This window comes from Onychomys torridus, chromosome 23 (genome assembly GCF_903995425.1).
Source record: "Onychomys torridus chromosome 23, mOncTor1.1, whole genome shotgun sequence".
In the NCBI taxonomy this organism is placed as follows: Eukaryota; Metazoa; Chordata; class Mammalia; order Rodentia; family Cricetidae; genus Onychomys; species Onychomys torridus.
This window is the reverse complement of record NC_050465.1, coordinates 43,181,929-43,285,697: the sequence shown is the minus strand read 5'-3', so window position 1 is coordinate 43,285,697 and position 103,769 is coordinate 43,181,929. Positions and strand designations below refer to the sequence as shown.

The following is a 103,769-nucleotide window of genomic DNA, read 5'->3' as shown; positions in this document are numbered from 1 at the left end:
GAAATTTGGGGACATATCCAACTGGATCAGTTGACAGATTAGATAAGAATGGGGTAAAAAGTAGACAAGAGGCCTCCACATAAACAACCAGGAGAGGCAGTACCGGGTGCTGGGGTGGGAAGCTGGGAGTGGGGTGAGTGGACTGCGCTGTGGTTAAGGGAAAGGGATAAAAAATTCTTTTTTGGACCTATATAGCGTAAAGTGCCTTTCTGAGTTCTGAGGGTGGATGTCAGTGGAATACAGGAATCTAGAGGACAATGAAGGTGTCGATGTAATTAATCATCAGATTATCCATTGTATTAGCACAAACTCCTTGGGGATTGGAATGCACAAAGGAAAAAACACTATTTCTATGCAGCAGGGCAAACACTGTAGATTGCTAGGCCATGTACGCTTCCCAAAACTTTCTTGCCTACCCTGTGAGGTCAGGAGAGCATGCTGCCCCTCCCACCTCCAGAGCAGGGGTTACAAAAGGCAGGCTCAGGCCAAACAAGCCTTTGCAGCCTTTGGCAGGGACACAGGACAGGATTCCCAGAGAGGGTACCTCAGACAGACGTCCTCATTACTGTTATCATCCTGAGCCTGCCAGGAATTTCTGGTCTGCTGGTTTTCTTTCCAGTTGTGTGCTACTGGGGTCCTGCACGTGGCAGAATAGGGAATAAAATGGAATGTATATACACACACACACGTGTGTGTGTGTGTGTGTGTGTGTGTGTGTGTGTGTGTGTGTGTACTTATACCTGCACGGAAACTAACCTCTGTTCAGTATTCAAGCATATACCAGGCTCTGGGGCCAGATGTCTCACTATGCTACTTCATTTAATCTTTATTAACCCTTGAAATGGGAATAGCATCCTTACTTTATAAAGAATCAGAGGCACTCAAAGAATGAGCTATATGTATTGCATGCCCATGCCTACAACCTCTGAAATTCCTTATAATTTCACACAGCCTGCTCCCTTAACTGCTCAGTGAGACAGAATGATTCTCACTTTCTTCTAAGTGCTCGGATCATCTACTCATGAGGTTTCCATGGTGCGTGAAACAGAAACTATGGAAACCTTTTAAATGTCAGGGTGAGGGTCTGAGCTTGGAGACTTCTAGTCCTTGGCTGGGTTGGCTCAGATTTGCCACCAATGGAGCACAATTCGTGTGTGTGGGGGCACATTGCATAACCCCGCTGAGATGCGTTAACAGTTTCCAAAGCCAGGCGATTTCAAAGCTTGTTTCAAGTACACAGGATGGTGGTGCTCCTCTGTTGACCAGATATACCTACGTATAGAACACTAGCTCTTCTGGAAGGCTGAACAGGACAGCACCCTTCCCGAGCCCTAGGCCTCTTTGTTCAAGCTTGTAACAACAGTGGCACCCTGCTTACTGCTAGCATGTGAAACCTACAATCACGTCTTGAACATGGAGGATTTCTTGAGCTCCTCAATTGTGGGTGGGGTTGTACCTTGTTTCTTTGTCCTGGTGGGGGTTATCCTCCCCATGCTGAGAATTTGGCAGGTGGTGTTAGGGGTGTTGCCATGAACAATGCATTCGATGTCAGTGAGCGCTCTTCAAGAGATGCCGAGATTGGGAAACATGGAGACATTACTCCGGGGTTCCAGACTATTCTCTGGGTTCCATAATCAGATTGGAATGAGCAAGAATCTGTAGGTTTATGAATCTGATCTAGGCTGGATACTTCATGGGGCTCCAGAGTGCTTGTTAGAGCGCCTACCAAGTTTTCATGAGAGGATTTCACAAGTAGTTGAGACCCTTCTCTTCTCCCCAGATCCCCGCCTTCTCTACCTGGCAGCCTTCTACAGGGCTGACATGCTTTTTGAGGGTCTGACATGACTTTGAGGATCCGTGAAAGTGTTTTCTGATCTTTTAAAGTCAACACAAAATTATGACGTAGACTTTCTTGGATAACATTTGCCTTGTTATCAGTGAAGCCACGAGACAGTATTTTTAGGGTTTTTTATTTGATGGGGGGTGGGCAGGAGAGCTAGGCACCTACAAAATCAAAAGTGTTGGGAGTCCAAGAGGGTCGCAGTACGACCCTCCATCTTCTGCCATATTGTCTGCTAAATAGGCCGAGTCCTGCTGTTTTGTCCACCGCAGAGCCATCGGTAACTGGGACAGGCTTAGTTCCGTGGTGAAATCTTGGCAGCATTGTTTATCCATAGGCTTAAGCCCAAATCCTCAGCTTTACCTGAAATAAAATTGCTACACTAATTTGTCACCTGTCCAACCCTTTTATCTCCTAATTGTCCTGGCTTCAAGGGCACCCCTCCCACCCCTGCACCTCTAATTGTTTATAGCTTCGGGAACACATCTCCAGGTTCTTGTTTCCTGAGGTTTACCCCATTTGTTCTCCCCACAAACATTCCTATGGCTGGGTGTGTGTGACTCGTGACTCCTTCTGTCCAAGTGAGATTCAAATAAGATGGATCTAAACGAATGTTCTGCTGACCTCTGGCGTGGGTGGCGTTGCACACATGCAGCATCCCGAGAATGACCCTTTCAGGACCCGATAATGCAAAGGGATCTTTGGTTTGGGTTGGGCTTGCCATGATCTTGACTGTAATGACTGGGTTGAAAGACACCTTGATGGACATCTTTATTCCTTACTTGCCCTTCACACTCAATCCCAACACAATTAGTTGCCCAAATTCCGTCTGTGATTTGCTTTGGGGGTCTGGCTTTGTCCCTGTGTAGTCTGGCTCTCCATCCTAACCATGATCCTTACACAGGCTTCTCAGGGCCGTTACCACATCTGCATCTCCTGTCAATGGACCCTGAGCACTCTGGTCCCTGACACCATCTATCATGGTTTTTTTTTTTTTTTTTTTTTTTTTTTTGGTTTTCCGAGACAGGGTTTCTCTGTGTAGCTTTTTGCGTCTTTCCTGGGACTCACTTGGTAGCCTAGGCTGGCCTCGAACACACAGAGATCCACCTGCCTCTGCCTCCCAAGTGCTGGGACTACAGGCATGCGCCACCACCACCCGGCTACGGTTCTTTATCTAGTCAGAACCTCCCCATTCTGCAGGGCATGGCATTACTCATCACCTTCTAAAAGACTTCTCTCTCTGACCTCCAGATCTGAAAGTCCCCTGCCATCCTCTTCACTGATCCCTTCCATCTTTCCTTCTTAGCAGTTGACAAAGCTTGCAGTGAAATTTGTAGGACAATTTAGGCAATGCCAATCTCTCTTTCAGATGAGAAATACTTTAGGGACGGGGTCTTCATCTATACGATTCATCTCCAGTGACCAAAACACCACCTCACTTAATGACTGTCTAAATATCCCACGTATGATTTTATAAACTGATAAGAAATGAAGGACTGAATCCATACTAAAGTGAGATATTTGTGGTAAAGATGTTAGGATGTTAGCTCTCAGTTTCTTCTTTCCTGGAGCCTCTTCTGGGTAGTCCAAGTTGACTCGAGCCTCTTCTGAGAGTACGTTTTCTTCAGGGCTCCTACTCTATTGCAGGCCTCAGCTTACATTCTCTCTGACCTAAGGGTCGTGTCACGTGAGATTCCTATCCATTGGTTGCTCCTGAAGTCTTGCTTTCTAATTTGCTTTACACATTTCTGGATGACTGCTTTACCTTAGCTGTGTGATAATTGGCTGAGTCAACACAAGCTTCCTATGTCTGTACCCTGTGCAGGTCTGTACCCTCCATGACTGCGCGAGGATACCCACAACAGCAGGAAGAGTTCGTTTTCACCATGTGCTTGTGCACCAGGCACTGTCTAGGCATTAGTTCATTTAACTCTCAAAACATTTAAGGTAGGTACTGACATTGTCTTTATCTACAGATCAGGTAAACCGAGGCATAAAGAATTGAATAGTAATTTGACTAAAGGAACACTCTGGCAATAGAGGTGTCATCAAACTTTAGCAACCTGGCTGTAGAGCCTTGGCTGGAAATCATTATGTACCAGGGTCTCCTTGGGCTTCTTGAGTACCTTAAACTTTCCAGGCAGCTTCATTTATGGACATCTCCATTGAAGGAAATATGTGACAAGTGGATCAGGCTCATCTCCTCCTACCCTTCCCTGGTCAGTGAGATACTGTAGGTAGGTGGTGGGTACACTGCTGTGGCGATACTATATTTATAAAATGTGATTTTATTTGTGTGTTAATAAAGTTGCCTTGGGGTCAGAGCAAGCCATAGCAGAAGCTGGGCGGTGGCGGTGCACACCTTTAATCCCAGCACTTGGGAGGCAGAGCTAGGCGGATCTCTGTGTGTTCAAGGATATGGCGACACATGCCTTTAATCTCAATACTAACCATAGAAGACCTGGAGGTCTGTACATACAGGCAGTGACAAGGAGGTCATGTGGCTGGGTTAACAACCAATGAGAAAGCAGAACAGAAAGTCTATAAAAAGACAAACACACAGGAAGTAGGTCTCTTATAGAGAGGAAAGACAGCAGAAGCAGTGAAGGGTAAAGTTTTCAGCTCTTGCTCTGACCTCGTGGCTTTTAACTCTGCAATTGTTCTGTGTTTCTTATTTAACAAGACGTTTACATCTACACACTGCATTTTCTCCCGGCTAGGGAACGGTTGCTACCATGGTCACTCAGTCTTTCCCAAGAGGGAACAGATGGCTGCTGCTCAGGAAGGCAGGAGCTTGCACACATGCAAAGGCTGTAATTAAGATGTCTAGAAAAGGCTGGAGAGATGGATCAGAGGTTAAGAGCACCAACTGCTCTTCCAGAGGTCCTGAGTTCAATTCCCAGCATCCACATGGTGGCTTACAACCATCTGTAATGAGATATGGCACCCTCTTCTGTATATATAATGAATAAATAAATCTTTAAAAAAAAAGATGTTTAGAAACACCTGGTGACTCTTCACCATTTTCAATGACAAAAAGGTCATCACAGGAACTCAATGTGAGTGAACTAGATTGCTCAGTTGGGGTACAATGGTGCTTTTCCTGCGTTGAAATTGGTTCCTCCAGTTTAATAGAAGATATAGAGGTAATTAAACATATGCAAGAACTGAAGAGTCAAGGAGTGGTACAGAAACAGACGAGCCGGGCTTAAGTCCAGCTCTTAAACCAGCAGAACAGACAGAATAAGGCATCTTTGTCATCACAGCCAAGGTGCAGCTGGCTCTCTAGGCTCGTGTACCTTTCTTCTGCTCTGTGCCCTCCCCTCTGGTATCTGCTTTACATCTTGTGTGGTGTCCACAAGCCTGCTGCCAGATCCACAGTCTGACATAATCCTCTGCTCCGTACAGCCACCAGGTTCCTTTGCTTCTCTTCATTCAGGTTTCGCTGTCGTTACTTGCCTTTACTCTTTCTTGTATCTTAAACTTCCGTTTCCGACCCTCACCCTGGCTTGTTTTTTACTTCATTTTTTTTTCCTTTTAAACAACTCTTTGTGAGTACAATGCAATTGCACTAGAAATTAACGTAAAACCAACAAACAAGACACACAACCGCAGATACCTTTTAGAATAAAATTTCTTTTTGGGCTCAAAGAAGGCATGAAAACAGAAAATGTTTAGATAGAAACGACAGAGTTATGCTTGGTGATTCATGCCTGTGACTCTAGCACCCAGGGAGCTAAGAAAGTAAGTTAAAAATTTTTTTTTAAAAGATTTATTTATCTATCTATCTGTTTATTTATTTATTATGTATACAGTGTTCTGTCCGCATGTGTCCCTGCAGGCCAGAAGAGGGCACCAGATCTCATTACACTTGGTTGTGAGCCACCATGTGGTTGCTCAAATTGTCTCTCTAGCCCAGGAAGAAAGATTTTAAATTCAAGGCTAGCTTGAATTAAACACACAAACAAAAGACAAGATGACAAAAATCCTGTTTCAGAAATCAGTAAGACTCAACTACTATTATATTCTGGGTGAATTAAATAGTTCTTTCAAAAGTTAGTTAACTAATTAATTTATTTTTATTTTGTGGGTATAAGTGTGTGTGTATTGTGCCCCCAGAGGCCAGAAGAGGGCATTAGAGACACTGGAACTGGAATTACAGGTGGTTGTGAACCACCATGTGGGTCCTCTGCAAGAACAGCCAGTGATCTTCACCGCTGAACCATCTCTCCAACCCCTGAAACATAGTAGGTTTAAATACTTTTATTAAGCCTAATGATTTCAAAAAGAAAACCAAATATTCACAACAAAAGGCAGAAAAATATAAAAAAAATTGAGAGAGAAATCAGGAATATATATGTTCCTGAAGACAAAAGCAAACTATTCAGAAAATAAACACGCTAAAACATTGATTAACAAGGCCAATATTTTCTTTGCACATCTGAGTATACAAATACCTAATAATTCCAATTAAGATGTGAGAAAGTTCAAATGAAAGTAGGATTAAGAGTTATGATCTCCAACTTTATCCCCAGAGAATTCTACTTAGGTATTACCAAATCAGCAATGGAAAAACACACTGTAATGGGAAGAATTGTTCAGTGCCCTGTATAGATAACACGAAAAGCAATATGGCCATTACAAATCATGAAGCCATTTGCAGAGAACCCAAGTTCTCTTCCAAGCATCTGCTTCGGAGAGCCCATATTGATTTGTAATTCTAGCTCCAGGGGGATTTGATATCTCAGGCCTCCATGGCTACCTGGCTCATGTGCATACATTCCCCAACACACACACACACACACACACACACACACACACACACACACACACACACAGTTAAAGTAAATCTTTAAAATGCAGGACTGTATGTAAGATGTGTAAATGAAGTCATGCAAATGCAAGACAGTAAGACATGTAAGTGAAGGGCTAATGTTTAGATAATGCTTGAATATTTCCTGGTGTACTCTTTTCCTGGAGTCTTAGGGTTTTATTGCTATGAAGAGACACCATGACCACAGCAGCTCTTATAAAGGAAAACATTTAACTAGGGCTGGCTTACAGCATCAGAGGTTTAGTCCATTGTCATCATGGTGGGAAGCAAGGCAGTATGCAGGCAGACATGGTGCTGGAGAAGGAGCTGAGAGTTCTATAGTCAGATCTGAAGATAGTGGGTAGAGAGAGTGGCACTGGGCCTGGCTTGAGCTTCTGAAACCTCAAAGCCCACCTTCAGTGATGCACTTCCTCCAAAAAGGCCACACCTCTTCCACAATGGCCACACTGTAGGATACAAAGGGCCAGTGAAAGAACACACTGGCCCTGAGAACAGAGCCAAGGAAACACACCCTGCCCCTAAGCAACTCAGGACTTGAAATCCAACCAATCCCTGAGCATGAAATTCAACCAATCTCTGAGCTTGTCCCAAGCTCAGGACTTGAGATCCTACCAATCTCCACCCTGGAAATCTTTACTCTGGAAAGCTTGGCCCCTAAGAAACCCTATATACCTGTTGTTTGGAGATGCCTTTTTCACCCCTGGCAGAGGCAGCCACTCTCCTGGATTCCTCCCTCTCAATAAATCCCTTGAGTGAGGTTTGTTCTAACAACTTTCTTTTCCCAGAGTGGAGTGGAGCAGAGCTGTAACAACTTTTGCCGGAAAAAAGCAGAGCTGTAACATTTTGATAAAGTGGAGCCAGCTGCTACACTTATGTTGGGAAACTTTCCCTTAGCAGAGTAGAACTGTAACACGTTGGTTGGGGAAACTTTCCTTTGCTGGAGCAGAGTTGTTACACTCAGGGGCAGCTGAGCAGAGCCGTTACATTTCACAGAGCAGGGCAGAGCAGAGCAGAGCAGAATTATAACAGCCTGGCTGGGGAAGCCTTGCCCTGCAGGAGCAGAGTTGTTACACTTGCATTAGGGAAACCTTTGCCGGAGGAAGCCCCACTGGAACAGAGCTGTAACACTTCTGTTAGGATACCTTTCCCTTAAGAGCCATAGCTATTCCTTGGCTTCTGACCACCAGGATTTCTATGAGAGCTGTAACCCATTACACACCCCTGATAGTGCCACTCCCTACGGGCCTATGGGGAGCATTTCCGATCAAACCACCACACCTGGGCTCTTCTATAAGCCCCTTCCTGGAACTCACTTTCCTACTTCTTCCTGCCCAAGAGCTCTACTGTCATCAAATGTCCATGCTTTTGTCCTGGGACCTCTTAACTTCTTGGCCATCAGCTGGATAGTATTTCCTTCTGCGAGGTTTGTCTAGCTGTGAATGCTCGTGAAATACAAGGCACAATGCCGGCCTTCAAGAAATGGACAACTGCAATTAATGGATCAATACACATTTTTATTTATTTTTATTTTTATTTATTATTATTATTATTATTGTTATTATTATTCGAGACAGGGTTTCTCTGTGTAGCTTTGCACCTTTCCTGGATCTCGCTCTGTAGACCAGGCTGGCCTCGAACTCACAGAGATCTGCCTGGCTCTGCCTCCCAAGTGCCGGGATTAAAGTCGTGCGCCGCCGCCGCCGCCGCCGCCGCCGCCGCCGCCACCACCGCCTGGCAGATCAATACAAATCACAGATCGAGATGAAGAATACTGAGGGGTGTGGTGAGACTCCAAGGGAGTGGAAGTGATGTGGTCCCGTGGCCGTGTGGCTTTTACCACTGAGTTTCTAACCACAAGTTCTGAGAGCATGTACTGTATGAACTGCCTGCCACCCTTCTGTCTGTTCACTTGGCCCTCACACATGCTGCCCGTGTGCTGGAAGTGCTGTATGTAGGAAGGAGAGGCATCCCAAAATGGAAAGCAGGAATGAGTGGGACGCGGGTAGGGCTTACTGGGTTGTCCTCAAGAGAACGCCATGTATAAAATCAGCCCATTGAAAGTCACAGCCACTAAAACTTTCGTAACAATGAAAACTGTACAAATGAAGTCTGCTGCTGTGTGTGATTCTCATGCCAGAATATTCCAGACTGGACAATTTAAAATAGGCTCTGAATATCAGAACATGAAGTGCTCACACCCTCTGAACCTAACTCAGGGACACACTGATTGCAGTTATTTGGGCCTTTCACCTCAACACAGATTTGTTTTTGGGAAGCCAGATGCCACCACTGCTCTGGCATCCCAAAGCTGCTTCCACAGTACCCTCAAATTCTCCTTCCGTGGCTCATCCTAGAGGCAACGCCACTGTACGTAGCATCTCAGGGAATCTTTGGTAACGGAGAGCCTTAGGAAAAAAAAATCAAATGACTTTCCAACAAACTTGTGCATTAAAATAAGCAAGTGAGCACTCATTTCATAGTCACCAGAGACTGTCAGATCCTAAACTCCACATTTAATCCAGATGATAAATAAGACCACATCATTCTACATACCGCATCTTAAGTCAGGAACTTCAGACACTGTAGGAAAACAGCCACAGAATCCTATTCATTTCTGTTTTTCTTCCAGGAACATATGCCTAGACTAGACATTCATTCTCTCTGTACACCCAGCATAGAAATTCTTCACACAGTGGAAAGGTGCTCTTTATTATCGAATTATATATCAAATTAAACATCGTCTCCGGCTGGAGCTCCACAACATCATTGCTTATAGTGCGTGTGAGTGATCAAAGATTACAAGGTATTTTGTAAATATGAAAATTTAAGAATTGCCCCCAATTTTCTATGTGTTTTAGACAAAGATGTTTATTCTAGTAACCTGGTGAAGCTTTAAATCCATCGGAATATCTGCTTTTGTGCTTGAACCCCAGGCATTAGGCAACTGGGATGGACCATGGCTTATAGCATTTAGAATCCACGTGTGGAACCTAAAAAGGAAAAGTTAAAAAAAAAATACAATTTAAAAACAAAAGAAAAAATCCCCACCTAAAACAATTCATGTAACTAATTGGTGGCAACATAGTTTCTTATTCAAAAAGAATAGAAGTTTCTTATTCATCACAAATTATTTGCTTAACTTGTATAAGAATATGTTTTCTCTTTCTCAACAGGAATTAAGTAATTTTGGCTTAAAAAAAACTAGTTCTTTGGCATAATAATAATAAAGCAGAGACAAAATGTACACAACACTGGCTCCACTGGAAAGAACTGATGGAGTGTTTTTTAGATACAACCGCAGACGCAGGGCATCCCCAATGGTCACAGGATGCCCTTAAGGCCCACCCACCCACCCTCCTTTCCTCTTTCCCTCTTCCCTCCCCTCTTTTCTTTTCCTCCTCCTTTGATAAGGGCTTGTCGTGTAGCCCAGGATGATCTGGACCTCATTATATGGTTTAAGTTGGCCTCTAACTCATGGCCATCCTCTTGCCTCAGTCTCCCGCGTGCAAAGGCCTCCATTCCCATCCTTGTTGTAGTAGTGACTATGGAAGTGAATGTGGGGCAGGGAAGGAAAGAACCAGGGAGAAGCCTTTCCATCCCCACTCAGCCCCGGGCACTGCTAGATTTGGGGGCTATGGGGGCGAAGGCCTCTTGGAGTCTGGGGCACCGTCATCGGGGAAGGGTTATGGTGGTGTGGTGTTTCAGGCCAGCAGTTTGCTCTGCTCATTGTTGCGGTGGGTGTGCTCCTGCCCAGTGTGCACAGGGCCTGGGGACCGCTACATCGAAGGACTGAGCCTGCCTTCTGCCGCTCCTCCCTCAGGTCTGCCTGCCCGCCTGGTGCCCCCAGGAAGCCCACCCGGTTCACTCCTTTCTCTCCTTCCCCTTCACCTCTCCTTCCCTTTTTCTTCTCTTCTCCATTTTCTTTCCCCTCTCTTTACGATTTCACCTACAGGCGAATTTTTATCTGTTTCCACGATTCTAATTGCTAGTTTGCACTAATGACTCATAAATCTGTCTGGAATTCTGCTCTCTAGTCAATCTCTAAAGGTAATCGCTTGTTGGCAAAGTCTGTTGACTAACTGATTACCCGGCTGCAAGCCTAAAAGCGAATTCGCCACTCTCCTTTGCAGGATTTCCCCAGCTGCCCATTGCTGTGAGAGGCGGTACGGCCTTCCCACTCATCCCGAGCACAACCTTGGACTCTCCTGGATTCTCAGCTGCCCCCACTCCACTGAGTGGCAGGCTTTGTGTGACCCTGCCTCGTCTTCAAATGCCATTAGCTTTACCCGGCCAAGTCTTTGTCATCTCTTGACGATCACGAGGGCTCCCAAGCGTTTGCTCTCAAGCTAATTCATGCTATAGCCTTATAACAACAGTATGTATAGCGGTATATACGTTACACCAGGTTACGTCCATGATCACATTACTTCAAAGGCCCGCCTGCCCCGGGGGGGTGGGGGGGGGAGGAAGCGAATTCACATTTATGACCTCGTGTGGGAGTTCAGGCTTGAGTGCTGGTTTACTCTGAGGATTTCCCTCAGCACATTCTCCCCTCCAGGAAACATGCTCCCTGTGTTCTAAGACACGCCTGATGCTTTTCTCCTCTGCCCTGCATCGGTTTTCCACTTTCCCCTGGACTCCTTTCCCTTTTGTGCCCGTGCCTAGCTGTCACCCGTTAGCTGATGTTCTCTGTCACCTTCCGTAGGACTGCACTGGGCCCTGTCTACTCTGGTGTTACTTTCTTTTCAGCCTTATGTCATTACATTCTAAGTCCCAGGAGGGGGAGGTTTTGTTATGATTATCTGTGCCAATGCCTGGTCACAATTTTAAAGGTATGTATAAGAATTAAATAAAATGTGTATAGGCATCTCACCGTGCCCTGATCTCTTTTTATCTTTACTCTTGGAGAGGAATGAGTCTTAATTTAAATATACATACTCACATACAGGTACCTGGACACCTACACCCACACCCACACACACCCTGTAATCCAATTGTAATTGGCTTGGTCCACTTTTAGTAGAGACTATACTAAACATCTTTTACATACATTTTAGAATCTGTTTTCATCAACTCAGGTTTGTACAAGTATGGTGGCGTAGAGAAATTTCAGCTGACACCATATTGAGATAATGGGCCAGTATTTATGTGGTGTCCCTGGCCAAACCTATGCACTTGTCGCGGCTTGCTACCGTGACTCAGTTAAAATTCTTCCTTCAATCAGTTCTCTGTTATGAAGTTGAAGTTCAGAAAATCAGAACACATAAGGCTAGAAACTAGAGCCTATTTGGGGGTATAATAAGATTGTCAGTACAATGATCCTCAAAACATTTGTTCAGTATGAGCCAGTACAGTGATAACCACTTTTAAACACAGGTTCATTTCCTACTCAGAGGGATACAAGTGTGCAGGTATTTTCTTTCTTTTAAAGATGTGGTGAGTGGCTCAGCTGGGATTTGAACCCAATCATCTGATTTCAAAGCCAGGAACCCCAACCACTTTAGTTGGCCATTTTATAAAGTTTAATGATAGAAGCAAGAGAAACAACACATGTCACCTGCCCTCAGGGAGTCTGCCATCAGGTTGGGGATAAAGGCTGGGTAAACAGCTCACAAGTAAGTCATCTCTGCTCCACCTGAGTGTGTAGTTCCCAGTGATGGAGGGTTTGTATTGTAATCCCTGTTTCTGTACCTGTCTTTTGCTAGACGTTGGATTCTTGGGGGCGTGAATGCACATTGTTTACTGTGGCTGACTCAGCCTAGCGCAATGCCTTGCTGCACGTAGTGGGTGTATTGAATGTGGCCGGCTGAGCTGAACAGGTAAACAGGTGGGGGTCCGGGAGGAAGACAGCTTGAGGGGTGTATAAGGTGTTAGGGCTCCTCTCTTCCTTTCTATTTCCCTTTCCTTCCTGAATTTTGGACCTTGGGAAAGATTTTTTTTTTTAAGCAAAAGTTTGCACCCCTTCGTTGGCTCCCTACAGCCTCCAAATCACCACACATGCCAACATCTCTCAGTCTTGACTTTTTCTCCTCAAGTCAAGATATATATGGGATTGCGCCCGGAAGCAACAACAGCCCCACAGAAAACCACGAGTGGAAGCCACCCACACGTGTGTTCTTAAAATTCCAAGTACTGGGCCCAGTGAGGTGGCGCACACCTTTAATCCCAGTACTAGGGAGGCAGAGCCAGTCAGATCTCTGAATTTGAGGCACACGTGGTCTACATAGTGAGTTCCAGTACAGCCAGGGCTATGTGGAGGGACATATACCCTGTCTTAAAAAACAAAACAAAACAAACATAACCTCTAAAGGGTAAAAAATTCTAGTACTCACATTTACCAAAGTGAAATTGGTGGCTATGGCTTTACATGTGGCTGCCAACCCCAAATTTCATGTGCTGGAAGCTTGGTCCCCAGTGTATGGGTGTGGTATTAAGCTTTTGGGAGAGGTTTGATTGGAGGACCTTAGGTCATCAGAGGATGTAAGATGAATTGCTAAATGGTCTTATTAATAAAAAACCCAGTGCCAAGTATTGGGGTGGAAACTGAAAGATCAGGGAAACAGAACAAGCCACAGGCAACCTCACCTCGCCAACTCCTCAGCGGACCCTGTTTCCATGAATCCTCAGACTGAAAGCTTCTGAGTCCTCACCCCTGAGGGTCTCAGTTGAACTGCTGCTAAAAGTTTCTAGTTCCTGGTCCTCATGCCTTATATACCTTTCTGCTTCCTGCCATCACTTCCTGGGATTAAAGGTGTGTGTCCTTCCTAAGCAAAGATATGAGATCTCAAGTGCTGGGATTAAATGTATGTGCCACCACTGTCTGGCCTCTGTCTAATCTAGTGGCTGGCTCTGTCCTCTGATCCCGAAATAAGTTTTACTTGTTAGAATACAAATAAAATATCACCACAGGAGGAGATTTACGTAAAGTTAATTTTAGTTATAGTTAACTTCAACCCAATATAACAAGATATTACCATTCTCATCATATGAATAAAAAAGTTACTTACCAAACCGTCTTTAAAATGTGGTGTGGATTCAGCACACACAGTGCACTGCAGTGTACACTAAGCTAGTGTACACTGCAGTGTACACTAAGCTAGTTTCTAGGCTCTGTGGCCACAGCCACAGCAGCGGGCAATGCCTGGCTTAAGATGTGATATTGAGTAGCCCTCTTGCTGAGTAAGTGGTTAGAGGGGTGGGTTGTGGCTGGAGATTGCTGTACTGTTGAAAGAACAATAGTCTACTGTAGTTCCTTTGGGACCCAAGTGGGAAAAATCATTTTTAACTCTTTAAAACCCACATTCCCTTCTATAAATATAAGAATCCCAGAACTTCCTACTCAAAAATTCTCAAAGCAACTTCTATTTCCCACAAGAAGACATCCTGCTTGTGGGGGCTTGAGAAAGTACTTTTGAACTGACCCATGTCCTCTGTCCCTGCACTAGGAATCATGGAATCGCAGACATTCACAGACAAGATGGACGGGGTCCCATACCAGGTCTGTAAACTGATCCTCGCAGGCCATTCGAATCAGCTCCGCTGTGGCAGGGCTGTTCATCGCCCACAGTGGGGGCAAGCCCCTCTCTTTTCGCGCTGCAGCCACAGCGTCAGCAATAGCGAAGAACACAGAGGAGCCCAGAAACAATCCAGCCTCACCGAGGCCCTGGGGAGGGGAAGACAAAATGAGAAGTCTTTTAGAAACCTGGCCTTGGGCAACCAACCCATGGGGTGGGACACACAGACATGTACATGGACGGACACACACACACACACACACACACACACACACACACACACACTCACACATGCATGCACACACACACACACACACATACACATACATACATACACACACATACACACATGCATGCACATACATACACACATACATATAAACACACACACATGCATGCACATATGCACACACACACACACACACACACACACACACACACACACACACACACACACACACACCATGGAGCTGGCCTGAATTGACTCAGTGCTTCTGAAGGGGTCACCCCCTTTTGGTCCCTATGTCCTTGTAGCAATCTTGCTGGTAGGCGGGTAGGCCCTCTGACAGAATCTGGGCTGTTTATTTAGCTGTGCCCAGTGCCTGGGTCATGCCGGGGTGTAGTTAATGCTTGCTCTACAAATCCACAAAGGACTCAGCATGTATTTTTTGGATTGCCTCTTCCAAACAATAGCCTACTTGGGGATCATTCATTTCTCAAGATGATGGCCTTTCCAACCACCCTCAGGATCCATTCCAGAACAGGCCTGAACTCTGCTACGGGGCCAGTTTCTATTTGTTTAGGAACCTTGTTGGGACTCAAAGGAGCCCCATTCTGGTGGTGATAATCCCAATCCTGGTTACACTTGCCAAATGATGATAGCCTGGCTAAGGCCTGGCATGACCATACCCAAGGGGGCCATGTGGTTGCAGATGAAGCCATCCACTGTGCTAACTGGACTTTTAAGGGATGAGGAAGGTATATGGACAGCTTGTTAGTGGCTGACACTCTTAGTGGGGCCCATGCCAAGGACTTAACTTTCTTGGTCTAAATTAAGTCAACAGTGGGGGTTCAAGCGCTTCCCCAAGGTTCAGAGACTACTATGATGAGTCAAAGCTTTTTCAAGGCACATCTGGAGACTCCAATGTATCCCATGGTAGATGGTGCCTGCCACTGAGAGTCTCTCAGTGCTGGGCAGTGGTGGCACTCTCCTTTAATCCCAGTGCTCTTAGGGCAGAGACAGGTGATCTCTGAGTTCAAGGCCAGCCTGGTCTATAGAGTGAGATCCAGGATAGGTTCCAAAGCTACACAGAGAAACCTTGTCTCAAAAAACAAAACAAAATAAATTTTTTTTTTTTAAAAAGAAAGAAATGACAAGCTTTGATAATACGTGCAAAGTCCCCTAAGAACAAAACAACTTTTCTCTAAGGAGTGATTCTGGCCCAGGGCATCAGTGCAGAAACCACACCTGACTTCCCAGCCTGCTGCCCATGCCTTACAAATTTTGAATTTGTCAGTTCTACAACCATGTTAGCCAATTCCTTAAAATAAATCTCTATGTGTGTGTGTGTACAGATATATAGACACATTTATAGATTCACATTCAAATATACATATAGACACACATGCATACATACCTAACACACATGTCTAACATACGCACATACATGTATCTCCAATACCCAGGAAGTGCCCATTGGTTCTGTTCGTCTAGAGAACTGATACAGGAAAACATTGTAAAGGTATTGGGAAGAGGGAGGAGCTGGCTCCATCCAAGAGGCTGAAAAAGCGATGCAGCTTCACCATGGAAAGGATGGTACAAGAAGCCTTGGCACCGATTGCCAGGGTGACTATGCAGGGCTCTGGAAGCCGTGTTGAGAGCTGTGACTTACTGTCAACTCAAGGGAAGCCACCAAAGGACTTTTTTTTTTTTTTTTTTTACTCTGAATCACATAATGTTCTTTCCAGCCTTGTACTCTGTGGTCAGTCTTTTGTCTTAACAGATCAAGTGGGCCTTAACTCACATAACACGCCAACAGCAGTGACTAGTGCTGAAAACTAGCTGCTGGACAGGTGGGGAGAATCCAAGGCCTTTGAGGACATTATTGTTTTACATATACTGGTCCAGTCAGCTCTTCAGGCCTGCCCTCATCAATAGACGGGTCTCCTTGGCAGTAGAAGCCATTGGGTTCTCATGATATCACCCTTGTCCTCGATGGGTCAGAGTGATGGAGACAGGCAAAAGGGATCTTGTGGCTGTGTTTCTGTATAGTCGTGACATGCCACGATGGGGATATGTTACGAGAAATCTGTCACTGAGCCATTTTGTCCTTCAACTGCACAAAGAAGGCAGTGACAAGGTCACCAAGCCACAGAGCCTGACAGGTTTGCCTTTGCTAGGTGGTCTATCATTGCATCAAATATTATCACATGGCAGATGGCAGTCCCTGTCTCCTTCATGTTCTGGCAAGTCTTCCCACATGTGTTAGACTATTTATGCCTTCCAGAAATTGGGGGAGTGAGTGCCCTGTACTCTGAGTGCTCTGCACGGGCTTAGGTGGCTATAAGTGGCAGAACTGGGGGCAGATGGAGGTTTTCAGGCTTAGACAACATGGCTTAGAGCTGGATGCTCCTGAGAAAGCCCAGTGTCTAGGTCTCAGGGACAGAGATTGACATTATAATCAATTCAGAGTCTACATACCCCCCCAATCTAAGTATACCAGGCTCTAGAATTAATTGTGCCCTAGAAAACTACTCAAACTTCCAGAGATTGGCACGTAAACTATTCCCATTTCCTTAATTTACAAGGAGAAACTAGACTATACACACATTCTGGGGTTGGCGACTTTCCACCATCAAATCCACAGGGGACGTACTTGGTGATCAAAGGCTCCTCAAGAGGCTGAAATTAGCCAGAAATACATGACTGATTGTCCATTATGGACACCAGGAAAGCCTTGATGAACAATGCCACCACCTTGACCCAAAATAGGGATTGTATCTTTCATGGTTAAGGCTAAACTGTCATATTCAGGTATTATTGAATATTCGATGAAAGACTGAACCTGGCATGGATGAGCTCTTGCTTATTAGTTAAACAATGCCACAGAATGATTGATTGCCTCATCTTTATTGTTAACCTAACTGGATTAGCATCACCTAGAAAACTGGGGAGGCACATCTTTGGATATGTTTGTGAATACTTTCCCAGACAGGATTAACTCAGGGGTGTAGAGAGCTGATCTGAACGTGGGTTGCACCATCCTGTGGGCCAGAGTCTCAGAGAAAATAAGAAGGGGACAGAGGAGAAAAGAAACCCAGAGTCAGGACCCCTGTTTCTCTGCTCCCTGGCTACTGTGAGCTGGTCTCTCTGCTATAATGTAGTGGATCTTCTGAAGCCACGATTCAAAACGAATCTTGTTTTTTTTTTTTTTTTTTTAAAGAATCTTGCTTTTGTTAAGTCCTTTCTGCCAGGTATTATTCGTCACAGCCACGCACAGGTGACTGACATACCTAAGTGACATTAACAGCTAACCTCGTCCTTAGCTGACTTTGAACAGACCACTGCCACACTTTCTGCACAGGTAGTGTTCTTAACCTTGCGGGTCTACAAAGTCCTCACGTCCATTGTCACATTTTAGATATGGAGAGCGAGACTCTGGTAACTTATAAGGAAGGAATTGGGTCACATTCCCAAGCTTTATAACATGCCCTAATGCGTCTTATATCAGTGTCTCCCACACACTGGTTGTGTCTACTGGTTACTGTTGTTGGAACATGTCTGCCCAAGGTCATGTGCTGACAACTCATTCTCTCTACATTGCAAGGTAGGACATTTAAGAGGTGGTTAGGTCATCAGGGCTCCACCTTCATGAATGAATGAATGTTATTGCAGGAGTGGATATGCTATAAAGGTGAGCTTGGCCTTTTTTTTTTTTTTCTGTCTTACCATTCTGTATCTTCTACCACGGTATAAAGCAGCAAGAAGTCACCACCAGAGGTGACTCATTAATTTTGGACTTTGCCAGCTTTGAGACTGAACTAAGTTCCTTGTAAGTTACCCAGTCTCAAGTATTCTGATACAGCAACGCAAAAGACATTAAGTCAGCAAGCTGTGACTCTTCCTGCTATGCAGGTTACGGGATGAGCTCTCCTGTCCTGCCGTTTGGTATTGAGCAATGTCACAGGTGTCCACCGGTCCTTATTATGCAGTACTCCCTCACTGCCTTAGAAGGCACCCCCTTTCTCCTGGTTGACATGAAACAACCACATGACTTAGGTGTGCACACCTGGGGTACAGTCCTACACTGATAATGATATTTTGGTCAGTGATGGACAGGACATGCAACAGTGGCCCCGCATGTTTATAAGGGAGCTCGATAATTTTATTGTTTAGTGACATCATGACCAGGTGACACCATGGCACCACATGTTGTCCAGGTGTTTGTGAGAATGCTGGTCTAGACAGGATACTGCTCGGCCAGCTGTACAAAACCTCAGCCTACAAGTACACACCGTACACAATACTCAGTAATAAACAACCGTGCTTTAGTTTCATGTTTGCCTTATTTTGTTGCTATTTTAGAATACACTTAATTCGTTTGAAAAAGCTGACTGTGAACCGGAATGCTGTGTCATATTGGCAGCAGCTTCGTGTAGCAGGATTACTGTGTTTCCCATGTACATAGAGGACTGATGCATTTAAGTTTGTGTAGTATGTGCTATGATCTCCCTATGGAATCACCGAACACAACTTTCTTGGAACATACCCTCATTGTGAAGTGATGTGCAATTGTGCTGGATTGTGGAGAAGCACCCAAGCTGAGTGCTGAGGCTCAGTCTATCCACATGTGCAGATGAAGTCATAAAAGCTACAGACTCTCAGAGGACAAATGGCCCTGAGGTCCAAACACTATGCTAAAGGACAGCTTGACAAGCCCAGCCGTTTGATGAGGTTCTTCCTACTCTTCTATGGCCCCAATGGGGACAGTGTAAGGTGGAGGGGAGGAGGGAGAAGCCAGGAGACAATGCTGGGTAGTGTTCTACGTCAAGAAGTGTCCTCTAACCTACACTCGGGTTGGTTGAAAATAAACACCTGACAGGTGGAGCATAGTGAAGGTTTTGAAATACCATGTGACCTTCTCCCCCGGCTGCACAAGGTCCCTCTGGCAAGCAGGTGGACTATTCCAGGGTTACAGACCATCATCATCCAGGAGGACAGTGTACCACCACTGACCTCCTTCTCAGGGTACGAATAGGAACATTCTCCTGGGAAGAGGCAAGTGCAAGGATCACAGGCCATGTTCATGGCCCCAAGCAGGGGCTGCAGCAGTCCAGCCTCATAAAGATGTGCACAGAGTTCCACAGGATGTTGCTTGTCTCTGGTTCCAGCCATCTAGTTCACAAGAATTGGCTTTTCCCAGAGCAGGCTATTTCAATGCTATGAAAAATGGATTCTGGCGAAATACATTGTGATCCTCTTAATTTTCCTTCAGTGAAGTCCAGTTAAAAGAGAGAGAAAAAATCTCATGTGGTGATACACACCCCTAGTTCTTGAGTAGCCTTTTATGAAGGCATTCATAATTTATGAATTATGAAACTAAAAATTGTTTAGTTTAGGCAGGTGGTGGTGATGGCACATGCCTTTAATCCTAGCACTCAGGAGGCAGAGGCAGGCAAATCTCTAGGAGTTCGAGGCCAGCCTGGTCTAGAGCAAGTTCCAAGACATCCAAGGCTACACAGAGAAATCCTGTCTTGAAAAACCAAACCAAACCAAACCAAATGAAAACAAACTGACCAACCAACCAACCAACCAACCAACCAACCAACCAACCAACCAAAAACCAGGTATTTAGTTTGAAACTTACTCTGGGATGGATTTAAGCTTGTGACATTTGTTAAGGCTAAATGAGGGGTTTACACCTCACTCTATGTTGCTTACAAGACAAATTATATCGAGAATGCTTCTGACAAGAAATAGTATATGCATAATTCAGAGCAGTGTTTCACCAAATTTCTTTTTATTATAAACCATGGTAATTGTCTCTTATTAAACTTCCTTAAATTGGTGATTGGTGATTTAGTAAGTTAATTTTATGATTCTCTCCTAGGCTGTTCACAATATTCAAGGTATTGGGTGTGTGTGTGTGTGTGTGTATGTGCTTTGTGTGGAGTGTATGTGTATGGTAGTGGTGGGGTGTGTGTGCCTGTGTGTGTGTGTGTGTGTGTGTGTGTGTGTGTGTGTGTGTATGTGCTTTGTGTGGAGTGTATGTGTATGGTAGTGGTGGGGTGTGTGTGCCTGTGTGTGTGTGTGCTTTGTGTGGAGTGTATGTGTATGGTAGTGGTGGGGTGTGTGTGCCTGTGTGTGTGTGTGTGTGTGTGTAAACACAGAAGCCAGTGGATGACATACTTTTTGGGGATAACCTTAGATGTGGTTTGGATGGAGAAAGACAAAGATCAATTCAACCCATCTAACGCATATACTATATGTTTCTCATGTTTAGCCCCTGCTTTGGGACTGTAAGATTCAAGGGGGCAATACAGCTGTTTCCCCAGTGCTCGCAGCTTGCTCCTTACTAGTGGGCAAGGTTATGCATCTATAGAAAGACATTTAAAGTTGGGCAGAGAACTAGGAATCGCCAGTAACAAAAAGCAAAGCACGGGCAGAGGCACACAGGAGAGGCAAAGGTTGTGGGCCCCCAGAGACCGAGAGGGGTCAGTAGAAGAAATCCATGAGAATTCCAGTAGGTTAAGGGCTAGAGAGGTCCTTCGTTGTACCCAGCAGCACTGAGGTCTCTGGGGACAATAGTTGAAACAGCATGGTGGGATGGAAGGCAGAATACAGAGCTGAGAAGTGAGTCGGCTATACGCTACATTAACAAGCCCAAATGTAACGCGCGATCTAGGGCGTGAAATGACTTTAGTGGAGAAGTATGGCCTTAGCCTTATTTACATTTCTCCTTTCACGCCCCCATCTTCTCAGGTTTCCACACATTACAAACAGTGACCAATTCTTCAGTTCTGCAGGTGGAAAGTGCTACCATGACTATTCAAAGGATGATTTGTTTTTGTTTTTGTTTTTCAAGACAGAGTTTCTCTGTTTATCAGTGGCTGTCCTAGATCTCTCTTTATAGACCAGGCTGGCCTCAAACTCAGAGATCCACCTGCCCCTGCCTCCCGAGTGCTGGGATTAAAGGTGTGTGCTGCTGCCGCCGCCGCCACCACCACTACCACCACCTCCTGGCTACAGAGGAGGATGTCAATCCAGCCTTTTTTGTTTTGTGATACTGGGGATAGAACAGAGGGGCTTGTGCATGCCAATCAAGTGCTCCTCCACCGAGCTACATCATCACTCCTACACTTGATCTTAGCCAAAAGGCCAAGAAGCGATTACATCATCTCCTCTGTCCACTTTCTTTGGCTACTGTTCAAAACATGTACAGATAAATGGCAAGCTGAATGAAGCCTGACCATATGTACTTACCTTAGAAGAGTAGATGGCTTTTGGATTTTGGGTTGGTGTCAGCAGGGACACATGAAATTCTTCAGGGATGTCGGTAACTGAAGGTATTTTGTACTGGCTTGGACCACGGGTGTATAGGACTCCTTCAGGGGAATATTTCAGCTCCTCTAGAGTATAAAGTCCAAGACCTTGAACAAAGGCGCCTTCAATCTGAGACACAGAAATGGATGAATATCACTTTTTAAATGATGTGCTGAGTTTCTAAGCATCAGCAAAGGATGTCATCTTTCAAAAGACCGATTCCCTTTGGAGTCTAGGTCTCCTAGCTCCACATGTTCTACCTGCAGGTGTGAACAATGGCCTCTGAAGCCCCTGGGTAGATTCCAGAAAACAGGACTTGTTGTAGAAACAATAATGGTTGGATAAGTCATTTGCACAGCAGTGATGTCTGATGACCCTGTGGGGCTTGTAACAAGTTATTTGTAGCCCAAGTCATTTGATGAATGCAAAGACAGCTCTTTTTCTAGTTGCTAGAATGCCCATTCTGAGGTCAATAGCAGGTCTTGGATCTGTTTTCTCTCAGGGAAGAGTTTCTTAGCAATACCCTTAGCAATGGGTTTGTATCAGATCACCTCTACATCCTTTGCCTCATTCCAAAGTCTAAAATTTTAACATCATCTCATCATTATTTTTTAGATTAATAGCTATTTGAGTCGAATCTAGTTCCACAAAAATGAGAGTCAACAAAAAACACAATGTTTTCCAGAGGACCTCTGTTCCATTCCCAGCACCCACATGGTAGCTCACAACTGTCTGTAATCCAGTTCCAGGGAATCCAAAGGCCTCTTCTGGCCTCTGTGGGCACCAGGCACACATGTGGTCCACAGACATGCATGTAGGCAGAACACACACACACATAAAAAATTTAAAAATGTCAATGTTAGGAACTATAAATGTCTACAAATGTTAAGTGGAGAGAGACTCTCAAACACTGTCCCTGTTCATATTGTAATGTACTGAGTATTGGGGTTACATTAAAACCATAGTGAATACACGTGTGATTCTTCCCTATGGAGTTAAAGCCCCCAAGTTCCCCATTCCTGCTCTCTCCTCTCTCTTCCTCCTCTCTCCCTCTCGTGATCCTGATGCTTATGTGGTTTCAACTACCACTGCCCCTCCAACCACTTCCAAACATCTGACTTCTGCCCAGGGCCTGAAGACCAGTGTTCTTCTTGGTGGTTTCACTGGGGTCTCTCATAAGCAACTTCAAGTCAACACACCCAAGTGGAACCCACACTCCTGTCTTGGAAGTGTGCACCCTTTTACTTACATTTCCACTCCTTGGGACACATTATTATGTGTAAAACAATGAAAACACAAAGACAGTGAAAAAAATCTTAGTGAAGAGACAAACTATTTAGTGATACCCAGAAAACAAAGAGTTGCTTCCTTCACTCTGTATCCAGAGCAGGTGAAAATGTGGTTAGTGTTTGAAGTATTTGGATAGTACCTCAGCAACAAGGTATTGCCTACCTGGCCTATGTCCACAGCAGGGTTTATACTGAAAGATCCATCCATAACAATGTCAGTTCTGATGTTCTGTGGAGAACAAAAACATGATTGCTGTATATACTCCTCTTATAAACAATAAATTTTCTTTGATTAGGGCATAGAAGGTGATTCTAAAAGGCCACGACAAAGTTCTACTAACTGTAAAGGTCATAAAAATACCATCCGTTATTAATTAAGAGGTGCTCCTTGGGATAAATACAAAGCAGGTATTGTTGAGCAAGTGATGACCATAGAGTTATTGACATGGAGTCTGCTAGAATTTTTAAAGTTCACAAGTACCAGAGATGAGTCCACCTTCCTACAAATCTGAGGTTGTGAAACTTTACCTTGCTCAATCTTAATATTATACAGCCACCTGAAATGATGGTTATGAAGTAATAATGTGTAAATAGTCATGACAGCCAATGAAATAGAAAAAAACAGGCTGTAAAATTATATTCACAGATGAGAACACTTATCAAAACATCAAGGTCCAGTAACCAAGATGTATTATTTTGACTAACCTAGTTAAAATATACAATCAGAACTCACCAACATGTCCTAGCTCATTCTAACACAGACTTTCCCTTTTCCCCTCTTAAAATTAACACTTGCATAACTGTTTGCTGCTGTTTCTGCCCAGTTCAGATTCAGGCACCTCATCTCTTTGTAATTTGTTTGTGCTTGGACCAACACCACCAACAAAAAGTAAATTATCAGAATTAAATATTCTAAAAATACACTATTTTAAAATAGTAATATTGTAGAAGAGATTTTAAAACATGTTGTTTTGTATTGAAAATTTGTGGTAGGGGGGTTGTCTTTTAGGATTAATAAGTCATCCCCTGTACTATGTTTTTGTTTTTTGAGACAGGTTCTCACTATGTAGCCCAGGCTGGGCCTGGAACTCTATGTAGTGCAGGCTGGCCTCAAACCCATATTCTTCTGGTTCTATTGGCAATGGGCTGAAAAGGATGCAGCTTTCTACATCCTTTATGGTTTATGGTCATCATCTGGTTCCTTGTTTAAATCAGGGTTTTCTTTAACCCAAGGGGACAGTGCTTCTGGCTGGTCACTTCCTGGGTTCCAGGTGGCCATTGCAGTTTTGGGAAGCCTTGGATCACCTTGGTAAGAGTGGATTTCAGCCCCTCCTCATTGCAGAGCTGATTCATGGCTGCCCTGGCTTGTTTTCCCTCTTACAGTGTGGCTGGTCTAAGGCTTTAGTCTCTAGTGTCTATGAGATCACCCTCCACAGGCCAGAGAATGAAACCTTACAGAATGTCACTATCCCAGTGTCACTAGGCTAGTGTACGATACTGCAGAACAGGCCACGTCACGCTGGATTTCATACCTTGGGACAGAGTGTCAGCTATCCTCAGTGTGGAGATGCTGCAGGGACCTGAATTCCTGCAGACACTGCTTATAAGCAGTGGTCCTTGTCTATCACCAGCTCTTTGGTGAATTGTCCTTAATGCACATTGGTATACTGTAGATGAATGGACAGTAGCTTGCTCTTTGGGGATGTTCGTTTTTAAATTTCTTTTGTGCAAAATCTGAAACTACCGTGATATGTTGAGAACAGTATTGAGCGAGAATCTCGATTGTGTTCTTGCTACACCATTTAATAATGGTCACTTGGACTTGGCCAGTTAACTCCTGGAAAGCTCCCATATTCCTATCTGTAAGTGAGAGGATCAATAATAATTTCTAGCTCATGGAGTTTTTAATGGAGCTTGATGAGGCAAGTTACTGGAAGGTTCTTCATTGATTTCAAAGGTGTGTATACAAAAGCAAATTTCTGTTCTACAGTTATTGGCAGACGACAACAGAGACCAAGAATTCATAACTGAACTTATGTGTCCTGGCTCTGGACAAGGAAAACCAAATGGGACAGAGGTCCAGTCACCTAAGTCAGGATGACCACAGCTCTCCTTTCTCACCTCTTCCCCCTCCCACCACCAAGGGCCGTTCATCTCCATCGAAAACATGCCTGCACCTGTCTCTTCCCTCTCATTCCCTAGGAACACTTGCTTGCACCAAAATTTCTGTTTACTAACTATTTGCATGTGATGCTCAAATGAAGGCAGGCCACATCACCGTCATAAACACACTGACTACGCTGGTCGCACGTGTTTGCCACTTACCTTGTGAGCGCCGGTCAGACAATCGATTTCAACCTCAGAACAGGCGGCTCCAAAAACAAAATAGGGAAAAATGTCACCTTCTCCCTTTCTCCCAGTCCATGTTGGCTTGGTAGCCCCTGAGAAGACAGACGCAGCCAGTGGTCAGGACAGGGACTTGTCAGTGAGACTGTCTCTAAGAATATGGAGAAGGCTGGGCGGTGGTGACACACGCCTATAATCCCAGCACTTGGGAGGCAGAGCCAGGCGGACCTCTGTGAGTTCGAGGCCAGCCTGGGCTACAGAGTGAGTTCCAGGACAGGCGCCAAAGCTACACAGAGAAACCCTGTCTTGAAAACAAACAAACAAACAAACAAACAAACAACAACAAAAGAATATGGAGATAAGAGAAATCCAGGTGGCTTCGGGAGTAAATTATTCACAGAATGTGGAGCCTCTGAAAATCCTGCAAAGTACACTTGGTCTGGAGGAGAAGGGACATTGCCTACCATGAGGATGGAGGGGCATGTACTTCATGTGAGGTTTCAGTAAGAGACTCCACTTTTAACTTTAAGCAAGCATAAAACCTTTAAGACCTACACTGTTTTAAAAAACAAAACAAAACAGAACAAAAACCCAACATCATTCTAAGCGATCACAACTGTGAAAAGAAAGTGCACACGGTTTTCTTTTTGAAAAACAATTCCTTGTCGGCTGGAGAGCCGTGGCATGGAGTGTGCTTTTTGTTGGAAGTGAGGCTAAAATGAATTCAATGACAGCATCTCTCAGGTCTGGAGGCAGGTGGCAATTTCTGGTTCTGAAGTTACTGCTGTGATGTTACAGGAGGCCTGATCCAAATACCTTTTTGATTTAGCATTGCTTTGCAAATTATGTTTAGTAGTCATGGGGTTAAAAGGTCCAGAATCTCATTAAGAACCGTGAAAGCTAGAAGGGGTGAACATGTCACTAAAACTGTTTTCATGTGGCCGGGGCAGCTCTCTTCAGTGAGGGACAATTACTATTGATGCTGCCTTTTATCTCACAAAGGTGGACATCTAGGTCCCATGATCAAGCCTTTCTCTCCAGCTTTGAAATATTTTCTCTGTAGCCAAGTTTTCACCTGAGACCAAAGCATTTGGACTCATTATCCTGCAGAGTCTGCTAAACATGCCAACTTACAAACACTGGCTTGAAAAAACCCCACAGATTCCTAATTCGGAGATTTATCACTTATTTGGGCATTGTGTGGGTCCATAACATCAGATAAACCCTTATAAACAAAGATAGCCACCATCCCTTCCAGAACTTTCTCTTCTTCCCAGTGACACTCTGTATCCATAAAACACTGAAACCCTGACCTCCCTCTCTCGCTAACAGCTACTACTTGGCTTCCAGCCTCAGAATTTGACTTTTCTAGGAATATCATGTAAGCGTTATCATTTGGTATTTGTTCTTCTGTGACTGCCTTAAATAAGGGGTGTGAAGGTGTGTGTGTGTGTGTGTGTGTGTGTGTGTGTGTGTGTGTGTGTGTGTGTAGGTTAGGGATTATACCCAGAGCTTTGTACATGCTAGAGAAGTACTCTACTACTGAACTATACTCCAACCCCCAATTTTTAAAGCCACTATGAATCTATATTCATTGACCATGTGCAGGTTTTGAATCTTTGTGTATTGGTTTCTATATGCACACGTGAATTCTTTCTCATCCCTCCCTCTACCCTTACTCCATGAAGAAACTTCACAATTCATTCTGGAGTCCGAAGCATCTCTTGGCAGTGTTTCGTTCCTATTTCATTGCAATTATTCTAAAATTATCTCACACTTGAATCATTGTTTTTACAGGTTAATTTGTTGGTTTTTTTTTTTTTTTTTTGAGATAGGGTCTTGCTGAGTAGTACAAGTAACCTAAAATTTGCTGCGTAGCCTAGGCTGTCTTAAAACTCTTGATCAGTCTTGGAAGTGCAAGAATTACAGATGTGCACCCCTGTGTCTGGTTCACTTAGAACAATCTGCAGACTCTGTTATTATAAACTCTTTAGGGATAAGTGCCTCCAGGTGAACGGTGCAGCAGTAGCTGATGTGTTTGTAAGGCTGCATGTCCTAGCACAGGTCATTGCTCTGAGAAGCTCTGTACCTGGCCTTGGCTCCAGCCACACATATGCAACTCACCTCTTCATATGCTGGCACTACTCATCCAAGAGCTCACAAACCATCAACCCACTATAAGGCACTTTGTCAGTGAACATGTCTATAGCCATGTCACCATGGGAAAGGGGGTGGCCAGATCTCTTTAGTGTGTTTTCATCAGTGCAGCTAAGTAATCTGGGAACTGTTGTTCCAAGCTGTTCTTTCACAGTATATTTTGGTACATCCACCAATATGAGAAAGGTGTTATTTGACACTGTCATTTGATTAGACAACACTCTCTCCTTAGTATGTTGTGGGCCATATGCTTATAATAACACATCACTAGGATTCTTGGGTTGATTCTCCACAAACTAACTCTAAAAAGTTAAAATGCGCATGTCCAACTTGGATAAATAAAACACAAGAAAATCCACAAAAGAAGGTTTTTTTCATTAGCCTTGTTCAGAACTCAGCTTCTGTTTAATTGTTGGGCAAATACATGAACAATCAAAACCAAAACCACCACCATATTCATAACCATAACCCACACCTCGCTAGCTCCTGGTGTACCACAGGATGGCTACCACCCTTCAAAACCACCACTCAGGAGTGCCCCTGTTGTCCATGGTCTTGTCTATGAGACTAAGCAAAGCTGAACACTCTCTCTGATTTCTAAAGGTGACCCTTTCCCTGAGTGACTGACACTTGAAGATTGCCTCAATATGAGCCGTGTCTCATCAGACACACCAGAGCTAGACACCAGCAGAACACACCACTATTTCCCCACAAATAATAAAAGACGTGCCCATGTGTGCTCATGGGATAAGAGCAGGCTTAGTGTTCTGTTGCCTCTGGTGAGATATCTATTGCCTATTTGGACAAGCATCCTTGTCTGAGAAACTGTTAACTTACTTTGCACAACTTCCCATCCCATTTGTCTAGAACTAACTATTTTGGGCTTTGGCTTGACTCATGGCCTCTATAAACTCCCATATGACAGGAGACAGGCTTCAGGGCAAGACTTCTGAAGATCAAGAGTACTGAGAAGCACCAAATCCTGGGTCGTATTACATATCAGGACCAAAAGCATAAGTATTAAGTTCATGTTAGACTATATAAAAACTTGCTAAAGTCGCTATGTCTTGAGCTGTCCACTCTACACACAGGAGCATTAGCAAGAAACCTTGAAATCTATAATAATATACACCTATGTTATATAATATGTGTATATAACATAATTTGTACATAGTGTGAATAAGAAATTGCATTTAGGGCCAGGTGGTGGTGGCGCACACCTTTATTCCCAGCACTCAGGAGGCAGAGGCAGGCGGATCTCTGTGAGTTTGAGGCCAGCCTGGTCTACAGAGTGAGATCTAGGACAGGCTCCAAAACTACACAGAGAAACTTTGTCTTGAAAAACTAAATAAATGTAAATAAAATAAATTGCAATTAGGAAACGGGGACTAATCTCAAAATTATGTACTTTTATAATAACATAGCACTTCTAATGAAAACCTTCCAGTGAAAATGAAGTAAGCAATAGATATCACATTAAAGATATAAATAACGGAACACACATTTCCTAAGTTCTTTTCTGTTCTAAAGAGAATAGCTTTAGGATGACACAGACCACCTCTTACCTAAAGTATCCTGTGGCAGAGAGGCTAATGCTTTGAGTAAAAGCGTCATTAACCTGCAAAAGAGGAATACTGTTGTTAAGGGACAGACACACAGCTGGGCAAAGGAGGAAAGCAAATACCCACTGGCCTTTGCGCTTTCCCTTACTCTTGGGAATATGCCTCTGCAGAATGAACATGGAGCATACTGCCAGGTGGGTGCTCACTGCTTGCTCAGGAAGTCTGACTGGCTTGTCTGACTTCCTCTGAAGAGACTAAGTTGCTGGTTTTGTGGATCCACTTATTGACTAATGGAAAAGGGATGAAAGGTAAATTTTGGTGGGAGTTTAAAGGTAGGGTCCCCAAGAAAAATCTGATGAAGGCTTTTTGCCTTCCTGTCCCACCCCGGGAGAATTGGAATTGTCTTGAGAACAGAGCAACAACTATGGTCAGAAACATAAATATGCACATGCACACGCGCGCACACACACACACACACACACACACACACACACTCAAGTTTCAAAGGAATGCAGTGAAAAATGAGGTAATATTGATAAATTACAAGTTACATGATCTTGCCACTCAACATGTTCCATGTGTCACCAACTCCCTCAGGGTGGCCCTTTGTCAATGTTGTCAATGACCCTTGGAAGGCTATGGGGTTGGTAGCTTTTTTAGCGGGGCCGTGTTCTCACATGAAATGTTTATTCTGAAAGAAGAGCCAGACTTAGCACTCAGAGAACGCCCACCCTGTGTTCTTCATGCATATTTGAAATGTGTATGTGCAAAGTAGCTGCGGTTGTCATTGTCACTGAAGGGACTTTTCAAACTGGAACCCGTACAGCAGCTTCGCCTGCAAGGACTCCTATTACACGCAAAATTTGGAAGTGGACTTCATGGAGTAGGCTCTCCCTTCCTTGGAGAATAATCATCCATATATGAAACTGCCCTTAAGAACAGCAGCTACCTGCAGGGCGGAGGAGCTTGGTCCTGCCTCAACTTGATATGCTATCCTTTGTTGACTCCCATGGGAGGCCTGTCCCTTTCTGAGGAGTGGATGGGGGTGGGGTAGAAAGGAGGTGGCAGGGGAGAGATCAGGAGGAGGAAAGGGAAACTGTGGTTGATATGTAAAATAAATTAAAAAAATAAAACAAAAAATTAAAATACATGCTTAGTGTGAGTCTGTACTGCTTAAATAAAGTCAGTTAACATAAAAAACAAAGAATAGCACCTGCCACCTCTGAGCTGCTTCTGCAAGTGAACGGAGGTGTCCATCCAGTAAGATGTCCCAAGGTGTAATTCAGATTTATATCTATCCTCTACTCTTTTGCTTAAAGCATCCTCAGCTATGGAGTCGGCAGATGTGCAGGCCCCGAGTTCCACCCAGAGCTTGCTGAACAAGAAGCTGCATGTTAACAAGCAGGCCAGGTGGTGTGTGTTCCTGGACACCTGGGGCTATTTATTCCCTGCTCCTTGCTGCCCAGGGGAGAAGGACCCTGCAGGACCCAGTGTAACACGGGACAGGTGTTTCTACCCCGTGGCCTTGAGTGGCCCTGCAGGATGCCGTCACCCTGGGGAACTCACCCACTCTTCCCAGGTGCCATTAGGGTTCTGGCTGATGATGGGTTCCAGGCGCTTCCTGAGGATCTGGCAGGCATTCTGCAGGTTGGAGAGGACAGCTGAACAACTGAGAACTAAAGGTAACGCCCTTCCGAACACGACCTCGCTCTCACCCAGCACCTGCCATGGCTCCCTTCCTCCCTCAGATGTTTCATGGGGTTTGTCTCCACATCTGGGCTAGGGTCAGGCCCTGGCTAGTCCCTGTGGAGTTTTGGGAGCCACCGCAGAAGATGAGAGGGGCCTCAGAGGGATACCAGGCAAAATGCAATCCCCTTTTTCTCAGTTTAGCCACACCAGCTAGATTTTAGTTTGTTTCTGTGTCTACATATCATTTGGGATTTGCCAAATATTCAGCAAAGCCATGAAAACCACTACCCAGGAAAATGAACACAAATGCACTTCCCAGTTCCAGTACTTCATGAGGTCACACAGAAAGGCGATGTGGTGGGCAGTAAAATGTGTCTAGGGTTTGAGTGTCTTTTACTTTCCATGGCTTAGGGACCTCATCTATGACCTGAAGATACTAGTAACGGGTGACCATATCCTTCCCTTTTCCCAGGCCAAGTCCCACATGAGCTTGCCAGCTTGTATTGCTATCATGGACTCCCTTTGACCTCCCAAGTGCCTTGGCTTGGATAATACCGGTATTCTAACCGATCCCCACCAGGGTTGCTTCATAGCTGGTATTACGGCAACCGAATGTTATCTCAGTTGCTTTAGTCCAGAAGGACCAGAACGTGGAGGCAAGCGGCTACAGAGTCACAGGTATCAAATTCCAAGGACCAAACCCGGAAAGTCTGTCTCCTTTCAGGGGTTACACTTGTCCTCTTTCAGACACCAAATAGGCTGCTCTGTCCTACCTAGAGGGAAGTCTGTGGTGGTCTTTGTTCTCCTGTGTGTGTGCGCGCGCATGCCCGTGTGTGTGTGGGGGGGGGGGGCAGTTCACTAGCACATTGGAACTTGGTTTTCCTCTGTGTGGAAGGTGAAATGAGGATGGAGGAATGGAGTCGATTTACATTTGAAGTGTTGGAGGAGTCGTCCCGCTCTGACACAGGAAACGAGACGAGACACTGCATACTCATTTGAGGTTTCTCCCTGAGCCCCTGAGGTTTCTCCCTGTGCCCTCCAGGGATGCCCTCCCACAGCAGCCTGGGAACACTGGGCCATGTTCTGTCGTGTACTCCAAACGACATGTCAGCCAAAGAGGCCTTTGTCACTTGCCTTTGTGACATTCACGTCTTAGGGTCTTCTTGAAATACATTAAGAAAATATAGAATTTGTAGTGCTAGATAATGCACTACAAAACAGGTGCCCCTGTTTCGGGTAGTACAGAAAGACACCAAGAGTTGGCACTCTGCCTCCTTCCTTCTAAAAACTTCTAGGAAAAAGCATCAGGAAACATTTTGCAAATGTTATAGTTTGAATACGAAATAACCCCTAGTGGTTCATGTTCAGGCCCCAGTTGGTGGTGTTATTGTGGGGGGTGTGGAAAAGCTTCCAGAGGTGCCCCCCTGGACATGTGATTTTGAAAGTTATAGCTGGCCTCTAGTCTTGTCACTCCTGTGAGGGGAAGAACATCCCCTATCACGAATTCTCACTACCGTGATTGTTCTGCCCACCAGTGAGGCTAAGTACTTGTGGTCCGAGTCTCCTGAAACCTTACCACAACTCCTTATGTTTACATTGGGTGGTATGGGAATGTTCTTAAGAGACTCCTGAAAAACTGGGTCCTCTGGGAAAGGGCTTGGAGACCAGGAGGCAGCTGGGAGTCAGGGAGCTCATCACCTGAACAGCTCTCCCGTTGACATCGGCTCCCGTGGAGCCTCCGGTGGCAATAGTGTTGGGGACGGTCACAGTGTTCATTTCGTCCAGGTGTATGTAAGACATCGGTATCTCCAATTCATGGCTGGCCACCTGTCCAGAGGGAGAGACAGAATGTACCAGTCCAAACTGTAACCTGGACAATGACTTGACCCTTTCAGAAAGTTTTGTGATTTTCTTAATTCTGTTTGGAAAAGTGAGAAAGATGTTTTTGAAAAGAATGCACAAATTAAAACCTGTAAAGACCTCAAAGATCTTTAAATCAGCGAGGACCTCTCTCTGCTCTAAACCTGTCCACCTCCAGGAACTGGGCTAATCTGCCAAGTGCCAGGTGGCAGACTTTGCTGGGAAGACAGGCTCCTGCAAAGACAGAATCCAGTCCTTCACCTTCCGCTGCCTCCGAGAGGTCAGGTTGGCTACTCATAGCAGGAGTCCATGGGCTAGAGGGGGGCCCCCACCCCAGCCATGGGTTCCCCTTTTACAAAATGATCACAGCAAGTAGACTTGTGTCTGAGGAAGGGGCAGGTTTTCTGGGTTCAGGGAGCCTGAACTTGGTGTGTTAAGTATGCACAGGAGTTGCCTGGGAAAGTGGGCTACCCAGAGCCCAAGCTTAGAAGCCCATGGGAACGTAAGTTGCTGCAGTCAGGGGTCTGGAGCCACTGACCCCTTTGGAAGCTGGGTTTAGTGATGTCCCTGTCACTTCAGATGGGAGGCAAAGACTCTTTCTGCGTCCTAGCTGGCTTACTTCCAGCTGATCCACAAACAACAACTAGGACACTATGGACATCTTGGCCATTGCATCACAAAGCCCAAGTATGGTCCAGTACGGCACCCAGGGATGTTTGATAAGCTCTCTCTAAGGCAATACTGAAACCACCTCTCTCACCTGTATCATTTTGGTGTTAATGCCTTGTCCCAGTTCAGCACCACCATGAGCAACCAATACAGACCCATCTGTGTAGATTTGGACCAAAGCGGCAGCCTGAAAATGAAATTGGAAATCTGTTCTCATTGTTTGTGCTGAATTCCAGTGTGGCTGGTGGAGACTCAGCTTGCTCTCACCCAATGAGGTGAGATTAATGGTGTCTTTTGAAATGTCACTTAGTGTGAATTACTGCACACATTACTGCAGACATGCTCACGCTTGAGCAGAGCATGTTGTCCCAGAAGCCAATGAGGACTTTATGTAATAACTGGATGGGGATTGTGATCTTTCACACCTGGCTTTTACAGTTTGACAGGAGCGAATCACAAAAGCATGCCCATGTTTAAAAGCAAACATTTTCTTCCCTTTTTTTTTTTTTTTGGTTTTTTGAGACAGGGTTTCTCTGTGTAGCTTTGCGCCTTTCTTGGAACTCACTCTGTAGCCCAGGCTGGCCTCAAACTCACAGAGATCCACCTGCCTCTGCCTGCCTCTGCCTCCTGAGTGCTGGGATTAAAGGCGTGCACCACCGCCGCCCGGCTAAAAGCAAACATTTTCAAAAGATGCAAGATAGAGAACACCCTCTTTCCTCTTGCTCCAGGGGGCCATTCATCAGCTCCCAGTCACAGCTTTCAGAGGGTTTAGGAATGTGTCCTCATTTTGTGGTATGGCTTTTACAAATGGCATAAGAATATAAACTGCTCTGCTTTTGATTATTTATAATCTATCTTGTGAAGGGACTCTGACCAACTCTTGAGATGGTGAGGCCTTGCCGTTCCCCATTCCTTCTGCCTTGCTAAAAACTGTTAGATTCCATCCCTAAAGCTAGCCCCCAAGGTCTATTCCTTTATGGTCACTCCCTCCTCCTGAGGCTGACCACCAAGGTCCAGCTATCAAAGTATTGAAGTCCAGCAATCAAAAGCCCCCTTTGGCTCACCTAATTAACATGCCCAATTAAAATTAAACACCTCATTCTAACATGGGGTTTCCTCTTGTACCTTTATAAACTACCATTTTCCTAAGTGCCACATCTGTCTCCTCTCTATCCAGAGACACTCCTTTGTCATCTGGGACAAATACCCCTGCCCCCTGTTCCTTGTTCTGGTCTCCTTCTCCCTCATCCTCTGTCTTTGTCTCTTATTCCCTGTTCTCTTTCCCTATGGGACAAATAAATCTCCTTTGTGCTGAGAATGTGGTCTTGGGAGTCCTGAGTCAATCCTTTTCTTTTCATCTTGGATTTCTGTTCTATGTCACATATTTAGATTCAGGTCCACTGAGCCATCTCTCCAGCTCCCATTTAGCATACTGATTATGTCCTTGTAGGACTCACCCTAACCCCAAACCCTACCCCAAACCCTACCCCACCCTCTGGCTCAGGGGCTCGGAACAATTTCCTGAAGACTATTTTGACCTGACAGTGTTTCAGGTCTGCCCCACACCTGTTGGCCTAGCCATTATTATTTGGTGGGATTTACCCAGTTTTCACGAACAGAGGAGGGTGGGTGCTGTCCCACTGATGGAGTGGATCTGTGCTATCTGTGTGTATGTGGCATGTGGCTCATCCATGGGCTTACTGCCCTTGGACAGGAAGCAGCTTTGCTCTGCCATATACTCTGCTCTAGGACTGTCAGCTGCCTCAGGACAGAAATGATCAATATTATACCACTTCCATTTCACAGATGAGGAACGATAAAGGCTGCCAAGGCCACACTGCCATTAAACATTCTAGTGCAGGCACACACCCAGACCTTCCATCAGCAAATCTCCAGGTCACAGCACTTGGCCTGGATAAAGTCATCAATCACCCAGGAGGTGCTGAAGGTGTGCTGAGCTGACCAGATTCGGAGTTTTACCTCTATCAGCTCGGAGCAGGTGACTAACAGGTGACGAAGGTGGCTTCAGAGAGGATATGGCCATTCAGGGGAGGCAGAGAAGCTTTTACTGCCAAATGCTCCCAACACCCCCACCTAGCTTAATGTTGTTAGTTTCAAGTTGATCATCACCAGGTAAGGAAGAAGGTGGAAAGTGAGAACATTCTCACTCAAAGACGTGACATCACAGCACGCTTGCATCTCTCTGTGAATGTTTCCTTATGATTGTATGTACCTGGAGGGGGACATGAAGAACTAAGTAGAAACATGTGCTCGGAACTAATAACATTGGTTATGTTGTGGCTGGAGATAAAGGGGAGATGAAGAGGAGAGAGCATCCCCACCCCCGTGAAATGGAAAGCCCTTTTCAACGGTGTTTACAATTGAGCATACCATGTGTAAAGTGATCGCTATTATATCCAATTTACATAGATATACACTGTGGTAGTCTGAATGCAATTGGCCCCATAAACTCATAGGGAGTGGCCCCGTGAGGAGGTGTGGCCTTGTTGGAGGAAACGTGTCACTGTGGGGTGGACTTTGAGGTCTCCTATGCTCAAGCTATACCCAATGTGGACAGAGACTCCTGCTGCCTACAGATCCAGAGGTAGAACTCTCAACTCCTTCTCCAGCACCATGTCTGCCTGCATGCTGCCATGTCCCACCATGATGATAATGGACTAAACCTCTGAAACTGTAAGCCACTCCAATGAAATGTTTTCCTTTATAGGAGTTGCTGTGGGGGGCTGGAGAGATGGCTCAGTGGTTAAGAGCAATGGCTGCTCTTCCAGAGGACCCAGGTTCAGTTCCCAGCACTCATATGGCAGCTCACAACTGTCTGTAACTCCAGTTCCAGAAGATCTGACACCTTCACAAAGATGCACATAAAATAAAGTTCAATAAATTAAAAAAAAAAAAAAGTTGCCGTGGTCATGGTATTTCTTCACAGCAATAGAAACCCTAACTAGAGAAGTTGGTATCGGGGACTGGGGTATTAGTGTGATAGGCCAGACCATGCTTTTGTTTGGAGGAATTTTGACTTTGGGGATCTGGATTAGGAAAGCAGTGGAATGTTTCAAGCACTGCTTAATGGGCCATACTAGTAGGAGCATGGAAGACAGTGGTGCTGAGGGTGATTTGCACTATGTGGGTCTGGCTCAGGAGGCTTTAGAAGAGAAGAATATTAATATGTGGCCTAGGGATTATTCTTGTGATATTTTGGTAAAGAATGTGGCTGTTTTTTACCTTTGTTCAAAAGAGTCTGCCTGAGGCTAAAGTGAAGAGATTTGAATTAATTCCATTGACAGAGGAAATCTCAAAACAGCCTAGTATTGACTCTGCCATGTTATTAGTGGTAACTCTAATGAAGATTTATAATAAAAAGGAGCAAGCTGAACAAAGAAAAGTGCAAAATGTGCAATTTGAGGAGACAAGGAGCAACAGGAAGTAGAATGATGCCAAGTCCTGTGTTCAAGGAGATACACAGGTAAGAAATGGAATAAAGGGAGTGGTGACCTCAGGGCAAGATCCTACCCAGCTAAGCTTCCAACCTGTGAAAGGGATCAAAGAAAGCTCAGAGTCAGGTGTGGTGGTGCACACCTTTAATTCTAGCAGAGTCAGAGGCTGGTGGATTTCTGAGTTTGAGGCCAGCCTGGTCTACAGCAAGTTCCAGGAGAGCCAAACTTAGGCAGTGAAGGAAACCATCAAAAACAGAAAGCTGGTAAAGATGTAATTGAACGAGGGGACCATGTTCCAGGCCCAGCAAGCAGCAGAGCTTGGCAGCTTTGGCCACATGGTTCTGGTTTTAGTGTCAAGATCAGAAGAAAAGAATTATGGAAACTGCCTTCCTGACTAAGGAAAGCTGTTGAGGCATGTGTCAGGGGTGTCCTTGAATGGTGGCCTAGAGAGGTCATTGTGTGAAGCTGTGAAGTTGAAGCCTGATTGTCTCAGAGATCCCAAGATGTTGGAGATGCCAGAGTCATGAGATACCTGCTGAGGAGAGCTGCTAATAGGGAGTGGAACCAGCCCAAGAGAAAGAAGTGTGTTGCAGTCAACAAAGCAGAAAGGAGTTAGAGATCTAACTGAAGGGCATTTTGACATCAGACTTGGAGAAAGAGAGTGTGGAGTTTGCCCAGCTGTTTTTCAGTTTTACTTTGGTTCAGTATTACTTCACTATGCTCCCTTCCCTACATTTTGGAACAGTAATGTATATCCTGTGCCATTATATGTTGGAAGTATGTGGTCTGTTTTTTATTTTGATTTTATAGGAGATTATAGTTAAGAGATTGCATGAATCTCAGAAATTTTGAAATTTGGATTTTGAAAAATTGTTGAGACTATGATAGACTATGGGGACTTTTGAAGTTGGACTAAATGCATTTTGCATTGTGATATTGTTACAAGCTTTTGGGGGCCAGGGAGTAGAATGTGGCAGTTTAAATGTAATAAGCTCACAAGGAATGTCACTATTAGGAGGTGTGGCTTTGTTGGAGTAGGTATAGCCTTGTTTGAGGAAGTATGTCATTGTGGGGGCAGGCTTAGAGGTCTCCTATGCTCAAACTACACCCAGTGTGAGACATAGTCTCCTTCTGTGGCCTTCAGATCAAGATGTAGAACTCTGAGCTCCTTCTCCAGTACCATGTCTGTCTGTATGTTACCATGTCCCACCATAATAATGGACTAAACCTCTGAAACTGTAAGGCACCCCAATAAAATGTTTTTCTTTATAAGAGTTGCTGTGGTCATGGTGTCTCTTCACAGCAATAGACACCCTGACTAAGTAAGACACACATAGAAGTATAGAAAAATATACTAACAAAAATTAATAGTAGTTTTCTCTATATGGTGGGCTTCCCCAAATGATTTTTTTTTCCTTTTGAAACTTTTGGTAACTTTTAAATTTGTTTATGATAGTAGTAAGCATATAATTTTTATATAGTTACAAACAGATCAATAGAAAGTTTTCATTGAGAAAAATGTCAATTATCAAAATATACTATAACTTTTTTTTTGTAAGGAGGTACACTAAGCAGCCAGTGTATATTATGGGTAAATGATACTTGAGTCCCCTTGTCCTGCGGAATGGGGTGGAACTCTCATTTGAGTTGGTAAACCAGAGAAATGTAGAGATTTAAGTACCATTCCTAGAAACCCTCATTAAAATACAGATTCTATATAGTGGGCATAATTTGTGGAGCAAAGAATATTTTGAACAAGTAGAATCCTGGTAGATAAATCTTAGTTTTGAGGAGCAGCAGCTAAAGTTACCCGGGAAACAGGGCCAATTAGAGTTGAGCAATCATAGGCACATTAACAACATGGGTAGTGTCTAGTAATACGGCTTTTGAATAGCTAACTAGTCACTGCTTTCCCTGAGGTCAATGGCTGCTCTCCATTATGAACTGGGGTGCAGGGAGACAGCTCAATGATGCTCTGTTTCAAAACACTTATTGGCAGAATGCAAAGACAGCAGAGGAGTTGCTATAAACACATGACCTAGCTGCAGGCACCACAATGCAGGGTTGCTGTCTCCCCAGGGCCACCCATGGGAAGGGAGCAAGACTCCCAGAGCCTGAGTGTATCTCAGGTCTCATCTTGTAGTCAAGGAGCCCATGAATACTGAGTACAGAAGCCTCAGCTGCTCTCCGAGTTCTTCACATGCAATCCTATAAATCTCAGTTCTCATAAAATATTGTTCTAAAATTCCACTGCCTCTGCCTTCTGGGGTCTCTGCCTTTGCTTGATGGCATTGATTTGAAAAGACTCATTATTAGCCTCTGCCTAGTTCTACACTCCCAGGGTGAAATGTATCTTTATGAAAAACCTACAGATAATGCAACAGGTTACTGATAGAAGTCTTGGGTTTTCTGTATATGATCCAGTGAGTCCTCTTTGCCTAGGTAGGGGTGACCACAAAACCCCATCTCACTTTTCTAAAACTCAGGCAACTTCAGTTTCAAGAAGATTATAAAGAAGGGTGGAATAGTCATGAAAATCCTTTCACTTTCTTCTTGATGTAACAATGTACCCACCTGTATACCGTTCATCTGCCCATGGAACAATGTATGGATGCCCAGTGCTAGGCTAGAGAAGAGGCAGATGGGACAGACAAGGGCTTAGGTCTAGCCTGGAATGAGGAACCCTCCAGGGGAGTCAGACTCCAGCATTGTTGACAGTGAGTTTAGCAAGAGTTAAACATCACTGAGGTACAGCAGGGCAGGCACTGAGGCTCCAGATGGCTTCCAGCCACAGTGCTTCGAGGTTACCTAAGAGCACCGCAGGCGTGTCATGGATTGGGTTTAAGGAAGTACTCAGAACTGCAGATCTCTTATCAGTAGTTAGTTGCTCAACCATCAGTACTGTAGCCATGAGTGCCAAAGAGACTACCTGCCAAACAAGTGCCCTAGCCTCTGGAGTTAGCTTCTAAGACAATGCTTGGCAACCTGTGGGTCGCCACCCCTGTGGAGGGGGCGCATATCTGATATTCTGCATATCAGCTATTTACATTACAATTTGTAACAGTAGCAAAATTACAGTTATGAAGTAGCAATGAAAATAGTTTTATGGTTGGGGCCACCACAACACGAGGAACCGTATTAAAGGGCCTCAGCGTTAGGAAGGTTGAGAGCCACTGTCAAGAGAGCTTTTGTTACATGCACTTGGAAAATACTTTAGTTGTAAGCATTTCTGAAAGTCACCTGATTATAAAATGTCCTTGGAAATCCAACTGAGAACTTCATGGGGATAATGGCAATTCCTCTCTTCTTCCAAAAGCTCTGCTGGTTAAATTCCTCCACAGCCCTTTTCCTGCTGTAGTAGGAAGAATTTTCCATACACGTCTCCCAGCACTTTATCAGATTCTCTGGGTCAAATTCTTGCTTGTGAATTGTCCTATCAATCGTTTTGTACATGTTTAACTCACGAATCTGGTGGATGGAAATGCCAAATTTCACAAAAAGGATCTCCAGAAAGTGAGCCCTAACAGAGATGAGCGATAGAATATTCCAGAGCTGGCAGAGCATCAAATGAAGCGATTAAGAAACATTGTGGTGCCGTGGATTGAAAATAGAGCGTTTAACTATTTACAGACTGTGAAACGACCGTCAGCCCCTCTTACCTTCTCTGGTGGCAAGTGGCATTTGGCTGCCACTGCTGACATCCAGGTTTCCGTTACAAACGCCCCCTGGGGAAAGCCGAATCCCCGGAAGGCTGTATTGGATGGCAAGTTGGTCTTGCAGACTCGGCCTCGGACCCGGAGGTTGGGGATCTTGTAAGCATTTTCCAGTTTGAGCAAAGAGTATTCTATCACCTGAAAAGAGTCCCAAGGTAAAAGTCTAAGCATGGGAGACCCCCTGTCTGGAGGATGAAGACAAGCCTTGCTGAGGTCTATTTCTTGACTCCATTCTTGTTATAGCCAGAAAGGAATTTTACCCTCATTACCTGGCCATCAACACCTATGGCCGTGTACTTCATTTTACGGTTTCATTGCTTGTTTCTAATTCTTAAGTAGTAAGAGGTTTTATTTACTTATTATTTTTCCTCTCCAAAGGAGGAGGAAGAGATGCTATCCCCAGTTTCAACACATTTCTGGGGTCCTACTTTATAAGACAGCTGGACATGTCTGCAGAATTGATGGAAAGATCTAGAAAGGGAGGAAAAGCCAATTAGGTCAGCAATGTCCTCATATCTATTGTTAAGGGATTAGATTGTGACAGGCCTGGGAACACTCATGTGAGTTTTGGATCATGAGACACTGCAGAAGCTGTTGGGTTTGGCTGGGAGCCTGGGTAGGGCCTCAGCTCTAAGCAGGAGGGAAGAGGCTGGGTGGTGTAGGGAAGTTTTCCTTGGCGTAAAGAGGAAGATTTGCCCAAGACAAACCCATACACAACCCTGTTCTCCGTGTGTTAGCACGGTCTCCCCTGACAGCCCCTCATCCCTGCCCAGAGGAGGGTACTGGAAGGAGGAGAGGACGGGGAGACTCAGTTCTCTTCTGGGCAAGTTCTGAAGATCAATTTAAGATATTCGTCAAAGGGTCACCTCCAGGCTCTAGAGCACAGTGAGTGGAAAGAGAGCCTCGGACACTCTCCTGGACAGGGTACCTCTGAGTCAGAGCATCTTACCATTCCCTGACTCCTCAGTGGGTGGTGGAGATCTGGAAGCAATCCTGAGTCATTCTTACAATTTACAGTAAGTGCCAGTAGGTGCAGGTCAGTGGGAGCAACAGACCACCTACACTAACCTTCTAAGACACCAAGCTTACACTGAATCTCTCATCACCAAGAACTGGAACCCAGGGTGTTCTTCCTACCTACCAGTTACCTACCAGTTCAGAATCATCTGGTGTACAACCTCCATTGATGTAAAACTGGACATCTGCTGCCTTGATTTTCCCATCGTTCATAAAGCCAATCTGTGAAGAGTTCAACATTTGCCCCTGTGAGCTTTGTGGTATAAACACTATTTCCTGAGCACTTGAACAGAGCAAGTAGAAGTTCTGTGACAGCTAAGAGTGTGGGCTGGGGAGTGGACCAGCCTAGGTTCAAACTCAAGCGTCTGCCATTTGCTTTGGGGTACCACAGTACCCTAAGGCATGGTAACAGGGAAGAAGCCATCACCTACTCTAAGACTTCAAGCTTGTCACCACCATCCAGAAGGCTTGAGTCCTACCTCAGAGTGTTTGACTGAGTAGGCTTGGGTCTGAGGATCTCCGTTTCTAGCTGACTCCCAGGTGCCATTGCTGCAGGCTGGTCTAGTAACCACACTCTGATCCTAGCTGACCTGACTGACCCACAGGGGGTTCACACTTGCAGTCCCAGCGTTCAAGCTTTCCAGAACTACAGAGTAAGACTGTCTCGGAGACCCAAGAGAGAGGGGGTGGGTGGGTGGGGGGACTCTGCTCCGTCTCCATCACTATCTGCCAGCATCTTCCACTAGAACACTGACTGGCTCTTCTCGCTTCTTGCTCAGTTTTTTCAGCCATCTGAGTAACGACAGCATCTTAGCTAGGCTGGATCTGGGTTAGCTAATCAGGCATTTGTGAGGCTGAAGATGGGAGGCAGTCAGGGTTCCCTGCTGGGCCCAAGGTGGTCACAGCGGCTGAGGGAGAGGGGACTTCAATGTTCATGGAGGCTGGAAGGGGCAGGGATTCTGACTGAACGGACACACTGCGATTTGCCATAGGTACCCACCCTATGCATGCAGCCCTCTCTCCTCGGGGTGCTCCCTGCTCCCTCACAACAGTCCTCCTTACATCTCAGCTCTTTTTTTCTCCAGTCCGCACATGCTGAGTTTCTGCCATTATTTTTTTTTTCCCCGACAAAGCAAGCAGCTTTTATTACAGTATTATAAGAATTCTGCCTATTTTGGCAATAGTTTACAATATACTTGGCTGGAAGGAGAAGGTTGGAAACTAAAAAGGAACATTCCAGGGGACTGAGTTATCAGTGTCCTCTCTCACCCCATTTTGGCTGGATCAACTGATTCCTCTGTAGGTCCCATGAAATGGGGGTATTTGTCTATTGAATGGATTGCTGCTCCAAGGAAAACAGGCTTATTTGTCTGACTGACCTCCAATTCCTTTACAGAGTGTTGGCTATCACACACTTCATATTTTGTTTATGTGGGTGATACTAAGAAAACAAACAGGAAAAGATAGGACCTGCCTCCTGCACAAGAAGCCAGTGGTCTGATACGGAGATAGGCTTATCACTGGCCATGTGATTCAGAATGAGATGTCCAAGGTTAGAAGTATGCACCTGGCACACAGCAAGCACTCCGTAGAAACAGTCGGGGAGAATGAACTATGGGGTCTGGGGGTTCAGCTGAAGTCTCCTAGGGAAGGTCCTCCTGAGCAAGGTTCTGTTTCTGACCCCCGGTGGCATGAGGTTTTCTGCCAGAGTTCACAAGTGTCCCATGGGCTGAAGTCTCTGAGGTCTGCAGTTGGAGGCAGGGGAGGCCAGTTTTGTTGTTTTAGTCATATCTTCTGACCAGGTTGAGGTTGTTAGAAAACTCTCTTCCAGCAAGGAGGAGGTAGTTTGAACTAGACTCAGGAATGTACAGGGTGAGTCAAATTGAGAGAAGTGTCAGATCCTGAAACACCTGTATTCCAGAGGTCCCAGGAACAGCGAGAACAGCAAAGGTCAGTTTCTGCTCACTTGTGTTCTTGCCCCCAGCCTCTCTATCTTAGCATTTCCTTTCCTTTTAGGTAGGGTCACTCAAGGGTTACACTGGCAATGCTGAGGCTTTCGTAAGATGGCCAGGGCTATTGGTGTTCTGTTTTGCTAGGGTCTGTCGAAGAAAAAGGGTCATTCCAAGATGAATTTGGGGCTTAGCAAAAGCAGCAGGGTGAGCCAGCTTCTGGTGAACTGACTGTCCATTGCTTAGCAAAGCCTTTGCATAGTTACACAACTTATACCTTGGGCAAGCAGTTTGCGCCTATCAAAACCTCTTATTTAGAGTTGCTAGCCTAAGCAATTAGCAGCCCTGAGACATCCCGCTTTGCCAGGTGATCTCCTTAGTAAGAGGCTCTGGAACCCTTCAGGAAGCACTCAGATAAGAGTCCCCCACTTTAAACAAAAGGTCCTTGGAAGCCTGGGAAGCCTCCTCGGTGCAATAGCTCTGTGGGATGTCTCACTTCACAGAGCGCTCACACTGAAGATCTGGAGCTTGCAAGCCACAAGCCTCCTAAGTGGCATGTGGACAGTGACTTTGCTACCCACTCACCTTGTACTTCCCTAGTAGCGGGTGACGTCCCCCGGTTATCAACATGTCATCCCCACGCTCTAGAATAAAACGGATTGGGCAGCCAGTCCTAGAGAGACACATTTGAGAGAAACAGTTCGAAGAGTTGGAGATTTGAGTTCAGGTTTGCAGAATGTCACCAACAACTGTGATTCCATCTACAAAAGAACAGAGTCAGGATGTAGCCACTCCCAGGAGAGAGAAGGACGCTGTGAGTTTCCTGCTGCCTCCTGATGGATGGGGCAGCTGGGAAGGTGCCTGTAGGCTATGGAAGTTCCTTTGCAGGACCTCTATTCACTGCCCAGCCTGCCTGTGGCTGCTACAGACCTGACTCTAAATTTTTAGAAAAGGTCAACAGCCATGAATTAGATTCTCCCCCTCAGAGTAATTTGGGAAGCTTGAAATTCTCTGAAGATGGAGACTTTGGTGAATCTTTTATTCCCTTTTATAGCCACACTCCACCTTATGTGAATGAGGTCACTGTCTAGTTCTGTGGCTCTCAACCTTCCCAATGATGAGACCCTTTAACACAGTTCCTTATGCTGTGATGATATACAATTATTTTCCATACCATAAAATTATTTTTGTTGCTATTTTATAACCATAATTTTGTACTGTTATGAATCATCATGTAAATATCTAATATGCAGGATATTTGATATATGACCCCTAAGAAAGAATTGTTTGATCCCCAAAAGGGTTGTGACCCACAGGTTGAGAACCTCTGGTCTAGTTACTATATAGGTCTAATTATATAATTCCTTGCATTCTTTATTCAAATACCAAATCATGTTCATTTATTTCTTCTCCTACAAAGTTTCTAGGTTCTAATTCTCCTCTTTTCATGAGTGTTCCTTTGGCTAAGCCTTAATTTTGTTATATCCAGATGATGGCAGTTGGAATTCCAGAGTCTTCTCTGGACATTTCCGACTTCAGTCCATGCCTCAGGACCCCTCCAGGAGAGCATCAGATGCCACCTTCTAAGGAGACATCATGGATGGTCTGGCAAGAGGGCTCAGTGAGAAAAGGGGCTTGCATGCAAGTTTGGCAACCTGGGTTTGATCCTTGAATCCACATAAAGACAGAAGGAAAGGACAGAGTCTGTGAAGTAGTCCTCTGAATGCTACATATGTGATGTGGTGTGCATGTCCCATATTTACCTCACGCACACATGATAAAATAGCGACAATGGGAAAACAGCATAGACATCTGGTGGCATGTCTTTTCTTCCTTCGACAGTTCACTTAAGAATACCCCAGTTCTGAAGCTCTTACCTTCATAGTCTGCTTGAGTACAGTTAGGATCACTACAGTGAGCATATGGCTCGAATTTTCGTGATCGTGTCCTTTTGTAGGACATAGTGGTGAGAAAGAGAGAATGTGTGAGTGTACATATGGGGTGTGTGTGTGTGTGTGCGTGTGCATATGTGTTGACTTGGGAACTCTGGGTACTCTCCTCCTAGATTCTAAGTTATCTGAGAGCGTATCAGGTCATCCTCAGAGATACAGGATTTGTGGTCTGGCCTTTCTGTCATTATATCAGAACTCTTCGTTAGCCATGGGCCTCAGTAGAAACTATAAGATTTATTTTTAATAGGTTATCCACGCACATATGACAGTTTAAGAAATTCAAGAGAGGGTTCAGTGAAAAGCAAGTCTCCTGCCACAGTCCCCAGCCACATAGCTCTTCCAAGAAGCACAGATGTCAGCTGGTTTTTTGTCCTTCTAAACACACTAAAATTTTAATGTGCTACCAGGTGTCTTCTCCCTTAAGGAGCAGTGAGACACCCACATGGATAACACCCGCTCCATTCTCCCTTCTCTGTCTCTGGGCTATTGCCTGTGTCTCAGTGAATACTGTAGACCAATCAAAATGCCTACTTCACTTACTCTCATTTCCCCCACACTGCTGACTCTGCCGGGAAGCCGGAAGACAGGAGAGTCAACTTGTTCCCAAGGCAGTGACCCTGTAGTGAGGCTGAATAGGCCTGCCATCCCTTGGCATGAATCGAGAGCGTCTCCAAGAAAGCTCTTGAAATTGTTGGGACCAGAGAGGTAAGCACTGGGACACGGAGGAGACACGGGGACTCACAGATCCACTCACTTGTGTGCGGCCACAGCCGCCACGGCCGCCAGGAGCCCAGGCTTGCTTGCTTTCCCTCCAAAGGCTCCACCAACCCTTTTCACATGGCAGTTGATTCTGTTCTTCGGGATGCCCAAGGTGCAAGCCACCATTTCCTGTATTTGGCCACAGGCCCCCAAGAAGGTGAAACAGAACACACGTGATTAGCAAGAAGTTCATTTACTGAAGAACTATCTTAGTATTTTCTCACTGCCTACAGTAAGACTATATCTGTTTTGAGTACCAACTGTAGAAGATGCTGTGGATGCTTGCAATGTGCCCACTGAAAGGACACATTGCTGTTGCTTTTCAAAATTAATGAACGATAGATCGCATTACAAATAGCCACCCTGGGCTCCTCATTCCCCGTTGTAAAGGGGTCTCTATAATCCTACCAAGGGTCTCTTAGGACTGAGCAGTAATACCTTCTACAAATGAACTGTCAGCAGAGACAGAAAGCCATGCACTATGCAAAAGGAAATATCACACAATTCCAAGTCAGGCCTGCAGAGCTGATCAGCGGACCATGTGACACGAAGGTAGATCTGAGCCTGCTATGACCCAGGGGATGGTTCTGGAGGGGAAGCAAATGGACCAGAGGGAAGCTGGTAACAACTCAGATGGCAGCCAGGTGAGAGTGGCCGTGGGGGGAGCATGCCACAGCATGGTGGGGGGACTTTAAAGAATGGCAACCCTACTCTTTAACTCAGACGTCAATCAGGGAATAATTGCTCCTGCCTCAATGGGTAGGAAAGCATGACCACCAGCATAGCATGCTACAAAGAGCTCACACAAGAAAGTAGGGGCGCAGCTGGAAAGGGAGGGATGTATCCTGGGTAGTGAGCGATGGGGCAGGGCTGTACAAACCTGAAGATACATAGTGTCTGTGTACTCAGGATAATCTATGTTGTTTCTGAAGGGCCTGAATCAATCTTTGGAGCTGTGCAGGTGTGAGAAAGGCTAGAGGCCCAGAAAGACAATAGAACTGGGGCAGAGAGAGCAGGTAAGGGCAGCCTTGAGCCGTGAAGGGGTCACTTGCGGAAACTTGGCTACGACTCATCAGTGTTCATCAGCGTTGAATCTTGTATAATATTAGAAGGACCAGCCTTAATAGTATACTTCCCAGGGGCTTAGGAGAGAGAATTACTAACGGCGAGGACTATTTTCAGGGAACAGAATCTCAGCACACCAAGCTCTATAGTCCACTTGCTTTTATTTCTCTGGGATAACATCCTATCTACACAGCTTCGGTTCTGTTCTCATGCCTAGCTCCTTTCTTGTCCGGTTTCTCTCTACCTTTATCTACTGCTCCCTCTAAGTTCTATCTTAATTCTCTCGTCTTAATTCTGTCTCATCTAGGTCCTTCTCATCTCATTCTTACCCAGCTAGTAGTTCCCCATCTGGCTCTTCCTCATCTTCCATCTCGTCCACACGTTCTCTCTGGTCAAAATCTTCGTTATCCCTCTCAGTTCTCCAGCCTCAAGTCCTTTCCTCCTCTCCATCTCCTCATACCTCTAAGTTCTGTCTTAATTCTCTGAAAATAAAACTGCCTTTTTTTTTTTTTTTTTGTTAAATCCCTTTGACCTTTATCTGTCCAAGCTATCTGCTGTTTTTCTGCAGGGTGGGGGAAAATGTGCTCTGTCTCTAGGCAACCTGTGTACAGGCAGATGCCTCTGGTGATAGTTAAAGGGAGATCTGGAACTAGAGGTAAGATTTGGGAAAGGAGGAAGTTAAGCTTAATTGGCACATCCACCAGGCCTTCTCAAACAGGTAGTCTGGATGCTTCAGTCTGTTCTTAGAGAGTACAGAGGTGTCTCTGATAAGGTACTTTCCTCCATCTGGGGATGGACCTGGCCGGAGGCTGCCAATGATGATAATTACAGGGAGGCCTGAACTGGGGTTCTGGCTGGGCATAGCTGATAGCACACAGGTTATCTAAATAGTCCTAGAAGTGGTTAGGTAAGGAGTTAGAAGTCTATAAAGTTAGTAAGGCTGTAAGAAAAGGAGGGTCTGAGCTCAATTGTACAAGGCTATTACTTAAGGTCCACCTGACCTAGGCAATGTCTCCTTGTGAAATTCACCTTATGTCAGGAGACTAGCATGTGGTGGTCTCAACTGTTATTTCTGCTAGTCCTTGAATGTGGCTAAGGGAGATATCTGATTGCAGTGCTGAAAGGGGAGAAATGGATGGGCCTGAGGGAAGGAAGCCTTTCCTGAGGCTGTTCTCTAAACACCTCGAACATATATGTCCAAAGAGTGATCAGTCCACACTGTTGGCAATTCTTAGGAAAAATCAATTGGGAAAACTATGAAGGCACATGTGGTTTTCATAACAGAAGACAGCTGATATATAAGAAGCCAAATAACACCAAATGCTCCTTGGAATTTGGCTTCCTCTGGAGGAATTCTTTGATCCCTCCAGGTAGTGCCTTTGCCATAACCAGCTGAGTTCTTATACTATATTCCTGTGGCCTGCAGCAGTTAAACTTCCCAAGAATGACTATGTTGTGGATATAAAAGCGAATATTGTAGGAACACATGGCTATTGTGTGTTTGCATAAACGCACATACTTAGCACATTTCATTTCCTTCTTCTATTTTACTGTGTAGACTTTTATTTTGGAAAATCATAGTCATTTAGCAGGAGGGACTTGAAGGCATAGCAAGGTGCACAGAGAATAAACAAATGGTGTGCAGGGGAAGGCAATGAGGATGCGCAGGGCAGGAGAGAAAGGCGTGGTTTAGACTTGAGGAACAGTGGCAACTGGTGGCTGTGGCAGATAGAGTGGCTTGTGGTGTAAGAGGGCGAAATCTATGTGCATGTAGCTACGAAAGCCCATATGCACATGCACACGGCGTGTGTGTGTGTGTGTGTGTGTGTGTGTGTGTAGTCCATAAAAGGCGGATCTCATGTGCCCTCCCCCGTTTTCCTGCACCAGTCTTTCAGTAGGCCTAAGCACATTCTTTCTGTCCCTCTCTTGTCCTAATAAACGCTTATAGCAGCTTTGGTTGTGCTCCGTGACTTTTCTCAGAGGGTAAATGGCGCTGCATGATAACTAACACTTTTAATTTAATTTTAAGTGTGTGTGTGTGTATGTGTGTGTGTATGTGTGTGTACGTGTGTATGTGTGTGTATGTATGTGTGTATGTGTGTGTATATGTGTGTGTATGTGTATATGTATGTGTGTATGTGTATGTGTGTGTATGTGTATGTGTGTGTATGTGTATATGTATGTGTGTATGTATGTATGTATGTGTGTATGTATGTGATGTATCGTGTATGGTGTGGTGTACGTGTGTATGTGTGGTGTTATGTATGGTGTGTATGTGTGTGTATGGTATGTGTGTATGTGTGTGTATGTGTGGTATGGTGTATATGTATGTGTGTATGTGTGTATGTATGTGTAGTGTGTATGTGCTGTGTGTATGTTGTATGTGTGTATGTGTATATGTATGTGTGTATGTGTATGTGTGTGTGTGTGTATGTGTGTGTATGTGTATATGTATGTGTGTATGTATGTATGTATGTGTGTATGTATGTGTGTATGTGTATGTGTGTGTACGTGTGTATGTGTGTGTATGTATGTGTGTATGTGTGTGTATGTATGTGTGTATGTGTGTGTATGTGTGTATGTGTATATGTATGTGTGTATGTGTGTATGTATGTGTGTGTGTATGTGTGTGTATGTGTGTATGTGTGTATGTGTATATGTATGTGTGTATGTGTGTATGTGTATGTGTGTGTATGTGTGTGTATGTGTATATGTATGTGTGTATGTGTGTATGTATGTGTGTGTGTATGTGTGTGTATGTGTGTATGTGTGTGTATGTGTGTGTATGTGTATATGTATGTGTGTATGTGTGTATGTGTATGTGTGTGTATGTGTGTGTATGTGTATATGTATGTGTGTATGTATGTATGTGTGTATGTATGTGTGTATGTGTGTATGTTTATGTGTGTATGTGTGTGTATGTGTGTGTGTGTGTATGTGTGTGTATGTGTGTGTATGTGTGTGTGTATGTGTATGTGTGTGTGTATGTGTGTGTATGTGTGTGTATGTGCGTGTGTATGTGTATGTGTGTGTGTATGTGTGTGTATGTGTGTGTATGTGTGTGTATGTGTGTGTATGTGTGTGTGTGTGTGTGTGTGTGCATGTATGTCAGTGCAAGTGCTGGAAGAGCTAAGAGGTGTGGGATCCTCTGGAGCTGGAGTTATGAGTGATTATGAGCTCCCTGGTATGTGTGCTGGGAATCGAACTTGAGTCTTAGTGAAGAGCACCATGTATTCTTAAGGCTGAGCTATCTCTTCAGCTCACTACTTTATTTTTTTGAGACAAAAATCTGAGTTTGGCCTTGAATTTAGTAGAACATAGCCCAGCCAGGAGGGTTACTTTAAAGAACGGGGCATATTTGGGCTGGGGAGATGGCGCCATGGGTAAAGCGCTTGCTGCAATGGCATTCAGACCAGATTTCAACCCCTAGAACAATGTGTAGAAAAGCTGGGTGACCTGGTGTCCAGTTACAGTCCTGGCACTGAGGAAGAAGCACCAGGTGGACCCTTGGTGCATGCTGGTCAGCTAGCCTTGAATACTTGGGAAGCTCCAGGTCAGTGAGAGACCATCTCAAAAAACAAGGTGGGTGGTAGGCACCTGAGGAACAACATCTGAGGTGGACCTCTGGCCTCCATATATACTTGTTCACATGCGTGTGTACACACACACACACACACACACACACACACACACACACACGGCAAACCTGTTTTTGTGTACTGATCTGAACAGGTGGCAGATAATTAGAAATTGACATTATAGAACACAGCAGAAGCAAATGTGGAGGTCTATGGGGCTAAAGGTGCAGATGTAAGCTTCCAGACTGGAGAGGAGAGAGGGCCCCCACCACACACTAGAGGTGGGAGGGGCTTCAGGAAGATGAAGACTAGGAGCACCCACGCCCTGTAGCCTCAGTTTATTTCCTAGTGAGACAGGAGGCAGCCGTCATTTGAGAAGTGGATAGACTTTTGTAGAGGACAGAGGGAGCTGTTAAAAATTGGGGCTCAGTTTTTCCTCTGACTTGATGTTCAACTTTGGTCTAAAAGGTATCTTCTACCTTGATTTCATAGCTAGAAGTCAGATAGATGGCACTTTAAAATGAAACGTACCTGCGCAAATGCTGCATCCTGGCTTGATACGTATATGTCCATCGCGTTATCCTCTGCCTTGGGTACCACACGTACGCTCTGGGTCTCCATGTAAAAGTGTTCCTGGCCTCCAAAGTGCACTTCCCCTTTTAGACACAGCAAACACACGTAGCTTTAGAGACACATCCTTTAGAAACATCTGAAGTGGAATATGGCATGTTTTGCTAAATGTCATGATTTTCTTTTAGGTCATGGGAATAGCATTTAGTTTCCTGTCTTGATTTAAAAAAAAAAAATCATTGCAATTTGACAGCGTTCCCATAAGCAGCTGTCATTATGCATAATTGGCTAATTATATGCAATTAAAAAATCTCCTATGCATTTGGCTCCATTTCCCTACCTACTCATGTCAGTGCGTTCTTAAGAACTAGAAATTAATTTCTGTTGGCTTGAGTAACAGCTGGGATTTCAAGTACAAGTTGGTTTACCTAAGGGTAAATTCATCTCTGCAACGAGGCTGCCCAGGATAGCTAATGATTTTACATAGCATACAGAAACTTGTGCTGGAACAGTGATAATCAGCCTGCTGTCTTTTCACTTGCTTGGTGGACGTATTAAAACCACAGACCTCACCTCAGTTACCCACTGAGCCGGAAGAGACTTTGCTAGGACCCACAGTGGTAAAGTGCTCGCCTAGCTGGCACAGTCAGATTCTCAACACTGCAAACTGCACCCCCACCCACACAACAACCCAGACAGAGTACAGACCTCAGGTACAAAGAATAAATGGTGTCTGCAATGAGGGAGAGGAGGAGGAGGGCAGGATAAATGTGTCTCTCCTCCTCCTCCTCCTCCCCCCTCCTTCTCCTCCTCTTCCCTCCTCCTCCTCCCATTTACAAATTTTGCCTAAGTAGCAAGTAAAAGTTTCAGAAACCTATGATCAATCGTAGGTATTAAAAAATAAAGTTTGAGGGTCAGTGAGATGGCCCAGTGGGTAAAGGTACTGATGCAAGGCTGAAGACTTGCACCCCACCACCACACCCCCAAATAAATGTAGAAAAGATTCTTAAGTAATAAGGCTGGCTGGGCTGTGGTGGCCAACGCCTTTAATTCTAGCACTCAACAGGCAAAGGGAAGCAGGCGGATCTCTGTGAGTTCGAGGCCAGCCTGGGCTACAAAGCAGATGTCAGGACAGGCAGGCCAGTGACACAGAGAAACCCTATCTGGAAAAACGAAGGAACAAACAAACAATAAGGCTGGTCTGCAGTCAAGAACGTGGATGTGTGTAAAGGAGTAGTTAGAAGACCGTCGAGTGTTTACGATCAATCCACAAAAACAGCTCTTAAACTGGTCTGGATTTCTAGGCTGTGTTTACTCTGTTGCCCTGATTGACTTCCAGGGCTGAGTGTCCCCGGTGAACATCCCGGAATTACCGTGTTCATCCAACTTCACTTCTCCGGGAAACAGGTTTGAAACTGTGAGTTCAGCGGACCTTCGCTGAAGACTCCGCCCCTCTCTTTCTCTGCCCCATTTGCTTCCTGCCCCCTCCTTTCGTAGGGTTTGGTGACTGTAATTTTTATTGCAGTACTGTTATGTTCGGACCCAGGATGCCTCCATACTTGCAATGACGAGTTTCAACCTAACTCATGAATGTAGGTTTTGTTTTGTTTTGTTTTTGTTTTTTAGTCTCAGCTAATCCCAGCCGCGGAGCTTCAGCCAATCAGAAACCGCCAGCCGACCGGTTTCTCCACCCACTTTTCTTCCTGGCTGCGAATCTTCCTGTCCACCCTCTTGGGAGCAGAGTGCTCTCAACTCCTCAGAGCGCCTAATCTGAGACTCATTTATCACTCAATTAAACTCTTAACTTCAATTAGTCTCAAATTTTTCTTTTCACATCATCAATTTCGACTTGAACCCCGGGGTTTGGTCTTATTACCTGGAGGTCATGCCAAATCCCTGTGGAAACAGGTTGAATATGGATTTTTAGCTTTTTTTAAAAAAAATTTTTTTTAAATTTTTTTTAGGTTTTTTCAAGACAGGGTTTCTCTGTGTAGCTTTGCACCTTTCCTGGATCTCACTCTGTAGAACAGGCTGGTCTCGAACTCACAGAGATCTGCCTACCTCTGCCTCCCAAGTGCTGAGATTAAAGGCGTGTGCCACCACCGCCGGCATCTGAATTCTTAACTGCTGTTGAATTCCATCTCATTTTTGTGGGTGGTATGGTCAATGCCTCTTGGATCCCTCATCTGTCTGTCCACAAAGATGTCTACTATGTTGCTAATAGTACCACTTTCCCCCTGGACAACACATCTTTAATTTCAGAGTCTTCTTGGGTTCCCAACTCTTCACTTCCATTCTCCTGCCTGACAGCATCAGTTATCTCTCACCTGGGACTTTGTGGTGACCTTTGACCTGGCAATGATGGACCCGTTCATCCTGTTTCAATCTGCCAGGTGCTCTCCATGGCAACTGAGACCCTGCCGCTTTCCTATTCAAAATACCAAATGTTTTCCATTGTCTGTAAAGGTAGTAGAGTTGTTTTTGTTTGTTTGTTTGTTGTTTTTTTCCCCAAGGAATCAAGCTCTTCCATATATTTCTCAGAATTTTCTCTGAGTCCGATATCTGGGTGTTCCCCCTCATAGCTCATTTCATGAGAAGAGTTAAGATTCATTAAGTTCATCTAAGCCTTGGACATGCTGGGCAAGCACTACCACTGAGCTGTGTCCCCCACCCTTAGCTTTGGGGACAGCTTTCACTATGCTCCAGCCCAAGCTGCCCACAAACTCATGTTCTTCCTGCCTCAGCATCCAGAGTGCTGGGATACACCACAGCATCACTTCAACGTTCATAGAAGCTGCAGTATCAGTATATTAAAACCTCCTGTAATTCAGCTTCAAAGGGCTGGGTATGGTAGACCACGACTTTAATCCCAGCATTCGAGAGGCAGAGGCAGGTGGATCTCCATAGTGAGTTTGAGGCCAGCCAGAGCTACAGAGTAAGACCCCGTCTCAACCACCTCCCTGAACACCCCCCCCCCCAAAAGAATTCACCTTCAAGGACTTGATCAACACATTGAAATGCTGTCTGAACATTTCCTCTTTCCAGTTTTTTTTCAGGTCCGATGAATGATTCATATTGCAGTGCATCCTGGGAAGATAACAAATAAAAGGTGTTATTCATGTGGCTCAGTCTGGCCATTTGCACATCCTGCACACTGAAACCCATGTATCACGATAAGCATTAATTTCAAAATTCCCCAGACAGCACACGACTGGCTAGTACCTCAGTGAGTCTGGGGACACTGTGGATCTTGTCTTCTGAGCTGGTACACTTTGGAGGACGTGATCACAGTGTACTCCAGCCCATTATGCAACTGCCCATCAATCTTCCCTGAATTCAGGACACGAGTGTTCCTTAATCTTCAGAAGAAACCCATTATGGAGGCTTAATGCTAGAGTAGCCTAAACCCTTACACTAGCTTTGGAATTCACTCTACCCTCCCTTCATAGCCAGATATGTTGCTGAGTATGACAAAAAGAATAGTTTCAGTAGCTGGGATCAGACACATAACTGAGAACCTTGCAAGGTTCTCTCCAAGTCTCAGCTGGCTGTTCTCTCCATTATTTTGTGAATGGTTTCCTTTTTTTTTTTTCTTCTTTTCAATGTTATATTTAAAACTTTTTTTAAATGAAAGGCTTTTTTTTTTTGTTTTTTGTTTTTTGAGACAGGGTTTCTCTGTGTAGCTTTTTGCGCCTTTCCTGGGACTCACTTGGTAGCCCAGGCTGGCCTCAAACTCAGAGATCTGCCTGGCTCTGCCAACTGAGTGCTGGGATTAAAGGCGTGTGCCACCACTGCCCCCACTTGATTTTTGTTTTTGGAGCTGAGGACCGAACCCCGGGCCTTGTGCTTGCTAGGTAAGTGCTCTAACACTGAGCTAAATCCCCAACCCTTAAAACTTTTTTTAAAAAAATTAAGCAACATATTCCAGTGTTCGCAAAGTGAGAGAGCATCTCCATAGATTGGTGAAGAGGCAGTCCTCCTGTGGGTGCACAGATGTGGGTGCACCCCCCAAAGGTGAACACTACCATTAGGTGTTTGTGTATTCTCTCAGATATATGCAAATACAAATAAATATAAGTCTATATTCTTAACCCCCTCATTATTCACTTTGGCCTTTTCATTTATCAGTATGATTTAGAGATCTTTCTGTAGCCATGGAATAGAGAATGTGCTCTTAAAAAAGTACACAACTCCACAGAATTCCTGTGTGTGTGTGTGTGTGTGTGTGTGTGTGTGTGTGTGTGTGTTTGTGTGTGTGTTGGTTCAAAAAGGTTGAACTCAGGGCCTCCTGCATGCCAGGCAAGCACTCTGGCAAGCTTCAGTTCCATTATACAGAGGAGACCTGGGCTTGTGTTCAGTGTTTACTGTTGCCAACAATGGTGCAGAGAATGATTCTGAAAACCTTCTCTTGCAGGTGGACAGTCTAAGCCTGGGGATAAGATCCTATATTGGGCTTGCTGGTAAAGGATATATTTGCTTCGACTTTTCATAGATGTTGCTAATGTCCCTTCACAGAGATTATTGTTGTGTTTCCTATTCACCTCAGGGAGATAAGACAATACCACTTCCTTTCCTACAGCTCACCTGCTCAGTGTTGTCGCTTTTTTGTTGTTGTTGTTGAAAATGAAAACTTATTATAGCTCTTAATCTTCTTCTTTTATTCGTAGCATCACACATTGGCCATTTGTAATTTCTTCTGTGGTCTGGCTGTTTGGATCTACTTGTTCAGTTTTCCTATTCTTTTGTTTCTAGGAAATACTTCTATAACTAGGGATATGCTTGTCTCCCGTGTCGTGGCTGGCGGATGTGTTTTCAGTTGCTGCCTACCTTCACGTTTCTCTTTGTGTGACGTGCACCCACTTTCCATTGCTAACTTATTAATCTCCTCTCTTATGGAAGTCAGAAGTTGAGCTGTACTCTGAAATATCGTTACAGTGTCCACCTGTACCTTCCTCCCTCGCCGCTTCCATTTTGCTTTTGACCTCTTCACCAGTACTTAACCCTCCGATCTCGGTCTATTCTGATACAGTGAGCCGGTGTGGTGAGGTTAACTCTGCTCATCTCGGATTTTTCTTAGCACTTGACTTCAAGTGTATGTGACCCCAGTGTATGGATCTGTGGACAAATCTTACTGAGTCTGTGTAGTAAAGGAGCAGAGTACACCCAGCAGGTTGTCTGGTCTGCCAAGCAATGCCGCCAGTTCCCCATCACTGACCCTCTCCTGGTGAATGGTGCTGCTTCCTTCCCTAGTGGGCCTGTCACAAAATGTGAGAAGGAGTTGCTGCAGTTGACCTTGGAATCTAGAAAAAGGTGAAGAAAAGCAAAAGGATCCTCTCCACACTCAGGGGAAGGGGCCAGTCCCATGCAGGGCAACAGAAAACTTAAAGATAACACGGAGCCAGGGCAGATGCTAAGAGAAATAAATGCCAAATTTACGGATCTTCAAATCCACCTAAGAGGCAAAGGAGTGAACTTTCTAAGATTCAAATGCCAAGCTTGGAAATTGGGAAAACCAGAAGGATTTGTTTTAGGTGTCCTCAGGGTGGGCGGTCCCAGGAGGGGTCTGTAGAGGGATTGGAAGACCCATTTTTTCTTCTTTTTAATTATTAAATATGTTTATTTATTAATTTTTTTCATTTTACATACCAACCCCAGTTCCCCCTCCCTCCTCTTCTCCCACCTCCTCACCTCCCTCCCACTCTACCCCCATCCACTCCTAAGAGTGGGTAAGGCCTCCCATGGTTGTCAACAAAGTCTGGCATACCAAGTTGAAGGAGAGCCTAGCCCCTCCCCGTTGTATCAAGGCTGAGCAAGGTATCCCACCACAGGGAATGTGTAGTGGGTAGCCATCCCAGCATTGGCCTGGAAGTTCCAACCCCCATTGAGGCTTCGGTAATGGTCACGCCCACAAGGCGGGGCTGAGGGAGGAAGCTGAAGACCCAGGATTGAGAGGAGAGCGCTCTTGGTTCTGGGACCCTGGACGCGGAGGTGAACCGAGCAGAGTTCTCCAGAGAACACCGCCCGCCGGACTGCGCCATACCTTTCCCAGACCCTGCAACCTATCCCTTCATTTGTAAGTTACCCATAAAATAAACCTCCCTTTTAACTACGTGGAGTGGCCTTAATAATTTCACCAATAGGAATGGGCTCCAAAAAGCCAGTTCATGCATCTGGGATAAGTCCTGGCCCTGCTGCCAGGGACCCCACAAACAGATCGAGTCACATAGCTGTTACCCACATTCAGCGGGCCTAGTTCAGTCCCATGCAGGTTCCCGAGCTGTCAGTCCAGAGTCAGTGAGCTCCAACTAGCACTGGTCAGCTGTTTCTGTGGGTTTCCCAATCATGTTCTTGACCCCCTCTTTTTTTTTTTTTTTTTTTAATGTTGAATGTCATTTATTGAAGGAGGGAGGAGGTCTTAAATACAGACTTACAGCACAATGGGGGGAACCCTGCAAGGCAGAAGTTCGCTTCTGATGTTTCTTGTTTTTTGTTTTTTGTTTTGAGCTGAGGATCAAACCCAAGCCTTGGCCCTCTACCTTTGAGCTAAATCCACCCCGGCTCCTGATGTTTTACAATCTTGCATCTAAGCAGTTAACGCCCAATATGCTGGATTCACAGACAAGGAACTTCCCTTAAGCATTCAGGAGGGTGGAATCTTGCAGGGAATTAGCATAGGAAGGATATCAAGGTCAAGGGCGGCAAGCAAGGCAACAGTTACCCAAAACAGGGACCAGGGACCTACAAGTCCCCCGCTTTTACTAAAAAATGAGCTTCTGACTTAGGTTGCATGGGACGTCAGCAGGTCACCTTACCCATCATGGAGACACGTGTCCAGGCCACACAGGTGTTCTGTCTTAGGTTGGTGAGTGCCCCCCCCCCCCCAGGCATTACCCGTCTTTGAATACTCATTTCATATAGGCTCAATTGTGTGAGAGCTGCAGAGTTGACTATTGCCAAAGATCTCTAAGCGGTGCTGGGCTTGCAATCTGTGTGTTTGACACAGAAAAGACCAACAGAAGTCTTAATCTACCCATAGCCGGTAGGTTAAAGGCAATTGAACCATTCCCTTCCTTAACGAGTTTTACTGAAAATTGGAGACCTTGTAAGATGGTATCCTGAGAGCAAGTGGAACTTGAGTTTGTAAATTTATAGCTTTCAAGGCCAATTGAAATGTATATAACTATTGATTTCAATTTGTCATGCCCAATAGAATGAAAGATTAATTAACTGTGGTAGCTACTTTTGCTGCCAGGGTCTCCACTGTGCTAGCTGTAGTAACTAATTATGAAATGGCAATCCCAGAAACAGTAATAGCGGTGGTCGCCACTGTTATACCAGCAACAATGGCAGCAGCGATGTCAAATTCTCTTCTGGAGCATGTGGGTATCTATTGGCATGGACGCAACTCCAGGAACACGAACTGCTAAGGCCCATTATTCTTGATCCCAGCATGACCCAAGCTGGCAGCTCTTAATATTGTGATGTTTCATTGAGGGTTGCTCAGTAATTGAGTAAAACCAGATCTTATAAGCAACAGTCATCCTAAGGTTGGAGGACCCATTTCAATCCAGAAGTATCTGATGGAAAAAGGAAGGCAAGAAACTTCCAGAATTTTTTTTTTTTTTCTGTGTGTATTATCGCCAGAGTGAGTGACAAATGCCATGGGTTAAGGAATTTCACAAGTACTGCATAGCCACCTCTAACAATACCATTTCATGCTTCCTACCAAAACTCACTGTCCCCAAGAGTGAGCAGATGCTGAAGTTACCTGAACTGTCACGATCATGGGCTCCACATCTTCATAGACAATTTTCACTTTTTTTGTGGCTTGCTTGGCATGAGCGTAAGTATCAGCAGCCACGGCACAAATGATCTGACCCACGCAAATCACCTGAGAAGCAGAGCAGAGGATACACAAGAGGATGAAAGATGGCTTCCTCTTGTCAACCAGGGAGGAAGTAGGGCTGTGCTCTGGATTGGGGCAGGGGAGGGTGACTTGTAGCACAGATCACAGGCTGGTGTTAACAGCACCTCTGCTGATGTGTCTCAGGTAAGTCACCAAAGTATCTGAGCCTCAATGTCTTCCCCTTAGAAGAAGAAGTGTTCCCACTTAGCTGGTTCTCACTGCCCCAAGTCAGTTACAGAGCAAGGCTTAGCACAGACAGGTAGTCTCAGGTCATTGGAGAAGACTATGTGGTCACGTACACAAAGCCCCCGTGCAATGATCTCTACCAGGGGAGAGCCGCTGCCAATACCTCATCCTGTGCATATAGGCTCTCTTCTTCTCTGCCGTTGTCACCAGGAACATCCTGAGCTGTTATCACATCAACCACACCAGGGCATGCCAAGGCCTCGGAGGCATCGAGGGAACTGGGGAGGAAATAAAACCATAGCGTGTGTCACCCAGTGGTGAGGACCTCATCCAAGGGAAGATGGGGATTCTGAGGAACCCCCTGGATTCACATGAGCATCACTAGGCAGGTCCACAATGTGGAGGTCTTAACACAAGGCAAACGATGTTGGAGGTAGAGGACACTCGCTCCACTGGGCGCAGACTAGCCTCACCTTCCGGGTGAGTCCACGCCTGCTTCCCTAGGCCAGTGCTCAGGGGCTGGCACTTTGATAAACAGGCTCCTCTGAAGGTAGACAGTCATAAAAGAGAGGATTGCAGCTGTGGGGGTCTCACGAGGCAGGAAAGTCATTCTTGCCTCATTAAATTCTCAGATCACAACGGCAAGTTCAGATGAAAGTTGCCTATGCAGTGGGGCTTCCTCTTCTAGGCTTCCATATCCACTGTTTCCTTTCATCTTGTGTTTTCAAGGTACATGCTCAGATTGTTTCCGGTGTGTTGAGTGGATTAATTGCTGAGAGGCAACCACATCCCTAGGTACCTGCTGGGTATTCCAAGCCTCCCAACTCCACCATGATCACTTACATGATTCTGGCATGTGGCCTGCTGCTGGTTACCACGGCCAGGAAGAGTTCTTCTGCCAGGGCAGACATATCATCACAAAATACTGCTTCCCCTGTGGCGTGTTTAATGCCAGACTGATGCATGATGGGACGCCCAACTGGGTCTTGCAGGGGCTGCTGGGGGTCTGTACCCTGTGTTGAGAACAGAGCACAGAAGGAAATAATTGAGAAAGACCAGGGTCATCAGGATCCACCAGGAAGTGGCTGTCTTGCCCATTCTCTCTCTCTCTCTCTCTCTCTCTCTCTCTCTCTCTCTCTCTCTCTCTCTCTCTCTCCAGGGTTTCTCTGTGTAGCTTTGCACCTTTCCTGGATCTCTCTCTGTAGACCAGGCTGGCCTCCAACTCACAAAGATCTACCTGCCTCTGCCTCCCAAGTGCTGGGATTAAAGACGGCCCATTCTCTTGAGGCAAGCTTTCCAAAGCAGCTCAGTTCAGCTTAACCTGGGTTTTTCTTCTTTCCCATTGCCTATCTACATGAAGGGGCACTAGCCCACTCGAGCATGTGGCTCTGGTAGGCCTTGCCCTTCTCCCCATTCCCTCTGCCTTGCTAAACACTGTTAGATTCCATTCCTGAAGCTAGTCACCAACGTCTATTTCCTTATTTGGTCACTTCCCCCTCCTGAGGCAGACCACCAAGGTCAGCAATCAAAAGCCCCCTTTGGCTCATCTAATTAACATGTCCAATTAAAATTAAATATCTCATCCCAACACGGGGTTTCCCCCTTTACCTTTATAAAGAGTTGTTTGCCCACATGCCATGTCTGTCTCCTCTCTATCCAGAGGCAGTCCTCTGTCCTCCAGGACAAATATCCTTCCCCCTTCTCCCTCCTCCCCTACCTCCTTTACCACGCACACCCTAGCCCATGCTAACCCAGACCTCCCCTTTTCTCTTCTTAAGAATGGACCTGCAAGGTCGTTTGCTGCTGTTTTTCTGCCTGAGTCAGAAGGCAGTCACTTTAACTTTCCCCCTGCCTAATGAAGGATCTCAGTGAAAACAGATGTTCTGGTGTGGTCTGTGACTGATCCGGGGTCTGGAAGGGAGCCCCCCCACTGTAAAACAGAAGGTACTCACACCTGGTAAAGAGAGACAAGCAGGGGCTCCACCTGAACAAAGGTAGATTTTGTGACAGCTAGCAGCTAGGAGACCTGTTTTCTGAGGAAACCTGTATGACTTATAAATAGACCCCAGTGAGAGGCCATTGAAGTCAGCATCATCAATTAGCGGCAGGTGCACGTGCTCTAGTGGGTGGCAATCGGAGACAGGAGTTCTAGCAAGCCTTAGGCAGAAGTTTCTAGTGTTTAAGTTCTTTGGGTTGTAGCTTCTAACCTTCAAAGGAATTAGAGCTACATTTTAAAACAACATTTTAAATTCATAAACTGAGAGAATATACATTTAAAAGGGGTGTGTGTGTGTGTGGTATATATGTGTGTGTACATATGTGTTTATCTGTGTGTGTGTGACTATGAAAGGCAGAACTTGACATCCAGTGTCTTCTACTCTCCACCTTATTTTTGAGGCAGGATATCTCTCATTGAGCCTGGAGTTTGCTGTTTAGTTAGACTGGCTGGCCAGCAAGCCTGTGGAATCCACCTATGCAATTACATGGGGACATGCAGGGTTTGCTTCATTTTCTATAATGCTGAGGGAGGGGGGGTGGAGATGCACAATTACGTGGGTACATGCAGGGTTTGTTCCATTTTCTATAATGCTAAGGGTGGGTGGAGATGCACAGTTAGGTGGGGACTTGCAGTGTTTGATTTTGTTTCCCGGAGAAAATAAAGTTATTTGTTCCCTGTAGGGAAAAATGGTCTCAAAGGTGCAGGTTTTTCTCTGTAAGATATTTTCTAGTTTTGTATCTAAATCAGCCACATTTTACCAAACTCAATCCCTTTTACTTCTATTCACTGATTTTTTAAAATTAGTTTTATCATTAATGACTAAAAAAAAATCTCTGCTAAGTCAGGCTATGAGGGTGCATGCCTTTAATCCCAGCACTGGAGAGGCAGAGGCAGGAGGATCTCTGTGAGTTTGAGGCCAGCCTGGTCTATAGAGCAAGTTCCAGGACAGCCAAGGCTATTACACAGAGAAACCCTGTCTTGAAAAAAAAAAAAAATCTCTGCTATATGCTTTAGATTTGTATGAGAATCAAAGGACACACTTTACTTCTCTGATAAGAAATAAAAAACATGTGTGTGTGTGTGTGTGTGTGTGTGTGTGTGTGTGTGTGTGTGTGTACATAACCCTAATTTCTCAGTTCACACTTTCCCCAACCCTGAAGGGTAATCAAAACTTCTAAAGGCAGCTGTGTTTTGACAGGACAGGTACCAATGGATGGGTATAAAGTTTACTCATGTTTCCTTCTGTAATTTAGGTCTGAATTATTCCCCCAAAGACCTGTGTGTTGAAGGCCTGGTGACCAGCCTGGGGTGATACTGGGAAGAGAGGTAAAACCTTCAAGAGGCAGAGCATAGCAGAAGGATGTTAGATCACTGGGTGCCATGCCCTTGAAGAAAGTATCAGGACCACAGCTCTTTCTCCTCTTCATCTCTGCTTCCTGGCTGCCATGAGGTGAGCAACTTGGTTCTACAACACATTATCCTCCATGGTGTTCTACCTCACCACTGTCTCCCTGAAACTGGAGCCAACCAGTCATAAGTGCAAATTCCTGAAACCATGAGCTGAATGAGCCTTTGCTCTTTGGAAGTTGACTTATCTCAGGTATTTTATCACAACTAGCACTAGAAAAAGTTAATCTGCATTACTAGTTAAGTACAGAGAGCTCTATCCTGGCAGTCATCTGAGCTGGGCCCGTGGTAGATTTCTTTAATGGGAGCAGAGGACAGAGGCCTGTGTAAGCAACACCTTTGTTGATGATGGAAACAGGGGTCTGAACTCTACATGAGTGACTAGAAAGGTAAGGAGGGCTGGCTCCCCTACTAGGTGGGACCTTTTGGTGACACAGTTGTTTGGGGGCTACCTATAGTCCTTTAAGTAATCCCTCACCTATGCCCTCATGAGTTAGTCCAATACATTCATGGTTTCACCAAGCTGGACTTGGATGGGCTCATTCCTTTGTCCTCTCAGTGGTACCCTACGTGGGGTGAACAGATAGTCATGTCTCCTCAGCAAAGTAGTGTGAAACCTGGCAAGGAGGCTCTCCAGGTAACATCCAGCCAGCGGCCACCTGAGCACTCACCGCCACTGAGACAGTGACAAGAACTGATAACACTCTTCCCTTTTGTTTAACTCTTGCCTCAGAAACCGCAAGAGAAAAAGCCTCTTAAAACCAGGGCGTGGAATGAACAGACACAGCAAGGAGGTCTTTGCTGCCCCCTGCTGCTGGGCTCCCAGAGAACCCCACTACCTTTACAAATAGGCTGTTCTCTTTCAACAACTTGATTCTATGAGACTGCGTTTGTAGAAAAAGGCCAGTGAGACCTAGGCATGATGGAAATTTTAAAATTATTCCAATCTGATAGACTGAAATCTCATCTCACAGTTGTCTTAAAAGGCATTTTAAAAATTTCGAGTGAGGCTCTATTTTAATATTTTAATTTTTCCCCAGTGATCTGCCAATTCTTTACATCTATGCATTTGTAAAAGCTTTTGCTGTGAATGTTATTTTTTTATCGCTCATGCATTCTTTTATGTGGCCACATCTGTCAGGCTTTTCCTGCATGGCGTCTGGATTTCAGTCCTGTTTGGAAGACCTCCTCAGAATCTGCACACATCTTAACCTAGTGATTTCATGTTGCCATTTTTAAATGTTTAAAATATTAATAAATCTGGACTTTATACTCACTGTAAGGTAGGAAATATGGCTTTGTTTCTTGTTTTGTTTTTGTTTTTGTTTTTCAAGACAGGGTTTCCCTGTGTAGCTTTGTGCCTTTTCCTGGAGCTCACTTGGTAGCCCAGGCTGGCCTCGAACTCAGAGATCCGCCTGCCTCTGCCTCCCAAGTGCTGGGATTAAAGGCGTGTACCGCCACTGCCCCACTTGTTTCTTGTTTTTAAAGTGACTCACATAGAAGTCTTTACTTAAACCCTCCATTTTACTGTTCATTTGAAATGTATTTTTGTATTCATGATGACACACTTCCTGGTCTGTTTCTGGACTCTGTGCTGCTTTATTGATCTTTTAGTCTGTTCTGGAATCCTGAAATGATTATATTATTTAATCATGCGATGCCTGTATGTAAGTTACTAGAGCTGAAGGCTCAGCCTCAGGGCTGGGTAGGGTTGAGTCCACTCCTTGTTACTGGCTTGTATAAATGCCTGCTTCCATATTCCTAGATAAACCTTAAAATCAAAATTTCCAAAACTCTTGTCAGCATTATTGATTGGAAATATATTTAATATCTACATTACTTATGAGAAACTTGTTATCTTTATATACTATGCTTTCCTAGCTATAAACTGTTTCTTTTTGTTTGTTTGTTTTTGTTTTTCGAGACAGGGTTTCTCTGTGTAGCTTTGCGCCTTTTCCTGGAACTCACTTGGTAGCCCAGGCTGGCCTCGAACTCACAGAGATCCGCCTGCCTCTGCCTCCCAAGTGCTGGGATTAAAGGGTGAACTGTTTCTTTTTATTCAAGTGTAATTTCTTTGAAAACAAAATATCAGCAGTTTAAAAGTTTGTTTTACACAAGCACTGCATATTTTTTTTCCTGATTTTATTTCTAGAGATTTAGTTTTGGTTGGCTGTCGTCAATAGGATCTGCCATTCTGCTCCATTTTCTGACTATTGTGTATTGAATATAATTCCATAGCTGAACCTTTCTCAAAATACCACAGTAGCAACTTGAAATTCAAAGTAAAACCAGGTTAAAAGACAGCTGCGTCCCCATTTGACTGTTCTGTTTTTTTTTTTTCTCTCTCTTTCAGGGGGATCCACCACCCAGCTCCCAAATAAATCTCACACGGAGAGACTTATTATTACTTATAAATAACCCGGCCTTAGCTTAGCTTGGCTTAGTTTCTAGCCAGCTTTAACTTAGCCCATCTACCTTTTCCCTCTGGGCTTTTCCCATATTACTGCAAACCTTTCTTTGAGGCTTGCTGGATGGCTGGAGATGTCTCCTTCTCTGGTTCTAGAGCTTTCTTCCCAGTTTTCTCCTTCTATATATTCTCTCTGCCTGCCAGCCCCGCCTATCCTTTCTCCTGCCTCACTATTGGCCATTCACCTCTTTATTAGACCATCAGGTGTTTCACACAGGCACAGTAACACAGCTTCACAGAGTTAAACAAATGCAACATAAACAAAAGTAACACACCTTCAAATAATGTTCTACCACATTCTGTTCACTGAGAAAAATGTACTGACCTTAAATGACTGCGTCCCCTGTGGCATGGTCAAAGGAAAGTCTTCCAGAACATGTAAGAGTTTCTTGGAGATGTCAGGGTATCCATGGGGATTCTGGAACACAGATGTATAGTTTATTTAATGGAAAGTACTTCTGGTGGAGATTTAGTTGAGATACAGGATTTTAAATGTTTGTCACTGCACTGTCTTCTGACTTTTGTTTTTATTGCTCTGGGGAAGTTTGAGTGAACTTAAGGAGAACTTTGGGTTTCATTCAGCATGGTCCTCAGAAATGTAGCTCACAAATAGAACTACAGTAAGGTCAGCACATGGTGTTCACTTAAGCTTCCCAGAGGCTGGAGAAGCATCTAGAACAAACTCTCTTCCCCAGGGCATCCTAAGGACAACCACAACTTTACCCTCGTCTTTAACTGCTTCAACACTTCTAAGTAAAATTTGAAGAGGAAGCTGATGGCCAGAGTCCGTCGGTATTCTACCATTCCTCCGGGGGCTGATGCTGGCAGGGAGACTTCTTCCAGAACCAACCTGCAAGCTTCATCCAACATCCCTTCATCCCAACACCTGGGCACATGGAAAGGATGTAACCAGTTCAGTATGGGCAGCGCCAAGCAAGTATTTAATACTTAACTATTGTGGAATATTGTTTTAACTACAGAAAGATGTGTTACATTTGTTTATGCGGTGGAATATTACTTTAACTGTGTAAATGTGTTTTACTTTTGTTTATACTGCATTTGTTTAATGCTGTAAGGATGTGTGCTTAATTATGTAAAGATACGCTGCATCTGTTTCACCTTGCCTGCCTAAGGCAACTGATTGGTCTAATAAAGAGCTGAATGGCCAATAGCTGGGCAGAGAAAGGATAGGTGGGGCTAGCAAGTAGAGAGAATAAATAGGAGGAGACATCTAGGCTCATGAGAAAGAAGGAATGAGAGAAGAAGAGAGGAGAAAATGAGGGAGACACCCGGGGCCGGAATCCAGGCAGCTGCTGGCCGGCAGCCCCAAGGAGCAGTGAAAGATACACAGAAGTAAGGAAGGTGAAAAGCTCCGAGGCAAAAGCTAGATAACAATGAACAGGTTCATGTAAGTTAAAAGAGCTAGCCAGAAGTGTGCCTAAGCTAGGCTGAGCATTCAAAACTAAGAATAGGTCTCTGCGTCACGATTTGGGAACTGGTTGGTGGTCCCCCAAAAAAAGCCTGGTCACTCACCAAAGGAAACCTAAAATACACACAAAGGTTGCTCAAATTTACTTTCTCACCCAGGAATACCATAACACACACCAACGTCGTCTTCGTGTGTGCTGTTTTCTTGTGCTTACTCCAAAGTGCTTTAGGCTATAGACGGTAGGCACAGTCCCTTCCCTTTGACAGTCATGATGGTTGCTGCTATTCAAAGGACTTATCTGGTAAGAGCAAATGTCTGTAAGTCACCTTCCGATCAGCTGCCGGCAGGATTTATTTGCGCTGACTGTGGTCGCACCAACGCCTCCATATAAGATGCTGAAGTCCGCAATGGTGCCTGTGTCTTCTTTGAAAACAACTCTCATTCCGGCGTTCACTGTCGCAAGGGCGTTTTGCTGACGCGGCGCCTGTCGGAAAGCTGATACAAACTCCCACTGGAAAACGAGAAGAATGGCTGTTTATTTTGAAATGTTTCAAATCTATAGCAGTCTTACAGCAGAACTGTAAGTAAATATATATATATATATATCTCCTTCACTTAGATTCAGGGATCCACCAGTGACTAATCACATATGCCTACCCTCAAGCTTAAGACACACACACACACACACACACACACACACACACACACATACTCAACCTTTGTTGAAATGAATCATTGACACCAGGATGATTCCTCACTAAATATGTCTATATGTGACTCCTAAAATGTAAGGGCTTTCTCCTCTATAGCTCCATGTCAATGGCATTATTAACACCAAGCCTTATTAGCAAGTAATGATATGATGCTATTATCTGACATACTGTTCACATTCACATTTCTACATGCGTGCAGGTAGGACCCCCACCCTGCCTTTGGTGGTGAAGGTGGCATGGTTACAACCCCTACCCTGTCTTGGGTGGTGAAGATGACATTGTCCTTTGTTCTGAGGCAGTACTGTTCTTTGGTCTTCCATGACACTGAATTTGGGGAACCACAGACTGTTTGTGGACTGTCCCTAACTAGGTTTATCTGATTCTCTCTTCATGAACTGATTTAGGTTGAACTTTGTGGGGGTGACAGGAATACAATGTGGGTGATGGAGTATGTGATGTGCTTTCCTTTTTAACTTCTGAGTCCTCCTACTCACTACAGATACTCTCACTAAGACATGTGAACCCTGGAGTAGTCTCTGTGCTTAGAACACCGTTTCTCTTCTCCTTTGGCAAAACTTGTTTTGAATTTGTGGCGTCTTTGAAGCTAGCCCACGAGGTTCTGAAGGTTAAGATCTGCTGCTCAATCAGCAGCAGCGAATCTTTAATTTTATTGTTCTAATCTATTCGGCCACATCTCTGAACTTTAGCTAAAACTGTAATCTGTAAGCCCTGGCAGAGAGAAGATATCTATTCATGTTTTGGGTAAGCGAAAGTGACTCTCAGTCTGTCCTTGGCATTCCATCTGCTCAGAAGCCCCTCAACAAATGGTGAGTGAATTATTGACACTGTGGGCAAGTGTCAACAAAAGAGTATTCTTGGCAGGGATGGCCGCTTTCCCTTTTTCAGTTGAACTGCTCTCAAAAACAAAACCCGAGATACTACAGCAACAAACATTTGCCCAAGCTTCTGGATGGCAAACAGGTATTGTTACTGAATGGAAAGTGTGTCAAAGCTGTATTTCTCCATCAATGACCATGTGAAAGCCCAATATGCTGAGAGCATCCTCATATAACTGGAGCTCACTGGCGCATCATGCACGTCTCTGTAATTATCAACAATTTAAAGAAAACATTAATCTGGTACAGTACGGCCAAGTGATTTTTAAGATGATTCTTCTACTTAGTTCTTTTGAGGCTGGTGGTGGGTTGGGCTCCTGTTCCACCAACCTTTCACCACAAATCTTGGTTGAAATGATAAAACCTCCTTGGAGTGCCATTTCCTCACCTATCCATTAAGGACATCGGTCCTTTTCACTGAACTGCTCTGTGGATCCAAGTGTCCTGAGCCTGAGAGCTAGGTGGGGAAAGAGTGTACAATGTCCTGATGCTGCAAGACATTGTTGAAGGAGCTGGTTACATTGAATCTGGAATTATCTGCACCTCTGCAAGCATAAGGCATTTGCTACAAATTCTGTGCTTCTGTATGTCAAGGCTAATTCAGGGTAAAGACCAGAGATGCCAGTGGATACTGTAACCCTGTGACCTCATACCTTTCCAGAGATGGGTATGAAAACAGAGATGAGCACTTGGTCTGGCTTCAGGCTTGCATCTGGTAGTCCGGCAAGAAAGCGATCATCCAGAGGGATTTGCTGTGTTCCTTCTGCCAAAGGAAAAGCATTTCATCAAAGGCCTATACTATTGTAGATCTTTTCTTGATAATATCCAGTGGTATTCCTATGCTAAACACAAGTTCCAAGCCGGGTGGTGGTGGTGCATGCCTTTAATCCCAGCACTCAGCAGGCAGAGGCAGGTGGATCTCTATGAGTTCCAGACCAGCCTGGTCTTCTACAGAGTGAGTTCCAGGATATCCAAGGCAACATGGAAAAACCCTGTCTCAAAAAAAAAATTATAAAGTGGAAATTAAATGGAAAAATAGCTACCTGTAACATCATGTAAACCCATGATCCGATTCTCACCTGGGAAAGACAGCCTTCTCCCTGTAGTGGCAAGGTCATCCAGTGTGTGGGAAACACTGCCTAGCTCACAGTGTGTGACTTATGGGGGAGAACATCCTGAATCAATGTGTACATGTGGCCACAGAGCCAGATAATGTGTATGGGGTGGGCAGAACACGCATAAATGAGCAAAAGTGAGGACCTCAATTTTCTGAAGGCATATGGTAAGCATGGGGACATCACTTGTGAAGACAGGAACATTAGTAGATGAAATATGGATAATGGTAGTCATGTCCCTCAACACTTGAAACAACCATAAACTCATGGGATTATTTCAAACCCCAATCCTAAAACGCAGACCCAGAAATAAACATTACATGTCTAGAGAAAGCCACGGGAAAGGTGACATATTTATTTCCTGTGACATTTTGGGAACTCTTGTGGGGGTGGGTGGGTGGTGGTCTTCTTCTTCTTGAGCCTGGGTGAGGATGAATCTTTGTTCTTTGGAGGTGGGTGTGATCTGTGTCCAGAAGTAACAGACATTCTGGAACAGGATTGATGGAAAGGGTATTGGTTCAAATTAATGAATACACTATCTGATCAAAAGTCAAGTGAAAAATAGACTGATTTTTCTTGTGTAATGTGTGACCCAGGAAGAGCTTTCCTTGTCTCACCACATGGGGACTACTTCCCTGACCTGTCCTGCTGGAACCTCTCTTTCAAATAAGTTTGTTCAACAAGGTAAGCATTAATGATGATTTGCTTAGTAGCTCTTGACATCATGAAGGGTAAGCATGTGATGGTCATGGATCCTCTCCTGTGGATTCTGCTATAGAATTTCCCATGACAGGACCCATGTGGCACTGGTGGTCCAGCCCAATGATAGAGTGTTTACCTAGTGTACTCAAAGCTCTGAGTTTGATCTAATACACACACACACACACACACACACACACACACACACACGCACACACAGTGCACACACACATGCATGCAGTGCACATACACACACATACACACACATACACACATGCACACAGTACACAAACACATGTGTGCAGTGCCTGCAATGTTATGAACTAGTAAGAAACACACATTTGGCTTCTGTCCCTGTCTCTGACTGGAGCACTAGAGCCCCAGGCAGGGGAGCTAGATGACTGTCTTGCTTTAGTGTTTGCCTTTTGATTCTGTTTGCTGATACAGAACTCTTAGTGTGATTTCCTGAGAGGTAAGAGCATCTGACATCTAAACTCCCTGGGGTTTCCTGCATGAGGGACGCATCTTTCTCACTGATGAAGTGACTCTTAGTGGGTACTTGAATGGCCTCAGGATGGGAGCTGGTTGCCAGGGGAACCAACCATGTGATGGGAGGATTGATACTTTAGCAAACACCAGTTGTGTTCTCAACCACATCTACCATGATGTGGTTCTAAAGACTTGGGCCCAGATGACGGAACATATGGAGGTGTCTGGACAGTGATCAGTTTGGGGACAACTTAGCAGCTCTGTGTCCTTTCCCATGAGCGTCGCCTTATGATGTCATTACCCAGGGCTCACCAGTAACCTTTGACATATATAATATCCCATATAGTAAATGGGCAAATGCAGTTTTGGTGATTTGAAAGAAAATGGCCCCCAGCACTATTGGGAAGTGTGGCTTTGTTGGAGTAGGTGTGGCCTTGTTGAAGGAAGTGTGTCACTGTGGGGGTGGGCTTTGGGGGCCTCTTTTGCTCATGTTTCACTCAGTTTGACTGACAGTCCACTTCCTGTTGCCTTTTGATCAACATATAGCCAGCACCCTGTCCACCTGCATGTCACCACGCTCCCCATGATGATAATGGACTGAACCTCTGAACTGTAAGCCACTACCTCAATGAAATGTTTTCCTTGATAAGAATTGCTGTGGTCATGGCGTCTCTTCACAGAAACCCTAACTAAGACACCAGTAAAGTGCTTGCCTGAGTTTTGGGAGCCAAGGTAGCAAAATAACAGAACCAAAGGGTGGGGTCATGGAAACCCTGATTTTGGTCAGAGGTTCCAGAGACCCAATTTGTGGGTGGGGTCTGAAGTGGTGACAGTCTTGTAATATGAGTCCTCCTCGTGTGGAATGTGACCCTACGTCAAGGTAGACTCAGAATCAAGCTAACTTCAGTTCAAGTCTGCTGGAGAAAGGCTTGGTATGTGATCCCTGCCCATGTCTGGGATCAGAAGTGATCTGTGACAAGCGGTATGTGAGAATTAAAAAGAAGTTTGCTTCCTTCTTTGAAGTACTAAAGCTTATCTTCAGAGGAGGTAAAATGATTGTTTTAGAATCTAAATATATAAGCAAAGGACAAGGTGAGTCATGTCATCAGCTAGACAGCAGCACCATGAGAGTAAATCTGCTGTAGACCATTTCAACCTCTGTAACATAAGCCAGCTACAGAGCTTGGACTTTATGATCTGTGTCTTGGTGACATTTTCTGTGTCTGTGACAAAATAGCCTGACAAAAGCAACTCAGGGGAGAAAGGGGTTATTTTGGCTCACAGTTCAAAGGCCAGTCCATCATGGTGGGGAAGCCAAGGTGAGAGGCGGGGTGGGGGGGTGGGGTGGGAGGGTTGGAGGATGCTGGGGCTGGAATGGCTGAACACATTGCACCTGTAGTCAGTCGGCAGTGAGCTGTGTGCAGCCCTGCTCAATCCTGCAGTTCAGGACCCAAGCTCAAAGAATGGTGTGTCCCTCAGTTAGGATGGGCCATCCTGTCCCAATGAACCTAATCAAGACAAGAATGCACAGGCATTCCCAGCTGCTAACCTACTCAAGGTAATAATCCCTTACAGGTGTTCCTAAAAGGTTATCTCTTATTGATTATAGATCCTATTAATAATACCTAACACAATCAGAGAATAAATCAAGTGGAGATGGATCTATTGACAATTCTCGACTGCTGGAAGTATGTCATTTTGCTGTCTTCCTGATGCATCTAGGTCTTCCCACAACAAAATGAGACATCAGCATCCTGTCAAATGGTGTGAACGATGAGTTCCTATCACTCCACGTCTCTATGCTTAGTGTCTGGAGAACTCATCTGTACCTAGAAGGGAACTTGGTAACTCACCTGTTGACTCAACATTGAGGATACAGTTGCCTACACCCAAAATAGGGTTGAGGTCAGAGGTCGGCAGTCTGCTGATAATATGACCACCTAAGGACTAAAAGAAATATTAAGAAGCAACCCAGAGCTTTTGTTGTAAATTATACAGAGGAGGACATTTCTTTACAGGACAATTCAGCCATTAGAATAAAATATGCCAGTATGGCTCCAGGTTTTCTTGGACATTCTGAAATATTTAAAGCAATTATTTATCCTTTCATTTTAATTATTTACAAAAAGAAAGGAAGAAGGAAAGAAAGAAAGAAAGAAAGGGAAGACAGTGGAAACAACCTCAGTTAGGAAGGAGCTCAAGCTATGATTTATGCATGAGGTCATTATGCTGCAGTTAATGAATTGTGGCTTACATGACAGCAGATAAGAAATAGTTAAACAAAGCCACACAGATTGCTTATAATTATTGGTGGGAGGGTGGGGCTATGAGTGTGGGGGCCAGAGAAGGGGGCAAGGCATGTTTGGGGTGATGAAGTTGTTGAGGCCTCAAGTGTTTGAAGGAGGGAACCAGCTAGCATCAGAGACAAGTGACATCTGCAGGGTAGAAAAAATGTGTCTCCTTCCAGCCAAGCCTTATGGATCCCTTCCTGGCTGGCAGCATAATGAGAGATTCTGGTGAAAGATACGGCATGGGGAACTGTGGCCTGGGGGCAGACCCCTGTGCTCTGAGCAATCCACCTCCCAGGAAAAACCACTACTGAGGGTTCCACCAGCAAGAATGCATCAGATGGTGAACCACAGATGGGATGACCCATGAGGACACTGCAGGCATTCCAAATCAGGCCAATCAGAACATTAATATTATGAGATTAAAAAAAGACACCCAAACCACAAATCCACTATGCTAGTCTGGATGAAAATGACCCCATAGCTTCACAGGGAGAGGCACTATTAGGAAGTGTGGCCATGTTGGAGTAGGCATGGCTTTGTTGGAGGAAGTGTGTCATTAGGGGTGGGCTTTGAGGTCTCAGAAGCTCATGCCAGGCCTAGTGGCTCACTGTCTCTTCCTGTTGCCTGTGAATCCAGATGTAGAACTCTTAGCTACCTCTCCAGCACCATGTCTGCCTGCATGCCGCCATGCTTCCTGCCATGGTGATAATGGACTAAACCTCTGAACTGTAAGCCAGCCCCAATTAAATGTTTTCCTTATAAGAGTTGCCATGGTCATGGTGTCTCTTCATAGCAATAAAATACTACCTAATACATTCACAGTCATCAGAGAAGATTTAGATTGGACTGGAGAAACAATCTAGTAGTTCTTTTACTGTTATGCTGAGTATCAAACCCAGGACCTTGCCCATGCTAGGTGGGTGTTCTACCACTGAGCTCTCCCTAGCTTTCTTGTAGAGCAATTGAGGGCCATCAATGATAACTCTGCTCTACATTACTTACTTACTGCTGATGGTTATTCATGTGGCTACTGTAATTATAGTTAATATTTTAGACTGCATATTATAGAGGTAGTATGGAACCACAGAAGATATTGAGCAGACTGTGTGACTCTCATTCACATCCGTGACCAGGTTAATTATTTTCAACAAACCCATCTTTATAAGGTAACGAGTCTCTCTTTGGGAACTTTTAAAGACAGAAGCTTCTGGACTGGATAGACAAATCCTCAACAGAAAATCACAGACAGTATAAAACCATGGGGGAATGAACCAGGAGACATCCTCCCTGCATTTAACCTGGCCATTTAAGTGGCTTACTCTGCAGGGGTCTGAAGTAGGTAACCTCTCCCTCAGCCACGTGGAAAACAAGGTGGCTACAGCCAGAAACAGAAATAGTGACTAATGTCATCTTTCCTCCTTAAAGAACCCCACCCAGAGGAAGAGAGAGGACCTACAGCCATGTTCCTGATCTGCTGCCCAGCCAAGGTCTTCAGGTGCTTCAGGAGAGCACAGTACATCTGTGTCCTCTCCTTGGGGAGCCTGGAGACCACATCCGTCAAGATGTCCTTTACCTGGGTCAGGCTGAGGCCAGCGCCCAGTGTCAGCCCTGAAAGTGAGACAGCTTTGTTAATATTCTGTAAGCTTGGAAATGAGGGAGAGAGTGGGGGAAAGACGGCCAGGGTTATGATGCTGCCTTTTTCACTCGTGAGTATTCCCCATGTTCACTAGTCTTACAAATACAAGGAGAGGGGCTGGAGAGATGGCTCAGAGGTGAAGAGCACTGACTGCTCTTCTCTTCCAGAGGTCCTGAGTTCAATCCCCAGCAACCACACGGAAGCTTATCATCAGGCGGTGAAGGCAGACGTCACACAAACTACATGAAAGATTACAGCTATGGCCAGCGCTGCAGAAGAGAGACACGTGATGTTCGATGATAAGCTTCATCACACAGGGTGAAGACCTGCTTTAAACCACTGTATCTCTGATGCCTTGCACAACACTTGTTTTCCTGGCTTACTTCAAACCCTTCCCATCTAAAAGTTGAACTTGAATTCCATTCCTTTGCCAACTTGCTCCCTCTCATTTTTTTCTCACAGTGTGTGTGTGTGTGTGTGTGTGTGTGTGTGTGTGTGTGTGTGTATGCATGTTTGCATCTGTGCTGGCATTTGTGTGCAACATGCATTCATGTAGAGGCCCAAGGTGGATTTTAGGAATGTCTTCCGTCAGTCTTCCACCTTATTCATTGAGGCAGGGTCTCTCAATCAAACTCAGAGCTTGCTGATATAGATAGTCCTGGTAGCCACCTTGCTCTGGGGATCGTCTGTCTCTGCCTTCCAGAACTGGAATGACAGGCAGCCCATCACACCCACTCAGCAGTTATGTTTCTGGGAATCCAAACTCTGGTCCTCAGGCTTGTGTGGCAAGTGTCTCAACCATTGAGCTGTCTCCCCAGCCCTGCTTTTCTAATTTCTGTTATTTACCACCAAACCTGTATTTGTTTTTATGTGACCAGTGTTCTAATCATTCTCTAGTTGGACCATTATCCTAAAAGACACTATGGGTAAATTCTGACCTGCTTCATTTATTAATTGTTTCTAAGCACCTACTGGGTGCAATGCCTTGGACAAAGAATACAGATAAGGGATCCTCTTAAGTCAGTGTTCAATAGGGAAAGAGATAACTAGGCAAATATTAAATAATGTGATTTCAGCTATGATACATGATAAAGGAAGAGGTGGAAAGAGGTGTTTGTTTGCAAGCAACTCCTGGTGACGCTCCTGGTCCTTGTGAAGTGTCGCCTACTGGGAGCCATGCTCAGAAAATCTTGTCAGGAAACCAGAAATGTGTGGCTAGTGCATCTCTATTTTGTATATTACATCGTATTTCACTCTGTGTCAGAGTCACCCCCTTTCCAGCGTCTAAGAACGCAAATGTTTTAGGGTCTGTTTTATCAGCAGCAGGGGGAGCTCATGATTTAGTTTTGGCAAGCTGAGTAGAAGGGCTGTGGGGAGAAGAACCTGCCGGAAGCAGGGTCTGGCCGAACAAAGAAAGCTTGCTTACCTCGTTTGAGAAAGGAAGGCTTGCCTGCCTCGGGGTGTGAATGGGTGTGGCTGGCGCTTCATCTCAGGGCAGGATACCGGTCAGTAAGGTTTGGTTTTGTTTGTCCAATAGGTTAACTTAGATCACACAGGCCAGCTCAAGAGCCCAAAGATTCATCCAGGAGGACGGTATTTGTTCACATAGCCACGTCTTGACTCTCCGTGGCTTTTCATCCCTCGTTGAACTCAGGATGCCAACTTACTTGACCTCTCTTCACTGGGCTGTGATTTATCTATCGCTGACTAAACAGAGATCTCTGCCATCGGAGATTACAAAGCTAGTATTTGTTTACAACTCAGTGGATGTTGAAAGAGCGCTTCCTCCATGAGGATCTGTTCCTCGGCAGGATGAAGACCGAGAGAAATAATTAAGTCCTCAGAGTCAGAGCTGTGATGGGACCGAGCAGCACCGAAACCATCGGGGAAGACAGCAGCCCTGACAGACTGGTGTGTGTGCCTCTGTGTGTGTGGTCCCAGGACAAGGCCTGCTGGGAACACGTGGGGCAGCACAACGCATGCTTTCCTGCACTAACGGCTTCTACACGATGAAAAGCAGCGTGTGTGTGTGTGTGTGTGTGTGTGTGTGTGTGTGTGTGTGAGAGAGAGAGAGAGAGAGAGAGAGAGAGAGAGAGAGAGAGAGAGAGAGAAACAGACAGACAGACCTACTCTGTAGCCCAGGCTGCCGTGGAATTTACTATTATATTCCAGGCTGGTCTCAAATTCATGGAAACACTCCCACTTCAGTCTCTCAGATGCTGAAATTACAGACGTGAGCTACCAAGCCTGGTTCAAAAAGCAACATTTAAAAAAAAAAAATCCTTTCCCTCCTTAAACATATTTGTTAATAGACAACACACAAGGTGTTGAGACAAACACGGCCACATATGTTCTCAATCCCATGATTGTAACTTTATATCCAGTGCGTGGGAGCACTTCAATGTTTACTTACTTATGTATTTTTCCCTCCTTAAAAAAAAAAAAATCCTGGATTGTCTTTAATTAAAGTTTAAAAAGCACTCGAACTGCCATGATCCTAAAATAGCACCATTTTGAAAGCATCTCCTAGCTGTGGAAGAAGATTCCACTGAAGAAAAAAGAAACTGTGAATGATAAGTGACGGTCATTAGCTCATCCTCTGATGATTGCCTTACACATCTGCTGATTATGTCAGTGACACCTAGGGAGGAGACCGTGGCTTTCTCAGGAGACTTGATTTGCTGACTCTCAGTTCGGCATCAGGGGAGAAACCAAATAACTTGAAAACTAATTAAAAAATGAATGCTTAGAAATGGCTTTACTCTGCTTATGTTCTTCTCACAGAACCGAACTCTGTGTGGTGAGAGAGTCCCATGGAGCCTTGTTGGACAGCTGTGCGGCTTTCGCTGCCTGGGAAAATGTGTGCTCCCTACCGGAGACCGGGGTGACTGTTTCCTCAGCTGCCAGAGAGAAGACAACAGGGAAGAGTCTCTTTGAGGAGCTGGGACCTTAGAAGTAGCAGAGTGAAGCCAGATGGTGTAGTGCATACACCTTTAATCCCAGCACTCGGGAGGCAGAGAGAGGCGGATCTCTATGAGTTCGAGGCCCGCCTGGTCTATAGAGCGAGATCCAGGACAGCCAGGGCCACACAGAGAGACCCTGTCTCAAAAAACCAACAAACATTATTTGGGCCTAGTTCTCTGCAGAAAAAGTTGAATCTCAAGACAGGATGTGCAAATTTTTTTCATGATTTTCTCAATTTAGAAGATGTTCTGTACAAAGGATCAGGCATGGTTCAGCCCTGTAGTGCCAAGTGTGATTTCCTCCTATCTCATGAGCCTGTGACCTCCTTAGTGTCAAACAACATTTGCTTTCTCCAGCCAAACCATCAGCAGCACATGGACCTTGTTAGAACAGATGAGAACATACCTTCCTTTGTATTAGTCACGACGTGTAATTCCAAGACCCTGGCAGGAGAGATGATAATTGGGTAGGAAACGTCTTTGAACTTCATATCAACCCCTAAAAGGGAGAAGAATGATCATAACTGGGCCTGGTGACGCATGCCTGTAGTCCTGGAGGCTCAGGAGGCAGGAACCCAGTGAGCCTCTGCACCAAAGTTTTAAAGGGTGAAGCCAGCTGAGGATATTGCTCAGTAGTAGGGCACTTGTCTAACCTGGTGATCCCTTGGGTTCCTTCCCCAGTGTGAGGAAGAGGAGGAGGAAGGAGAGGAGGGAGAGGAGGAAGAAGAAGAAGAGGAGGAACACACCAGCTAGATTCATTTAATTTCACTTTGTAAATAAAACTCTGACCTAGAACTCATTAACATGAAGTAAACGCACAGCAAAGGAAGCCTGTTTCCCTTCTCAGTGGTTTCTCCTTACTCCGGCTGATACTCATCACCTATAGATTTCATCCTCTGAAACTCAGTAAGAGAAAGATCTGTTTTACTATTTGTTGGTGCCAGAAAAAAACAAAACCTTAACATCTCCCTGTTCCCTGCAATCTAATCACACTCTGTAGTTGGAATGAGAGGCCAATGTGCTGCATAGCAAGCTGGTCATCAGCTGGGCCAAAGAAAGAAGCCTGAGGCCAGGTGAGAATCTGCTTTGTGACCCAGTGCTACAGCTCACTCCTCCTGCAGTAATTTGGGTCTCAACACAGCAGGGGGAACTGCTTCTCCACGATACCCACCGAGAGAGGTGTTGCCTATCACAAGTGGAGCGCTGGGGTACTTCATCTTCAGGTCCAGGAGGTCTTTTAGGGTTCCTGGGGCAATCCAGGTAGTCCTCTCCCCATAAAACGTCAGAGCTCTCTTTTGGGGATCCTCTGCCGTCCTCTGCAGTATTTAAATTCAGACAACGATGATGTCAGTGACAGCACACATAGCTGTCTTCACAGCTCGCAACTGAATGGGCAGGAACCATGGATCACAAAACAGAGGCAGGTATTTTACGTCTTAATTCATAATGAAATTAATTCCTTTGAATATTTTTCTCATCTCTTACAGCTTAAAATGAAGTGGACTTTAATGAAGTCTTAACATAAACACACAGGACTCTTACATACACAATCTTAGGTCAATTTCCCAACCAAAGAAACGACTGTAAACTGAACTATCAATGACAACAGACTGTCCCCAGAGACTTAAGCACATATGGGCTGAGGGCTACGTGATATTACCAGGCAGAGACATGTGCTGAATGTACCAGGAGACAGGAGACCGGGTTCTAATCCCAGCCTGGCTACTGAGAACCCAGATCAATTTAGGAAAACCCTGGACCCTCTCTATGTCTGGCTTGATGGGTGTGAAAATTAAGAATGATGTGTGAATGTCCTTGGGCTCTCAGTGGTCACTGGAATACCGGGTAAATCTGTTTTGCTGAACAACAAAAAGCAAGCGCCCCTCCCCACCACCAAAACAGTGAAAACAGAGAAAGTCAAGCTTATTAAAGCCAGTGGGACCTTTCATTGGTATTTGTGGCTTCCTAAGCAAGATGGAGAGCTTTAATGCTACCAGGGTGGGGTGGGGGGTGGTTCTCAGTTGTTAACAGTCAGAATTTCCTGAGATTTTCTTCCCATCAATTTCTCTAAAACAAATGGCTGTGATAGGTAGTAATACACTAACGTGAATGAGTATGACATAAATATTCATGAAGATAATTTCATGCTTAGTCAAGCAGGCTTTTAATTTTGGTTTCCTTCCCTTCTCTCCTCTTGTGGACTTCCTGTGCCCTCTGTTTTGATTTGATACAGGAATCATTTAATATGCTCATATTTTCTGCCCAAAATCGTTTCCACCCTACTAAGTCAAATCACATTTGGCATTATTTTACAGTGTGCAGGAAAGAAATAGCAAATAGGGTAACAACTCATCTAGCTTTACCAAAGGGAAAAAAATACAAGAAGCCAATCAGAGACATGGCCTGGTCATGGTGACATGGATTGTTACTGTGAAGAAGACATGAACTCCAGAGCACCAGGTTCCTTGCCTGGTGCCCTCTGAAACCAAAGTTGTGGGCATTTAGAAGAAGCATGGTTTCAACAGTCTCTGCCAGTTAATATTAAACAAGGCAACCATTTCTCAAGCAGGAATCGAATTGCTTAATTTGTTTCAAATGAACTTTGATGATATCCTTGCAAACAAATTTTATGAAAACATGCTTGCTCTTTGCCGGAGCATCCATGGGGAAGATCTTTGGGTATAATTTCCATGTTTTAATGGATCATCTCACTGAATAATTTTGTACAGGAATCCTGGCAGAAGGCTGCTGAAAACAAGCTGTCACTGAAGACGGACGGGTTAAATGAAAACTTCTTTATCGCTGTAAATGTTGCATTCAGTTAAGTGTCTACGTATTGAGTTGGGAAGAATGATGGACAGGAGAGTTCCTGGGCATGTGGGAAAACTCTGATTGCTGAAATGTGTCATATGCTCTCATCAGGTGAAGCCAGCATTTCTCAAAGTAGAATCTAATCACTCTGAAGTCCCCCCAGAAACACACTTTAGGGGTTCCAAAGTCAAAACTGTTTTATAATGAAGAACAATGTATATGATTTGCTTTCTTCCTTCCCATTGTCTGAGGAGTGTATGGCTGAATGTAAAAATGTTCCGTTGGTGTGTGTGTTCTCACACGTATCTGCAGCTGTATGCAAATCCAGCTGCTTTCTCTTAAGCCAGAGTTAGAGAGTTGTATAACAATTTGAAACAATGCCACTCTTGTTACTGAATTTGGTTCCCAGCATCCACACAGCAGTTAACCATCCATAATTCCAGTTCCAGAAGATCTGACGCCTTCTTCTGGCTTCCATGGGCATTGCACACATATGGTGTGCAGATACTACATTTAGGAAAAGCATTCATACACATAATAAATATTTTAAAACGTTTGCTCTGGCTACTTATAAAGAAATGAATTGAATAATTAAAATATTTCCACTTGAATTTCATACACTGCATCCATCAATAGCTATAACCCACATAACAAAACTTGCTGGGTTGTCAGTCTTAAATATGTAAGTGGCAATGGAACCAAGCCAAACCAAAAAACAAAAAACAAAGGCCAAAAACTGTGTAGAGTGATGGTGCTTGGGCATTCTCTTTCACAGCAAGTGTGGGCTCACAACCAAGGCAGCAAAGAGTCTAGCATCCCATTGCAGGAGAATAAACATCCCATGAGGGAAGGGTAGGGGGACACCGCCCACATCGGCAGCACTGTCCTCAGGAAGAGGCAGTTTGTCTTTTCTTCATCTGGGGTGTATCAGCCTGGGGCTGGATACTTGGGGCTTTCCTAATAGAAGCTGGAGAAACAAATAGAGTCAAGGCATGCCTAGAGAGGTGATTGGACAACGTAAAGGAGCCAGCTCAGAAGCTTGTGCTGGTGCGGAGCTGATGGCCAGTGAAACAGGGGCTTGGCTCTGCTCTTGCCCACTCCCAGTCTTATCCTGAATTTCCTATGGATCTCTATGGGTGTTGGGTACCAGAATGTGTTTGCCCTGGACATGGAGTATGAGAAAGATCAGAGCCTATCCACAGGCAAAGTCTGAAAGTAAATAAATTTTAAAAAATGCATTTGTGACTCTGGAGGGCCACACAATACAAAGTCACCCAGAGGAGCAAATATGGGCGGAGACACCAGTGGGGACCAGCTGATGGGACTGTTCATCTCTCACGAGCATCATCAAACCAAGTAAGGCAGGGGGAGAACAAACCATTAGCTCAGGTGGGAATATAAGCTCCTGAGTTGGATCCAAAGGCTGAAATTCTTCTTTTTCATACAATTTGGTGTAAATCTGAAGAAGAAGAAAGAAGTGTTTTAGTCTTTGTGGCAAAGGTTGGTACACGGTTCTCAGCAGCCATGTAGTGACTATCACTTGTTTGAAAAGCCTGGACTGGGGACTAGGACATAAGGACAGTGGCCGAAGAGGGCAGGGGAGGGGAGGGGAGGGCAGAGAAGGGTAAGGGAGGACAGGCTAGGGTAGGGGAGGGGAGGGGAGGGCAGGGGCTTTCAGATTGTGCCTTGCCCTCAGTTGACTCCATTTTGAGCATAAGCGCAGAGGCAGGATGACACTGTATCTTGTTTGTGCATGCAGACACCACCAGCTGCCCAGCCACAAACCAGGAGACAGTGTGCTAGCTTACTCAGGCAAGACAAAATGCCCACTGGGGAAGACTGGGAGCATGTGACATATTAAAACCACATCAGAAAAATCAGGCCCGAGAATTCACCAAACACACTGGACCAGCACAGAGCATCACCTCTCACCTGGGTCACCTGAAATGAAGGCTCTGTCAAGGCCATTGAGGGCCTCACTGATCTGGCCACCCCATGTGTGTGCAACAAGACACCAGGAGGCAGAGGGATCCTGATTGTCCCCTGCATTCCAGCTCATTATAGTGCCCCCTGCTTGACTGGCCCTCTCCCGGGGGTGCCAAGATTGCAGCCAGTCCCTCTGCCTGGCCTCTGCTTGCCTGGAGCCCCGCTTGGCTCTGCCTCCAGATGCTCTCTAATGGGGTTCTTCCTAACTCAGCTGCAAGGGCTCTTTGCATCTGTATTAGCTGCTGTCTTTAGTAAGCCCACTCCCCAAGTCGGTCACCTCTCCATTAACCCCTCTGTAGCCGTTCCATAACATACCTACCTGACTGTGTGCAGTGGGTGATTTGAGAGTTAACATGAGTACTTAAGATTGGAATAAAAGTATCTGCTATTGCTAGGAGTCCCACTACCAAGAGAAAAGAGATTCCTTGTCAAGTCACAGCGGGTGGGAGCTGACACCCTGCAGTGTGCCCTGATTTATATCTTACTGGTATGGGAAACAACAAATGCACCTTCAAGAAGTCCATCCCCAGCTGCCCCCAGGCTATTGGCCACTGAGTCCCTAATCTGGCCCTCTCTCACCAAGTCCCTCCCACGGGGTGTAAAGAGATCCCAGAGTTAGGGAACATTCCACCCCCGAAGCCAGCACCCCACTGCCTGCTAGCCACAGGCTTTTGGCACCATGACCTCAGGATTCCTCTACCCAGAAGCCCCCAGTCCACTTCCCAGGACCCCTGTAGGCTTCTCCGCTCCACGCCCTTCTCACTGAGAGACTGAGAGATGCCTGAGCAGGGGCTGAGGGAAGAGACTGGGAGTGGGTGGAACGGGGGCACACGAGCTGGGTGTTCAGTCGGTGATGTCAGCCGTGTGGGACAGAGCTGGGCACAGAGAGATGAGAACTGGGCTCTTCTCCTTAAAGTTTCTGCTTTGAGCCGCAGACACCAGTGACAGGCCTGCCCCCTGTCACTACATATTTGGCGGCTGTGGGCTAAAGAGCCCACACTATTCTTTCAAATTTCTTCCTCTCCTTTCTCTCTAGACTAGAAATCAAGTGAACTTGACTTTTAGAGGAAACGGTGTTTTAAATGTAACTACTATAATATCCACAGGAATTTCATTTTTTTTAAACATGGTTTTTTTTTTTTTGTATGTGCAATTACAATAAAACCATGTTGAACTGCTGAAAAGTCTACAGAAATAAAACAGCTTTGTAATAGCGTGGTGTAGATGTAACTACTACTGTCATTATGTCTATTTTTCCATTCCTAATTTCACTTTGTATATATGTATTTATACTGTATATGCTGGTAATATTTAATGGTGTCAAATTCTCAAATCTCAAATTACTTCACTTTAGATAAGTCATTTTTATGTTTAAATTCTTTAAAGGTTACAGAAGAAGATTCCAGGTTAGTGTAAGTTCCAATTATGCAGTTATGTCAGGATAGTCTTAAGTGACCCCCTGTTGCTAGACATTCAAGTTAGCACCAACCCTTATTACACACAACATTGTGGTGCATATCTTTTTTCATAGTAAATATTTGACTTACTTTTAATTATTGTCCTGGAGTGGATTTCTGGCAGGGAAACTGCTCAGTCAGAAAGTATGAAAGTAAAATCTAATGCCCTCGACACACAAATTCCATTGCTTGCCACAACTGGCTGAAAGGGAGATTCTGAACCTCAGTCATTAGGAAAATCAGACATTTAATACACAGCTGCTGTGTGTCATTCAATTTGGGACTTTATGGGCAAATGTGCTCTACTCCAAACTTCTGTGGTTACCCGATCATACTGAAGAAGTCACTGAGCTGGCTTTGAGCCAGGTCCTGTCTTCCCAAAGCCAGCCTCCCACACTGCAGCCATCTTTACTATTCATCACAGCCCGTTTGGAAGACTCCCTTTCTTGGGTGGACTCCTGTTGTCAGTGACTGGAGGTCAATGGACAGAAGGGTGGAAAGGCCAGAAGTAAGACAGTTGTTTTGGGAGCCTCTGCTCTTTCCCAGCACACGAAACCCTCTGACCCATGTGGGTGGGATGCACTGAGGGTAAATACAAGAAGACGGAGGGATTCGAGGAAGAAAAGGGAGACTCACACTGGTTTTCTTCTCTGGCTCATTTTTTTCTTCATCCAAGCAGCATTTCCTGTTCCCATTCATCTGGCAGCAAGATGAACTCTGTAGAAGACAACATCAATGGTTAAACCAGAGAGTCATAGGGTTGTATGAATCCAGAGGTAAGGATAGTTATGATGATGGGATGGTGTGCTTTCAACGTGTGTCTCTCCAGAATGCATACTGAAACTTAAGAGCCATGTGATCATGTTAGAAGGAGTTTCCACTCAAGAATGGACTAATGCCACTACAGCCGGAGAAGATTCCTATTGAAAGGACAGTCTAGGACTCCTAGCAGCCAGCCACTAGAAAGACCTCTTACCTCTAGGACTCCTCAGACTGAAAGGGCTGAGCTCCTGTCTCCACCACACCTGATCACTTCCTCTCTCTGCCTAGCCATATCACTTCCTGTTTCCTCCTCCCAAGTACTGGGATCAAAGGCATGTGCCTCCCAAGTACTGAGATCAAAGGTGTGATATTCCAAGTGCTGGGATTAAAGGTGTGTGCTACTACCGCCTGGCCTCTAGTGGCAGGCTCCACTCTCTGATCTCCAGGCAAGCTTTATTTGTTGGAGCACAAACAAAATATCACCACATTTGGCTCTCATTTACCTCAAACCTCTTCCACGATTGCAGTGCCTTCTGCCAAGTTATAACACAGCAAGACAATCCTTGCTCGATGGAACCCCTGATCTTGAATGTAGGAGCTTCTAGAACTGTGACCAATAGATTTCTGGTCATTAGAATTGATCTAAGTGTGTGGCATTCTGTTACAGGAATATAAATGGACTCAGACCCGGAGCTGGTGGAAGTGGTAAACTATATAGGCTGTGGTCTAGGTTTGGTTGAGCTAACAGTCTGTGCTCAACATGACATTTTGTGTTTTGTGGATATGTTATGTTTTAATTCTTTTAATCACGATTCCTCTTCACAGACAAGAAAACAAGGGCTTAGGAAGTTATGTAATTTATCAAATTATATAGCTAGAGAATTGTGGAATCAGACTTTGAGGCTATGCATTCTGACATGAAGTTAGTTTACACTTGTTTGGCATAACTTTATGTTCTAATTATTAAGAGTAACTGCAATTTCCCGGTTGTCTATCCTAGTCTAGGCTTATGCCATCACTTCCCATGTATGAAAACCTGTAGGTTTCAATGAACCTCTCCAGAGAGAAGGGTGGGGGGCATGGAGCTTCTGAAATCAGGGCAACGTCTTCTGGGTTGTCACCAAGATGCAGGGGTTCACTGACAACTCCTTCCTTTTGCTGAGTATCTGGCCTCTCCTGAATAGCCTTAGCATGGAGCCAACTGGCAGAAGGATCCTGTCATCAGTGGGTATAAATTTGCAGCCCACCAGCCTTGCTCAGTGAGTGGACCAGCCTGGGGGTTAACGGGGCTGGAGACTGAGTGCTTTAAAATGTTTTATTTATTTATTTTTGAGATGAGACAAGGCCTTACTTTACAAGCTTACACCATCCCTGAACTCACTATGTAGCCCAGACTGGTCTTGAATTTGCAATTACTCTGTCTTACTCCACCTCCTGGGTGTTGGAATTGCAGATGTGTGCAACTGTATATAGTTTAACAAGAACTTCTGGGGCTGTGAGATGGCTCACTGTATAAAGTGCTTTCTCAGTTCAAAACCCTGGAACTTGGATAAAAGTAGAAAGAGAGAACCAAGGCTGGGCGGTGGTGGCACACGCCTTTAGTCCCAGCACTCGGGAGGCAGAGGCAGGTGGATCTTTGTGAGTTCGAGGCCAGCCTGGTCTACAGAGCGAGATCCAGGACAGGCATCAGAACTACACAGAGAAACCCTGTCTTGAAAAAACAAACAAACAAAACAAAATAAGAGAGAACCAACTTAACAAGTTGCTCTCTGATCTCCACATCCAAGTATTCACACACTGTATAAATAAAAAAAACCTTTGAACCAGAGAATTTATGAGCCTTTGGGTTGGTGAAGCACTCTGTGCTAGGAATATGATAGACCTTAAATCCACTGACCTTCTGCTGTTCCCTGCTGTACCAGTTCATCTAGCTGCTCACCTGTTCCCTTTATAGCAGATTTAAAAGTGACCCAGCAAGAATAAGCAGTGTTTCTTGAGTTACGGCAAATTATTGAAGCTGAGGAGCTAACGTCCTAGGAACTACTAATTTTTAGCTAGCGGACCGGAAATACCAAAGGCCCAGTCCGACATTTGATAAGATGAAATCAGTCTTGTGAGCCCTTAACTTGTAGAGTAGGACACTAACTCTGAGTAGTTAGTGTCACAGCTAATTAGATTAAAGCAGAGTGCCCTATGAGCATCTGGAGGGAAGGAAGACAGCTTGGTGTAGGAAGCCCTGCATGTCTGACATCAGGATTGCTCTAGGGAGCAGTGGGGAAGCATGTGGTGTCTGCTTCAGAGAAGTCTGCAGGTGGCAAGGGCAGAGGGAGTCGCAGACTGATGCTTTGTGGATGTTGCAGATCTCACATTCAATTGAGTCCACCTAACGTGAGTGATGGAGACGGCTTCTCCTCTCTTGCCCATCTCCCATCAGTATTAATCTCAGACGGAATCACAATCAGAGCAAAAAGGGGCATTCACTTGATGGAAACGCTTCACTTGGACTATGTCTCAACCAAAAGTGCTGTGGAAGTGACAGTCTGAAAAACCGACTTTTATCAGTTTTTCTTCATCACGAAGCAAGATGTTAGAACGGCCTAATCCATTTTCACTAAGATGACGCCATTTCCAAACTTCACCTTCAGAAAAAGAGCTATTATGGTGCTACCTGTCTGTATTTCTGAAAAAAATACCCAGTTATGCTTACTGAGATGGGCGAAAACAGAAAATCATTTTTCTTTAAAACACAGTATTGTACTTTCCCTGAAACCCATCTGGCGTGTGTGTCGGGGCGGTTAGGAAGGAGCCAGTGTGGGGGGTGGGCATAATGGTGGCTCAGCAGCCATCAGTCATTTCATACTCACAGGGCTGAAACTTTTCATGCTCTCCACAATGGGTCTGTATCCAGTGCAGCGGCATAAATTACCTAGGGGAATGAAATACACGGTTTCAACTCCAAGGCCATTTCTCTGGGCTTGCTGCATCTCTCATTCATACTGACTCTCTCTCTCTTTATATTACCTCCCTTGCCAATCATTTAAAAGGAATCTTTCTAGACTTCACACATATTATTAGGAGTTATTCAGGACCTATTTATGGGGTACACTCTCAAGAGACTCGGTGAAAGGAAAGGACAGAAAATACCTCTGTAAGAGACACCACTCACACGCCAGAGATGTACATTGCTTGTGAATATTCACTGCTTAGATCCAGATCGTTTTCCAGCATAGTTGTATACAGTAAGTAAGCAGAGGGTCTCATTACAGAAGTGAGAACTTCTAGTATAACAGATATGCCACCTTCTAGAGGGCGTTCCTCTAGACAAGACTTGAGTTCCTAAATCCGGGGGTTCTTCCCTGTAACATGACCTATCACACCCGTGGGGGTTACTGGCTCTATCCGAACTGCCTTGTGGGATCTGGGGGGACCCAGGAGCTGCTGTGGCGGGTGCTGCTGCTCCAGCCATGCTTTCTCTGTCCAGTCACTGACCCAGCTGGTGAATCTCACGTCTCCACCAGCATCCCACAACAGCGGCAGGATGACTTGTTAGCCCGGGAGCAGGGTGAAATCACAGACCCTTGCAAGTTCGTGAGGACCAGTAGGTGGTGTTAATAATCTCATACTATCAGAGGGACTGACCCTGACACAGAGGGGTCATCTCACCTTGCAGAGTCTCTTTTGACCACTGGCTCTCACTGTTATCAGGTGAGATCATAGACTCTGAGGCTATGATGGCATTTCTGTTCTTTTCTGCATTTTACACAATGTGTTTTCAGACTCCTTCAAAACAACAATCGGCATCAGAAGTCCTTGTGACACTTAACCCCAAGGTTAAGGCCCGCAGGCAGTTGTTAATGCTTACAGAAGGACAAGGGGCTACTTTAGAAAGAGAGACCACTCAAAACATACATAAATTTTACTCAAATGTATGAAGCAAGTAAAGAAGTCTCTGTCATTTTTCTAGAGAAAATAATAAGAAAAAAACAGTCCTGTAAACAAATTAGACAAGGTGGTAATGGCATGGGGTCTACATCAATTACCCAGGTTCAAAAGCAGACTCTTCCCCTGGCTAGATTTAAGATCTTGGGCAGTAACTTCACCACTTTGTACCTCAATTTCCTCTTCTGCCTAATTGACATGTAGTACTTCTCAGGGAATGGTATAGAGTACGGAAAGTATCCCAGAAGTTAGCTGTTGTGGAAGTCTCTAGATGTAAGAGCACAGACTGAAGGCATACAGAGAATCACTTCAATTTCGGTGCAATGAGACTTTGGGAGTCTAGCAGGAACCTCTAAAGCCTGGAGAGATGAGACTGGGTAAAACACGTGGCAATATTACAGACTAAAAACTAACCAAGGCGGCAGGACCTAGGATCATTAACTGCATATTTGAGTGGAAATCCAAGTTCACTGAAGGAAGGGTATCGAGACCATTAGGGTGACAGCCGAATGAGACACGCAGACTGTGGGCTCTGCAGCACATCACAGGCCACACTACTTCCTGCAGACAGTTGTTCCCTTTCCTAACTTGCTATTTTAACCCAATTCTCTGATTCTTAGCTGCCTGTAACTTCTGAAATCTGCTTGTGGTCCCTCAGATTTCAGCAAAATGTCCAGACTCCTTTCCTGATGAACCCGGCTTCCCCTTTGACTCAAGACCCTGCCTGAACATTTCCTTTCAGCACCCCCTGCAGCCCTTCTGTGGAAACCCTTCATACCGCCAACACCTTCCTACTAGTTGGGCGGCATCTGGCTGTTAGAGGGGATGGACAACATGGGTCACCTGACCCAAGGCAAGGTATGGACAGAACCTCTTTTGGAGAAGCTGTAACAACAGAGGAAGCCGCTGCTGAGAAAGCCTCCTTTAGTGACCCAAGTTTGGGAGGTTTCACCTCTGCTAAAAAGGGGGATTGAGGCTAAAGGCTTCTTGAGGGTCATGAAAGTCAGAGAAACCAGTGTCGGGCAAAGGCTGTGATTTGACAATGGCAGGTATCGGGGGACAGGGTCTCTGAAGGTGAAAAGTGTTTGATGTTCTTCTGGGCAGTAGTTGTGAAGAGGCAATTTCAAAGAGTACGGCACAGTGACAGAGCGCCGCCCGCCCTCCCATACTGGTCAGAAACCACAGATGGAAGTGTTGGTACAGGAGCGGGGAAGCGCTCAGTCGTGGGCTTTCGAGGATGTAACTGGCTGTGGCAAGAACTGAGCGGGGAGGGCTGTGATCAGGTTGCTTCCCGACCAGCCAAACCAGAAAGGAGAAAAGAAATGTGGACCGTCATAAGGCAGAGCAGAGAAGGAAAGGGAAAAGTGTGGGTCAGAGCAGTGTCGGGTCGACAGGGCACGAGACTGAGGCAGGTGGTGGAGAAAAAACTATCACCATCAACAACACCACATCAAAAAGAGAACAAACGTAACAGAGTAACATTAGTCCGAGAAAGGCACAGCTGCCTCCGTCTTATAACTGCTCACATTTCTCACAACGTTCAGAGATGCCCGAGAGAAGGCACAGCTGTCTTGTTCTTAAAATCACTCACGTGTTTCTCACAACAATACCTGGTAACTAAGCATTGGCTGGGCTTCGTTCAAAAAGCCTTGAAGTCCAAGATACATGGAAACTTTAAGAGAACTTGTAGCCTCTTTGAATTTGTTCAAGGTGTCAGATGGATCAAGGGAATTATGTCTCGTGGCAGGACGAGCTTGTGAAACTGTGAGCGGCAATCTTTGTGAGACGTAACAATAAGCCAATGTGGTTCTAGAACATTGGAGACAGCCAACCCTTGGCCTGTTTTTATTTATTTTAAAGATGGGTATTAGGTGAGGTTGACTCTACTCTTGGCCAGTTCTCTGGATCTGTTCTGACAGGGGTTATTTGTGACAGATCCTAAAAACAGTGTCTAAGAGGAGAAGAGGCACTTAAGAAAGCTAACCTTCTCTTCTGGGATAAGAATTCTAGGGTGGATCTGCTTAATTCCACAGACATAGTGCGAGGAGATTTCTCAGGGCATTTGACAAGTTTGGGCTCCTCTGTAGCGAGGACAAAAATTGTCAGTGCACGCGACACAATTAAACAGCAGTTCGGTGTTAATGATGTGGATTAATTTTCTCGCAAAGCTCTGCTTGACTTAATTCTATTCAATAGTGTAGACCATGACTTGCATAAGGACAGAAGGCAATGTTCATCAGATTTGCAAATACAGAGAAATTAAAAAGGGTCTTGACAGAATGATATGCGCATATAAGACTTGAGGAGAATAAAATTTTCTGAGAGGACAAAGGAGGAGAAATTACCTCTGAGGTCTCAAGGCATTTCAATGGCATGCATGTTTATGAGTCACTGCATTTTCCTCCTTCATTTCTAAGAGTCCATGATTTCATGAGCATCAGTTTTACTCCAGTAACAAGTGTGACAACAAGGCAGCCCCAGCCACAAACAAAAACAAGCTACAAGGTCGCTGCTCATGTAGGCTAGCTCCAATCACCTAATCACAAGATCCCAACGTCTTAATATTTCCAAACACCATCTCAATAGCATTGAATTTACATCAGTGATGCCCAGCAGTGACTATTTCAGTAAGCATATGGCATGCCAATATATAACACACTAAAGTCACTTAGATGATATGTTGCCAAGAATGTCATAGTTCCATGGGGAATGCACTTGACTTTCTCCTGGTTGCCACAGTTTGCCCTCCTGCTCAATGGGGATGAATACTTTTCAGCACTGATGAAGTGTAGCTCATAAAGATCTGTGTATAGACTTGTGTCACATGCTTTGGCTTTCTGGGCATGGAGATGCTCCAGCATCCTTGCTGCCTGCTGCCTCCTTATCCTACAATTTACAAAGTCATGACTTACCACCCAAGGTTTCTGTTAACTGTTCTGTGGAGGGTTCAGGATGGTTCCTCAGGAGAGCGTAGATGCTCATCACCATGCCTGGAGTGCAGAACCCACACTGGGTACCATGGCCTTTGGCAATCCTTTCCTAAAAATGAAGAACAGGAATACTCCAGGCTGAGAATTTCAGTCCTCAGAAATGAAACAAACTTCTGTGTATGGTGCAACTACAGACAGGTGCTGGCCCTGTCTCATAGTAAGAGACAAAGTCAACCTGTGAGCCCCACTTGCCCAAGGACCAGGTAACTTCCTGGAATGCTGGGAGTTGTAGTTTTTGGAAAATAACAAAGCTACATGAGAAATACAGCGTCCTTATGGTTCTGCCCTACAACGTGTGTCTTGTGGCCACTCATTGGGAACCAGGGATGGACCTGGCCAGAGTCCATCCTGGTTAGTATTTAATTAAAGGTTGCTTCAAATTTGGCTCAGTGGAGCCAGTTTTTCTGTTGTGAGTCTCAGGACTAACAGTAGGAACCACAAATGCTGCGATTGTTCATATTTATAATGCCAGGGGAGGCTTTTGGGGGAAGATCCCATTGAAGTGTCTAGAAAGGGAGTTCTCCATGTTAACCCAGTGCCTTCCACCATGACCACTTTTATTTCAGTACTCTCTCATTCTGCTACCACACAGGCAACGCTTCTACCCTCAGGCACACAATATCATTTAAACTGGAGATTTGTTGTCAAGGACTACCACCATGAAGGGATATCCATCTTTTCTACCTCTTGCCTTTTGGGTTAACTTTAGTAATTTGCTGTGGATATCGCTTTCTATGCTGTGAATGTGTGTTGCTCTGGTTGGCTAATAAATAAAACACTGATTGGCCAGTAGCCAGGCAGGAAGTATAGGCGGGACAAGCAGAGAAGAGAATTCTGGGAAGTGTCAGGAGTCGCCAGCCAGACACAGAGGAAGCAAGATGTGAAGACAGAACTGAAAAGGTACCAAGCCATGTGTCTAAACATAAATAAGAATTATGGGTTAATTTAAGTGTAAGAGCTAGTCAGTAGTTAGCCAGAGCTAATGGCCGAGCAGTTTTAATTAATATCAGCCTCTGTGTGTTTACTTGGGTCCAAGCAGCGGCAGGACTGGCGGGTGAGAGAGTTTTGTCCTGACCTTGGGCCAGGTGGGACACAGGAAAACTTCAGCTACAGTAATTACCTGAAGTTTTGTTCACATTTGGATAGTTTTACTAAGAAATATTTACTGCATGAACTGAAAGATTCTGTAAATACTTGTCCCGGAGACTGATATATACTCAGTTGTGTGCCTCTGGATGGGAGGGGTTCCTTAGAGGCAGGAGGACAAGCAGGCCTGTGATTTGGTAGTCTGCCAACCATCTCTTGAAAAAGCAATGAACTCATTTGTGTGTGTGTGTGTGTGTGTGTGTGTGTGTGTACAGACGTATGTGTGTGTGTGGAGGATGGATGTGAATGGCAAGGGCCATCCTCACTACCTACCACTTTATTGTTTGGGTTAGTGTTTCCCACAAATTCAACTAGAGCATTTGGCTAGCAAGCCTCAGGAATCTTCCTGTCTCCACTTCCCTAGTGCTGGGACCAGAGGCAAGTACCACCTCTCCTCCTCACTCAGTCTACCAGACACTTTCTCCAGGCTCTCCTCCCCCCTCAGTCTACCAGACACTTTCTCCAGGCTCTCCTCCCCACTCAGTCTACCAGCCACTCTCCTCCTGACTTTTACAGAAGCCAAATAAACTTCAAGTGGCGACAAAGAAAGCCTTGAAAGGAAAAAAGAAATTCAGGGAAAAACTGGTGTCTCTGTCTGTAAAGGGAACAGAGCCCTTCACTTAACCATCTTTGCCCTCTAAAACCATAAGCCAAGGTCTGGACAACTAACAAAGTCACTTAAACCTGTGTTCGGGTGTTATTTCTGTCCCTATGACAACTACCTAACCCCAAGCAGCTTTTGGGGAACAAGAGGTTTATCTGGATTACAATTCCAGGTCACAGTCTATCAGTGAGTGAAGTCAAATTGGAACTTGAAGGCAGGCCGGCCTGCTGATCCACGTAGCCTTACCTCCGACCAGGGAACTCCATTCCAAACCGAAGAAGTGTGGTAAGAACTGTGGAGGGCACTGCTGTCTGGCTGTCAGGCAGGCGTGTGCTTAGCCAGCTTTCTTATGTAGAACCACCTGCCTAGGGAGTGGTGCCTCCCACTGTGGGCCAGGCCTTCCTATGTCACTTAGCAATCGAGGCCATCCCCTTCAGACATGCCCACAGACTAACCTGATCTAGACAGCTCCTCAGGTGAGGTTCTCTTACCAGGCAACTCTAGTCTGTGTCAAGCTGAGGTTGAAGATAACTAGGACAACTTGTTAAATCTTAAACTTGTTCCAACAAGCTCTTACCTGGACAGGGTGAATCCTGGTTTTGGTGCTTCCGATGCCTTCAACAGTGGTGACAGCAGCCCCATGGAGAGAGCAGATGGGAACCAGGCAGGCAGCGACAGAGAAATGACTTCAAAGTTTATGCAGCGGCGTCAAAAAGAATTCATAGAAACAACAGTCGTATTGGGGGAAAAAAGATGCATTTACAGGATTATAATCACTTTGACAGGAAGATAATTGAGCGCATGTTAAAATTAAATCATCAAATAAATGATTTTGAATTTAACTATGTTTGCCTAAAAATAAATATTATAATTAAGAAAGTCATTATCTCCTCCAAATTCTCTTGTTAAAAACAGGAGTTCAAATGGTCTTGGTGGATATGCCCATTTCATCCCATCAGCTCTAAAAGCTAGTTAAATACAGAGCTGTTTCTCTTCTGAGTGGTATCAGCTGTGTGTGGTGTTAGAAAAAGCCTGAAAGGCTTGGGAAGAAGTTAAGTGAGATGACCTGTAAGGTGATTCATGTAATAGTTCCACCAGAATCTCTGACCCATGAATACAAGCAAGTTTGCCTGGTCCACCGGGCATGGGGAAAGAGTAACTTCACAGGTAGAAGGAAGCAGGCTTTCACAGCTCTCTTGGGGTGGCACTTATATGAAGGATCTTGGCTTTACAGACCAATGGACTTGGGGGCTCATGATCTAATACTCACTAGTTCTTATGGTTATGGTGAAAGTACAAATTCCCTCAGAACCCAAGTTTCCACCATTTGCAAAATGCAGTGCCAGTGTTGCTAGGACTCAGTACTGCTCTGCCACATTCCTCAAATAGTAACTTATAAGTTGTGTATTTTAGTTCCAGCTCATAAAACTGAGGTTGTCTCAGATTCCTTTCTGGAGTGAAATACAGTCCACAGTGTGCCGAGTATAAATCCCATGGGGAGCCGGTCTGGGGTAGGGGAAAGGTACCTGATCTTTTTGGAGATGGGGTCATATCTTGAGATCATCACTGTACAGGCACCACATCCACCTCCTCCACAGCCATACTTCGTCCCCGTGAGTCGGACTGGAAGGGTTAGGGTTAAGGAAGAAAGAGGAACTGGAGCTTTCAGTTCTTACCATAAAAAATTTCACAAATGGCAAGAATGGCATCAGGATGGGTGTATATCCTTTCTTTTCCTGTTGCTATGATAAAAATACTCTGACAAAAAAGTAGTTTGTTCTGACTCCCAGTTCAAGGTACAGCCCACCATGTGGGGCAGTCAGGGCACCAGAAACTGCAGAAGACACCGGCATTACATCCATAGGCAAGAAGCAGATCCCGAATGCAGGCGTCAGTACTCAGTTGTTTCCTCCATTTTACAGTCCAGGATCCCCCCTGCCAGAGAACGGTCTTACCCACAATCAAGACAAGTCTTCCCGTATTGACTCATAAGATAACCTTCCACGGGCATGCCCAGAGGACACCTCTCAGGTGATTCTAGATTCTGTCAGGGTGACAATGAACACTTACTGTCATGGTACAGGTCTTCTTGAAGTACCTCACACACCTGAAAAATGATGGGTGCTCACTGTAAGCCAGTCAGAATGTGGCATCTCATGAGACAGCACTCACTGCCAAGGGGAGATAGTCAGACTCATGGACCTCCAGAACAGCAAGGGTGAACCCCCTGGCCTCTAGCACTCTGAAGTCCTGGTCATCCCTATTTAGAAAGACTCTGACTTTGGTTTCACATCAGTTTACTTACATGAAGTCAGGAGGGGAAGGCAGCTGAAAAGCATCCCAACCCTAGAGGATGGAGCATCTTCAGTTAACTGGAGACTCCCACGACACAACCTCTATTGGTCAAGGAAACAGAAAGGTAGGAAAAAAAAACCAAAACCAAAAATACAATAAAAGTTGGTGTGCTTGGCCTAAAAAAGAGGGCAGAGAAATCTAGAGTTGCCTGATAGAAATCTCTTTAAGCTTTTAGTTCATTTTTGAGTTGACAGCGTGGAGGGCAGAGAGTTGTGACTCTTTATAGACACGGTGTTAGGTAGCTAGTTTAGAAATCAGCAAGTGTTCCACAGTCCTTGAAGATGCTATGCAGGCTACTTGGGGACAATTGTCATCAATATTTTCATTCTGCTGTCTACAACACTGTTGGCTGACCAGGCAGGAAGTGTCCACTAGTACAGCAGTGGCAAGTCTGTTATTGGGGTAACCAACGACTCTGCTTGGACTTAAATGGCCCACTGTCAAAAGCTTGTGAGCGAGGAGGTCGTAGGCTGAAGTAGGGAAGCAACTGTTGCTCTTTCGTTAAATGGACTTGGCACACTTGTCAAACTGCCTTCTAAATAACTTTGCTTGTGCCCATAGATTAATGCTGCTGTCTGATTTGGTCCAAAATGGTTCTTTTTTTTTTCTTTCTTTTTCCAATGGGCAGCAGCAACTGCAGAGACTCATAGTTGGTCAAAGTGATGAAAATAAGTGACTGTTAGATGCTAAGCTGTAGGTAGGACATCTATATCACCCTCTCTAAGATTTACGGAACATTGTGGAAGAAGCTGTCTTCTGGGTATGACATGGCTGTTGAACTCAGAGAGCATCTGTGACTACCTGCCAGGACCTGCACAAGAGTGGTACCATCAGTATTCTATAGTGGGGGATGGGATGTCTCATGCAGCATCACACCTCTGAGGATTTATAGACAGTTAACGGTTGACAGGTGAGGAAGAGATGTTTTCCTCAGGGGCGAAGAAGCCACTGGTTAAGGTGTCCACGTTCTGGTAGATAATCTGTATCCATGGTCCTGTAAGCAACCCTCGTGAGGCGCACTGAGTCATAGAAAAGAAAATATGCATACAAAAGCAGAAGAGGAGGGAGCTGGGGAGAGGGAGGAGGTCAAGAGCGGGAGGGTACAGGGAGGGTAATGGGGTGACTCAAAGGACAGTATAGATGTATGGAAATATCATAGTAGACCCATTATTACATATGATGCGCACAACGCCGATAAAGTCTGCAACAAAAGAAATGAGCATGCTTCTGGGTCACCAAGGAAGGATCCCTTTCTCATCATCAGTTTGGGGCCCAGTTACTACGGTCCTGCTGATGCGGCAATTCTTCAGGAAGGGGAAATGTCCCAATTGCCCCATCTTAATGCCCTTAGCATTTAAAATACCGTGTGAGAAGAGAACTGGAGTGCAGATGAAGGTCAGGCAAACAGACGGAGCAGGTTTTTCCCGAATCCTGCGCAAGCTACTTCCTCCCGGGAAAGTGGAGCCTCTTTCTTCTTCACTTTGTTTTTAGAACAGAGTCTCAGGTAACACTGAACTTCTGATCCTCCTGCCTCCACCCCCTAAGTGCAGGGGTTATGGGCGGGTACTGCCACACCTGGTTTATGTGTGGTGCTGGGCCTGAACCCAAGGATTTGTGCATGGTAGGTATGTACCACACCAATTGAGCTCCATCCCCAGGCTAAGCCAGGCCATTTTATAGAGCCCCCCCCATTTTCTCTTAATTATTTTTAACCTGTTCTGTTATATGATTTTTGGTGAATAAATAAATAAATAAATCTGTATTGTAGCTCTGACCCCATGTGGAGACACGATTTTTATGAACTACCAGGGAGACTATATGATTATTATTAGCTTTCTGATAAAGAGCAAAGACATAGCTCCTTCAGCAGTTACTCCAAATGGGCCTGTCAATCACCTGGACTGGGAAATGCTCCTCAGAAAACTGTCTGCTCCAGAGACACGAAGATGAGAATATAACAACCCACTTAAACACGCACATTGGCACATGGTCCTTTTGGCCACTGTCCACCCTCACCGTTGAAAGTACTTCCCTCTACAGCGGTCCCTTTGGTCACTCATCACTCTCACTCCTGGGAGTGCCCTGTCAGCCTCCAATACATTCGTCTGTCTTCTACATTATGTTCTGTGTCTCCCCAGTCACAGGACTGAGTCATCAATGGGTAAGAACAGCATATCTAGCTAGTTATGTGGGCGTGAAATATCAAAGTGGAAAGAACACACACACAAAGGCACATGCTCACATACACACACACACACACACACACACACACACACACACACACACACGTACGTGCATGCACATACACATACACACACGAATGTATGCACACACATATCCATGCACATGCACACTTACACATACATGCATGCACACACACACACACACGCATACAACACATACATACATACATACAGAGAAATTTTTAAGAATATGTCTTGAAACAGTGTCTTGCTCACTGCTGTACTGCTAACCCCAGGCTAGCCCTTGAATATCCAGAAACTCCACTCTCTTCACCCTCTGTCTGGCCATAAGAACACTGGGTGATGGGCACTACCATGCCAGGCTTTGTGTGGTTTCTGGGGACCCAAACTCCGGCCCCCACACTTGTTTGGCAAGCATTTTCCCCACTGAGCCCTTTCCTGCTTCTGAACTTCACATTTTAACCACCATCCCAGGGGATCCTTAGACTTGCATACATTCGGAACTGTTGTCACTCCCAGTCCTGCTTACAAGACAAGAAGCTTCGCTATCCCTACACTCAAGCAAAACGTTCTCCGTGAAACGAGGCAGAAACAGTTCTGTAAATGCAAGAGAGACCATAGTTCCCAGAGTTGGAAATGGTGTTCTGTTTTCACAAACAAGCAAAAGGATACTGACTTTTCTCAGATAGAACAACAGATTAACTTCAGGGTCTGCGTTCCTCTCGACGACCTGTACAGGGGACATGATTATATAAGTAGAGGCAGTTTCCATTTTGATCTCCAAACAGTAAGAATGCTTTAGAACAGGTTTGTTCATCTTATTTGCCTGACTTGATTAAACCTCACTCTTTGCAGTGACAAAAATCATACGCTGCTGTATGATACTTGGTCAGACTTTGACAAGTAAATGCTTGGCTTTGTTCCAGAGGAGGAGCAACAAGTCTTTGAAGTCTAGCACAGTATGGGGTCAAGAAAATAATAAAAAGGCGGAAAAATTGAAGGGCCAAGTATTTTAAAAATTCTTGCATTCCTACAGTATAATAAAAGATAAAGAATTGGGGTTGGGGATTTAGCGCTTGCCTAGCAAGCACAAGGCCCTGGGTTCAGTCCTCAGCTTGGGGGTGGGGGGGTGGGGGTGGACAACAACAAAATATAAAGAATTAAACTAAGGGTTATAATTCTTATCACCACCGTCTAAGCATGCTTTTTGGTCTGTGTTCACCATCCAGCTTTGAGAAGTTAAGAAAACAAGAGTTTGGCTGTGGTAGACAAACTGCCTTCCTCTGGCAATTGCAGGAAAGCTCTTCATGCAAATCTCCAGGCCCTCCCTTTGACATCAGTGTTCTAGAAGAATGGCCCTCTCCCCAGGAGGAGGTCACAGAGCCAGGGAAAGGAGCCCAGAGATGAAAGCCAAGGTCTCTCCCGTATTTGTTAGCCAAGTGACCTTGGGCATGCTGTGCAACCGCCCTGAACCTTCACATAGCACAGGAGCACAGAGCACAGGGCACAGAGCAGCCCACAGCCCACACACAGCCCACAGCCCACAGCCCAAAGCCACAACACCATAAGCCCAGTTTAAACTTTGACTGCCCTTTCTCTGTGCCAATAGTGCTGAGAACAAGGGTGTTGGGTTTCACATCACACACGATTGTCAAGGCCATCCAGCATATATGCAAAGGGCGCATTGCCGACATTTATGTCTTGTCTAGGTCTCAAGAGGTCAGGATAGAGGGACGAGAGGACACTTCTGCTTGTTCTCCTGGGTGAGTTAAGACCCCTCATTTGTGTATTCGCTTGCTCAGATTTACTTTTGAGACAGTCTCATCACATAGTCCTTCATGTCCCAAAACTTACTTTGCAGACCAAGGTGGCCTCAAACCTCCTGCTATTCTGGGATAATAGGCACGAATCCATTCTTAAAGGTGTAAAGTGTTAACATTTACACTAACAGTTCTCTTCTGGCTTTCCAGTACGTTTTTCTCCTCCATTTGTATTATAATTATTTGCCAGTGACCTGGAAACCTTGAATTCTCTCTCTCTCTCTCTCTCTCTCTCTCTCTCTCTCTCTCTCTCTCTCTCTCTCTGTCTGTGTGTGTGTGTGTGTGTGTGTGTGTGTGTGTGTGTGTGCATACATGTGAAAGTACTGCTTGGGTGGCATAGAAGTTTGAGCTGGAGCTGGAAAAGGAGGCGTAGAGGAAGAAAGAGAGGATCCTGTTGCAGAAAGGGAAGCACCCAGTGAAAGCCAATGCCTAATGCTTAGGTACGTTCAAACGTGGTGAGGTTTGCTCTGGAGACACATAACTGGACACTTTCCCTCTGCTAGCCCTAACACATTCCACACATGTTGTCGGCTCTTTCTCTCTCTCTCTCTTCCTCCCTCCCTTCTCCCCCAGGAAGCATGGCAGATCGCTAGATCTAGCACCCCTCACACACACCCTCCACCCAATACCTTCGTTTGGGCAAAGTTGGTAACAGATGGCTTCTACCAGCGTTTCTTGTGTGCAGCTATTAGTGACAGGGTAGAGCACTTACTTTTTTTCCATTCACGAAGAAAACAAGTTCATCTGACTCCTTAGAACGAGACATGACTTGATGACCGTATCCCATGTCCTGTGCCGTTGTGTCTAAAGCTCCTGTGCCCGAGACCCGTCTCTCTGGGAAGAACTGTTGTGCTCTGAGGAGGGTGAAGAGCCCCTGCAGGATCTGGGCTTCATGTGCCCTGTGGCTTTGTCTGTGGACTCCTCCCACCCAGCCCTGCCCCATCAGAGCTCCCTACCTCCTCCACTGCTCTCCTCTGCCCTTCTTCCACTTTCTTCTTTCCTTAACCACCCTGGAGGCCCCCTCCTGGCTAAGTGCAAGCTCAGTACACCCTTCTCCCTGCCCCAGGGGCAAGCCGCTGGAGGGCTTTTCCCACGTGAGCTTACTGCGGTCGGTCGGTGAGGAGATCAGTGTCTGGGCACTAAGTGTCCTTGTTTGCTAATTTTGTCTTTACACTGCAAAAAGAATGCTTTAAGAAATGGCACAAGTGTGAAAAGCCAAAAAAAAGTAAAATTTCTCCCTGCCAGCATTTTACAACCCGATTCTTGCGGTCTGCCGAAGTTTTTAGAGGGAACTTGAGAGTACATATAAATGTCTACATGCATTATTTTTGTTAGAGTGTTAGCAATATTTTTGTTAATTTCTAAAAGGTGAAATCAAACTGTTCACATGGCTTCAAAAGTTGCTTTATTCCCCTCAAGTTGCTCTGGCTTGCTGTGCCTCAGTGGTTTTTTTCTGTGAATTGGGCAAAATAATAGCTTATTGCTCAGGGTTGCTGTAGGGATCATGGGAGCCAAGGCAGGGAGAGTCCTGAAATCAGCAGCCGCCAGGGGAAGCACCCAATGAATGTTGTCACCAAACATGCTCGGCGGTCACCTGTGGGTTTAACACTGTGGGCTGGGTTCAGATTTCTAGTTGTGGATACGCCGCAGGGCAGGCGAGGGCTCAGCAGTTTATAGAACTTGCTGCATTGCTGGGCAGCACTCAATCTCCTGCAACTCCAGTGCCAGGGGTGACACACACACACACACACACACACACACACACACACACACACACGACATTAAAATATGCTGCAGTGGGAATTGAGCTTGATTTTTGCATAGTTAGAGGCAACCTGTCCAACTACCCGCCACCCTCCTTCCTCTCTCTTCTTTTAATTTTTATTTTATTTTATTTTTTTGAGACAGGGTTTCTCTATGTAACAGCCCTGGCTGTCCTGGGACTGGATTTGTAGACCAGGCTGGCCTAAAACTCACAAAGATCCTTCTGCCTCCTCAGTGCTGGGATTCAAGGTGTGAGCCACCATGCCTGGCTGTCCTTCCTTTTATTTTGAGCAAGAGTTTTTTTTTGTTTTTGTTTGTTTGTTTGTTTTGCTTTGTTTTTGTTTGTTCATTTGTTTCTGGTTTTATTCTTGCTAATTTTTATTTTAAAATTAGGACACAGAGTAAGCGGCTTCCTTCCGGCATTTCATGCCTGCTTTGGTTAACCTGCCCCTCATCTGTGTGACGGTATTCTCTCTCAGAGACAGTCCCTTGCATCATCTGATTTCCACACATGTGTAGTTGTGTGGAAGTGTGTGGGTCCTGAAGCCAGAGAAGGAACCACAACAGGAGAAAACGGTTTTAAAGAAGGGGTTTGGTGGGGAGGGGGGGTACTGGAGTAAGTCATGTGGTAGTGGGAAGGGGACGCTTGGGGAAGAAGGTACTGAGCAAAGAATTCCTGAGGGGCAAGTTCTCAGAACTGGAATTTCTGGCTTGGAAGTAAGTATATTGCTGGAGGTGACTCCTTCCCAAGCGACACGTCCCATATATGTCACATATGACAGGGTGTGCCCGTTGCAGCTCCACCACACTGGTCTCCACACTGTCCCCTTCCCCAGCATCTGAGGGTGGTTCACCGTCAGCTGGCACTTCTCTTTTTACGGGAGGTTAACCAGTTGCTATATATTTAATGAATAGTTCTATTTCTTTTCATGTCCTTTGATTTCTGCCAGGGTTTTTTGCCTTCTTCTTTGGGGAATTTTAAACACATGAAGGATAGTTGCGTGATCTATAAACGCTCAACTCTTTTCCGCTAGCCTATTTTCTTGAGGCAGAACGCTGTATAGTCTTTCACATCACACACCTGCACCCCGAGAGGCGGGACTGCTGCTGACTTACAGCTAGGTCTCTGCTAGGCCATTCCAGTGCTGTGAGACTCAGCTGCATCTAGTAGCACAGAGCACGAATGATGTGTGCGGGCTCCATACTCACACTTCACTGCAGACTCTTCTGACACAGTGTTTCATGAGATCTTAAGACCCTGAGTGTAAATGTGAGTACTTGGGATGGCGATGGTTGTCATAACCCCATCACACCCTGTGTCAGCACTGGGGTAACTGAGGAGGAGAGAGGCCATGCCATTTTGTCTAGCTGCCAGTTTGCTACCTTTTATCATGGAAGCTTTCTTTTGGGTGTCTACCTATTGTGGTGATTTGAATGAGCGGGGTGTGGGGTGGGGCCCATACACTCATATATTCCAATGCTTGGTCTCCAGTTGGCAGAACTGTGTGGGAAGGATTAGGAGGTGTGGCCTAATTGGAGGAGATGTGTCACTGGGGGTGGGCTTTGAGGTTTAAAAAGACCACAGCATTCCCAGTCAGCCCCCCCCCCCATGTATGTTGTCTCAACATCTAAGCTTTCAACTACTGCTCCAAAGCTGCCATGTTCTCTGCCATGATAGTCATGGACTCTACTGTCCTCTGGAACCATGAGCCCCGAATTCAATGCTTTCTTTTATAAGTTGCCTTGGTTATGATGTTTTATCATGGCAATGGAAAGGAAACTAAGACACCTGTGATATAAAAATCCTCACATATCGGGCTCACTCTCACCCACTTATACCCCTCTTCTCTGCACTCCCCCACCTGTCTCTTCTCTTGCTCCGAACACCTGGCCAAACCATCTGTCACCCCATGGTTATTCTATCCACGGGACACTTGCATTTTCTAGAAGGCGATAACCAGGTGTTCTCTCTAACTCTGTCCATTGGGAAAACGCGCCCCTCACCAGCTGCCAGAGAGACGGCGACGCATACTTGCCATCCCATCCGTACCTACATCTGGTGCCAACCAACCTGTGAACCAAGCTCAGTCTCTTCCTGTTTTCCTGACTCTGTCACCAGGGATCTTCCACCCTGCTGCACGCTGGGGTGTGAGCTGAGGTGTGAGCCAAGGGAGGGATGCTGACGTGGGTGATGTGTGACTGGGTGCTTGCTCACGTGCCTGCTTCCCCCTTTTATGCTGCTGCACTTTACTTCCATCTGTCCGTCCCCCTGTCTCTGGGCTCACATGCCTCGTGAACTGCCTCCTAACACAAAGCACTGCAGAGCGGCAGGCAGGCAGGCACAAGAAGGGGTGGAAGTGAGGCATTTTCCAGA

General features: G+C 45.2%; 1 protein-coding gene across 1 annotated transcript; it reads right to left on the bottom strand.

Moving 5' to 3' along the window:
- Positions 1-9,306: 9,306 nt before the first annotated feature.
- On the bottom strand, positions 9,307-100,517 carry LOC118573193 (aldehyde oxidase 3-like). The gene is given in 36 exon segments (XM_036173375.1): positions 9,307-9,664; positions 14,170-14,337; positions 21,672-21,860; positions 23,184-23,249; positions 25,346-25,432; positions 25,434-25,461; positions 29,089-29,141; positions 30,652-30,726; positions 32,473-32,601; positions 33,395-33,490; positions 39,999-40,226; positions 40,418-40,609; positions 41,624-41,710; positions 44,023-44,110; positions 46,144-46,277; positions 51,323-51,447; positions 54,352-54,448; positions 59,130-59,252; positions 59,617-59,731; positions 60,297-60,466; positions 65,652-65,744; positions 66,050-66,212; positions 67,082-67,266; positions 69,018-69,127; positions 72,521-72,614; positions 74,415-74,566; positions 77,964-78,056; positions 78,729-78,873; positions 81,747-81,827; positions 84,448-84,528; positions 87,438-87,499; positions 91,425-91,551; positions 93,830-93,938; positions 94,779-94,875; positions 98,484-98,541; positions 100,344-100,517. Coding segments are annotated over 36 exon segments (4,029 nt in total). The 5' UTR covers positions 100,419-100,517; the 3' UTR covers positions 9,307-9,610.
- Positions 100,518-103,769: the final 3,252 nt, after the last annotated feature.